Raw genomic sequence first — 131157 nt, 5'->3', positions numbered from 1 at the left:
TTACTGGATTTGAAACCGATCTGCCGCTCAAGCCTCATTGGTGATTAAATCCAAAAATGGATAACCGAGACTATGTTTTTGAACGTAACGACTTTAGTAATGATGATCGAGGCTAGGCCGAAAATTCAAAATCTCGGTTCAGAGTGGATCAATTTGACTGAAATTTTCAGCAAATTCCCTTTACATTACCTAGTGTTTAACTATTATAGTGAGTACTGCCATGCTCTTTATATAATCTCCCATAATGTATCTTTAAATAAAGTAACATATCCCTACATTATGTAGTATTTAAAGTAGCTAAGTCAAAATCATCAAAAATCTTCGACATTGAAAACACGATTTATTTGTGGGTTTAAATCAACATCTTACCGGGAAAAGATGTGCTTCTGATATCCAATATTTAAGACAAAACAACCATTTTACAATTGGTACACTAATCGTGTACCATAATGCGTTTCAGTGCTATTTGTAATAAGGGAATCGAAAACGAGGCTAGGCATATTCCACAAGTCATGTCAAACGGTGACGCTATATTCTTACCTGGAGAGCATGCCCAATAAATACTATCGGCGTAGACTGGAATAACCAGAAGCTAGAGATTGAAATTCGATTGAGAATACTGGCGTATTTCGCCGAACCTGACGGATTAGAAATTACAGTAAAAACAGAAAAGATTGAATGTAGGCCTAAATCAATTTATATACATTCATATTACATTACATTAGGGGATCACGTGGCTAAGTGGGTAAGACGCTAGCTCGCTAGCCTGGAGGTCGGGTGTTCGATCCCTGCATTGGCCGAGAAAGTTCATCCAGATTTTCCGGCGTGGTTCTCCCTTGTCAGTGATGCAGGACGGAGGGGCTGACAAGGAAAGCTGTCTAGTCGTTCGGATGGGACGAAAAACCGAGGTCCCGTGTACACATTGGCGTGCACGTAAAAGATCCCTTGACAGTTGGAATTCGATATAAGAGTAGGCCGTAGTGCCGCTGTCCGGGCAAAATTTCCCTCATAGCACACTGTATGGCGTATGCCCGTCTTCATTAGCCCAGGTTAGGAGCAGAACAGTAGGACGTTAAACCCCATTTCATTTCATTTTCATATTACATTAATTGTATGTGTTGTGACCCATTTGTGTCAATTTCTAGGTCCCAAATATTAGCGACTTAGCTCCTTTAACTATTATAGTGGGAACTGCTAGCTCTTTATCTAATATCCCTTAATGCCCCTTTAAATAATCTTCTTTTCTCGAATTTCTGAGTACTGAGTGTCGGGTGGGTAGTGGGGGCGGCATACAATCAAGGAGATCAAGAAATTAGCAAGGGCATCTATAATTCACTATTGCCAGTTGAGAAATTGGCAAAAATATCATTTTCAACTTCAAATTCAAATGTTTGAAGATACTATTCCATGGGGGGAATAGAAAAACAAGGGAGGTAATTGTGTTAATATTTCCGGGGTCAAAGGATTTTTAAGTGGGAGAATAATATCTATGATCGTATAATAGTGAGTTGACAACCTGCTGAGCAAAAGACATAGAAATAATTATTTTTTGACTTTCTTAGAAATTATGAAATTATCGCTTTAAGATCTTGAGTTATGCCATCCTCGGTATCCGTTCTACTCCACTATACCCTGGGTTCATCCATGGGGTATTCACCTATTCAAATTCTCCGCCCATGATCGTAGCTTGATTCTACGAACCAATCAAAAACCAATCAGAAATTTAATATAAAAGAAGTGACATGCACACAAAAAAAATGTCCTAAAACATCTTTTTGATGGGAAAGATGTTTTTAGGTCAGTTCTTGTGTACTTGACGATTGATTTAATGATAGGATGGCCATATTGAAACGGCATAACAACAAACAACAAACATTTGCTCCTTTGTGAAAATTAATGTTCATTACATTGGGCAAAATATATGGACAGACGTGTAATTTTATTTTTATTTTCGCTAAAAAACGATTTTAATTGTTTCGTTTCTTCAAATCACAATAATATATTTTTTGTGTGATAAAGGGAAAGTACTCACTTGGCCAGTTTTAGAAATGTATATTAATGTAGATTTCGGTATAGTCGACATTTTTTCAATTCAAATAGTCTATTTTTATATATTTATAATGTTCGGATTTGTGTTCAGACTGCTTCATTCTATGAAACGTAAACAGATGGAAATCTAAACAGACGAAAATGGGTCGAGAAGCATGTAATATAAACTGATTTATATTAAATTTGTTACGTACTTTTATTGTAATTTACTTTCTGTTAAATAACCGAACACTCTACAAGTGTATTAGTGTACATTCTGATTAAAATACAGATCCTATTTCGTTTCGTTTTTATAGTTCAAAATTTCGTTTTACTTGTCTTTACTACACTAGGATCTGGAAGAGTTGTTATATAACCCGCGTTCTGGATAATGTGAGGAATCAATGAAACGGGCTGTTACGGCGTATTTTTGGCGTGAGGTGCCCGGAACTGTGGGCTAGAAACATCAACGCAGAAAGGCGACCCTACTCCTTGTCACGTACAACCGAGGAGAAAGAGAGAGAGAAGTGGGGTTTAACGTCCACTCGACACAAACTAAGGTCATTTCGGGACTAACACATGGTTCAATGTTATTTAAATCATTCGCTTGCGCGTAGGAGTCTTTAGCAGTGGGAGGAAACCGGAGGACCCGGAGAAAACCCATGAGGTTGGACAGGCGACCCAACTCCTTGTCACGTACAACCGGGGAATCGAAACCCCGCCAGTTGACTCAATGACAGACCGAATGATACAGCGCGCGCGTGCTAACCATTCGGCCATCCAACCCCCGGTACAACCGGGGAATCGAAACCACGCCAGTTGACTCAATGACAGACCTTATGATACAGCACGCACGTGCTAACCATTCGACCATTCAACCCCGCCTTTTCCTTTGTGGATCAGCCGTTTTTTAATACTTCCGCATACTCTGATCTCAAGTCTTTTCATTATAAATGGCGATCGAGAGCCCCACGTCGTGAGCTGATTTTAAAATAATATTTTTACTGTCGAATCTTGTGGATACTAGAGTTAGAGCTATACATCCTTTAGTGTTGAATACTGACAAGATAAATGAACAGACTATAATACATTCATTATTGTAGAAGGTCTAGTCTTTCGGATGGGACCAAAAACACGATAAAGTACACGTACAAAACCCCTTGCCAGTTTCAATTCGCACGAGGAGTATGCGGAAACACGATTGTTCACCCATAGCACTGCTAAAGCCCAAGACACAGAGTTTAGTCGTGCGGATGGGAAGATTAGACGAGGTCCCGTAGGGACAGGAAAGGATGCTGTATTTAACATCTTACTTTCCAATTGGGTTCATGAAATGAAATGGCGTTAAACGTCTTACTGTTCTGCCCCGACTGGGCTGATGAAGGCATACGCCATAGGATACTCTGTGCTATGAGGAAGGTATAATTTCCCTGCCACACAACTAGGCGCTGTTTCTTGGGCTCTCGCCAGTCGTGCGCAACATCAGTCACAAGAAACATTCAACGTTGTTCAGAATGCTTCCAAAACAGAGTTATTTCCCTTTATCTGTATTTTCGCACACCCATTCAATTGGTTTTCCTTCGTACAGGACTGGGGTACACAGTAGTTGGGTCATTTTGAGACAATCGTTTCTATGGTTACGCGGTAGGAGAATATTTTGCACGCACAGTGGCATTTCCAATTACTCTTTACTTCGATTTCCAAGTGTTCTTTTCACACCTTGGTTTAACGTTCTATACGAAGGACTAGGCACACTTTCTTGGACACGTTCCAACAGGCTTAAAAAATCACAAAGGTTTTTCTCGGTCCACATTTTTGTCGAGAGTGCAATGCCCTGACCCCTCGATTCATAATTTGTTTTATATAAACAATTTTTTTATTCAGTAAGTATCTGTATTTGAATTGGGGAACATGCTATGCCTATGTGTAAATCCCTCTCTCTTATATAATTAGATATACACAGCATAAATATATACATACATAACATATAGGATACATACATACAGAACATATAAGATACATATAATAATAATTATTATTATTATTATTATGCATTTATATAGCACCACGTCCATAGTACTGTGCTCCAGTGCGCTTTACAATATAGATATAAAAGAAAATATGAAAATAGAAAAATATAAATACAAAAAGGATAATATCGAGACATTTTTTAAATAAATATATTAGTGGGTAGAAATCTATTTTGAAACATCGTACAATACCTCCAAATCTCACAAACCAGTTGAGCGAGGCGAGGATATTAGATGATTATACCGTGTACAGGGCTGAAAATAACGTAAGAATTGTCTTATGGAGACTTAAATATATTCGATAAATGAATGAATTGTTGAATTTCTTAAAAAAATAAGTGTGTTTCTAAGTTTTGTTGAGCCATGGAACAGACAACTGATCTTATGGAGACTTAAATATATTCGATAAATGAATGAATTGTTGAATTTCTTAAAAAAATAAGTGTGTTTCTAAGTTTTGTTGAGCCATGGAACAGACAACTGATCGTTTTATAATTATATTGAAGGTCTTGGATTGTCTGTTTTCTTGTATCTGATTGTAAGGGGCCTTGAAAACTTTTGAGAAATAAATGGTCTCTATCGTCATTTTGGCGTATATACAAACATACTGGGCTTTTTAAAGAGGGAAATCCAACACCCCGTTTGACGTCAATTTTTATTATGAATTATTACGATGACATTTGTGATTCAATTTCATTGGTGCAAAGCATTAATTTATTATATTACGTTACATGATTATCTCGCACTTTGAATGCCCATCCCATCCCACCATCTGATGATAAAGGATAAATCACACGACCGTAACACTTTTCTCATAAAAAAGTGTTGTTTTACAAAAAATAGCTGGTTCTGCCCCTGCATAGGAATTGTTTGCATAAAGGATTTTTTTTTTCTCTCCAGTTTAAAAACTTTGCCATCAATATTAAACATACATTATGCAAGAGCTAAATCTTCCTATTGCAGGTTTTTCTTTTGGCCTGAAATGTTATCTAAATTATTAATTAGACATCAATTAACTTATCCAGACCATAATATAATCAACTCTCAATGGCATCGCTAGCTTGCGATATTTACTGGATTATGATCCCATTTGCTGCTCGACTTCCATTCATAATTTAATCATGAAATGGATGGTTGAGACAATGTTTTTTTTATCGCATTTTGGTAATGATAATCGAGGCTAGGCCGAAATTTCAATCGCTAAATTCACGGTTCATAATGGGTCAAATTGACTGAAATTTTGAGCAAATTTTCTTTACATTATGTAGTTTTTAACTATTATAGTGAGAACTGTCAGCTCTTTATCTTATCTCCCATAATGTATCTTTAACTATTATAGTGCGAACTGTCAGCTCTTTATCTAATCTTCCATAATGTATCTTTAACTATTATAGTGAGAACTGTCAGCTCTTTATCTAATCTCCCATAATGTATCTTTAACTATTATAGTGAGAACTGTCAGCTCTTTATCTAATCTTCCATAATGTATCTTTAACTATTATAGTGAGAACTGTCAGCTCTTTATCTAATCTTCCATAATGTATCTTTAAAGGAGGCGAGTCAATATCATCCACAGTCTTCAACATTGCAAACACGATGTATTGGTCAATGTAAATCACATTGCAACATTGATGTTGTTATCTTACAGTGAAAAGATGGGCTTCTGATATCCAATATTTAATACAAAATGAAAATTTAAATTGGCACATGAATCGCGTGCCAGAAGGCTTTCGAGCGCCATTTGTAATGGAGCGACTCGGTGAACGTAGCAAAACATATCCCACTGGAGAATACTACCGGTGCAGACTGGAATAACAAGACGCCAAAGACTGCCATTTAATTTGAACTCTTTGCGTCTTTCGCCGAACATAATTGATTAGAAATTATAGTAAAAACAGAAACGATTGAATGTAAATCAATTTATATACATTCGTATTACAGTGTTATATACGTTGCGGATCATTTGTGTCAATTTCTATGCGCCAAAGAATCGAGATTTAGCTCCTTTAAGCTGTTCAATGTAATTGTCAGCTGCGTGTCTCTGTTCAAGTCTTAAAACATATTCATATTTTGAACTAAAAGTTTATTTTTTACAGTTAAGAGTTTCAATGTCTATACTGTTTACTTGGTGGCCAACTGTGTCCCATAGTGTGCCGGTGTGTGCCCTGCCATTAAGTATTTAAAAAAATCGGTTTTGCAATCATCTGCACATCTGACCAATGCACTAAAGAACGAAATCATGTCCACTGCGCGAAGGGACATAACTCGCGTATTACACTGGGAAATCGCATTTTGAAGGACATATTTGACACAAAAACGCCACGAATTTAAATTACAAATGACAATTTCGCATAAAGAACAGTAGGCCTATATTATCAAAAATCAATGAATTATTATTATATGTTTTGAAATAGTTTGAGTAAATTTATACTACCGCAAAAATCCCGTAGCCTTTACCCTGGTACTGTTTAGTAGGACGACGTAATACGCTATTTCATTTACTAAACTTTCAATTATTGTTTATGAGAAATATCTTTGATCCAGAACAATCTGATTAAAACACAGATTCTATTTCGTTTCGTTTTTTATAGTTCAAAATTTCCTTTTACTTAATTGTCTTTACTACACTAGGATCTGGAAGAGTTGTTATCATTGACGTGTTCTGAATGATGTGAGCTATTAGCCAATGAAACGGTCTGTTACGGCGAGGTTTAGGCGTGTTTTGCACGGAACTGTGGGTAATCCACTAGTAACATCAATGCTGATTGGTTAATCAAATGTCTGACGTCATAGGGTCAAAAGTCCCTCGTATGACCTCTGACGAGACCTATCGCCACTCGTGTAGTGTAGGCCATCGAAAGTATAAAAAAAAACGAAACGAAATATAGATTGGACATATACTCAGCCAAATTAAAAACTTGACACTCGGGATTTTTGGGACTAGATTTTTAATATTTGGTTTAAGGCAACTATTTTAGTGTTATGTTGTGCACAGACGACCTTGACATCAACAGAAAGCAAGAATACGTCTCGCCGAAAGTCCTTGACATTGATAACGTTCGTGATGTCACAGTACCCCCCAAAATGAAATTCACAGACTTGGAGAACAATCGGAATAAAGTGTTTAGTAACGGTTGTGGCCTCCTCTAGCGTCTCGTACTGCCACACAACGTCTTCTCATGGATCTCAGAACATTAGTAAACACTACCCGAGGAAGACGTCGCCACTGCTCAGCAAGAGCATGTTGAAGGTCCTGCAACGTCAGTGGTGGATTCACTTGCTGACGAACACGTCGACCCAGTTCGTCCCAGATATGTTCAATAGGATTAAGATCGGGGCTAAGCGACGGCCAATCCAGGACTTGGACACCGGCATTTCTTGAAAAATTCTGGGTAGCAATTGCTGTATGGGGTCGAGCATTGTCTTGTTGAAACGTTAGTCCAGGCCCATGTCTCTGCATAAACGGAAGAAGAACAGGTTGCAAAATCTGATCCCTGTACTGGACAGCATTTAAGTTCCCTTGGACAACAACAAGAGGAGAACGTCCATGTGCACAAAAAGAACCCCAAACCATGACGCTGCCGCCACCAAATCGGTCAACTTCTCTGACGCATACTTGAGCGTAACGTTCACCTCGTCTGCGGTACACTCGGACCCTGCCATCGGCAAATCTCAAAGTGAATCCAGATTCGTCACTAAAGACAACCGAATTCCACTGTCTTTGAGTAAATCTTATGTGTCTTGTGTCCCACACAAGTCGGTTACGGCGATGAAGAGGTGTCAATATTGGTCCATTATAGGGCCTCCGAGCTCGAAGACCAGCAGTCTGCAAGCGATTTCGAACAGTTTGTGCGGTCGGCAATAGTTCCAGTTTGAAGCACTCTCATTCTAAGATTAATTATTGTCTGGCGTGAACAATTAAAGGCTCTTGCAACAGTGACCACAGACTGACCAGCATAGAGCCTACCTATAGCACGTAGACGTTCTACATTTAAAAGGCGCGGCATTTTCTAACAAAGATGAAAATAACAATTTTAATTTGTTTTTCCAGTTCAAGTTACGTGTGCGTGTTCAGTTTAAGCAGACTTGCATCGATTGACCTCAGGAGTTTGTGTTTGCACGTGTTTTTCAGGCTTTTCATCTTTATATGCTCAAAAGTCACGTGATCCACGTGACTTTACAATTTTATGAAATTAAAGGCTTCTTACTTTAAAATTTATTTGAAAAAATTTGTTGAAATTCATCAGTGTCAAGTTTATAATTTGGCTGAGTATAGTTTCTTATTGGCGTATTTGTGACACTATGGGGACACGGACTCCAAATAAGAGATAGGCTGTGACACTATCCTGTGTCTCGGCACCTATTAAAACGACCGTGCACTACAGGTAGGGTTACGTCGTGACTATCCTTTGTCACGGCACTAAAAAGGAATTAGATGTGACACTTTCGTCTAGGACTTTCTTTGACTTCATGTTGTGATAACTATTTCCAATGATCAATTAGGTCTGAAACACTGTTTATGGTGTTACTATGTTTATATAACAAATACAGCAAACTACAAAGGTTAAATACAAAAAAAACTACAGTATCTATGATATTACTTTAGGAGTTATTAAAATATCCACGGTCTGAGTTCAGTATCCTTTATAACTCTATCCCAGCCTCTCAGCCGATGCAGCTGTGGGTATGACGTTCCCCTGGAAATTCACGGATTATGTCTACTTTACTGTCTAATCATGATGTCTGAAGTGAAATAAAACTCGCTCTTTCTTATATAGAAAGTAAATGCGTCAGCTATTAAGGCGTGACAATAACCATGTTTGGGTAAGTGTTTCATATGGGCACCGTTTAGCGTCAACATTATTCTATTTAATTGGCTTAATCTGTGCACCAGTTACCTGGAAGATAGTAACCTCCTTCCGGAAATGGATACTGGCATAACTGTCGGCAGGGGCGCCGGAACCCGGGTACCAGGGTATACATATGGTACCCTGCCCTTTTCTTGGGTAAACATGTATACCCATGACCTAATGATGAAAGTTTTCAACCTTTTTACTAGTCTATTCATTTTTAAATGATAGATATGTAATTGCTCTCTGATCAGTCGCGACCAGATGTCTATAAGTGTTTAATCGAGTTCAAGAGATGATAAAGGCAAGTGATTTGGTGATAGTAGTTTCTGTTTATCTTTTCAAGTACATAATTTGTTTATACAGCGATGAAGATTGGTGTATTGAATGTCAAATTAAAAAGAATTTTTACACTGGCCCTCGCGCCGTTCCGGCGCCCCTGAATGTCGGTGAATTTATCTAAGAAAGTAGTAGAATTATAATGCAAGATACGTTTAGCTAGTGTGTCACAATCGAAACGATATTTGGAGACGGGTTATTTCTGTGTCAAAATTTGTCACTGAAGACAATTTTGAGATTGTCACGTCTGTGACGTCATTTTCGGTTGGGGATTTGTCCGATTTCCAAACTGGCCGCCAAAATTTAACGAAAAACGAATTTCGAGTTAGGATGCATGAGTATCACCCAAGGTAAGGCTTGTGATATACCATATATAGGGTTTTCGTAGCCAATGAATTTAAAATTGATCTCTAAAAATGAATTATTTATTGGAATTTTCGATGAAACGGAAAGGTTTGTTCCGCACAGGAATTAGCTTAGAAGGGACAAATACAATTTGTAGAACCAGATATTTTATGTTAGTGAACACAAAATCTTACTTTCTATCCAGACGGACCTTCAGTATAATAATCCATCTGCATACAAAGTTTATGAAAATGCACATTCAAACAGCATTTAATATGGTCTACCACCTGTAGGACCCTCCCTTCAACTTAAAAATAAATTGTTTATTGGAATTTTCGATTAAAGTAAACTTTTTTTGTAGCTGTAAAATACTCCACTAATATACCAGTTGTTAATTTGTAACATATCTTTCTACGCGAATTGACAATAAATTGTTCATTCGATAAAACGGAAACTTGTAAAATAAATACCAATTGTTTATATAAGTTAAAGTCTACCATGTAATATGGAAATGTGCAACACGTTTAAGCACCATATCTTTCTACATGACCTAACAATAAATTGTTCATTCGATAAAACGGAAACTTGTAAAATAAATACCAATTGTTTATATACATGTATGTTAAAGTCTACCGTGTAATACGAAAATTTGCAACACGTTTTAGCACCATATCTTTCTACGTGACCTAACAATATATTGTTCATTCGATAAAACGGTAACATGTTTCATACTTGTAAAATAAATACCTATTGTTTATATGATAATTAAGTTAAAGTCTACCATGTAATACGGAAATTTGCAACACTTTTAAACGTTAAAGTCTACCATGTAATACGGAAATTTGCAACACTTTTAAACGTCATATCTTTCTACATAACCTAACAATAAATTGTTCATTGGATAAAAAGGAAACATTTTTTTTTTATATATAACTGTAAAATAATATACGAATTATCATTTTATATGGCGTATTTTACTGATTATTAAAGTATTCAAGTAATGCGGGAATTTGAAACCCGTTTTAACATCATACCTCTCGCCTCCCTTGTCCGGGCCAAATTTCCCTCATAGCACACTGTATGGCGTATGCCCGTCTTCATTAGCCCAACTCGGAGCAGAACAGTAGGACGTTAAACCCCATTTCATTTCATTTCAGGTAAATAATTTCTATATTAAACAGAACACTTTTCTTAGAACTAAAATAAACCCTATAGTATTACATATTTGATACATTAAAACAACAAATGTTTTATAAAGGTCTAACAAAAAGGTGAACAATTTTGAGTAAATTCTTAAATCAGGGGATGTTTATGGGCCAGCTCACCGATACAAGTTAAAAATGTAGTAATTATTTTCTTTACATATTTGGCGAGCTTATCGCCGAGATAAACTTATCAAAATAGTTACTATAAATCGGTTAATACAAAAACAGTTGATAACATTATTTGGTCTACAATAGATTATATAATGCGGTTATTAGTACGAGAGTCGCGGTGGATCAGTGAGTAAGAAAATAAAATGAAATGAAATGGGGTCTAACGTCCTACTGGGCTAATATAGACAGGTGAGGCATACGTCATGCAATGTGACAGAGAGAGAAATCAGGATTAACATAAGGTTCAATTTCATTTCAATCATTCGCTTGCGTGTAGGGGTCTTTAGCAGTGGGAGGAAACCGTAGAAAACCCACGAGGTTGGACAGGCAACCCTACTCCTTCTCACGTACAACCGGGGATTCAAAACCACACCAGTTGACTCAATGACAGGCCTTATGACACTAACCAAGCTATATTGGACCAAACGTTTTTAAACATATAACAAAGAAAAACAGAAAACTTTTTTTTTATAAATTTGAAAAGTGTCTGTCTGAATATCTGTATGCATGCAATTATTCATTGAATAAATAATGTCACGATTCTGTCCGAATCGGAACGTCTTATGTAAACAATCCACGCGTCATTGAGCCAATGATTGACGCGGCGTGATGTGACGTCACGTGTTAAAGGTAGTCATCTTTTACAGAGATATTAGAAGACTTTCGTAATCCTCTGTGAAACAGATTGGGGCGTTGGCTGAGCGATCTGTTTGTGGAGGTTTCAAGTCAACTGTCGTTAAAATAATCAATTTGAAATATATAGCAGATACAGTATAGAACAGTGAAATGAAATAAAAGGTAGCTAAAGTCTTAAAAATAAAAAACTATTTTTGAAAAAAAAAGAAGCTTGGATTCATTCGGATTTAAAATACTTATAAATGGAAGTTAAAAAAAATTCAACAAATTAAATATTGTGACGATAATTATATGCATGCCAATGTATACACGGAACTTTGGTTTTTTGTCCCATCCGAAAGACTAGACAGCTGTTCTTGTAAGGCTCTCCGCCCTGCACCACTGACAAGGGGAAATCACGTCGGAAAATTCCGATGAACTTTCTCGGCCAATGCACGGATCGAACACCCGATGGCGATAGCGAGCCAGCGTCTTATCCACTTGACTTTTTATTTATAGCCACCGTGACCGTGGCTCCATAAATCCCAGTGAATATAAGAAGAGCATGCAAATAAATACACCCTTGCACTGCCCATAATCACCCCCCTCCCCAAAGTCCTGTCCTATATCCAAGGCGCAGTTTAAATATTTTCCACAGCTGATCGGAAAATTCCGTCCCTCAAACAATACATTTCATTGGCATTGCGCATAATTTTATGAACGAAGTATGACGTCACGATATATGGGCGTTAAATTGTTACATCATTTCTTTCCCACTGTTTATTACATTAATATCACAATAACTGTCATTGTCACCAGATATAACATTGTTCAAAATACGAAGGTGGCAAATTATCGACGGATAAATACCATTCCAGATTATTCTGTTGAGAACGCGGTTAGTTCACCCTTACCGGCTTTTTCCAGTTCAACCAGAGTTATCTCGAGGAAATTTCTAAAAATAGACCGTTTGTTGTTGGGGTTGAGAGGTCACCAGCTGACGAGAGACGTGTGGGGAAATAATAATATAAAGAGAAATTCGGTCAAGCCGAGTGTGTTTAGTTGAAGTCATGTGTGATACACAGACGTATATGTAAAACGAGAGCTCAGCAAGATAATAGTTGTGGACATTATAACGGTTGTTTCAAAGAGTGAAGGCCTCGCGGTGTTGTGATTTGTGAATGCATGGATGATTGGTAGACACTACCGGTATTACATTTTCTAAATAGACCTAGCTGTCACATAAAACAGGGAAGAAAAATATTGAATTTCCAAGATGAGGATCGCGAGATGCTTGTTACAGAGAATGGGGGTGATGTTGGACCATTATTCCCAATATAATCCAATGCCCTTGTCAATTAAACAGTTTATTGATTTTGGTAAGTTATAGCCTAGGCTAATCCATACATGTATTTATTATTTTTACATTTTATTCTAGAATTTCATGATCATTATTAATTTAATAGACATCTGCTTATACTAATTTCCATGACGTGAGAATCGACTTAAGAGTTTTTTTTATTATAAGCAATATATTTTTATTCAAATTTGTATCTAAATAGGGATTGGGTGCAGGCCTTGGGTCATTTTCAAATGAACTGCATTTTTTTTTTATTTATTCTAAGAAACAGATACATATTCTAGTGTGGCAAAAAAATATCCCATGAATGATTTGCTTCTTAAGGATAAACCATGAAAGCCAGCAACAATTACACAAAGTACCCTTCACTGGTTTATTTCTAGCTCCTTTAGGAGGAGGGGGGTTGGATGGCCGAATGGTTAGCACGCGCGCTGTATCATACGGTCTGTCATTGAGTCAACTGGCGGGTTTTCAATTCCCTGGTTGTACGTGGCAAGGATTACGTAGGCTAGCCTGTCCAACCTCGTCGGTTTTCCCTCGGGTCGTCCGGTTTCCTCCCACTGCTAAAGACCCCTACGCGCAAGTGGATTATTGAAATAAAATTGAACCATGTGTTAGTCCCGAAATGACCTAGTTTGTGTCGAGTTGACGTTAAACCCCATTTCTGTCTGTCCCTTTAGGAGGAGCTGTAAGGAACTAGGCCTACATGTAGTTTATTTCCAATGGGGTCCTTATAGCAGATCAAATCATAATTAAATGAAATGGGGTTTACTTTTTGGCACCAACTGGGCTATTGAAGAGAGGACGAGGACCTATGCATTGAGTGGAATTTTGCCTACTCTTATTCTGAACTTAACGTGCACGCCAGTGTGTACAGAGGGCATTGGTTTTTCATCCTATCCGGAAAGCTATATGTATACGTTGCCCCTTGCTAGACTCTACCCCACTGACAACAGGGAACCACACCGGAAGTTCTTGATGAACCTTCTTAGCCAACACTGGACGCAAACACTGAACGACCAAGTTAGTGATCCAAGCAATCTCTGCTTACTCACTGGAGCTACTGCGGCTCCTACAAGTTGTTCAAGGACTAACATTGAATAGTTAGGGGGTTGGATGGCCGAATGGTTACCAGTTGTAACTTGTATCATAAGGTCTGTCATTGAGTCAACTGGCATGGTTTCAATTCCCCGGTTGTACGTGACAAGGAGTAGGGTCACCTGTCCAACCTTGTGGTGTCCTCTGCTTTCCTCCCACTGCTAAAGACCCCTACGCGCATGCGAATTATTGAAATAAAATTGAACTATGTTAGTCCCCAAATGATCTAGTTTGTGTGAGTGGAGGTCAAACCTCTCTCTCTCTCTCTCTCTTTCTCTCTCATTGAATATTTAGGATCTACAGGCAGAAGTGGTCCTAACTTTGGGTTCCAGAAGCTTGAACTGTTATTGAGGTGGTTAGGGAGGATGACGAGTCAATGTTTTTAGACCTACAATAAAACGAAAACAGAACAACCTGCCCTGTGTCATTTCTAGATCCAACATGTCCTGAATACACATGTAGGCTACCATGACATATGACTTCACATATTTACAATGCAGCAGTCATGGTAAACATTGCATTTGAAAGAAAGACACTTGTTTGATCTTGTGTACAAATCTTGCAATATTTGAGTTTTATTTTTGGGTTTTTATTTATAAGGGTGGGTCGGGGTGTACTACAAACCTTTTTTCAATGTATTTGTGTTATTCTAAAATTTTTAGGGATTGGGGGGGGGGGGGGGTACTATAATCTTTTTATTTTTTTTTAATCTTTCGTGTGTGGTGGTGGTGGGGGGGGGTGTTAGGCCTACTAGAAAAACTATTTTTTTTTCAAAAATAGTTTTTATTTTTAAGACTTTATAACTTCCTTTTATTTCATTCCATTGTTCTATACTGTATCTGTTGTATATTTCAAATTGATTATTTTAACGACAGTTGAAACCTCCATAAACAGATCGCTCAGCCAACGCCCATGACAGCTATTATTTATTTTCCATCGGTCTGCTGTATGATAAGAATCTATATATTTAAGTCAATATAAATTGCTTGGTGAATCATTGTAGCGTACTGATCTTTCTAACATGACATTATTTATTCAATGAATTGCATGCATACTGATGTTCACTTTTCAAATTTATAAAAAAAATGTTTTGTCTTTCTTTTGTTATGTTTAAAAACCTTTGGTCCAGTGTGAGTTTAGCTTGGTTTGTGTCATAAAACTCCAGGTTAAACTGGATCACCACTCCTCTGAAAAAATCCTGATCCCTGGTTTTCAACATCTCATAGAAATGAAATTATAACATGTTTATTTAGAATGGTTGAGGTAATCAATATAGCCTATTTGGTACTGATGCATTCATTCATTCATTCAGATCAATGAGATTTAACCTTGAAAGTGATGTTAAATCTAAATCAGAAAATTATTGCTCATTCATTCTGTTTGACTAGCCATCTATATAAGCCATGGACTGACCATAATAACAAGGCAATTAACGAACTCAATATTCGATTACCAATATTGTTATTGATTCATCATGTTCTACTCCGAACTGGGCTAATGGAGACAGGCATATATACGCCATACTGTGTGCTATGAGGGAAATTTTCCCTGAACAATGAGGCTACAGTCAACTCTTATGTCAAATTCCAACTGCCAAGGAATCTTTTACATGCACGCCAATGTGTACACAAGACCTCCTTTTTTGTTGAATTCCAACTGCCAGGGGATCTTTTACGCAGATGCCTGTGTGTAGACGGGACCTCTGTTTTTTGTCCTATCTGAATGACTAGAGAGCTGTCCTTGTGAACCCCTCTGTCCTGCACCACTGACAAGGGGAAACCATGCCAGAAAATCCTGATGAAGTTTCTCGACTAATGCCTTGAGCGAAACCCACGACCCCTAGGTTAGGGAGGAGCCATTGTCTTACTTAATTGTGGGGGGGGGGTGTTGGATGGCTGAATGGTTAGCGTGCACACGCTGTATCATAAAGTCTGTCATTGAGTCGACTGGCATGGTTTCGAATCCCCGGTTTCTACGTGACAAGCAGTAGGGTCGCCTGTCCAACCTCGTGGGTTTTCTTCGGGTCCTCCGGTTTCCTCCCACTGCTAAAGACCCCTACGCGCAAGCGAATTATTCAAATAAAAATAAACCATATGTTAGTCCCGAAATGACCTAGTTTTTGTCGAGTGGATGTTAAACCCCATTTCTCTCTCTCTCTCTCTTTCTCTCTCTCTCTTACTCAATTGGCCACCATGGCTCCCGATTTATAAAGAAGAATAGCAACAACACCCAGTCTTTTTGCTGACTTAAAAATACATTATGCAAGAGCTAAATCTGTCTATTGCAGGTCTTTCTTTAGGCCTGAAATGTTATCTAAATTATTAATTAGACATTAATTAACTTAGCCAGACCATAATCAACTCTAGATGGCATCGCTAGCCTGTGATCTTAAATGGATTGTGAGCCGATTTAGTGCATAACTTTCCTTCTCGATTAAACGATTAAATGGATAATCAAGACTATCCTGTTTATCGTACTGACTTTAGTAATGATGACCGAGGCTAGGCAGAAATTTCATTCGCTTAGTTTTCGGTTCATAGTGGATCAATTTGAATGAAATTTTCAGCAAATTGCCTTTACGTTATCTAGTTTTTAACTATTATAGTGAGAACTGCCAACTCGTTATCGAATCTCCCATAATGTATCTTTAAAAATAATATTTATATCATGGTCATCTACAACTCTAACATTTCTCAAATATAATGTTTGAAAACTCTAAGTTAAAAAATGTCTTTGCACTGGGTGTAAAAATATCAGTTGTCATGCAGTTTATGGTAGCCGTAGACTCTTGTATACGTGTTAATAAATTGGGGGACCATACCCAACAAATAAGGGTCAGTAGGAGCTAAGACAGAAACCTTGATCCCTATTTTTGATGTGGAAAATAGAAACGTGTCATAGGCGATGGCCAGTGGTGACTTTGCATCTTATTGTGGAAAATATCCTTGAAATACAGAGTGATAAACATTAAATGATATATGGCCTCGTCAATGCTTTGTACCTGTAGGTAATACTGTCCTATGTATACACCTGGTTTATGTATAGTTATGTTTACATAACCTGTAAAAGGAGGGGAAAATCTTAGCACAGTAATCAAGATTGAACATGGTCTCAGGGTCGCTTTGATGGAGGTCGTAAGTTGTCATCAACATAGTCTCAGGGTCACTTTAATGGGGGTCATGATGTTGATATATATTATGTGTGTATATATATTATGGTTGTATATTGTTGTTGGCCTTGTCCGTCTATCCGGCTTAAACAATTAATGAATATACATGTCAGTTTCTTGGTAGATATTTAACTTTAAGGCAGAAGAAATGATTGAACCATAAAATTGAACCATATGTTAGTCCCGAAATGACCTAGTTTGTGTCCAGTGGACCTTAAACCATCTCTCTCTCTATCTCTCTCTCTCTCTCTCTCTCTCTCTCTCTAAAATTTTGTGGGATTCTAGAATGTTGTATAAATTACTACAGTAAAAATAAATATTCACTGGTATTCTGTACGATCTTTTGTTAAGATTATTACATTTTTAAATCCGTTCTAACCATCCATTTTGCTGCAAACAGTTCCAGTTCCTCTGGGCTATTGCTTATAAGGTCAAAACATCTTGATGATATTGAAGACGAGCATACACCATGCAGTATGCTGTGATTATAATTTTGTGTGGACAGCACCTAGCTTCTCTTATTTAGAATTCCAACTGTCAAATAATTGTTTAAATGCACCGCAGTGGGTACATGAGACCTCAGTATCTCGAGATACTAAGATAATAAGACCTAGGTTTTAAACAGGTGTCTTATTATTGAATTATTTTTCAAAATAAACATACATTAAAGTAGCTAAGTCTCTAACTCAATATCATCCAAAATCTTCAACATTGAAAACACGATTTATTTGTCAAATTAAATCAACATTCATGTTGTGATCTTACCGGAAAAAGATGGGCTTTTGATATCGAATATTTAAGACAAAATAAACATTTTACCATTGGTACACGAATCGTGTACCATAATGCGCTTCAGCCCCAGTTGTATCAAGAGACTCGAGGGACGAGGCTAGACACATTGCACCAAATCAAACGGCGTATGTAGACTGGAATAACCAGACCCAAAAATTTGCACTCGCTTGAGACTGCTGGCTTATTTCGCCAAACATAACTGATTTGAAATTGGAGTAAAAACGGAAACCATTGAATGTAAATCAGTTTATATACATTCATATTACAGTATTATATGCGTTGCGACAAATTTTGTCAATTTCTAGGTCCCAAATGTTAGCGATTTAGCTCCTTTAAGTAAGAGCTTAATCTGCCTATTGCAGGTCTTTCTTTAGGCATGAAATGTTTTATAAACTATTAATTAGATATTTATTAACATGACAAGTCGATTATGGTCTTGACGTCTTGTCACAAGACCATAATCAACTCTTCATGGCATCGGATTTCTCCAATTTTAAATAGATCAGAACAGTTCAGTCATATTTTGATTTAAGCTAAAAATGGAGAAGCGAGACTTAGCTTCGAACAACCAGTACGGTGGTTGAAATTATTGCACACGCCTTGTCAAATCTTCAAAGGCTAATACCTTCGCTCGCAATAGATTAATTTGAATGAAATTTTCAAATTATTCATTTTGCATTATCTATTTTGGAACTATTATAGCAAGAACGGCCACTTCTTTATCTAAATCTTACAGAATGTATCTTTAAGTAATTTATTATCTCCTAATTACATAAATTAAAACAAACAAAATTTAGCAAGTTTTTTCTAGGTACCCCACTTTTCATAAAGAGTACATGTAGATTATGCAAATCATGTTATATCTATCTATGACATAATTTATTGGCAGTCACGAGCACATGTTATATAGAGATACAAACTATTTATAGAATTATCAGCTGTTCTTTGTTGTGTTACGTTTTGTTTTTTTGACTCACTTATGTCCAAAGTCCGAAGTCCAGCATTTTAAATGTCAGTCAATATTTTTACTCCACTAGATGAATATCATGTGTTTTGATTTATTACTTACTAAGTACATCATATTTAGTACTGGAAACTTAGTCATTATTTTTACCCCGGATTTTACTGGGACAGATTTTATCTTTTTAAAAGATCATCTAGGTCCTGCTCTGTACTCAACAGATTTTAAAACACGAAAGAGTAATAATCAATAAATGTTCATAGATAAATTGGAGTAGAAATTATTGACCCCCTTAAATAAATAAGGGACATGAAACACAAGAAAGATAGTGTTATCATTTCTAATTTTACAACAGCAACAGATTAGCATTACCATTGGTAAAGTTACCAGAGCAACATAGTAGCGCTATCATTTTTCAGGGGTGGGGGGGGGTCCAAACATGCTCAGCTACATAAAACAAATTGTAAAAACAACACTTTTTATGAGAAAAATTTCATGGTCATGGGCTTTATCCTTTATCATCAGATGGGATGGGCATATAATGATATAATTTTTTATAGACATAAAATCACAATGTCATCATATTAACTCATAATAAAAAAAATTGATGTCAAACGGGGTGTTGGATTTCTGTCTTTAAAAAGCTCAGTGTGTATGTATATACTCCAAAATAACATAGAGACCATGTATTTCTCAAAAAATTTCAAGCACCACCCCCCCAAAGATACATTGTCTCAGGAACCAGACAATCACCCCTCCTGCAGAAATTCCTGGATCCACCCCTTTTTCTAGTTTTATCATAGCAAGCGCAAAGTAATATTAAGTGTTTCAGACATTCTCCATGGCTTTAAGAGGCTAAAGTGATTAATTTCTGATAATTAGTGTCAGAGTTATAGTCATATATCAATTTAAAAAAAAATCTTGTGGATGCACTAGTTTTTAATTCAAATAAAACATTATATCACACTAATTTCAGAGTAGATCCTAAAATATATTTTTGAATCGTAGATTAGCTATACATTGTATTTGTATATATAGCAGTAAATGTGTATATATCTGGCAACGAAGTTAATTATATTCTATATTGATTAATATTAACCACAGGACTGTGAAATAATATACACAACCTTTGAAATCAATTGGACATAAATCAACTCAATTTCAATTATATCTGATGGCGTAGGCGGTGATCCAAAACTAAATTTATTCATGTTTAAGTTTAAAGATACATTCCCTCCAAAATATTGTTAAAGTAGCTAACTCTCTAAACACGAATTATTTGTCAATTTTAATTGTCATTTAAGATCGGCTTCTGATATCCAATATTTAAGACAAAATAAACATTTTACCATTGGTACACGAATTGTGTACCATAATGCGTTTCAGCGCCATTTGTAAAAAGGGACTCAAAGAATGAGGCTAGACATATTCCACAAGACACGTCAAACGGTGACGATAAAATACATAGTCTTGATTATCCATTTTTTGATTTAATCAGAAGCAGCAGACCGGGTTCTAATCCAGTAAATATTGCAGGCTACCGATGCCATCTAGAGTTGATTATGGTCTGGATAAGTTAATTAATGTCTAATTAATAATTTAGATAACATTTCAGGCCTAAATAAAGACCTGCAATAGGCAGATATAGCATGTTGTATTTGGTATATAGAGACTCTTAATCCCGCATTGATCAGCAGTGAATATTCGCTAGGTCAAGACAATCACTGAAAGGGTTGACATTGGTGCGGCTTAATGAGCTCCCAATATTAACTTTCCTTCTGCAAATTAAATTCTAGAACATTTTGTTGAAGTATTAAAAAAAATACATAAAGGTGTTTGAAGTACATGTACAATGTAGGTAAAACATGGGTATGTAAAATAAGTAAAAGGCACCATTCTGACCGGACCAGTTCATTCTCACAACGTCTTATGTAAACAATGCATGCACAATTGGGTCAATGATCGAGGCGCCGCTTGTGAAGTGACTTCATATGTTGAAGGCAGTCATCCTATACAGAGGTATAAGAAGACTTCAGAATTTCTCTGTGAAACAGATTGACATAATCTTATAGAGAAGTGCTGGATTCCCTGAAAAGCGGGGGAGAGAAATGGGGTTTAGCGTCCACTCAACACAAACTAGGTCATTTCGGGACTAACATATGGTTCAATGTTATTTCAATAATTCACTGGCGTGTAGGGTTTTTTAGCAGTGGGTGGAAACCAGAGGCCCCGGAGAAAACCCACATGGTTGGATAGCCGACCCTACTCCTTGTCACGTACAACCAGGGTTTTGAAACCACAACAATTGACTCAATGACAGTAACCATTCGGCCATCCGGACCCCCTACCTGAAAAGCACTCATGGGCCATGTACAACTAAAAGAAAAGATACAATGAGTATGTTATTAACAAACAACTAAATTTCTATTAGTAAGATTAATTCATTTGTTGGTAGAATTTATAGAAGTGAACACCCACTTCCATCATGGGTAATGTTGTAAACAACTGTTTCCTAGGTAACGTGACATCAGACAAGTTACCTAGGAAACAGAGTGACGTGCTAAGATAATGCGGGAGTTTAATTAGTAATGTCTGATTCTTAAACGACAGAATAATAATTATTAAAACGTGTAGAATTGATCAAGAAGGTTCAAACGACTGTCGTTCAATTTAGACTGTAATAAATTATATAATGTTAAAATAAGAGTACAAATTACTAAATAGTTTGACATTTAGATATTGGACAAAGATAAAGATAAGTTGTTGTAATTTGAATTTTAACAGAGGCATGTCTTAAAGATAAAGAATTGAAAATTGAAAAAAATTCTTTTTTTTGACTAATCCCTTTCAGATACAAGTTATTATCCGTTAATTAAAAACTGTCTCATGTTTTTCAAACTTTAAAGTGGCAATATTATTCATAATAATTAAAACAAACACATTTAGTCTTTATGTGGTGATAAACCATCTGTGTAACATCTTCCAGCACTTATAACTTCACTCACGATAAAGTAATTCGATTGAAATTTTCAATATATTCATTTTGCATTATCTATTTTTGAAATATCATAGCCAGAATTGCCAACTCTTTATCTAAATTTTCCATAAATCTTTAATTGCTAGTATAGCAAGAACGGTCAGCTCTTTATCTAAATCTTATGTAATGCATCTTTTATATAACTTATTATATAGAGAATCTCCTACCAGTCTTTTTTGATATCAAAAAATATCAACACAAGTTGATAAAGTAACAAAAAGAGCCGAGTTTTTTTTACTTTATTAACGAGTGTTGATATTTTTTGATATCCAAAAAGACGAGTAGGAGATTTTATTTATCACCCAATCCCTTCTTACATGCACAAATAGATAAATACGTGTATAATTCTTTACTGTAGATATCACTTTTAATGAACATTACGGCGTAGTGATACATCATTTTTTGACAGCAATTCAACCGTTGCAAAGTCCTTTATATCGACCCAGTGTTTCCGTCAAGGTCAATTGAATAACAATGGTTCATTTTTAATAAAAAAAAAAAGTTACTTTTAATAAGAAATGAACTGTTCTTTGAAAATAAAAAAAGTAGTTCCTTTTCAACTGACCAATCAAATTCATGTAAAGCGATATCTAAGGAGATATCGCAGTAGATTATAAAATATATCACACAAGCAATATCTACTGTAGAATGTATTATTGGGTGATAAAGCTCTTTATCTAAATCTTACATGATGCATCTTTAAACTATTATAGCAAGAACGGCCACCTCTTTATCTAATACTTACATCATGCATCTTTAAAAGGGCATGGATTTATAAAAATCAATCTGTATCTAGATTTGTGATATTTCCTGTAGTTATGTCATTTTGGGTTGAAACTTTAAAAGAAAGTATAATTAAAAATAGCGATAATCCCGACTAATCCTTCATCAGTAATAAACCTTTTTTTCATGGTTTTGGTTTATGAAATCATGTTTCATATTTTAAAAAAGATAATATTTAAGTAAACACACCCTACTTAAAGAATTTCAATGCAAAAAATGTGCTTTTTTTTTACTATCTTAAATGAGAAAAGCAATGGTATGGAACTAAATCAAATCCAAAGGTAACCAGCAGAGTAGATCGAGCCCTGAAATGAAATACATGTAATATATTATAGGCTGTCATCTAAACTATTAAGTTATAATTTGGTAGTATACAAGGCTACATGGCTTTTTCCCCATATGTAAACATTAAAAGGCGACAGGGGGGGCTTTGTTGAAATATAATTTGTAAGCTAAATATTTTTTAAAAAAAATTATTCACCTGAAACTTTTTTTGACCCTGGCCCTGACAAATTTTAAGGAGCATGGGTACAAAAAGACTCTTTGTTGTGGTACTACAACTATATAACTTTATTATTTGCATATAATTATAATGTCCAACGAAATGAATTTTAAATGGGGTTTAACGTCCTACTCATATTATGTCCAAACATGTATATAGAGAATGAGAGAAATGGGGTTTAACGTCCACTCGACATAAACTAGGTCATTTCGGGACTAACATATGGTTTAATTTTATTTCAATAATTCGCTTGCACATAGGGGTCTTTAGCAGTGGGAGGAAACCGGAGGACCGGGAGAAAACCCACGAGGTTGGACAGGCGACCCTACTCTTTGTCACGTACAACCGGGGATTCGAAACCACGCCAGTCGACTCAATGACAGACTTTATGATACAGTGCGCGCACGCTAACCATTCAGCCATCCACCCCCCCCCAGACATGTATATAAGGACATCATACTCATGTACATCATATATTATTATTATTATAATTCCCATGCCAACAAAAAATGATTATTTGACATCGAATGATACAGTCATATTTCAGCGTCATATTTCTCATTATCTGTATTTGATATTTACCGGTTCATTATTGAGTATATAAGTAAATAACTTTCATCACATGAGATAAATTTTATTTGACAGTTCTCGTAAACCCTGAGCAGAAATTTCGCACAAACCCTGAGCAGAAATTTCTTGTCTTTTCAACTATAAACCTATATATAAATTGAAATCGCGTTATTTACATGACACATTTTTGGGGGTGTCTGCGTGTTTTCCAATATAGCTTTGTTTACATGTCTATATTTAGATGGGGGCGTGACACTTTCAGCCAATGAAATAGCGACGTACAACGACCTTGACTTTGATGCTTATAACATCTGTTTCGTTCTGACCGATATTATGATAAATAAAAACTTAATAATCGATTTTATTCAATCAATCTGTCAGAAATTGGGCTCTCAATGGCTTGTTTACTTAGATTGGCTTTCAATCGATACATTGCACCTGCGTCGCCTCTTCCTACTATATCAGCATATTTTTAGTCAAATGACAATGTTGGTTATTTCGTTTTCAAGGTAAAATTGTGAAGTTATCTCCCTTATTTGACCTCGAAGTTCACCAAGAAGAAAGACCGAGGGATATTTAGGATGACGGGCAAAATATAACGTGTTTAATTTGGTTTGTTTGTGACTGTGTTGTGGTTGTCATATTTGACAGTGGACTAGTGTCACATTTGACCATAGCAACACAACTTGTGCGGGTACATAGCGACTTTTCTTTCTTTTTGCCAGTGTGAGTTGTTTTGTCACTGATGCTTATTTACTTTCATTCATTCAAATCTCGGTCGCGTTTTTTTCGTTTAGTTAGTAATGGCTGGGGCTATTTGCCACATGTGGTAAGACAATACGGAGACTATTTGCCACATATGACAAGTCTCATTTCATGTGGCACGGCTACAGACCACAATTATCAACCGATTTCAATGAAACTTACAGATTATAATAAGAGTATTGATATCTCAAACTAGCTTTCGGCCACTTCCGGTTAACGGTTTCCGAGATATTAGGTTACCACACATTTCATGTGGCACGGCTACAGACCATAATTATCAACCGATTTCAATGAAACTTACAGATTATAATAAGAGTATTAAGAGCTCAAACTAGCCAAAATTTCGGCCACTTCCGGTTAGCGGTTTACGAGATATCAGGTTACCACACATTTCATGTGGCACGGCTACAGACCACAATTATCAACCGATTTCAATGAAACTTACAGATTATAATAAGAGTATTAAGAGCTCAAACTAGCCAAAATTTCGGCCACTTCCGGTTAGCGGTTTCCGAGATATCAGGTTACCACACATTTCATGTGGCACGGCTACAGACCACAATTATTAACTGATTTCAATGAAACTTACAGATTATAATAAGAGTATTAATATCTCAAACTAGCCAAAATTTCGGCCACTTCCGGTTAACGGTTTCCGAGATATCAGGTTACACACATTTCATGTGGCACGGCTACAGACCACAATAATCAACCGATTTCAATGAAACTTACAGATTATAATAAGAGTTTTAAGAGCTCAAACTAGCCAAAATTTCGGCCACTTCCGGTTAGCGGTTTCCAAGATATCAGGTTACCACACATTTCATGTGGCACGGCTACAGACCACAATTATCAACCGATTTTAATGAAACTTACAGATTATAATAACATTAATATCTCAAACTAGCCAAAATTTCGGCCACTTCCGGTTAGCGGTTTACGAGATATCAGGTTACCACACATTTCATGTGGCACGGCTACAGACCACAATTATCAACCGATTTTAATGAAACTTACAGATTATAATAAGAGTATTACGAGCTCAAATTAGCCAAAATTTCGGCCACTTCCGGTTAGCGGTTTACGAGATATCAGGTTACCACACATTTCATGTGGCACGGCTACAGACCACAATTATCAACCGATTTCAATGAAACTTACAGATTATAATAAGAGTATTAATATCTCAAACTAGCCAAAATTTCGGCCACTTCCGGTTAGCGGTTTACGAGATATCAGGTTACCACACATTCCATGTGGCACGGCTACAGACCACAATTATCAACCGATTTCAATGAAACTTACAGATTATAATAAGAGTATTAAGGGCTCAAACTAGCCAAAATTTCGGCCACTTCCGGTTAGCGGTTTACGAGATATCAGGTTACCACACATTTCATGTGGCACGGCTACAGACCACAATTATCAACCGATTTCAATGAAACTTAGAGATTATAATAAGAGTATTAATATCTCAAACTAGCCAAAATTTCGGCCACTTCCGGTTAGCGGTTTCCAAGATATCAGGTTACCACACATTTCATGTGGCACGGCTACAGACCACAATTATCAACCGATTTTAATGAAACTTACAGATTATAATAACATTAATAATATCTCAAACTAGCCAAAATTTCAGCCACTTCCGGTTAGCGGTTTACGAGATATCAGGTTACCACACATTTCATGTGGCACGGCTACAGACCACAATTATCAACCGATTTCAATGAAACTTACAGATTATAATAAGAGTATTAATATCTCAAACTAGCCAAAATTTCGGCCACTTCCGGTTAGCGGTTTACGAGATATCAGGTTACCACACATTTCATGTGGCACGGCTACAGACCACAATTATCAACCGATTTCAATGAAACTTACAGATTATAATAAGAGTATTACGAGCTCAAATTAGCCAAAATTTCGGCCACTTCCGGTTAGCGGTTTACGAGATATCAGGTTACCACACATTTCATGTGGCACGGCTACAGACCACAATTATCAACCGATTTCAATGAAACTTACAGATTATAATAAGAGTATTAAGAGCTCAAACTAGCCAAAATTTCGGCCACTTCCGGTTAGCGGTTTCCGAGATATCAGGTTACCACACATTTCATGTGGCACGGCTACAGACAACAATTATTAACTGATTTCAATGAAACTTACAGATTATAATAAGAGTATTAATATCTCAAACTAGCCAAAATTTCGGCCACTTCCGGTTAACGGTTTCCGAGATATCAGGTTACCACACATTTCATGTGGCACGGCTACAGACCACAATTATCAACCGATTTTAACGAAACTTACAGATTATAATAAGAGTATTAATATCTCAAACTAGCAAAAATTTCGGCCACTTCCGGTTAGCGGTTTCTGAGATATCAGGTTACCACACATTTCATGTGGCACGGCTACAGACCACAATTATCAACCGATTTCAATGAAACTTAGAGATTATAATAAGAGTATTAATATCTCAAACTAGCCAAAATTTCGGCCACTTCCGGTTAGCGGTTTACGAGATATCAGGTTACCACACATTTCATGTGGCACGGCTACAGACCACAATTATCAACCGATTTCAATGAAACTTACAGATTATAATAAGAGTATTAAGAGCTCAAACTAGCCAAAATTTCGGCCACTTCCGGTTAGCGGTTTCCGAGATATCAGGTTACCACACATTTCATGTGGCACGGCTACAGACCACAATTATCAACTGATTTCAATGAAACTTACAGATTATAATAAGAGTATTAATATCTCAAACTAGCCAAAATTTCGGCCACTTCCGGTTAACGGTTTCCGAGATATCAGGTTACCACACATTTCATGTGGCACGGCTACAGACCACAATAATCAACCGATTTCAATGAAACTTACAGATTATAATAAGAGTTTTAAGAGCTCAAACTAGCCAAAATTTCGGCCACTTCCGGTTAGCGGTTTCCGAGATATCAGGTTACCACACATTTCATGTGGCACGGCTACAGACCACAATTATCAACCGATTTTAATGAAACTTACAGATTATAATATCATTAATAATATCTCAAACTAGTCAAAATTTCGGCCACTTCCGGTTAGCGGTTTCCGAGATATCAGGTTACCACACATTTCATGTGGCACGGCTACAGACCACAATTATCAACCGATTTCAATGAAACTTACAGATTATAATAAGAGTATTAAGAGCTCAAACTAGCCAAAATTTCGGCCACTTCCGGTTAGCGGTTTACGAGATATCAGGTTACCACACATTTCATGTGGCACGGCTACAGACCACAATTATCAACCGATTTCAATGAAACTTACAGATTATAATAAGAGTATTAAGAGCTCAAACTAGCCAAAATTTCGACCACTTTCAGTTAGCGGTGTCCGAGATATCAGGTTACCACACATTTCATGTGGCACGGCTACAGACCACAATTATCAACCGATTTTAACGAAGCTTACAGATTATAATAACATTAATAATATCTCAAACCAGCCAAAATTTCGGCCACTTCCGGTTAGCGGTTTCCGAGATATCAGGTTACCACACATTTCATGTGGCACGGCTACAGACCACAATTATCAACCGATTTCAATGAAACTTACAGATTATAATAAGAGTATGATTATCTCAAACTAGCCAAAATTTCATGTGGCACGGCTACAGACCACAATTATCAACCGATTTCAATGAAACTTACAGATTATAATAAGAGTATTATTATCTCAAACTAGCCAAAATTTCGGCCACTTCCGGTTAGCGGTTTCCGAGATATCAGGTTACCACACATTTCATGTGGCACGGCTACAGACCACAATTATCAACCCATTTTAACGAAACTTACAGATTATAATAACATTAATAATATCTCAAACTAGCCAAAATTTCGGCCATTTCCGGTTAGCGGTTTCCGAGATATCAGGTTACCACACATTTCATGTGGCACGGCTACAGACCACAACTATCAACCGATTTCAATGAAACTTACAGATTATAATGAGAGTATTATTATCTCAAACTAGCCAAAATTTCGGCCACTTCCGGTTAGCGGTTTTCGAGATATCAGGTTACCACACATTTCATGTGGCACGGCTACAGACCACAATTATCAACCGATTTTAATGAAACTTACAGATTATAATAACATTAATAATATCTCAAACTAGCCAAAATTTCGGCCACTTCCGGTAAGCGGTTTCCGAGATATCAGGTTACCACACATTTCATGTGGCACGGCTACAGACCACAATTATCAACCGATTTTAACGAAACTTACAGATTATAATAAGAGTATTAATATCTCAAACTAGCCAAAATTTCGGCCACTTCCGGTTAACGGTTTCCGAGATATCAGGTTACCACACATTTCATGTGGCACGGCTACAGACCACAATTATCAACCGATTTCAATGAAACTTAGAGATTATAATAAGAGTATAAATATCTCAAACTAGCCAAAATTTCGGCCACTTCCGGTTAACGGTTTCCGAGATATCAGGTTACCACACATTTCATGTGGCACGGCTATAGACCACAATTATCAACCGATTTCAATGAAACTTACAAATTATAATAAGAGTATTAAGAGCTCAAACTAGCCAAAATTTCGGCCACTTCCGGTTAGCGGTTTACGAGATATCAGGTTACCACACATTTCATGTGGCACGGCTACAGACCACAATTATCAACCGATTTTAATGAAACTTACAGATTATAATAAGAGTATTACGAGCTCAAATTAGCCAAAATTTCGGCCACTTCCGGTTAGCGGTTTACGAGATATCAGGTTACCACACATTTCATGTGGCACGGCTACAGACCACAATTATCAACCGATTTCAATGAAACTTACAGATTATAATAAGAGTATTAATATCTCAAACTAGCCAAAATTTCGGCCACTTCCGGTTAGCGGTTTACGAGATATCAGGTTACCACACATTCCATGTGGCACGGCTACAGACCACAATTATCAACCGATTTCAATGAAACTTACAGATTATAATAAGAGTATGATTATCTCAAACTAGCCAAAATTTCATGTGGCACGGCTACAGACCACAATTATCAACCGATTTCAATGAAACTTACAGATTATAATAAGAGTATTATTATCTCAAACTAGCCAAAATTTCGGCCACTTCCGGTTAGCGGTTTCCGAGATATCAGGTTACCACACATTTCATGTGGCACGGCTACAGACCACAATTATCAACCCATTTTAACGAAACTTACAGATTATAATAACATTAATAATATCTCAAACTAGCCAAAATTTCGGCCATTTCCGGTTAGCGGTTTCCGAGATATCAGGTTACCACACATTTCATGTGGCACGGCTACAGACCACAACTATCAACCGATTTCAATGAAACTTACAGATTATAATGAGAGTATTATTATCTCAAACTAGCCAAAATTTCGGCCACTTCCGGTTAGCGGTTTTCGAGATATCAGGTTACCACACATTTCATGTGGCACGGCTACAGACCACAATTATCAACCGATTTTAATGAAACTTACAGATTATAATAACATTAATAATATCTCAAACTAGCCAAAATTTCGGCCACTTCCGGTAAGCGGTTTCCGAGATATCAGGTTACCACACATTTCATGTGGCACGGCTACAGACCACAATTATCAACCGATTTTAACGAAACTTACAGATTATAATAAGAGTATTAATATCTCAAACTAGCCAAAATTTCGGCCACTTCCGGTTAACGGTTTCCGAGATATCAGGTTACCACACATTTCATGTGGCACGGCTACAGACCACAATTATCAACCGATTTCAATGAAACTTAGAGATTATAATAAGAGTATAAATATCTCAAACTAGCCAAAATTTCGGCCACTTCCGGTTAACGGTTTCCGAGATATCAGGTTACCACACATTTCATGTGGCACGGCTATAGACCACAATTATCAACCGATTTCAATGAAACTTACAAATTATAATAAGAGTATTAAGAGCTCAAACTAGCCAAAATTTCGGCCACTTCCGGTTAGCGGTTTACGAGATATCAGGTTACCACACATTTCATGTGGCACGGCTACAGACCACAATTATCAACCGATTTTAATGAAACTTACAGATTATAATAAGAGTATTACGAGCTCAAATTAGCCAAAATTTCGGCCACTTCCGGTTAGCGGTTTACGAGATATCAGGTTACCACACATTTCATGTGGCACGGCTACAGACCACAATTATCAACCGATTTCAATGAAACTTACAGATTATAATAAGAGTATTAATATCTCAAACTAGCCAAAATTTCGGCCACTTCCGGTTAGCGGTTTACGAGATATCAGGTTACCACACATTCCATGTGGCACGGCTACAGACCACAATTATCAACCGATTTCAATGAAACTTACAGATTATAATAAGAGTATTAAGGGCTCAAACTAGCCAAAATTTCGGCCACTTCCGGTTAGCGGTTTACGAGATATCAGGTTACCACACATTTCATGTGGCACGGCTACAGACCACAATTATCAACCGATTTCAATGAAACTTAGAGATTATAATAAGAGTATTAATATCTCAAACTAGCCAAAATTTCGGCCACTTCCGGTTAGCGGTTTCCAAGATATCAGGTTACCACACATTTCATGTGTCACGGCTACAGACCACAATTATCAACCGATTTTAATGAAACTTACAGATTATAATAACATTAATAATATCTCAAACTAGCCAAAATTTCAGCCACTTCCGGTTAGCGGTTTACGAGATATCAGGTTACCACACATTTCATGTGGCACGGCTACAGACCACAATTATCAACCGATTTCAATGAAACTTACAGATTATAATAAGAGTATTAATATCTCAAATTAGCCAAAATTTCGGCCACTTCCGGTTAGCGGTTTACGAGATATCAGGTTACCACACATTTCATGTGGCACGGCTACAGACCACAATTATCAACCGATTTCAATGAAACTTACAGATTATAATAAGAGTATTACGAGCTCAAATTAGCCAAAATTTCGGCCACTTCCGGTTAGCGGTTTACGAGATATCAGGTTACCACACATTTCATGTGGCACGGCTACAGACCACAATTATCAACCGATTTTAATGAAACTTACAGATTATAATAACATTAATAATATCTCAAACTAGCCAAAATTTCGGCCACTTCCGGTAAGCGGTTTCCGAGATATCAGGTTACCACACATTTCATGTGGCACGGCTACAGACCACAATTATCAACCGATTTTAACGAAACTTACAGATTATAATAAGAGTATTAATATCTCAAACTAGCCAAAATTTCGGCCACTTCCGGTTAACGGTTTCCGGGATATCAGGTTACCACACATTTCATGTGGCACGGCTACAGACCACAATTATCAACCGATTTCAATGAAACTTAGAGATTATAATAAGAGTATAAATATCTCAAACTAGCCAAAATTTCGGCCACTTCCGGTTAACGGTTTCCGAGATATCAGGTTACCACACATTTCATGTGGCACGGCTATAGACCACAATTATCAACCGATTTCAATGAAACTTACAAATTATAATAAGAGTATTAAGAGCTCAAACTAGCCAAAATTTCGGCCACTTCCGGTTAGCGGTTTACGAGATATCAGGTTACCACACATTTCATGTGGCACGGCTACAGACCACAATTATCAACCGATTTCAATGAAACTTACAGATTATAATAAGAGTATTAATATCTCAAACTAGCCAAAATTTCGGCCACTTCCGGTTAGCGGTTTACGAGATATCAGGTTACCACACATTTCATGTGGCACGGCTACAGACCACAATTATCCACCGATTTCAATGAAACTTACAGATTATAATAAGAGTATTAAGAGCTCAAACTAGCCAAAATTTCGGCCACTTCCGGTTAGCGGTTTCCGAGATATCAGGTTACCACACATTTCATGTGGCACGGCTACAGACCACAATTATCAACTGATTTCAATGAAACTTACAGATTATAATAAGAGTATTAATATCTCAAACTAGCCAAAATTTCGGCCACTTCCGGTTAGTGGTTTCGGAGATATCAGGTTACCAAACATTAAAATCTTTATCCCCATAGGATTTCAGTTTAGCTTGTGGCACAACTAATGAGTGTGTATTTTGTGAGCGAAGTGGTCGATCTGTTTGATATGATTGAATGAGATCCGTGGGGTAAGGTGGAGAAAGGTCATGTTGACGCATACAGTATACACCAATGTTAAAATCTTGAAAGTTATCCGGGCTCCTATTGGTAACTCATGTAAGGATTTTAGGATTGGAGTCATGTGAGAGTATTTTTGTGTTCTTATTATTATTCTGGCGGCGGTGTTTTGAAATTATTTTGAGTTTTGCAGACGGGTTTTTGGGAACTCTATTCAAAACACTGTTACAGTAATCGAACCTCAAGATGTGTGTATTGAAAATTAGCAGTAAAATTTGTTTTAAGCGATCGTGGCGTAATGGCAGAACCTATGAAGATCGCAAGTGGTTCTGAAGTTTGGATTTGATGTCGATCAGTGATAGAATCTTTGTTAATGGTCTATTAAAAGTTGATAATGGAGTTTTGACATGACTAATAGTTATTGTTGTCTTTGGTGATCACACACAGATGTCTCTGAAATAAATAACACAGTATTTAGTAATCTTTTGTACCATTGTGTTCTAATTAGCTCTTATTTGTGCCATCAATAATAGTCTACAAACCAAAACAAAGTTTAAGCAGATACATTATGCGCAGATCCTATTCTAATCCTCGCGCAAATAAACTATAGAACCAATGCTGCCTAACTTTTCATTGTCTTTTATAGGGGTAATCTTAATATTTTGGAGTCCGTTATACCTCAGCCATTTGTTTTGAATGCGTATTATACATGTAAAATGTGCATTATTATGAAAAGTTATTCCGATTAGTATGTAAGGTGTTGTAAGAACGTTTATGCTAATCGGAATATCTTCATAGTGTAAGTTGTTCATGTTACATGCATGTGGTTGATATATTAAAAATGGTGGTGGTTGTTGTTTCCAAATACGCCTGATACTTAATTTTGTCGTGCAATTCGGACACGGCTTATCCGTTTCACTGCCCAACTGATGCCATGTTTCTAAACTTTTGAGAAAAGCCGAGTCATTGGGGGAGGGGAATGGTTTTATTGCCACTGCAGTCTTTCCGTCAACAAATTGTTGAACAAAATTACAATCGGGTTGAGAGCAAGAAAATATTTCTGTAGTTTGAAACATGAAAGTGAACTTCGAAATAAATATTTCATATTCACTTCCATACAAATCAACTGATATTTGGCTAGAGTCATGTTTTCCAAAGAAATGATACTTACCCTCAAAATCCAAACCTTTAGAGAGCAACTCAACGCTTTTAAGCAACCTCTGTATTACAGCCTGGTTCGTCTCTTCAAGTTCGAAAGATGAGAAGTCAGTCATAACTTTAAAAAAACATGCCCTGTTACACAAAAATATGGCAAGAAAATTATCAATAGTACAAGTGTTGGACAAATGAATCAATTGATTCCATTCATTTACCCCTCTCCCTCCCCAAGAAGGCAGATTCCCAGTCGACTCCTTAGTAATGAACCCAAAGTCAGATGGAGATGGGTAGTTTGGCATACTTTCTGGAACTGCCGGCACAAGCTTGTTAAGGGGGGTTATGCTGATATGTCGAAAACCGCTAACCGGAAGTGGCCGAAATTTTGGCTAGTTTGAGATATTATTAATGTTATTATAATCTTTAAGTTTTATTGAAATCGGTTGATAATTGTGGTCTGTAGCCGTGCCACATGAAATGTGTGGTAACCTGATATCTCAGAAACCGCTAACCGGAAGGGGCCGAAATTTTGGCTAGTTTGAGATATTATTAATGTTATTATAATCTGTAAGTTTCATTGAACTCGGTTGATAATTGTGGTCTGTAGCCGTGCCACATGAAATATGTGGTAACCTGATATCTGGGAAACCGCTAACCGGAAGTGGCCGAAATTTTGGCTAGTTTGAGATATTAAGACTCTTATTATAATCTGTAAGTTTCATTGAAATCGGTTGATAATTGTGGTCTGTAGCCGTGCCACATGAATTGTGTGGTAACCTGATATCTCCGAAACCGCTAACCGGAAGTGGCCGAAATTTTGGCTAGTTTGAGATATTATTAATGTTATTATAATCTGCAAGTTTCATTGAAATCGGTTGATAATTGGGGTCTGTAGCCGTGCCACATGAAATGTGTGGTAACCTGATATCTCGGAAACCGCTAACCGGAAGTGGCCGAAATTTTGGCTATTTTGAGATATTAATAATGTTATTATAATCTGTAAGTTTCATTGAAATCGGTTGATAATTGTGGTCTGTAGCCGTGCCACATGAATTGTGTGGTAACCTGATATCTCCGAAACCGCTAACCGGAAGTGGCCGAAATTTTGGCTATGCTGAGATATTATTAATGTTATTATAATCTGTAAGTTTCATTGAAATCGGTTGATAATTGTGGTCTGTAGCCGTGCCACATGAATTGTGTGGTAGCCTGATATCTCCGAAACAGCTAACCGGAAGTGGCCGAAATTTTGGCTAGTTTGAGATATTACTAATGTTATAATAATCTGTAAGTTTCATTAAAATCAGTTGATAATTGTGGTCTGTAGCCGTGCCACATGAAATGTGTGGTAACCTGATATCTCGGAAACCGCTAACCGGAAGTGGCCGAAATTTTGGCTAGTTTGAGATATCATTAATGTTATTATAAGCTGTACGTTTCATTGAAATCGGTTGATAATTGTGGTCTGTAGCCGTGCCACATAAAATGTGTGGTAACCTGATATCTCGGAAACCGCTAACCGGAAGTGGCCGAAAGTTTGGCTATTTTGAGATATTATTAATGTTATTATAATCTGTAAGTTTCATTGAAATCGGTTAATAATTGTGGTCTGTAGCCGCAGGGCTATTTTGACATTCTTGCTTACCACATGTGGCAAATAGCCACTGCCGTTAGTAATAGGCAGTAGAATTCAATTAATCATTTTTGTCCTAACTTTATCATTACTTCTAACCTCAGTTGTCTAGTTGCCACTGTCGTTTCGTTTGTTTTAGGCAAAGTTTCATAGGATCCACTTAGATCGGGGTTCTTGATTAGGAAAGAAAATGCATCTTGGAATGGAAGAAGTCCAAAGTCTAATCTATTTTATTCCATATTCTCCCAAAAAAGATGAAACTGAAAGTAGACATTGATAAGCCTCGCATGTCACGGATGGCCTTCCATTTCATTAAATATAAACAAGATTTCTTATAATAAAACTGTTTCAAAATATTGTACACTACATGGATGTTACAGATCTAGAAATACCCTTTGAGTTTGACTCTCAGGGTGGCCTAAATACAAAGTTGCAAAAAAAGTACAAAAATTGTAGTGGCAAAAATTCACCAGACAAAATATCTTACCACTGTCTTAATCAAAATTTTGAGAGAGCTTTTTCATTACAAATCTGAAATTAAATAGTCATCAAAATCCCAAGTTTAGGCCTACATGATTAGTGGTTGGTAGGCCTGCATGATTAGTGGTTGGTTGGTAAGCCTATATGATTAGTGGTAGGTAGACCTTCATGATAAGTGGTTGGTAGGCCTACAGATTAGTGGTTGGTAGGCCTTCATGATTAGTGGTTGATTGGTATGCCTACATGATTAGTGGTTGGTAGGCCTTCATGATAAGTGGTTGGTAGGCCTTCATGATTTGTGATTGGTAGGTCTTTATGATTAGGGGTTGGTAGACCTTCATGATGAGTGGTTGGTAGGCCTACAGATTAGTGGTTGGTAGGCCTTTGCTAGGCCTTTATGATAAGTGGTTGGTAGGCCTACATGATTAGTGGTTGGTAGGCCTTCATGATTAGTAGTTGGTTGGTAGGCCTACATGATTAGTGGTTGCTAGGCCTACATGATTTGATAGTAGATACAGGGATGTAAATAAGGAAAATATTTCAAAACAGACAGAAATTTTAATGTTTTCCTCAAAGGAATAAAATTTAAAAAAAAACAATGGAAAATTTACATCATCATTTATATATTCCGCTTTATATTTTCTACTTGGTTAAATACACGATTTATCAATTAATTTACATAATTTAAACGTGCTTTAGTCAAGAGCTAAATCTGCCTATTGCAGGTCTTTCTTTAGGCCTTAAATGTATGAATTATTAATTAGACATTAATAAACTTATCCATACCATAATCAACTCTCGATGTCATCGGCGGATGCTCTAGATTTTCAACTGTTTTAACTGGCAGTTAATGATTTAATTAAAAGATGGATAACTGAGACTTTGTTTACTATCGTAACAATAGTATTAGTAACAATGACAATCAGGACTCCACTAGTTTCGAAATATTCAAGATATTTCTTTTTCATGATCTAGTTTTTAACTATTATAGTGGGAATTATCAGCTCTTTTCTAAATCTTACATTTTAAATGCATCTTTGCGTTACATAATTTAAGCACACATTTACAATATTCTTGTATGTTTGTAGATACATCATAGTAAAAAGGGCGAACGCCCGAAACGTGTCCTGGAAAAATCCTTTTTATATCCACACAGTCTTGTCAAGTTTTTTACCGGGGATTTTTTACTATGATTTATTTACAAGGATTGGTTCTTGTTTTTTCTCGGATGCATCACTGAGATCCAAACTTGCCTGCACTGTTATGGGGACTCTTCCGCCCCTCTTTTCCTATCGTATGTGAGGTTTTATCGTCTTCTACTTGGGATTATTTGTACTTGTAGATACATAGTAGGCCTATCGTTAATGAGTTTACATTAAAATCTAAAACAATTTTCAGGCACTATTGAACTAGTTATTTGATATTTTAACTTTGTTGGAACGAGTATTAATTTCTAGACATATGGCAAATGGAATTATTATTAGGTTATGATACATAAAATGATGAAATTTTGAATTCAGTTACAGAATGCAGGATGAAATTATACCAAATAATTATGTATATTTATTAGTAAGGTTACTCTAAATTAAATACGGTAATACACATGCACTTGAAGTAATCAACATACTATGTTTATTTCGTTCAACAATATAACATAGATCCTCTGATAGATTAGCTACCAGTAGGTTTAACTTGTCTAGGCTTATCTTATATCACTCAGCAGTATTTAGTTCAGTATGTTAAAAAAACTTTTATATTTCTTCCTACTGGGGGTTGGATCGTTGAATGGTTAGCGTGTGCACGCTGTATCATAAAGTCTGTCATTGTGTCAAATGGCGCGGTTTCGATTCCCCGGTTGTACGTGACAAGGAGTAGGGTCGCCTGTCCAGCCTCGTGGGTTTTTTCCGGTCCTCCGCTTTCCTCCCACTGCTAAAGAACCCTACGCGCAAGCGAATTATTGAAATAAAATTAAACCATACGTTAGTCCCAAAATGACCTAGTTTGTGTCGAGTGGATGTTAAACCCCATTTCTCTCTCTCTCTCTCTCTCTCTCTCCTCTATGTCCGGGCAAAATTTCCCTCATAGCACACTGTATGGCGTATGCCCGTCTTCATTAGCCCAGGTTAGAAGCAGAACAGTAGGATGTTAAACTCCATTTCATTTCATTTCATTTCTCCTCTATGTCTGCAATATCACCCTGAGTAGAAGCAGTTGTGAAACCCTGTGTAAACATAGAATCTAGTTCAATTGGAATAACATGTGTTCATAGTCTTTAAAAAGATAGGTAATCGTTCTTGTAGGGTACAGTCACAATTTGACAACAACATGCTTCTTTATGGGGATAGAAAAACAATGTTTTCTATGGTGTAGAGTTACATGTGAAACATTGTAGATCTCCTTTGTTTGTGTGTATTTTTAGTCAGTGCTAATTAGTAAACAACATATATATATATGTATACAAGGTCTATAACAATAAGTCACAAACAGGTTTTTGATGTGCAGGTGTAAAGATGCTCCTGGTCTAATCGTTTCTAGTATTATTCATGACTTTCAGGTGAGGGTATCTATTGCGTTCTCTTTGATATAAATTTTTTCAATGAATAAGATCATTGATGGATTTGATGTGAAGGTCGACTGATTTCTAATGGATTTGATGTGAAGGTGGAATGAGTTCTATTTGCTAACACTTTTTTTTAAAAAGTGTCTTGAGTTCTCTGTGCTAATTGTTTCGTTGTATTAAAGCTGCTGTCATTCATGTATTTGATGTGAAGGTCCCCGAGTTCTATTTACTATCGCTTCTTTGTTTTTGATGTGAAGGTGTCTTGAGTTCTCTGTGCTTATTATTTCATTGTATTAATGCTACTGTCATTCATGGATTTGATGTGAAGGTCCCTGAGTTCTATTTGCTATCGCTTCTTTGATGTGAAGGTGTCTTTTGTTCTCTGTGCTAATTATCCAGTGGTAATTGGTGTTTCATTGCGTTTGGTTATTACTCTTTCATCACTGGATTTAATGTGAAGGTATCTGTGAGTAATTGTTCCCTTGGATTAACTAGGAGCTATAACTTATTGACATTAATGGATTTGATGTGAAATTGCCTGGATCCATTTAATTAGTCAATTACTGCCATTGTTTAAATGAAACAAAGACATTAATATTATTATGTAACAGTACTTTCATTTATAGTTAGTGTTAAGTATTAAATCACCCAGTTTGGGTCATTCCATAGGTAGTTTCTTGAAAAAAGTTCATGACCTTTCAATGACTGGCAATTTTATCAATTGATATTTGTATACTGGAAAACATATTTCTTTTATTTTTATAGTGAATCGAGATAGAAACTTTTTGCTGGTGTTTTTGAACTGTTAGTTGAAATATTTACAGATGTGTGGGTATTAAACATTTGTCTGTTAAACAAGAATTTTAAAAAATCAAAAGTTGAAATATTTACAGATGTGTGGGTATTAAACATTTGTCTGTCAAACAAGAATTTTAAAAAATCAAAAGAAAATCGTTTTCATCTGATTGTAATAGATTCTCGTTTAGTTGTGTGGCATTGATTACTGGACTGGACACTTAAACTTACATGAACATACATTTATTTTGTGAATATTCGTCTTTCAAACCAGAATTTTGTGAATAAAGGAAAATCGTTCTGTGGGCTGAATTATTGTGAAGTAAGCCTAATGTTGATAAAAGAAGTTGTGCAACATTTATACATCAGATATAAGTACAAGATTTTTATGAATTAAAAAAAAAAAATTGTTTCATCTGACTGAGTAAAGTTGTGGGGGCTGAATAGATTTAGTTATTTTAAAACACAGCTGTACAACATTTATACATGTACCTCCGATATATAAGTATACCAGAAGAATCTAATACCCAAACAAGATTTTGTGAATTAAAAGAAAAATCGTTTCTTCTGACTGTGAGTAGAGTTGTGGATGCTGAATTGATTTAGGTATTATGAACTTACGTTGATGAAACACAGCTGTGCTACACTTATATATCAGTATACCAGAAGAATCTAATACCCAAAACAAGATTTTTGTGAATTAAAAGAAAAAATTGTTTCATACGTAGAGTTGTGGGTGATTTTGTTATTATCAACTAATGTTGACAAAATAAAGTGCGCGACATTTTCATATACGGGTATATAAATCCAATCTAAGTTTATTTTCTAATCAGAATCTAAGACTCAAGATGAATCATGTGTTAAAACTATTTTTTAAGACTGGCTTTACGAACTCTAGTGCCTTTAAACCACACTTCAGACGACAGCTAATAAGAAAAATATCATCAACGTCCTTCGAGAAATATGCTAGCTTTAATCCATCTCCTCTGTCATTACGACAACTTCTGGAGTTTGGAACAAAGGGTAAGTAAGTGCTAAAAGGGATAATAAAGCTCATGTCAGTCTGAAGAGAGAGAGAGAGAGAGAGAGAGAGAAAGAGAGAGATATGGGATTTAACCTCCACTGGTTAGTGGGAGGAAACCAGAGGACCGGGAGAAAACCCACGAGGTTGGACAGGCCACCCTACTCCTTGTCACGTACAACCGGGGAATCGAAACCATGGGAATCGAAACCATACCGAGTCCGAAAAGTCGCCAAGTAAGTCCGAAAGGTCGTCAAACTGAGTCTGAAATGACGTTTGTGTTGAGTCCGAACTGACGCGGCACCGAAATGAGGTGCTACCTTTTGACATACATGGGCCATAGGGTTTGGTAACTCACAGATCAGCCTCAAGAAATTGGGTGAAAAATTAGTATGTTGCAGTCTTCTACTGTGCCAATCACATGCAAGTGACGTACGTGTAAGTCTCATGCCTTGGTTTACTAGAGATTTCCCCCGTAGACTGTCCATAGTAGCACACACAGCGGGTTGTGAACTAGGCCTAATGTAACAAGTGGAGTTTTCAAACATATATGAGAACATGTAGAAGGTTTTCTGATGCAGTAAACCAAACGCCTCAGTTTACTAGAGATTTCCTCCGTAGACTGCCCATAGTAACACGTAAGAAGTGGAGTTTTCAAACATTTAGATATGAGAAAATATGGAAGGTTTTCTGATACAGTAAACTGGGGAAGATGCAAATGGCCATAGTATATCATGTTTTTATCCTACATGATTTTAATTATCTGTAATAATAATAATAATCTATATTGTATTTATTAGACTATCTTTGGTTTTGGTTTGATATGAGAATAAAACTCTGATAAACTTGATAACAAATTAATCAACATTATCTTTGATAGCTCTTCAAATACACTTAGCAGTCATCACTAACTTAAGATATTAAAACAGAAACTAAAGGACCCACCCATTTGTCCACCAGTTCTGGCTATAATAGTTAAAAAAAAATAGACAATGTAAAGGGAATGTGCTGAAAATTTCTGAGTGAAGAAATTCTCATTTCGCTAACAGTGTAGCCTTGATTATCATTGTTACCCTTGCTATGATAATAAACAAAGTCTCGATTATTAGCAGATCGGACCCATCAGATGCCATTGAGAGTTGATTATGGTCTTGTCATGTTAATAAATGTCTAATTAATAACTCTTGAATAATGTATCATTAAGAAAGGTAGCTGAAAATCGTTAAGGTTATTCTAGATCTTGTGACTATTTTTGTATTGTAGGGTGTTTGGATGGCTGAATGGTTAGCACATGCTGGCTGTATCATAAGGTTTCGACTCCATGGTTGTATGTGGCAAGGAGTAGGGTCGCCTGTCTAACCGCGTGGGTTTTCTCCGGGACCTCTGGTTTCCTCCCACTGCTAAAGACCCCTACGAGCAAGCGAATTATTGAAATAAAATTGAACCATGTGTTAGTCTCTCTCTCTCTCCTTTCATGATCATTCACCTATCACCATCATCTTTTGATTACTTTTGTAGCTCCCAGTGTAGGCAGAGAAAGTTCATTGAGATTTTCCAACGTGGCTTCCCCTAGTCGTTCGGATGGGACTTTCGAATATTATAGTTTCAGACATTTGTATTTTCCAGGAAGTAAAAATGGTTGTCAAGAGGCGTCATTCCATTTCCTGCGTAAAGAGTTACCTGTCCGTCTGGCCAATATAATGAAAGAGATTAGTTTATTACCTGATAATTTATTAACGATGCCGTCTGTCAGACTTGTAATGAGCTGGTAAGTAAAACTTATTTTAAAGGAACTAAACCATTAGCCCAGTATTATCCTTACATATCAACTATTTCAGACACTAGAACATCCTAATATCAACTATTTCAGACACTAGAACATCCTAATATCAACTATTTCAGACACTAGAACATTTAAAAACACTACAAGAATCGTGTATTTTACCGATATAATTATTGGTCGCCATTTGTAATAAACAAAGAAAAACATATCCTACGAGACAATGCTGAAGAATGGCTGATTCAGAAACGACAAATTATTAATAAAAAAAACGTGTAGAGTAGGCTAAGCAGGCGTAACGCATGTCGTTAGATTTGAACTGTTTACATATTTCACAGAATGTAATTGATATGAAATTTTATACTGAATTCTTAAAACAAAGCCAAAAGTCCTTGACACAGGTAATTTTTTTAGACTGGTTTCTAAATTGCCAAGGTATAATATTGAACACAACATTCTCTTGTATTACATACAACTTAGATATGACATATAATACAGAAGTCAGAGTTTTACTGAAACGGGAAAAAAATAAACGATTTCCACCGCTAGTTTCTAAGAATTATCAACATGTCAGTTTGTTGAAATTTGTTCCACGCCCCATGGGTCACATTTAAACCCTTGGCGGCCCGGATGTTTGACACTCCAGGCCCCAAGTTCACAAAGCATTCTCAGACTTAAGTTGAGAATTTACTTCATTTTTAATCATTGTTTAAATGGAATATTTTTCATCCAGAAACACAAAACTTTGCACATAGTTTCTTATTGATGTGTTAGATACATTAAAACAACAAAAGTTTTATAAAGGGCTATATTTTAGTTAAGATAAGGAGAAAAATTTTGAGTAAATTCTTAACTTAAGTCTGAGAATGCTTTCTGAACTCGGGCCTGCTCTAAACGAGTATTAGTGCAAAAATTGTTCAATTCTTTACAGTATTTACAAAGATTTACCACTAAATGATACAGGATTTAAATGATACAGGATTTAAATGATAACGTCTAATTTTTCAATGACAATAAATGACGTATATATTCCTTACTTGTAATTATACTCCTGAACAAAAGAGTTACCGTTAAATGATACAGGATTCAATTTTCCATCACAATAGATGACGTAGAATATCTACTTGTATATACTCATGACCCCAAAAAACTATATCGAGAAAACAATATTTAGATTCATAATTTGTTTAAAGTGAAGATACATTATTTAAGATTTAGATAGAGCTGGCTGTTCCTGCTATAATTATAATAAAAAAATGAATATATTGAAAATTTCAGTCAAATTACTTTATTCTGAGGAAAGTACATTGGTACAATAATAAAAAAAGTCTTGATTATCCATTTCAACATTAAATTATTAAATGACGCAGGTGTTCTAACTCGTTTGATATACATGTATGACCTAGAGCGAGAGTTGATTATGGGCTTGTCCTGTAACTAAATGTCTAGATAATAATTTTCTATAAGATTTGAAGCCAGAATAAAAACCTGCTATAGATAGAATTAACTCTTACATAACACAAAGAAACTAAAACATGTGTTTTAATATGTACTGGGTAGCCTATAATAATTTATATAAGATTTGAAGCCAGAATAAAGACTTGCAATAGATAGATTCAACTCTTACATAATACAGCTTTGAAGCCAGATTAAGGACCTGTAAAAGAGAGAGACAGAGAGACAGAGAGAGAGAGAGAGAGAGAGAGAGAGAGAGAGACAGACAGACAGACATGGGGTTTAATGTCCACTCGACACAAACTAGGTCATTTCGGGACATATGGTTTAATTTTATTTCAATAATTCGCTTGCGCGTGGGGGTCTTTAGCAGTGGGAGTAAACCGGAGGACCCGGAGAAAACCCACGAGGCTGGACAGGCGACCCTACTCCTTGTCACTTACAACTGGGAATTTGAAACCACGCCAGTTGACTCAATGACAGGCCTTATGATAGACCTGCAATAGACAGATATAACTCTTACATAATACAGCTTTAAAGGAACTAAATCATGTGGTTTATTATATATAGCCTATAATAAAGATTCAGATTACGCAAAACTTGTTCCAATTTGAATTCCTATTATATAACTTGTGGGTTTCATTTATGTAAAATGTCAAAGTTTCAAAAAGATTTACAACATTCAAACAGGTCCATTTGCATTTGTTTTCACTTCCTTAAACATACATTATGTGTAGGATAAAGCATGAGACTGGGGTTATGCTGGGGAAAGATACACGGGTGAATTTCTGCTCACTAATACTTCCTTCGAAGACCAAAAGTTGTTATATATGAGACTGTGAGAGAATAGCTTATAATTCAAAAAAATAATTGACTGTCACTAGTCCTTTAAGTGTTCTATACGATCAAGTCAAGTATTTATGTGTAAGATAAATCATGAGACTGGGGTTATGCTGGGGAAAGAAAGACTGAAGAAAATAACCTGAGAAAAAGAAAAACCGAGGCCGGTAGGCAGAGGTTTTTCTGACGAGGGTTTTTTCTGAAGTCTTTCTTCCCCAGCATAACCGAAGTAGAGGACTTTATCTTGCTTATAAACCGTCTGTTTACATGTACACAAGATGAGAATATCCCAGAATTCCCACAAGAAAAACCTTACATCATGTTTTCTTATGGAAAAAAACAACCCTACCCTGGAAGAATAACCCGTTACAGGTTTAAAGAAATACTTTCAGAAGAATAACCCCAAATCTCCCTGTATATATCCAAAGCCGCCCCTGACTTTCAGACCGCAAGTTATTCTGGGTATAGAATATACCCCAAAGATCAAAGAGATTTACATTGTACCGTTACAGGTTTATAAGCAAGAGGTAAATCTGTCAATTGCAGGTCTTTCTTTAGGTCGTAAATGTTATACATGTATAAACTACTAATTAGACCTTTATTAACATGAAAAGACCATAATCAAATCTCGTTGTCATCATTAGCCTACGATGTTCATGATTAAATCAAGAAATGGATAATCGAGACTATGAATTTAATCGTACAGACTTAGGCCCAAACTTCAATCGCTAAATACTTGGTTCAGGGTTTTTCAATTTGACTGAAATTTTCAGCAAATTCCCTTTACATTATCTAGTTTTTAGATATGATAGTGAGAACTGCCAGCTCTTTATCTAATCTCCAATAATGTATCTTTAATGTATAATTAATAATTTAGATAACATTTGAGGTCTAAAAAAAGCCCTGCAATAGACAGATTTAGTTCTTACATAATACCCCTTTAAGACTGTGACTAGTCCAGGGAATATTTTAACCGGGTTCGTATCGCAATTTGAGACTCAAACGTCCGATTTTGCGAATCAAATTCATATTTGATTAGCATTATTAGCCTAAAACCCTGCTTCAGCGCGAATCAAAGTTTTGAAAATTAATTTTAACTTTAAAACCATTCAGTATCGTAAAACACATCAAAACAAATCTCAAATCTCGCAATTTTATTGTCTATATCATCAAGACTCTTTACGTGCCTCTGCAACGGTCCAGTGGAACGAGAGCAGTACATGTTGTTGTCTGCTATTTATAGACGTAAAAGGTTTTGATGATAGAGATTACAAATTACTTGCTACAACACTACATACTTTCTATATCTGTGGTAGTCACAGTCGTCAAGACAGACATTCAAAACACTACAAGATAAAATTACCGGATGACAGAGGGTACGTTGCGAAATTCAAGATGGCAAGTCAAACACATGATAATGTTCTGTCTTCAAATTCGACATTAAAATTAGCAACAGTTCAAGATTGGGTGAGGAAATATGACCCAGAAAAGTTCTGGCTAAGTAAAAAAAGAATGTCCAGGTTTCCTACAAAGAATAACATAAAACATTCACATACTTTTTATTTTATATATAAATATAAACAACAGTTTGGTAATACAAATAATATGGGTATTGTTATTATTGTCACATAATTATGTGAAATAAGAATTCTATAACATACTAAAAAACTGCTAATCAATTGGTAAATTTTGCTACTCAATTATACAATTGATTAGCATTCTTACACAATTTTTCTGGAAACTGCTAATCAAATGTAAAAAAGTAAAATATTCACTGGACTAGTCATATAGTGTTATGGATCGAAAGCATTATAAATAGATCACATTGAATGAACTCGGGGTTTAGTTTAAACTCTATTACTTTTCTGCACCTAATTGTTATAAATAGAAACGTTATATATAACCATGGAGTTTATGATAAGGTTCATGATATAACTATGTATATTTCTACAGGGGTTTTAACATTTTACTTGTGTGTATATACATGTATCTATCTACCAGATACACAAATAGAGGGGGTCACGGTGGCTAAGTGTGTGCGACGCTGGGTCGCTAGCCTGAAAGTCGGGTGTTAGATCCCTGCATTGGCCTAGAAAGTTCATCCAGATTTTCCGGCGCGGTTCTCCCTTGTCAGTGATGCAGGACGGAGGGCCTGACAAGGTCAGCTGTCTAGTCGTTCAGATGGGACGGAAAACTGAGGTCCTGTGTACACATTGACATGCACGTAAAAGATTTCTTCGAAATTTGATGTAAAAGTAAGCCGTAGTGCCGCTGTCCAGGCAAAATTTCCCTCATAGCACACTGTATGGCATATGCCCGTCCTCATTAGCCCAGTTCAGGGCAGAACAGTAGGACGTTAAACCCCATTCCATTTGTTTTCACAGATAGAGACATTGTTATATTGAACTAGTTGGATTCAACAAACTAGGTCATTTCAGGACTAACATATGGTTTAATTTTATTTCAATAATTCGCTTGCACATAGGGGTCTTTAGCCGTGGGAGGAATCCAAAGGACCCGGAGAAAACCCACGAGGTTGGACAGGTGACCCTACTCCTTGGCACGTACAACCGGAGAATCAAAACAATGCCTGTTGACTCAGTGACAGACCTTATGATACAGCGCACACATGCTAACCATTCGGGCATCCACCCCCCACCCACCCCGATTCAAATGACATGTTTGAACCCACATCTTAATCGGTTGATGAACAGTCTTGTAATATGTCATACATGAATTGTATACAGCCTGAAATGGGCGTTGTATACGATAAAATCTTATCCTATGTTATCTTATCAAATGTAAACTTACTGACCTCAAAAACCTTTTAGTACTTAAAACAGTTATGCTCTACATGTCAAACAGCATGTACAGGTACATGTATAATTACAACAGTTATGTATGTACTACATGTCAAACAGCATGTACAGGTGTACCGGTACATACAATTATACTACTGAATGTTGTGAGAACTCTTAATGAAACATCTATTTGAAGGAGCTGAACCTCTAACTCAACATTTTCCATAATATTCGAAATTAAAAAAACGAATTAGAATTCTATATTGGTCAATTTCAATCAATATTGATGCTATGTTGCCATTAAAAGATGGGCTTCTGACATCCAATATTTAAGACACAATAGACATTTTGTAATCAGTACAGGAGTCGTGTAATCTATATGCTTTCGAAGAAAGAGGCTAGACATACATGTATTCCACAAGTCATGTTCTTGTATGGAGAGCATGTGAAATAACTACTATTGGTGTAGACTGGAATAACCAGCCACTAGAGACTTCTGACATATTTCACTGAACATAACTGATTTGAGATTAGAGTAAAAACAGAAACGATTGAATGTAAATCAGTTTATATACATTCATATAACATTATTATATGCGTTGCGACCCATTTGTGTTCATTTCAATGTGCGTTTTAGTTATTTTAAAAATTTGAGCCTGTCTGTGTCCATTTCTTAGGTGCCAAAGAATAGCGATTCAGCTCCTTTAAATCTGAATCTGGCCACACAAATCTATAAATAACTACATGTCAAACAACAGGTACAGATGTATATTATATATAATTACACCAGTGAATTGGTTGAGCTTTGTTCTCTTTCAAACATTCATAGTTACCCAATGGGCGCGTCAATATTCAAGTACAATATAACTCACAATGATCAGGTGCATCAAGGACATTTGTTTCGTTAGGGTCACTTTAATTATGTGGAAAAAATGAGAACATGAATGCACATAGATATTTTAAATAAATAAAGTCCAGGGGCCTGTTTCACGAAATTTTAACTAAGATAAAACCCAAATTTTAGTAATTTGATTGGATAATATTAGATTGATTTTAGTGCTTAGCCAATCAAACTTGAAGTATCTACTAAAATTTGGATTTTATCTTTAGTTAAAATTTCGTGAAACAGGGCCCAGGTCTTTCTTTATTCAACGAAACTTTATAAACACTTTTTATTTATTATCTTAAATTATATCCATAATCACATAAGGTCTGACATTGAGTCATCTGGCATGGTTTCGATTCCCTGGTTGTACGTGACAAGGAGTAGGGTCACCTGTCCAACCTCCCACTGCTAAAGACCCCTGCGCGCAAGCAAATTAATGAAATAAAATTGACCATATGTTAGTCCCAAAATGACCTGGTTCCTGGTTTGTGTCAAGTGCACATTAAAGCGCTCTCTCTCTCTCTCTCTCTCTCTCTCTCTCTCTATATATATATATATATATTCTCTAACACTTTTTGTTGAAAATTTGTAAGTTTTGAAATTTGACTATTTCTTTATCAAGACCCCAAAAAACTAAAACTAAAATTGATTTGGCCTAATAAATGAAATAATAACAGGCAGGCACCCCAAAAAACTAAAAATAAAATTCATTTGGCCTAATCAATGACATAATAACAGGCAGGCACCCCAAAAAACTAAAAATAAAATTCATTTGGCCTAATCATTGACATAATAACAGGCAGGCGGATTCTAATTACTGGAAATAGAATCGGCTTCATCCTTAATTACTTCCTCTATCAAAACAAACTATCGAACATGATTTGTCAAAACTGGGATAGGCCTATTCACAAACAAATATAATTACGAGAATTTCTGACATAATAATCTCTAGGGCAGATTGCATTGTTGTTGTTATTATTATATTTTCCTGTTGAAAGTCAATTAAATAATTTATCGGATTGAAAATTTTTGAAGAATGACACATCATTTAATACAAACAGTTTAATGGTTACCATGACTTGGATTGCCATGACATTTTGTTGCCAACATCAAATCTATTTTTAAACATAATGATAATGTATATTTATAATTTAGGGGATTTCCTAGAAATGAAACACTTGAGACGCTTGTTTAAATATGGACTTTGATCACAATGATTACAAAAACAAACAAAGTCCTATACCGCTCTACCTGATTGTATAAATTTCTAGGTACAAGATTACTAAAATTGACCAGCGGAAAACTTCCTAGGCCTTCACTGATATATTATTTTAATAGGTCAGGTGGTTAGATAGATAAATATCAGGAGTCACGTTTTCGAACACGCGATTTAAGATTTAGGTAAATAATAAGAAATCTGTTGATTTACAGTTTGTCAGACATCTTTTAATTAAAATGAAAAAATATGTGTACACACGTGTGTAAGAGTTAATATTGACAGCGGGGTTAGAATATTCTGACATACAGTTTACGACTTAAATGACTTTAAAAACATATTTCTATTATAACTAAGTACTATAACAATGGTCTGCCTTTATCATATATTGGCCGAGAGAGAGAGAAAAATGGGGTTTAACGTCCACTCGAGACAAACTAGGTCATTTCGAGACTAACATGGTTCAATTTTATTTCAATAATTTGCTTGAGCGTAGGAGTCTTTAGCAGTGGGAGAAAACTGGAGGACCCGGAGAAAACCCACGAAGTTGGACAGACGACCCTACTCCTTGTCACGTACAACCGGGGATTCGAAACCACGCCAGTTGACTCAATGACAGGCCTTATGATACAGCGCGCACATGCTAAACATTCGGCCATCCAACCCCCAACATATATTGGCCGAGAAAGTTCATTGTGATTTACCGGCATGGTTTCTCCATGTCAGTGGTGCAGGATAGAGGCCTTGACAAGGACAGCTGTCTAGTCGTTTGGATGGGACAAAAAACTGAGGACCTGTGTATGCATTGCCCAGGAAGTTGGAATTCGATATAAGAGTAGGCCATAGTGCCGCTGCCTGGGCAAAATATCCCTCATAGCACACTGTATGGTGTGTGCCCATCTTCATTTACCCAGTTCGGAGCAGAACAGTAGGACATTAAACCCCATTTCATTTCTTCACATTGGGGAATAAGGTAACTAACTGTCTTATAACCTTTTTTGGCAGCAATTAAAAATCTGTTACTATGGTACTAGAAATTACAGCGTTGGTTCACCAATCTCTAGATGGGTCGGGTGTCTGAATGATCTTTTGTGCGTGTTTTAGCCCATAAGGCCTGTCATTGAAAGGCGTTGTTTCGATTCCTCACCTGTAAGTGACGAGAAGGAGTAGAGTCCTCAAGTTTTCTCCCACTGCTAAAGACCCATATGAATGATTGAAATAATTGTACCAAGTGTTAGTCCTGAAATGACCTTGATTGTGTCAAGTGGATGTTAAACCCCATTTCTCTCTCCATCACTGTATGAACTATGCAGCTTTTTTGAGTAGTGAATGGCTGAATGGTTAACACATGCACTCTGTATCATAAGATCTGTCATTGAGTCAACTGGCGTGGTTTCGATTCCTCGATTGTATGCGACAAGGAGTGGGGTGGCCGGTCCGACCTCATGGATTTTCTCTGAGTCCTCCGGTTTCCTCCCACTGCAAAAGACACCGAATTATGGAAATAGAATTAAACCATACGTTAGTCCCGAAATGACCTAGTTTGTGTCGAGTGGATGTTAAACCCCATTTCTCTCTCTCTCTCTCCCCTATGTCTGGAATATCACCTTGGGTAGAAGCAGTTGGAATAACATGTGTTCATAGTCTTAAAAAAGACTTTCCATTTTCATTAACCCAGTTGGAGCAGAACAATAGGACGTGTTACATTGAAACGCATGTGCAGGTGGATAGTATCTGTATTTTAATTTAAAGATACATTATGGGAGATTAGATAAAGAGCTGGCAGTAGCTCACTATAATAGTTAAAAACTAGATAATGTAAAGGCAATTTGTTGAAAATTTCAGTCTAATTAATAATTTAGATATCATTTTAGGCCTAAAGAAACACCTGTATGTTTAATACGATTAATACAATGACATCATTATTAATGTGATGTCATAATGTATGTTTGATAACAATATTGCTATTCAGAACAAAACAACACAAGTTATATCCGGGGTGTTTCCACTTTGCCGGCAGGCTTTGATGTCAAATTTTGATGCTAATCCAGAGTTAATCCTAGAACAATGGTGTTGTAAACTTAAACTACATGTATAGTCCATATCTTTTTTAAGAATAAAAATGTACTGATTTTAACAAATTTAACTTTTATTAAATAATTTACACATATAAAAATGTATTGATTTTAACATATTTAACAACATATTTAAATAACATTAAATAATTTACACATATAAAAATGCATTACAATTTACACATTTAACTTTTATTAAATAGCATTATATAATTTATAATTAAATGCCCTACAACATAACACTCATTTTACAGCCCTACTAAATAGGACATATTTGTTCCATACTGATTTACACTTAAAGTGCCCTTTAATTCATGTTTGAAGGCATAACGCCGGCATGAACTGTCATTAATTAGTTGGTTAATAAATTTTATTAAGAGCTCATTAACGCTGAATACTAGTGAACAGTTCTTGTGTGACTACTTTTAAACAGAGTATAGTTTTAAAATCAATTAAAGAATCGAACAGTCTGCTGGCATAGTGGGAACACACCGTATATCCTTCTCTGTTATTTAATAACACCTGTATGTGTTACGAAACGTGGTTATTAAATAATAGAGAAGTAGTTATACCCATATATACCGTGTGTTCTGTTTTGTTATGAATAGTTAACCGTGGCTCTAGATATCATTAAAAGAATATTGCTACTTTTGATTAAATCATTTTCCGGCGTGGTTTCCCCTTGTCAGTGATGCAGGATGGAGGGCCTGACAAGGACAGCTGTCTAGTCATTCGGATGAGACGAAAAACCGAGGTCCCGTGTACACATTGGCGTGCACGTAAAAGATCCCTTGACAGTTGGAATTCGATGTAAGAGTAGGCCGTAGTGCCGCTGTCCGGGCAAAATTTCCCTCATAGCACACTGCTTGGCGTATGCCCGTCTTCATTAGCCCAGTTCGGAGCAGAACAGTAGGACGTTAAACCCCATTTCATTTCATTTTTCATTTTGATTAAATCAGACCCATTATAGTGACACACAGGAACTTTCTACATCAATGTAGGCCTATCTTAATAAAGGGATATCAATTGATGATTTTCACGGCCTTGACATAATATCAAGTGACCATATAACAGTCTATGACTGTATGTACATCAATAGACTGGTGTACGTGTATAATGGCATGTGATTGATCATCGAGATATTTACTAATGTACAATTATTGATTGAGACATTATACTGTCCATCATTATAAACTTTTATTCTAGAATCAATAGAAGGCAATCTTCTATCTGTCTTCATCTAATTATTCTTATGGTCGTGGTGGGGGGGGGGGGGGCTTATTATAAGGTCTGTCATTAAAGGAGCTAAATCGCTAATATTTGGGACCTAGAAATTGACACAAATGGGTCGCAAGACATATAACAATGTAATGTGAATGTATATAAATTGATTTACATTCAACCGTTGCTGTTTTTACTGTAATTTCTAATAAGTTATGTTCGGCGAAATACCCCAGAAGTCTCAATTGAATGGCAATCTTTAGCGTCTGGTTATTCCAGTCTACACCGATGATATTTATTGCGCATGCTCTCCAGATAAGAATATAGCGTCACCATTTGGCATGATTTGTGGAATATGTCTAGCCGCGTTCTTTGAGTCTCTTCTTCCAGATGGTGCTGAAACACATTATGGTACACGATTCGTGTACCAATGGTAAAATGTTTATTTTGTCTTGAATATTGGATATCAGAAGCCCATCTATTCCCTGTAAGTAAGATCACAAGACTAATGTTGATTTCAATTGACAAATAATTCGTGTTTTCAATGTTGAAGATTTTTGATGATATTGAGTTAGAGACTTAGCTACTTTAAGTCAAGTTGCATGGTTTTGATTTCCTGCTTGTATGTAACAAGGAGTAGGGTTGTCTGTCCAACCTCGTGGGTTTTCTCCAAGTCCTCCCACTGCTAAAGATTCCCATGCGCAAGCAAATTATTGAAATAAAATTGAACCATGTTTAAGTCCCAAAATGACCTAGTTTGTGTCCAGTGGTGTTAAGCCCTCCCTCTCTCTCTCTCTCCCCAGTCCTCATTTAATTATTGTTTGTGGGTGGGTGGGGTGGAAGGCAGAATAGTTTAATGTATCTGCTTTATATCATAAGGTCTGTCATTGAGTCAAGTTTTGTGGTTTCGATTTCTTGCTTGTATGTTACAAAGAGTAGGGTCGTCTGCCCAACCTAGTGGGTTTTCTCCAGGTCCCCTGGTTTCCTCCCACGGCAAATTTAACCATATGTTAGTCCCACCGAAATAACCTAGTTTGTGTCTAGTGGACATTAAACCCTCTCTCTCAGTATGATGAATCATTGAAAGGCAATCTACTACCAGCTATCATATCTGTATATTAATCACTTCTGACTTACTCATGATTTCATTATTATAGTATATGTCTACGTGCTTGACTGTATGTTAACCCCACTGGATGATGCAATACACAAGATCCTGTTATAATAAATCATTCATATTATATAATTAGATAGCTCTAGGCTGTGTGCTTTAATAAAGATCTTTTTAATGATATACTATGTTTACGTGCTTGTACTTTGTTACCTCACATTAAGATGATGTAATACACACAAGATCCTGTTATGCACTGTTAACTATGGAAGCCTATAACTACAATTCGTAATTTCTACTTTTTGCCCCTTCAGAATGCTAAAGTCGAACATTTGAGGCGACAGCACGCTATACAAGCCAAAATCGACTCGAAAATAGGAAATTAAAAAATAACACACTGCGATAATAGCACCCCCTGTTTTTTTTTCTAATTTTTCGATTTGCATTTTGGCTTGTATACCGTCTTTTCGACTTTCGACTTGGTTATATTTATTTTTTTATTTTAGTCAGTAATACTAGACTTTATAACGCAGACTGTTTTGTTAACGCAAATTACATGTATTCAAATGAGCTGCGCTATTATTGCGGTGTATTATTTCTTAATTTCAAGTCGATTTAGTGCTGTCGCCTCGCATTTTGTCATAATTTCAACTTTTCAACTTTGTGACTTTCAGGTTTTGAAGGGGCGAAAAGTAGAAATTACAAATGGTAGTTATAGGCTTCCATAGTTAACTAATCAATATTATGTACAACCCTATACTATATAGGCATATAGTTTGATTTAATAGATAAAATATGTCTTTTAAATTATATGTAAGCTTAGATATAAAAAAAAAAACAACAACAGAATTCATTTTTAAAAAAACAATATATTAAAATAGTCATATTGAAGAATGAGATACCATATTTTCTGTTGGATGAAAAAAAAAAGATCAGATACTGTCAGTAATAATATACATGTAATTAAATTAGAATTTATTCTTGGAAAAAAAAAAAAATGATCGTCTTGCTGAAAATAATGGGATAGTTGGATGAATAAAGACCAGAATTTAAATTAAGATCCATGTTATCAGTATTCTCAGCAAGGAAATATTTTTTCCGAGAATTTAATTAGCAAATACAGGTACATCTATATTGATTCTCACATACTGCTGACATTGAAAGGCTAATTAAAGATACATTATGTAAGATTTAGATAAAGAGCTAGCCATTCTTGCTATAATAGTAAGTTTGAAAATAGATAATCTAACATAAATAATTTTAAAATTTCCTTCAAATTACTCTATTGCGAGCGAAGATATTAGCCTTTGAAGGTTTGATAAGACGTATGCAATGATTTCGACCACTGCACTGGTTGTTCGAAGCTATGTCTCGCTCCTCCATTTTTAGCTTACCGGTAAATCAAAATATGGCTGAACTGTTATAATCTATTTGATATCGGAAAAATCTGATGCCATCGAGAGTTGATTATGGCCTGGATAAGTTAATTAATGTCTAATTAATAGTTTAGAAAACATTTCAGGCCTAAAGATAATTACTTAATGAGTTGTTACTCTTACTTAATAAGATTTTAGTGTACATGTAAATGTTTTCATTACCGACAAAAGAAAAAAAAAACTATGTGACTTAATGAGTTGTTACTCTTACTTAATAAGATTTTAGTGTAAATATTTTCATTACCGACAAAAGAAAAAAAAAACTATGTGACAACCCTTTTTCGCTGCCAGGGCAACTTAGCTGGTGTGGGTGTACGTTTCGTTGCCTGGCAACCAATCTTTTAACATGATAGTAAGAATGACAAAGTCTTTAAATCTTACATAATGCATCTTTAATTGACATTCCGAGACTTTACACTGGCAGGAATCATATTTTATCACTTTCTGTATAGAGGCTTCTGGTGAACTTTAAAGACAAACTGTATACCTAGTTGGAACCAATTCAATTGTTCTATAAATAAACGATATCCATTTGGAACCAGTTCAACTGTGTTCTGTTTTGTTATGATATTTAGGGGGTTGGATGGCCGAATGGCTAGCATGTGCACGCTGTATCATAAGGTCTGTCATTGAGTCAACTGGCGTGGTTTTGATTCCCCGGTTGTATTTGACTAGGAGTGTGGGTTTTCTTTGGGTCCTCCGGTTTCCTCCCACTGCTAAAGACCTGTACGCGCAAGTGAATTATTGAAATAAAATTGAACCATAACTTACCCAGACCATAATCAACTCTCGATTCCATCGTTAGCCTGCGATATATTGTGGATTTGAATACATTTTGTGATGGATAATTTAATGTAAAATGGATAATCAAGACTTTATTTATTATTGTACCAACCAACGTTAGTAATGACGAACAAGGCTAGCCTAAAATTGAATCGCTAATATCTTGGTTCAGAGGGAAGTAATTTGACTGAAATTTTCAGCATATTCTTTTTTCAATATCTTTTTTTTTAACTATTATAGCCAGAACTGTTAGCTCTTTATCTAATCTTACCTAATGACCCTTTCAAGAAGATACTAGCAGACTACACATTTATTCACCTCTTTTTATTTAATATTTAATACATTGTAAAAAAAAAAACATTACTGCCTGTTAATTCAATTTTCTAGAAGGATTTTTGGGCTCGAAATTCTTTTTAACCCCAGTACATATGGATTAATAATCCTTCTTCTGAAGCACATGATGCATTTGATTTTTTTTGGTTTTTTTTTTAAAAAAAATTTGTTTTTTTCATTACTGATCAAATAACAAGAGATTATTTAAAGTCTTGATGCCAGGGGCGGATCCAGAGGGGCGTGTTGGGGGATCTGCCCCTGTATGCGTGATTTGTTCGATATTGTGAAGTATGAATCTTTTTTTTCCCAAATATTTTCTTACTAGGTGGTTTTGTATGTATAATATTATGCAGTACTATGAACTATTGTGTCACACAATGCTCCCAAACGCAAAATATTTGCAGGGGTCGCGTTAATGGAGCATATCTCGTAAACCATTAAAGATATCTCTATGTAACTCTTCAACCGTTAAAGATATCTTTATGAAACTCTGTACAAACCCTTTGAATTATTTGTACGTAACTCTGTACATACATAAAAACATCTCAGATGTTTCTGCTGACAATATATTTGGATTATTGTCAAGGCAAATTGCTACTGTAGCTACATGTATCATAGACATTATCAAAATCAGACATTTTTTATGTCACCAAGTTGAAATTCTTGTTGATAAAAATTGAGAAAATTACTAATTGATTAAAGGTCACCGGAAAAGGTTCATAATTTTTTTAAATAATGCAAGTAATTATGTCAACATATCCTTTCCATAAGTATAACACGAACCCGAATGTCAATATTACCTGCAACAGGTAAATTTCAACGTTAGCAATTTCCGCCATTCTCCGTGGGTAGTCGTAACTTTCCGTAAATTTGACGTCATTTTAGTCCTTCTGCTCATATTCTTGTCTATATTTCTATGTGCAGAAGGACTAAAATGACGTCACGGATTGCTTATTAACGGAAAGTTCCGACTACCGACGGAGAACGGCGGAAATTACTAATGTTGAAATTTACCTGTTGCAGGTATTATTGACGTTCGGGCTCGGGTTATACTTATGGAAAGGATATGTTGACATAATTACTTGCATTATTTAAAAAAAAATTGATGCTTTTCCGGTGACCTTTAAAACACAGATCCTTTTCGGTTTTATTTTTTTATAGTTTATAGTTAACACATAACCATAGGTAGTCCTGGCCCCAAGTTCACAAAGCATTCACAGACTTAAAGGAGCTAAGTCGCTAATATTTGGGACCTAGAAATTGACACAAATGGGTCGCAACGCATACAATAATGTAATATGAATGTATATAAATTGATTTACATTCAATCGTTTCTGTTTTTACTGTAATCAGTTAGGTTCGGCGAAATACGCCAGTATTCTCAATCGAATTTCAATCTCTAGCGTCTGGTTATTGTACTCTACGCCGATAGTATTTATTGGGCATGCTCTCCAGATAAGAATATAGCATCACCGTTTGACATAACTTGTGGAATATGCCTAGGCTCGTTTTTCGAGTCCCTTATTACACATAGCGCTGAAACGTATTATGGTACACGATTCGTGTACCAATTGTAAAATGTTTATTTTGTCTTTGGCTATCTTTTCCCGTTAGAATCACAACATCAATGTTGATTTAAACCGACAAATAAATCGTGTTTTCAATGTCGAAGATTTTGGATGATATTGAGTTAGAGACTTAGCTACTTTAAGTTAAGAATTTACTCAACTTTCAATCACTGTTCATGAGAAATATCTTTGATACAGAAACACAAATCTTTGCACATAGTTTCTTATTGATGTATTTGGTACATTAAAACAACAAAAGTTTTATAAAGGACTATGGTTTAACACAAGGTTCAATTTTACGGATGTATCCATAAAATTGTACCTTGTGTTAATATGTTCAATTACTAAATCCCAATCAAAACAGGCTATATTTTAGTTAAAATAGGACGAACAATTTTGAGTAAATTCTTAACTTAAGTCTTTGTGAACTCGGTGCCAGATATTATTTCACCAAACCTTGGGTTGTGTTTCTCTCTGAGAGCTCTGTGAATGTGATATTTAATATTTAGGTTAGTGGTGTGATCTGATTGACCTTTTTTTTAAATTGCACTGGTTGTTGAATATGGGTTAACAGCATAATAGGTTTTACTCTTTGGCCTTCAGTCCAAGGACATATTTAAATATCAAATAGTTTTATAGACTACTAAATGGGAAATACAATAACATACTTAGGTTTAACTAGATGGTCTTCAATCCAAGGGAGAGAGAGAGAAATGTTCCTGGCAAGGAACAGTGTCTGTTTGTTTGGATGGTACGAAAAACCAAACAGATTACACTGAAAATTTAATTTATAGATTGTTTATTATCATAGCAACGGTACTTGACAATCGAGACAAAGTCTTGATTATCCATCCATTGTACCGTTATCTGTTTTAATCTGAGCCATCCGATGGTCTAAGTTGATTATAGGCTTGTCTTGTGAAGAAGTGTCTAAATAATAGTTTATGTAATCTGTGAAGCCAGAAAATATTTTTACATTTACAATAGGCATTTTAAGGTTCAGGCTGTTGTTGTCATTTAAACATGCATTATGCAAGAGCTAGATCTGCCTATCACAGGTCTTTCTTTAGGCCTGAAATCTTATCTAAATTATTAATTAGACATTAATTAACTTATCCAGACCATAATCAACTCTCGATGTCAAGGCTAGCCTTCGATATCGACTGGATTAGAATCCTATATGCTGCAAACGCTCATTGATAATTAAATCAAAACAATGGATAATCGAGACTATGCTTTTTAACGTACTAACTTTAGTAATGATGAACGAGGCTAGGCGAAAATGTACAAAGCTGATATCTCGGTTCATAGTGGACCAATTTGACTGAAATTTTCAACAAATTACCTTTACATTATCTAGTTTTTAACTATTATAGCGAGAACTGTCAGCTCTTTATCTAATCTGCCATAATATATCTTTAATTAATTAAGGTTATGTTATTATTGTTGGATTTGAATAATATTTGGTTTAAAATGTTTTTATATATAAAATAAGTTATAATTGTGTATTTTTGATATTTATCCCATGTTTTATATAATTACAGGTATGAACAGAGTTTTCAAGAGTTGTTACAATTTGAAAGTGGTGATGAAATATCTCATCTACCACAGTAAGTAGTTATTATATTTCTAGCCTATACAAGAAAAACTGGTGTCTTGGCAAAATTCTCTCCATCCCTCATCTTCAATAGAAAGCTTCATCTCGCTTTCACTAGTACATCTTCCGTCACATAATACCCTGCATATTTTGGGATTAATTTTGATTGGGTATTCACCCAGCATGGGAGCCTATCAGATTCCTCGATCATCGTGATTACCAGGATTCGTGCTTTCAAGCTAAATTGTCTACCTGTGATAATCGAATTGCAAAGTTCAAGGTTCGTTCAATGTCAAGGTTTCCGTGGAGGTAGCTATTGTCACAACCTCTGATTGGACACTTCTGTGTTCAGGTGTCTGTAGATATTGTAGCTATAAGTTTGGGAATTGTAAAGTAATCTTACAACATCAAGATGTTGTAAAACTCAGTCGTTGCTTCAGGTACATGTCATGTCCTTTCAAGTCATTGTATTTTACTATAGTGCATTTTCATCAATCTATGATGCTCTAGCATAACGGAAGAATATCTAGCTTTGGTATTTTGATTTTGTTTTCTTAATTAAATGTTAAATAATCAATCTGAGTACATATTTAGCACATATTAAACATGCATGAAATGTTTTCTAAAGTATTAATTAGACATTAATTAACTGATCCAGGCCTTAATCAACTCTCGATGGCATCAGATTTCTCCGATATTAAATAGATTAGAATGGTTCAGCGATACTTTGATTTAATCAAAAATGGAGGACCGAGACTTAGCTTCGATCAACCAGTACGGTGGTTGAAATTATTGCACACGTCTGTCAAACCTTCAAAGGCTAATATCTTCGCTTGCAATAGAGTAATTTGAATGAAATTTTCAAATTATTCATTTTACATCATCTACTTTCAAACTATTATAGCAAGAATGGCTAGTTTTTTATCTAAATCTTACATAATGTATCTTTAAGCTGTGAGAATTTGTTATTTTAGCAAAAATGCAAAAGATGAATCAAGCTTTCAAATATATTTGTTTTACTTTCAGTTTTACAGATAAATTAGTTAATATACGAAATCGTCACACGAATGTAGTAGAAACAATGGCACAGGTTTGTCTTATTATTTATTTATTATTGAGGGAAATAGAAAAACTAATTGGGTAATTGGATAAAACGCTGGTTCACTAGCTTGGAGCTCGCGTGTTCGATCCCTGCATTGGCCGAGAAAGTTCATTCGGATTTTCCGACGCGGTTTCCCCTTGTCAGTGATACAGGACGTAGCGCCTGACGAGGACAGCTGTCTAGTCTTCGGACCGTACAAAAAACAAGGTCTTGTGTATACATTGGCATGCACGTTAAAAATCCCTTGGCGGTTGGAATTTGATATAAGAGTAGGCCGTAGCGGCCCTGTCGGGGCAAGATTTCCCTCGTAGATTTGAAACTTATATGGTATTATTTATAGGGTGTACTACTAGAGTTATAAAATCTCTTGGCAGTTGGAATTTAATGTAAGAGTAGACTGTAGCGCCGCTGTCCTGGGAATATTTCGCTCATAGCTTTAAAAGTTATATTGTATTATTTATATTGTATACTCGAGTTAAAGGAGATAACTCTGTTTGATTGTTGAGTAGTACTAATAGTTTATATTGTATTATTTATAGGGTAGACTAGAGATAACTCTGTTTGATAGCTTATATTGTATTATTTATAGGGTATATTAGAGTTAAAGGAGACCCATGGTATAGATGTTAATACAGAGAATCGTATACAATATTTCCTAGATAGATTCTATATGTCCCGTATTAGTATACGAATGTTGATTAACCAACACAGTAAGTAAATATTTTATAAACATTTCTTTTATTAAACTTGATATTCCTCTCTCTCTCTCTCTCTCTCTCTCTCTCTCCCTACTTCTCTTATGAAGTATTGTGTTGGACTAAAAATCATTTAGACCCCTGTTTAACCTGTGGTTGTTCTTAAATTTGGGAGCTGCAGTGGCCCAGCTAGTAGGATGCTGGCTCACTAACCAGGAGATCTTGGGTTCTCTCCTGTTGTTGGCCGAAAAAGTTCATCAGGATTTTCCAGCGTTGTTTCCCCCTGTCAATGGTGCAGCACAAGGGGTTCCAACAAATAAGTCATTTGGATAGGATAAAAAAAAATTTGACATTGTGATTTTGTGACGGTACTCCATTTAAGGCCTAGATACACAGCAACTTACTAATGAGTTGTTGTTTATCATTTAGTGGTGATTGTTATAGTCTATGTTGTTGTTTATTACAGCTTTATTATTTGGTAGTGATAGTGAGTTAGGAAATCATCCACGACATATTGGTTCTATAGATCCAGGTTGTAATGTTTTACATGTTGTTCAAGGTAGGTAACTCTCACATACTTTATCATACCAAAAACACATGTTTCTGATAGATTGAGAACAGTGTGGCTCAGCGAGTAAGACGCTGGCTTGCTAAACAAGAGGTCTCTTGGTGTTTGCGGAGATAGATCCTCAGGATTTTTCGGCGTGGTATCACTATGTCAGTTGTGCATAACAAAGGGCCTGACTGAGGGAGGGAGCGTATAGTTGTTTAGTTGGGACGAAAAGAGCAAGGTCTAATGTATACATTGGCATGTATGTTATAGATCCCTTGATAGTAGGAATTTGAAATAAGAGTAGGCCATCCGAAGTTCGAGAGAGTTGATTTTGGGCCTGGCATGTAAATAATGGTCTAATTAATAATTTATATAAAACATTTGAGGCCAAACGAACGATCTGCTTTAGGAACATTTAGTTCTTGAATTATGCATCTTTAAAAGTAGGCAGAAAAGCCACTGTTCTGACAAATGTTCTCAGATAGCACACTGTATAGCTTATATCCTTCTTCATTTATTTTGTTTCATATAATTCTTTTATTTTTTTTTTCCTTTCCTCAGCAGAATGTAGCTTTATATAATTATCCTATTTAAACAATAATTATATTTCAGATGCATTTGAGAATGCAAGGTTTTTATGTGAACAATATTATTTAATGTGTCCAGAAATAGAAATCATCTGTAAAACACCAGGTATCTAGAAATAAATTATAATGTTTTTATATTTCAATAATAAAAAAAACAAGGACTAATGTTCTATAGACTAGAAACCGAGTATTACATCATAGCAAACTTGGAATTTTTATTTCATAGTGGCCATATTGGAATTGTGACATCATTGCAGCCATCTTGAAATTGTGATGTCGCAGCCATATTAGAATTATTATGTCATTGCAGCCATCTTGGAATTGTGATTTCATCAAAGCCATATTTCACTATAACCAGACACTAGGTCATCTTGGTATATAACCAGAGATTATTTATAAAACTTCTATACCTCAATAGTTTCTAACATTAAATAATTTCAACGTATCCAGTCTCCATATTAGTCCGGTCGCCAAACCCAATTTTTCGAGTGAACCTGGAAACTATAAACAAAGTTTTTTTTATGATTGATTTTAGTAGCTTATGGTGTCCTCTTTCAGAATCTGCCGGGTGAACCTTGGTCACCCTTGAGCGTTTTGAGAAATTCAAGATGGCGTCCAAGACGGCCGCCACATCAAATAATCCCCTATAGCTCCCATAGTATTTATTCTAGGATGATAATTTTGGTGTCTAACCGTATGTTTTTGGGGTCAAGGAATACACTGAAATCATGTATTATGTTGTGGAGTGAGTAGATGATATTAAAACCAAACATGCCAGACAATGTAGCCCTTTCACTAGTTAGCGGTGGTTGGGGGCAATTATTTCACCGAACCAAACTATATCAGGAGATAAACTATATATTTCTGGACATAAGAGCGTATGAGTGATAGGATAACACCACATACATCCCTATCAGGGCATTCAGGGCCACATGGGTCGGTCCGGAAAAGGGAGACACAAGCTGATTGTTGAAAGTTTAAAAAAACAAATTCTACCCGCAAAACAGGAACATAACTTCCACAAAACTAGGTAATATCCAGTTAAAGGAGCTAAGTCTCTAACTCAATATCATCCAAAATCTTCAACATTTAAAACACGAATTATTTGTCAATTTAAAACAACATTGATGCTGGGATCTTACCGGAAAAGGGTGGGCTTCTGATATCCAATATTTAAGACAAAATAAATATTTTACCATTGGTACACGAATCGTGTATCATAATGCATTTCAGCCCCCGTTCTAGCAAGAGACTAGAGGAACGAGGCTAGAGATATTGCAGCAAACCAAACGGTGTATGTTGACTAGAATAACCAGACGCTAGGAATTTGCACTCGATTGAGACTGCTGGCTTATTTCACGGAACATAACTGATTTGAAATTAGAGTAAAAATGGAAACGATTTAATGTAAATCAGTTTATATACATTCATATGACAGTATTATATGAGTTGCGACCCACTTTTGTCAATTTCTAGGTCCCAAATATTAGCGATTTAGCTCCTTTAAATACTTTAGTCGTGTTTCTGGCTGCAACCTGTGACAGCACAAGCGCAAAATATTGTATATTCTAAGCCCTCCCTAGTGCAGCTACAAGCACACGTACTACATGAGCCGTCACTATTGCAGCCACATCTGATGAGCCACATGGCAGACTCCGGACCAAGTTTACCGGTTGTGATGTTTTCAATTTAGTGTCCTTCTCCCAGCAATACAGTTCCGGATCAAGTTCCGACGGATTCCGATCTTCCAGTGAACGCCACTCAATAGCTTAGTGATGTCATATTTTTATGTTCACTGCAAATGCATCATTCGTTGGAGCTAGACTACATGGTTTAGGTGGGGATGATGTCGATACATTTCCAGTTTTAGATGCCTGATACCTTCATCAGATGTGGATGCAGTAGTGACAGCTCATGTAGCAAGTGTGCTTGTAGCTGCACTAGGGATGACTTAGAATATACGATATTTTGCGCTTGTGCCGTCACAGGTTGCAGCCAGAAACACGACTAAAGTATTAAACTGGATATTACCTAGTTTTGTGGAAGTTATGTTCCTGTTTTGCGGTTAGAAATAGTTTTTTTTAAATGTTCAACAATCAGCTTGTTTCTCCATTTTCAGGACCGACCCATGTGGCCCCGGAGCCCCTGATAGGGCTGTATTTGGTGTTGTCCTATGTCCAGAAATATATAGTTTGTATCTAGATTTAGTTCGGTTCGGTGAAATAATCGCCCCCAACCGCCGATAACGAGTTAAAGGGTCATATTGTCTGGCATGTTTGATTTTAATATCATCTAATCACCCCACAACATAATAAATGATTTCAGTGTATTCCTTGACCCCAGAAACATACGGTTAGACACCAAAATTATCATCCTAGAATAAATACTATTGGAGCTATAGGGGATTATTTGATGTGGCGGCCGTCTTGGACGCCATCTTGAATTTCTCAAAACGCACAAGGGTGACCGAGGTTCACCCGGCAGATTCTGAACAAGGACAACCTAGGCTACTAAAATCAATCATAAAAAAAACTTTGTATACAATTTCCAGGTTCAGTCATAGGTCTGCCGGACTATATGGTTATCTTGTGCCTCTCTACTATTATATACTCTTGATTGACTCTGTACTCTAATTATGTGTGTATTTGTAACTTGATGTGAAGATATGTATTATATATTTGTAACTTGATGTGAAGATATGTATTATATATTTGTAACTTGATGTGAAGATATGTATTATATATTTGTAGGAAATAAAGTAAAGAATGTTGAGATAGTCTACGTTCCGTCACATCTTTATCATATGTTGTTTGAACTTTTCAAGGTAAGATTACTGTCTGTCTGTTTGATGTTATTATTGAGGTAGAATGTTTAAATGTGGTGTAGATGTTAATTGGGTGAATGTCTTGAATACCGTACACATATATTCAATGATAAGCAATTGGATTTGTCGGTGCTTTGAGACACGGTAACTTTGATTCTAATAGTGTTAAGTCATTAATACCTTGAATGAGTGGGATAACGAAAGTTATAAGCAATTTGATAGCTTGATCTATTATAAAAAAGATAAATGTACAAGTACTTATTGAGGGGTGGGGGACCGAATGGTTAACATGTGCACGCTGTATCATAAGGTCTGTCATTGAGTCAGCTGACATTATTTCGATTCTCCGGTCGCATATTCAACTCTGTGAGTTTCTCCAGTTTCCTCCCACTGCTAAAGACCCCTACGCACAAGCGAATTATTCAAATAAAATTTGAACCGTATGTTAGTCCCAAAATGACCTAGTTTGTGTCGAATGGATGTTGATTTGTTGTTGTTTATATTTTTATAGAATGCTATGAGAGCTGTTGTTGAACATCATTCAGAAGAAACGGAAGTACCAAAGTTAAAGGTTATGATCTGTAAAGGTGTTGAAGATCTCACTATTAAGGTTTGTTAATCTTGGTATCTTGGTGGGGTGTGGGGTAGAGAGGTCGTCTTGTTGTTGTTGGGGGATGGAGTGGGGGGAGGCTCTAGAAGGTCTCACACATGCAGTTTAGATCATAAGGTCTGTCACTGAGTCAAGTGGCATTTTTTCTGAGGGAAGGGGGTCACGTGGCTAAGTGGGTAAGACGCTGGCTTGCTAGCTTGGAGGCCGGGTGTTCGATCGCTGCATTGGCCGAGAAAGTTCATCCGGATTTTCCAGCGTGGTTCCCCCTTGTCAGTAATGCAGGAAGGAGGGCCTGACAAGGACAGCTGTCTAGTCCTTCGGACAAAAAACCAAGGCCCGTGTATACATTGGGATGCACATAAAAGACCCCCTGGCAGTTGGAATTCGATATAAGAGTAGGCGATAGTGCCGCTGCTCGGGCAAAATTTCCCTCATGGCACACTGTATGGCGTATGCCTGTCTTCATTAGCCCAGCATAGGATCAGAACAGTAGGACGTTAAACCCCATTTCATTTCATTTCATTTTTCTGAGGGAATTTGACGTACCCAAGTTGAAGGTTATGATATGTAAAGCGGTCGAAGATCTCTGTATTAACTTTTGTTAATCAATCTTCTTCGCATGTCTTATTCGGGCGAGGATTGGGTGGCCGAATGGTTAACACATGCACACGAAATAACAAGGTCTGTCATTGGTCAAGTGGTGTGGTTTTGATTCCCCGCTTATACATGACAAGGAGTAGGGTCGCCTGTCCAACCTTATGGGTTTTCTCTGGTTTCCTCCCTCTGCTAAAGATCCCTTATTGAACCATATGTTAGTCCCGAAATGACCTATAATTATAGTTGTGTGTATTTATTTTTTGTAGTTATCAGATGAAGGAGGTGGTGTACCACGTAGTAAAACCGATTTATTGTTTCAATATATGTACTCGACAGCTCCACAACCTTGTAGATCTAATAGTGGCTCTGCACCTTTAGTAAGTTACCATACAATATTTTATATCAAGCTGGACAAGCAAGAGACGTGGTTTCAACTTCCTGCGCTTTATGTCATTGGGTAAAGTGGCATGGGTTTGATCCCAGATGGGGGGTTGGATGGTCGATTGGTTAGCATGTGCGCTTATCATAAAGTCTGTCATTGGGTCAACTGGCGTGGTTTTGATTCCCCGGTTGTACGTAGGGTCGCCTGTCCAACCTCTTGGGTTTTCTCCGGGTCCTCCGGTTTCCTTCCATTGCTAAAGACCCCTACATGCAAGCGAAATCTTGAAATAAAATTGAACCCTGTGTTAGTCCCGAAAATGACCTGGTTTGTGTCGTAGACGTTAAACTCCATCTCTCTCCCTCTCTTTGATCCAAGGATGGAATGCCTGATAAGTAGAGTGTCTAGTCGTTTGGATGGTATGGAAAACTTAGGTTCTGCTCCAACTGGGCTAATGAAGATGGGCATACGCCATACGTGTGCTATGGCCTACTCTTATATCAAATTCAAACTGCCAAGGGATCTTTTACATGCACATCAAAGTATATATGGGACCTGAGTTTTTTGTCCCATATGAACGACTAGATAGCTGTCCTTGTCAGGCTCTCCGTCCTGCAACACTGACAAGGGGAAACCATGTCAGAAAATCTTGATGAAGTTTCTCAGCCAATGCAGGGGATCAAACATGCGACCTCTAGGCTAGCGAGCCAGCGTCTTACCCACTTAGCCACTGTGGCTCCCTGAAATAAGAATAGGAGGTTTAATCTCTATTCATTATATATGTTGTTTTATATTACAGGCTGGTTATGGATACGGTCTGCCATTATCTAGATTATATGCCAGATATTTCCATGGTGATATTATATTAAATTCTCTAGAAGGGTTTGGTACAGATGCCATTATATATTTAAAGGTACGTTGGAATATCCTTCTTCATAATTTCAGTTCCGTGATTCTAATTGTGACTCTTTTTTTATTAATTCAGTTTCGTGATTCTAATTGTGACTCTTTTTTTATTAATTCAGTTTCGTGATTCTAATTGTGACTCTTTTTTTATTAATTCAGTTTCGTGATTCTAATTGTGACTCTTTTTCATAAATTTAGTTTCATAATTTATAATTGTGACGCTTATTCATAAATTCAGCTCGTGATTTCTAATTGTGACTCGTTTTCATAAATTCAGTTTTGTGATCTTGAATTTTTCATAAATTCAGTTTCATATTTTCTAATTTTGACACCTGTAGCGTTTTTTGCATGTAGACCTACTCTATTTCTAATTTTGACACCTGTAGCATTTTTTTGCATCAACTCAGTTTCATGATGTGATCCACTTCTAATTGTGATGCCAGTAGCGGTTTTTGCACAAACTTAGTTTTTGTAAAATCAGGAGATCCCTTCTCCCAATCGGAGCTATCACAAAATCCACGATCTGATGAAAATTGATATGAAATAAAACATATCCTAAAAAAAGTATTTATATCTTGAGCGTTAACTTAAACATACATTATGCAAGAGCAAAATCGGCCTATTGTAGGTCTTTCTTTAGGCCTGAAATGTTATAAAAACTATTAATTAGACATTAATTAACATATCCAGACCATAATCAGCTCTCGATGTCAAGGCTTGCCTGCGATATTTGTTGGATTACAGTCCGATTTGCTGCAAAACTTTCCTTCGTGATTAACGATTAAATGGATAATCAAGACTATTAGTTTTGTCTTATTGACTTCAGTAATGATGATCGAGGCTAAGCGGAACTTGCATCCGCTTAGTTCTCGGTACATAGTGGATCAATTTGACTGAAATTTTCAGCAAGTTGCCTTTACATTATGTAGTTTTTAACTATTATAGTGAGAACTGCCAACTCGTTATCTAATCTCCCATAATGTATCTTTAAATAATTCTATTTTATTTATTTCAGGTTTTATCGAATGAAGCTAACGAACTTTTACCCGTCTACAATACGACCACTTCCAAGTTTTATGCTTCAGATATTCCTGTTTCTGATTGGAGCTCATCTCCGTCAAACGGACCTAATTCTTCGTCAACGCGGACATACTTCACATCTGCTACGGCTTGTCGTAGTTAACCTAGGACTTTATTTTAGGTCAATGTGTATAGACCGGGGCTTGTACATCACTTACATTTGTCTGTCTTGACTGGGGGGGGGGGGCTAATGGTTTGATATGTGTGCTTTGGATCATAAGGTCTGTCATTGAGTCAAGTGGCTTGGTTTGGGTCGATTTCCATCTTGTCTCTTACAAGGAGGAGGTTCACCTGTCCAACCTCGTGGGTTTTCTCTGGCCGAATGGTTAGCGCATGCGCGTGTTATAAGGTCTGTCATTGAGTCAACTGGCGTGGCTTCGATTCCCAGTTGTACGTGACAAGCAGTAGGCTCGGCTTTCTTCAGGTCCTCCGGATTCCTCCCACAGCTAAAGACTCCTACACGCAAGCGTATTATTGAATTAAAATAGAACCATATGTTAGTCCCGACATTGTGTTTGACAAAAGTAAGTGTGAGCCCTGGTGTAAACATTTATTCCTGGTAATTTAGTTTTAAAGTGAAACTCTAGTGAAGTTATTTTGTATAAAAACTTTTATATGACAATGTATGTACATAAATGAACGGTTCTCAAAATCTCAACCTATATTTCGTTTCGTTTGTTATACTTTTATTGGCCTCCACTACATAAAGATCTGACCGGTTGTAGTAGGAGGTCGTGTCAGGGGTCATACAAGCGGTTTTTGACCCGATGCTATCAATCATTTGATTAACTAATCAATGTCGGTGTTTAAAGAGGGTATTCGGAAATAAAATTTTTACTTTGATATGTTTTTTATATCGCCAAGATTGTCTACCCACAGTTCCCTTGTGCCAGACAATAAGAACTCGACTCAACAGACCATTTGATTGGCTAATCCCTCACATCAACCAGAACGTCAACTCTTCCAGATCCTAGTTGAGTGAAGACAAGTATAACTAAATTTTAAACCACAAAAAGCGAAACGAAATAGGATCCATGTTTTAATCAGATTGGGAGTTTTATTTTATTGGAGGATTTATGTTAAACATGTAATTCAATTCAAACTTAGCGAGTCAGTTCTTCTTAAGCCCTGTATTGTGGATTCTTAGGGTTTAATTAATAGAATTTCAAAGTCATAATATTATTAAGTGAGGGGGGGGGGGGGTTATGTTGACTTGGCAACTCTTAAATGTCTTTGTTTGCATCCACTTTGCTCTTATCACGGGATGTTATTTCCATGGAAACGAGTTGACGCCAGTTGTAATAACGCTCATGTTGACTGCAACTAGCAGAAAGTTGATCATGTGCAACTGACTGCAACTAGTTGCAAGAGGCGATCAGGTCAACCTTTTCTGTTCCGAAACACCAGTTGCTTTCACTTGCAAGGTCGACATAAGCTCCCCCCCCCCCTTTAAAGCCTATAGCTTATATTATCCAGGCTGCTATATGTGGTTTAATGGTCCTGCGCCAGACATTAAATAGTATTAGTTGTGCAGTATCAATATATTACCCAATGACTTGCTTGAGACCATTAATCAACAGTACAGACACGACAATCTCAATGAAATAAGTCATATGAGTTCAATATTTGATCTAGTATAAATAATGTACCCTTGGCAAGTTGCCTGTACATTATTAAAAAAAAAAATAATAATGCAACACCAAAGGATGACATCTTTATTTTTTTTCCATAATGACTTTTCTGTACTGTACTATACATGTATAGCAGACCCTCGAGTTCACAAAGTATTTTTAGACTTAAGTTAAGAATTTACTCAACTTTTCAATCACTGTTTATGAGAATTAACTTTAATCCAGAAATACAAAACATTGCACATAGTTTCTTATTGATGTATTTGATACATTAAAACAACAAAAGTTTTATAAAGGGCTATATCGAAGTTAAAATAGGGCAAACAATTTTGAGTAAATTCTTAACATGAGTCTGAGAATGAACTCGGGCCAGGGCATTGATACAAATTATCAATAATATGGTGATAATCTTTGAGAGGCATTTAGTAACTGGATAGAGCAATAAACTATATCACATACTTACGGAAAACATTTACTAATTATTTTAGGCGATGTTTGCAATAGTATTCTCTCAAGGTTGTCAAGTCAATGATAACGTTGAGAGAATACTCTTCGAAACATTGCCCAATATAAATAGTAGCTGTTTTTCTAAAAGTATGTGTTATAGTTTATTAAAAATATGGTAGTTAATATTTTTTAAGATATTTTTAAATATTTTCCCTAGTCACAAACTGTTATTTTTAAACGTTGTTTGAATCGTACAATATTTTATCATGAAAATTCCATTGTTTTAAATAAAACCATAATTAAAGATACATTATGGAAGATTAAAGAGCTGGCAGTTCTCACTATAATAGTTAAAAACTAGATAATGTAAAGGGAATTTGCTGAAAATTTCAGTCAAATTAATCCACTCTGAACCGAGAATTAAGTGATTGAATTTTCGGTCTAGCCTCGATCATCATTACTAAAATTGGTACGATAAAAGACATAGTCTCGATTATCTATATTTTGACTAAATCATCAATAAGCTTTGAGCGATAGATCAGATCCAATCCAGTAAATATCGCAGGCTAGCGATGACATTGAGAGTTGATTATGGTCTGGATAAGTTAATTAATGTCTAATTAATAATTTAGATAACATTTCAGGCCTAAAGAAAGACCTTCAAGTGGCAGATTTATTCTCTTGCATAATGTATGTTTAAGAGTTTAATGAAGAGTGTTGGCCATTCTTGCTATAATAATTCAAAAATAGATGATAAAAAAGAAACTATTGAAAGACCTGCAATAGGCAGATTTAGCTCTTGCATAATGTATGTTTAAATAGACTTCATTAATTAATCTGCATAATAGACAGAATCCCATTTTACATTCAATGTAACCATCCATTGTAAACTGTTTTATAAAGTCAAATTAAAATTTGTAAAATGTTTTATAAAGTCAAAGCTGAATTCATAAAAGTCACATTCTGATTTTAATATTGCTTGATCAACTTGATCAACAATGGAATCAAAAATTATGCCTTAGACTTTTTACATCCATGATCATTTAGACATAACATAGTAAAAAAATAAACTCAATTTGTGAATTGTTAATCTTAGTCTTTTGCAATGAAAATTAATATATGAATTTCTAAAATATTGTGAATATTGTGATTTTTTTATGGAGGGGTTTTCCCTATCATATCACGTCTGTTTACAGCTTCTGATCCTTCCTCCTCAGAATAACTAACCTGTAAGTCACGGAAAGGTGGTACATTCAACCCCATTTCATTTCATTTTCATATAAAAATCATGAATATTCATTTGATGGTTCGGAAAGGTTGGATGTTTTTTCCATCACAAAATCATGAATATTCATTTGAGGGTTTGGGCAGGTTGGATGTCTTTTCCATCTCAAAATCAGGTAATATTCATTTGAGGGTTTTGAAAGGTTGGATGTCTTTTCCATCTCAAAATCATGAATATCCATTTGAAGGTTCGGAAAGGTTGATATCTTTTCCATCCCAAAATCATAAATATTCATTCGAGGGTTTTGAAAGGTTGGATGTCTTTTCCATCCCAAAATAATGAATATTCATTTGAGGGTTTTGAAAGGTTGGATGTCTTTTCCATCCTAAAATCATAAATATTCATTTGAGGGTTTTGAAAGGTTGAATGTCTTTTCCATCCCCAAATTATGAATATTTATTTGCATTCACTTGGGTCATTTTGATTTGTCCTTCCCACAAGTTCTGGCTTAAGATTTAAATTATGTGAAAGGGAAATAATTAATTACACCTCGAGTTTTGTCCCAATTCAATAGCAGTGTTACGTGTCTGGTATTTTAGATGGGGAGACAGCTGTGAATATTTTTATACCTACCTCAGTAATAATTTATTAGTTTTGCTTATTATTATTTTTTCTTAATTTTTATTTTATCAATAGGGCGTCCTTATCCAGAATTTTAATATGTTTGCCCATTTAAAAACTATTGTATGTTTCCAAACCATCGACTTGTACGGCCAAAGAAATGAACTGTTCAGCATCGCTTATGTCGGTTGTCTTAAGTACTGAGAAACACATTTGTTAATCAAAAAACAAATATTTGGGGAGAGCACAATTTCGGTATACCTGACCACTTAATATTTTATTTGTAAGACATTTAATTTTAGGAAAACTTTGAAATAATACAAATAAAACTTATATTAAAGTTATTCTTGATCGCAATCTCAATCCCATAGATATGTTTACCCTTCGTTTATCTTGGGTAAAACTTGCTGGCCATTTTGAAATTGACGGCATTTCATTCTAACAAATCCTGCCAATCAGTAGCCACTGGGGGCGGAGCTAAACAACCAATTTCACACTGATTAATGGCAAGTGAGTTTACCAGAGATATGGGGTAAAGTTATCTCTGCGAATGAGATTGATTGTCTTGATTGTTATCCATAAAGTTGTGTTTGTTATTTTAAAAACCTAATTGGCAAAATTTGATTCTAATTTAAAGTTTTTCCCATTAAGTTTTAGCTATATTATCTAGCATTTTATCATGGTAAACTTTGTATATTTTGTTTTTCAAGTACGAAAAACAATACTTGTTGATCCCGAATATAATTTGTATTAGAAGAATACATTTATTTATAGAAAAACAAAATATGTTCTTCTAGAAAGTTTTGTAAATATATTTCTGTTGTTAGAAGAATGCTTATACTCTTTATTTTAATCATTTAATTTAGTTGAAATGGTTGTTTTAGTGTTACGAAAAATAAAATGACCTATTAAAAACAAAAAAATTAAAAATAAAATATATTTATATTCAACCTGTTTGTTTTGAATTACTTGGTTAGCGTGTGCACGTGGTATAATAAGGTCTGTCATTGAGTCAACTGTCATGGTTTCGATTCCCCAGTTGTACGTGACAAGGAGTAGCGTCGCCTGTCCAACCTTCGTGGGTTTTCTGTGTGTCCTCCGATTTCCTCCCACTGCTAAAGACCCCTACGTGGAAGCGAATTATTGAAATAAAATTGAATCATATGTTAGTCCCGAAATGACCTAGTTTGTGTCAGGTGGATGTTATACACCATTCCCCTCTTTCTATCCGCTAAGTTTTTTAGTGAAGCCTGTATCATTGAACCATATGTTAGTCCCAAAATGTCCTAGTTTGTGTCGAATGGAGGTTAAACCCCATTTTTCTCTCTCTCTCTAATACAAGAGGTGATGTAAGAATTCATCCACAATTAAATTAAACCAAGTCTCTTGTTTGCTGCCGGGTGTTGTGTGGCCGAATGCGTTATGTAGATCATAAGGTCTGTTTTGATTCCCTGCTGGGTTTTCTCTGGGTCCTCCGGTTTCATCCCACAGCTAAAGAGTCAAATGCAATGGATTCTATTCCACCCTCATGCGACAAAGCATAGGGTCACCTGCATAATTTTGTGGGTTTTCTCTGGGTACTGTGGTGTCCTCCCATTAGTAAAGATGCTGAGGGCAAACAAATTATATAAATAGAATTCTACCATGTGTTAGTCTCCAAATGACCTAGTTTGTGTTAAATGCCTGTCAAACCCTGTTAAGATATAAGCACAGGGAGCCACAATGGCTAAGTGGGTAAGACGCTGGCTCGCTGGAATGGGGAGAGAGAGAGAGAAATGGGGTTTAACGTCCACTCGACACAAACTAGGTCATTTCGAGACTCACATATGGTTTAATTTTATTTCAATAATTCGCTTGCGTGTAGGGGTCTTTAGCAGTGGGAGGAAACCGGAGGACCCGGAGAAAACCCACGAGGTTGGACAGGACGCTGGAATGGAGGTTGGGTGTTCGATCCCTGCATTGGCCGAGAAAGTTCATCCAGATTTTCCGGCATGGTTCCCCCTTGTCAGTGATGCAGGACGGAGGGCCTGACAAGGAAAGCTGTCTGGTTGTTCGGATGGGGAAAAAACAAGGTCCTGTCTACACATTGGTGTGCACGTAAAAGATCCTGTGACAGTTGGAATTTTATTAAAGAATAGGCTGTAGTGCCACTGTCCGGGCAAAATTTTCCTCATAGCACACTGTATGGCATATGCCCGTCTTCATTAGTCCAGTTCGGAGCAGAATAGTAGGATGTTTCATTTCAGATATAAGCATGTCCTTCAGGACATGAGAGGTTATGTCCCTTTGAACTAAATCCATAAATGTTATGGTAACTAAAACTAGTTTAATCAGTGAATAAACAAATAAAATTTTAACAATATGAAAAATAAAATCACCATTAGGTTATTTTAGTCACTGGTATTTTTATACACATATTAAAAACATAAAACTTTCTACAACTTCACTTGAAATAACTAGAACTCCTTAACTTGGATCAGAACGGAGGGCCTGACAAGGACAGCTGTCTAGTCCTACGGATGAGACGAAAAACCGAGGTCCCGTGTATACATTGGAATGCACATAAAAGATCCCTTGGCAGTTGGAATTCGATATAAGAGTAGGCCTTTGCCGCTGCCAGGCCAAAATTTCCCTCATAGCACACTGTATGGCGTATGCCCGTCTTCATTAGCCCAGCATAGGAGCAGAACAGTAGGACGTTAAACCCTATTTCATTTCATTTCATTTCTTAACTTGGATCATAATATAATCTAATAGGTTGATTTGTTTGATATATTTTACTAATTATAATATATAATATGCAAGAGCTAAATCTGTCTATTGCAGGTCTTTCTTTAGGCCTGAAATGTTATCTAAATTATTAATTAGACATTAGTTAACCTATCCAGACCATAATCAACTCTAGATGGCATCACTATAGCCTGCAATCTTTAGTGGATTATGAGCCGATTTACTGCAGAACTTTCCTTCACGATTTAACGATTAAATGGATAATCGAGACTATGCTGTTTATCGTACTGAAATTTTCAGCAAATTGCCTTTAGATTATCTAGTTTTTAACTATTATAGTGAGAACTGCCAACTCACTATTAAATCTCCCATAATGTATCTTTAATATACAACATCAGTATTACCGTACATTTATTTGGATTTTATAGTTGATTTGTATTGTGGGATGCCAATCTGTCTTTTGTAAAAATGAACATCTTTAATTAAAGCCAATGTTAATTAAAAGGGCTGAAATATAAGCGATTTTGTGTTTCACTTCTGACACAGAATGCCAAACATAAAATAAGGCATTTTCAAGTGAAGAAGATGTATTGTCAATTAACATATATAGTTCATTCATGCAGATTTTTTGAGCCCTCTCTGTGTACTGTAGTAAAAAGGCAAGTTCATTGATGTCAGTCTCCTGAGTTCTTTGTGCAATACAGTCCAGATCTTTGTATAACTATTCATATAGACTTAGTCTGCTAGATATATTTATGCTTTCAAGCTGTGTACTATGACTAGAAGATACATGTCGCCCTCACAAATTATATAATTATTAGAAATAAAATATTTATAAATTTTATGAAATGAATGAAATAAAAAAATCACTAATTCTGGAAACATTTTAAGATTAACAAACATAATTTTAACATGCAAATTAAAAATAAAACTACAACTAACATAGTCGGTTGATATTTTGATACTTTAGGTCTTGGTACAAAAAATAATAATAGAAAACACACTACACATCATTTTAAAGTTAGGTCTCTGAAACAGCAAATACAGAACACACATCATGTATTAGGATATAATATTTGATATTTAGGTCTGGGAATCAGTAAACACACTAAATACATATCAGGTATTAGGATATAATATTTGATATTTAAGGCCTTAGTATAAAAATAATTATATAAACATCAAGTAATTTATAAATTACTGGTAGTCAAAATAACAAAATATACAATTTAAATGAGACATGGTTTTAAATTCACACAACAATCATATTTTTAGTCCAGGCAACTGAAATATTTTTAAGAACGGAAACTTTTAATTGTAGCCAACTATTTCAGAAATATAAACATACATTATGCAAGAGCTAAATCTGCCTATTGCAGGTCTTTCTTAAGGCCTGAAATGTTATATAAAATATTAATTAGACATTTATTAAAAGATCTTAATCAACTATCGATGTCATCACATGTGTCTTTAAACCTGAAACGTTATATAAACTAAAAATAAACACACTTGTATGGATATACTACTTCTATAATATTTCTATATGTCTTACAAGGATTATGTTATAATATATAAACTATTAATTAGACATTTATTAACATTATCAACTCTTGATGCCATCTTATGTGTCAGATTTTCACTGGATTTGAATCCGATCTGCTGCTCAATGCTCAATGATTATTAAATCCAAAAATGGATAATCGAGACTATGTTTTTTATCGTACCAACTTTTGTAATAATGAACGAGGCTACGCCTAAAAATCAAATGCTAATATCTTGGTTCAGAGTGGAGCAATTTGACTGAAATTTTCAGCATATTCCCATTACATTATCCAGTTTTTAACTATTATAGTGAGAACTGCCAGCTCTTTATCTAATCTTACATAATATATCTTTAAGAGCATACAAAAACTTGAACAATGTTTAATGAACTTAAATCTTTACTCAGTTCTTATAGCATGCAGATTATCAAATGAGAATTTATGTGCAGGCCAATGTGTACACACTACACAGGGCCTTGTTTTTTTTGTCCTATCCAAACAACTAGATGCTTTTACTTGATATGCCCTCCATCCTACACCACTGACAAGGGGAACCACTCTGAACAATCCCGGGGAACTTTCTCAGCCAAAATTGGCTAATAAGCAGATATAATTGATTCCTATACTATCACTGTAACCCGGGTATCATTTAATCTTGTGTATTTAGTACTTGTGTCCAGTTTAAAGCTGACCATTCAATTTTGATAATGAGTGTCCAATTTATGAGCCTTTAATTTCTCGATCACTATTAAAAAATAAACAACCAATTCATTTTTGATGTATAATGATTAATTTTTGAACAGTGGTCAGGAAATTAAACACTTGTAAATTGGACACTCATTATCAAAATTAATCAGTCAGCTTTAAACTGTGCTAGATACACAAGATTAAATGATACCCGGGTTACAGTGGTAATTCATGAACAAAGATGTAACAAAATTGGGACTCTTATTCTTTAACGACTTAAGTCAGGAATTCTAGAGATGCTGCTATTTTTTTGGCTTTGATCCTTAGTTTAGATTTTTGTGAACAAAGTCAAAGGGTTTCCATCCTTTTTTTTTTCAATCCACAAATTTTCAACAGCACAAAAATCGAGAAATACTGTAGACTTAAAATTTCGACAATATTTGATATAATACGTTCTCTTTGTTACCAGCATAAACCTGAGAAATTTGTTTAGAATTGAATTCAAAAAATTTAAAAACCCTAATGACATGAGTAAATATAAAATACAGGTGGTATCAAGGGGAGGTAAGTCTAAAATCTATTTCAGACATATCGTCGTCGTCATCACTGTGAGGAAGCAGGTGTGAGTATTCACTGTGATAATGATAATCGTCGTCAGACAAATGGTCTTCACCTTCGACAAAACTAGCAAATCTGTAATAAGAAAAATAAAATCATTATTTCAGACTCTTGAACCACAATCTTTTCAGCACTTCGGGTCTCAAAGCTAGTTGACAGTTGACACAATGATCAGCAGTGAATATTTGCCAGGCTGCTACAATCACTGATAGGGATGCCATCGCTGCGGCTTAATGAGCCCCAAATATTAACTATATTTAAGTATTAGAAAAATAAATAAAGGTGTTTGAAGTATTTGTAGGTAAACAATATTTCCTATTTAGTGTAAATGGGTATTAAAATGAATAAAAGGCACCATTCTGTCCGAACCAGTAACGTCTTATGTAAACAAGGCACGTGCCATTGAGCCAATGATTGACGCCGCATCATCTGACATCACATGTTGAAAGCAGTCATCTTTTACAGAGCTATGAGAGAGAGAGAGAGAGAGAGAGAGAGAGAGAGCGAGAGAGGGTTTAACGTCCACTCAACACAAACTTAGGTCACTTCGGGACTAACATATGGTTTAATTAGCAGTGGAAGGAAGCCGGAGGACCCAGAGAAAACCCACGAGGTTGGACCGGTGGCCCCACTGCTTGTCATGTACAACCGGGGAATCGAAACCACGCCAGTTGACTCATTGACAGACCTTATGATACAGCGTGCACGTGCTAACCATTTGGCCATCCACCTCGCAAAGATGTAAAATATAGATTAGAACCGCATTAAAACTACTATATTAATTTTTCAACATGGTGACCATTCAGTACAGAGATCTATTCTCATAGTTAATAATTCTCTGTGCGCAGAATGTATATACAATTTCTAAAAGTTTTTTCTTACTTGCTCGGAGATTTAATTCGACTAATAACCTTCCATGTTTGACACTCGGGACTTTTACAATATTGTCTTAATTCTTCTAAAGCTTTCTCTGTCTCTCTATCTCTTTCTTCCTCGTATTCTTCTTCTGTTAAAAATCGCGGCTTTGGTGGAAAAAGTTTATATCTAAAAAAAAAAAAAACATTTTTGAAAGAATATATAAATAAATAACATGACACAATAATTAACACTCTCCTTAGTTACATATTAAGGTCGTGTTTATTTTATTGCAATCTTAAAATTCATTAGAAATTACTGGGCTTGACATTAACTTTTTCAACCATTTGCCCAAAACACTTGAACAAAAATGAGTTTTGGTTTCCCCGCGCAATCATTAACGTAGTGCCCTGGATAAACTATAACCAGATTGAATTAAAAAAAAAGATTCCATCATCAACAACATACACTATATGCCCATATAACCCCCCCACGCCCCACCCCCCAGATATTATGTATCCATTGCTATGTCTTTTAGCGAAGCCTGTATCATTACAGGTCCGGCACTGTACAGCGCTTTGGACACTAATGGCCGACCCCGCGAATCTGATATATTTGTTTATTGCTTGCATAGTTTGTGTCTTGTTCACTGGTCTGTCATATGGTTGTGTAGTGTGGTCCTCATACACCTATTATTTAAAGGTTAACGGGAAAAGGTCATTATTTAAATAATGCAAGTAATTATGTCCTTCTGCTCATAAAATATAGACTAGAATATGAGCTAAAGAAGTAAAATTACCTCACAGCTTTTTTATTCATGGAGAACGGCGGAAATCGCTAATGTTGAAATTTACCTGTGTCCAGTAACATTAACATTCGGGGTCGTTTTATACTTATAGAAAGGATATGTTGACATAATTACTTGCTTTATTTAAACGATTTATGAAGCTTTTTCGGTGAGCTTTAAATCCAATAAAAATCTAGAACTTACGTAAATCTCTGTTTTAATTTGTTAAATTTAGTAGCAGGAAACATATAGACGGATATAACTAGAATAATAATAGCTATAGATGCTTCCGCTATCTGAGTTCCGTTATATATTAACGCTAGGCCTATAATCTGTAACATCCATTGTAACAGATTTAACGATCGATCTTCTTTCACGGGTCCGTATCTATAAACTAATGCGAAACTAATCAATCCCGTGACTAACACGTAGCCGAGTGCGTACTGCCAGTTATCGTGGACTATATCCTGTATACGTGTCGACATCCATTGTAACATAAATAACGAGGCCGATCCACCAATTAACATTGATATGTATCCAACAGATTTCAATTTCTGAAAGTAAAAAGATAATTCTTTATTAAACATACATGAGTTAAAGATTCCTGTATATGCACACAAATGGTTTTCCCTACCATCTAATTTGAAGATGGCCAATGTAATGTTGCAGTCAAATCAAGTCAAACTGAAAATTGCATTTATTACCAACAGCCAAAAGCCTCCAAACTTCAAAGCACTAATGCCGAAAAGAGACAACGCCATTGAAAACTGCATAACCGATTGAACATAAAAACAAAAAAAAACATAATAATGCACCAAATGCTATAACTAAATACAAAGACAAGGTTAATCCAGAATTGTAAGTTAAATGACATTAAAGATACATTATGAGAGATTAGATAAAGAACTGGCAGTTCTCACTATAATAGTTAAAAACTAGATAATGTAAGGGCAATTTGCTGAAAAGTTCAGTCAAATTGATCCACCCTGAACCGAGATTATAGCAATTGAATTTTCGGCCTAGCCTCGATTTATTGAATTAGGTTCGGATTTCCTGTTCGACTTCCATCCATAATTTAATCATGAAATGGATAATCAAGACTTTAGTAATGATAATGGAGGCTAGGCCGAAAATTCAATTGCTATAATCTCGGTTCAGAGTGGATCAATTTGACTGAAATTTTCAGCAAATTCTCTTTACATGATCTTTTTTTTAACTATTATATTGAGAACTGCCAGCTCTTTATCTAATCTTCCATAATGTATCTTGAAATTATGCCAGACTTTAAATAACTAAAATGTATATACAGCATCTTATTTAGTTGTTGTAGATTATTTTTTGTTGATTTATGGATTAGTAAGTCATATTTTTTAGATGAAATTGTAGTTTTGAATAATTTACCTGTGGTAGGAAACGCTGTAGTATATATATCAACAATAAAACAGATGCTAGTACACCAACACTAACACCAGCACCATAATGTATCATCACATTCCTATATATACATAAATAATCACCCTTAAAATACACATGTGACGTCATCCTTTGATGCTGGCATACCATAATGGTACAGGCAATGTGCCAAGCATACATTATTTATACTAGTGAAATATTGGACCCGTGTGACATATTTCATTAAAATGCATGTGCTGGATAGTGTCTGTAGTTTAATGGTCTCGTGCAAGACATTGCGTAATATATAGATATAGCTAAACACACTCGTGCAATATCGATATATTACTTAATGTCTCGCAATCGACCATTAAACTACACTTCAATGACATTTAGAAGTAGAGATATATTATTCATAATAACACAACTTAAAGATACATTATGGGAGATTTTTATAGAGAGTTGGCCATTCTTGCTATAACAGTTCAAAAGTAGATGATGAAAGAAGAATATATTGAAAATTTCAGTCAAATTACTTTATTCTGAACATAGTTATCATCGTTGTAATATTTGACTAGAAATGGTAGTGAAATGTGCTTTCACCATGACCGATCGTTTGATTGACAGGCGTTAACTCCACCTACATATCTCGATTATCAAGTAAAGTTTTCAATGGCATGCGGAAACGCTCTACAGCGGCCTCGCTAAGTACACTCTATCATTTAGCCTCGATCTAACTGACGCATTCTCATCAGGATGCGCCATATTTGTATTAATTAATAAGTGAAATCCTATTTAAATCCGAGCTATAGCCGAGCCATCCATGGGTCTACAGAGTTGATTTTGGGCTTGTTGTTTAAATAAAGATCTAATTTATAATTTCTATAACATCTGAAGCCTAAATTAAGACTTGCAATAATCAGATTTTGCTCTTGCATAATGTATGTTTAATGGATTTGCTACTTTTTGGTTTATTACATACAACGTTTCTATTCTCTTACAGGTATCTTTATCAAGCAATTTACAAGTATTCGATTTCCTGACCACTGTTCGAAAATTAATCATTATACATCAATAATCAATTGGTTTGTTTATTTTTAACAGTGGTCAGGAAATTAAATACTTGTACACTCATTATCAAAATTGAATGGTCAGCTTTAAACTAGACACTGGTACAAATTAGATGATTTTGGGTGATTTTAAATGATTTTTACGAATTTTTAAACAAAGATTTGATATTAAACGAATGTAAAATTAAATATTGCTAAATACAAAAGATCAGATGATACCCAGGTTACGGTGATACCTGCTCCATACAGGTACCCAGAAGATTAAATGATACCTGGGTTACAGTGAGTGACAAGAGATAATTAGAATATACCTGCTCCACACAGAAGCCCAGAAGAAGAGAAGAATACCAGCTATAACATATGCTATATACCATACATCAGGATCTGTAAACAATAAATAACAACATATGCTATATACCATACATCAGAATCTGTCAACAATAAACAACAGTACACTATAAAACATCATACTAAACTGAGGCTGCTTGTTTACAGTTAGCTCTGCTTGAGAACAGACATTAAGCTAGTTGACTGACATATTAAGTCCTAAATCAACGATTTAAGTCGAAAACACTGAGTATACTTCGAGAATTTTGAACAGCTAGTTGACCGACATTTTTAGTCCTAAATCAATGATTTTAGTTGAAAACACTAAGTATACTTCAAGAATTTTGAGAAGTATTTATTCTGCTTTCATTTATTAATGGAATTATTTAGTTTTTGTGTGTATGCCAGATGTGAAACGGTGTAGAATCGCACTACAAAACAATATACTAAGTTTTGGATATAGCTGCCATCACACTTGATGTAGTACAAATAATTTTACTGCCATAATTTTGGATGGCAGGATTTGCCACAAGATGCAATTAGCTACGATATGCTCATGTAAAGCCTCACTATTGTAGTTTTTCCAAAATGCACTCAACACACCCCAAAAAAGGCCTTCGAGAAATAGTTACTCACTCAAATCATCCTTTGCAAGTAATTACAAGAACTCAATTCATGTATGTCAACATTTAAGCGGGTAGTCATCTATTTGCCATCGGTTTATTTGTAGAGAGTGAGAAATGGGGTTTAACGTCCACTCGACACAAACTAGGTCATTTCGGGACTAACATATATTTCAATAATTTGCTTGCGCTTAGTGGTCTTTAGCAGTGGGGGGAAACCGGAGGACCTGGAGAAAACCCACGAGGTTGGACTGGCGACCTTACTCCTTGTCATGTACACCTGGAGAATCGAAACCATGCCAGTTGACTCAATCACAGACATTATGATACAAAGTGCATAGCTAACCATTCGGCCATCCAACACCTCCCCCCCTCCCCGGTTTGTTTGTAGCAAGCCCTGTGAAATGGAAACCTGTGATGGCTCACGAAAATAAACAAGCTTGGAAATAAGACACCAGTTACAGACAATGTCAGGCACAAATTCAGGCTTTGTCAGACACTACACCTCTACGGCCTGTCATTTTGTCGACATTGATTTGTCTTTGTTATTGATATCATTAATAGTAATACATGTCCGGCACTAAGTTGAAAATGTCAGGTACTATTTCATTAGTGCCTGACATTTTGTCAGGTACATCTAAAACCATTATTTCCATCCCTGAAGATAAATTAATAAACTCACTTCTAACTTTAAATTGTACAGTGTAAGGTTTAACCGATGATATTCCAACACAGCTAGAATTAAAAGCTTGTAAAGATACATCTTCCTTTACTTGTAGTGTTAATGAAAGCATATATTTCCACCATACTGATACATCCTGGGCTTTCTTCTCTACCTCCGTCAAATTTTTACCAATATAGATGGAGATTTCTTGATCTTGGCTGGTTTTAATAATAGTCAACTAAAAATAGGTAAACATGCATTATCCAAGAGCTAAATTTGCCTATTGCAGGTCTTTCTTTAGGCTTGATATGTTATCTAAATTATTAATTAGACATTAATTAACTTATCCAGACTATAATCAACTCTCGATGGCATCGCTAGCCTGCGATGTTTATTGAATTAGGTTTCGATTGCTGTTCGACTTCCATTCATAATTAAATCAACTCTCGATGTCATCTTATGTGTCGGATTTTCCCTTGATTTGGAATCAGAACTGCTGCTCATTGCTCATTGATGATTAAATCCATAATTGGATAATCGAGACTACCTCTTTTTTTTTTTTTATCGTACCGACTTTAGTAATGATGATCGAGGCTAGGCTTAAAATTCAAAAGCTAATATCTTGGTTCTATTTACGTTATCTATTTTTTTAACTATTATAGTGAGAACAGTCAAGTCTTTATCTAATCTCCCATGATGTATCTTTACCTTCCTTTCAAATCCCATCTGAAATCAGCTCTGTATAGGGCCTAAGTACATATAAGAGGTTTAACATCCATCTGTTCTGCAGATGGTGAAGACGGGCATACACCATACAGTGTGCTATATGAGGGGAAATTTTGCCCGGACAGCAGCACTATGACCTATGACCTATCGAATTCCAACTGTCAGCTGTTCTTTATGTGCAAAACAATGACTATATATTGTTCGTTCCCAGGCCCTCCGTCCTGCATCACTAGCAAGGGGAAACCCCACTGGAAAATCCTGATAAACTTTCTTGTTCAACTCAAATATCGAACACGGGGACCTCCAGGGTAGTGAGCCAACGTCTGACTCACTGAGCCAATATGGTTCCTTCATATAAATAAGAAAACTGGAAATGGCTTTCTCAACTGACAGACAATATAGTCAGCAATACATCATAGATTTGATAATGATCTCGAATTATTATTATCACAGTTTTGTGTTGATTATGAAACAAATATTGTCTTATTACTGCCTCTAATAAATAAAAGCAGTTGCCATGCAAGATACACACTTACATTATGCAAGAAATGGACAGAGAATGAGCTTAGAAAAATAATGTGATATTTTGTACAACTAGGGGCCATAATCCAGGAAGTTATGATCCGATATGATCGAATATCGACAGGACCCGAGATCATTTGGAGATAAAGCTATACCGGTATTTCAAGTTTCATCAAAATTGGATAAGAATTGTGACCTGTAGAGTGTCCAAAACAAAGTGTGGACGGACGGACAGACAGGGACGATGACAATATACATCAACATGAAAATTCTACAAAACTTGAATTAATAATAATAAATTGTAATTTCATCTTAAATAGTATGATAGTATGGTCTACAATTATTTCGCCAAAGAGTGTGGGTCATTTCTATTAATTCCACTCCTTATTTTCTTAATTTAACCATTTTTCCTTGAGGGCCTATAATTTCTTGCCAAAAAGTGTGAATTATCTTCTCTCAAATCCATCCCCAGTTTTTTTTAACCATCAATGTTTTCTTGAATACATGGACCTACCTTCGGATTTATCCAAAGTCTAAAATAATTTCTTTCCTGTCCTTTATGACAGAATGTATAGAGCCTCGCACTGCCATCATCATTTGCTTTCACTTTTATTGTACCTTCTGTTCCATCAAGTATTAAACCTATTAGAATAAGAAAAATAAAATAAATAAAAATCAATGTGATTAAAACACAGATCCTATTTCATTTCGTTTTTATAGTTCAAAATTTCGTTTTACTTGTCTTCAAAACACTAGGATCTGGAAGAGTTGTTATATAACCTGCATTCTGGTTGAAGTGAGGGATTAGCCAATGAAACAGACTGTTACGGCGAGTTCTTGGGTGTTGTGGGTAAACCACTAGAAATGTCAACCCTGATTGATTAATCAATGCCTGATGTCATAGGGTCATAAGCCACTCGTGTGACCCCTGACGCGACCTTCCAGTACTACCGGTCAGATCTTCATGTACTGTATTCCATCGAAAGTATAAAAAAAAAAAACGAAACGAAATATAGATTTGTATTTTAATCAGATTGGATGTAAATCATGCTTAAATAAATTGAAATAAAGGTGAAACCTTACCGCATAATTAAATGGAGAGAGAGAGAGAGAGAAATGGGGTTTAACGTCCACTCGACACGAACTAGGTCATTTCGGGACTAACATATGGTTTTAATTTTATTTACATAATTCGCTTGCGCGTAGGGGTCTTTAGCAGTGGGAGGAAATCGGAGGACCCGGGGAAAACCCACGAGGTTGGACAGGCGACCCTACTCCTTGTCACGTACAACCGGGGAATCGAAACCGCGCCATTTGACACAATGACAGATTTTATGATACAGCGTGCACACGCTTACCATTCGGCCATCCAACCCCCCCCCATAATTAAATGATTAGAATTACAATTACAATTACAACACGCACGTGATTCCACGTCACCTAGATTACTTTTGCAACTGAGTGATAAGACATGACACGGCTACAATATTGCAGCCGATGAGTAAGTTGGGAATATTGACGATATTTGATATTTGAATAAAACAAACACTGTTAGTGAACCATTCTGATGAGTGAGTTGGGATTATTGACAATAATTGATGAGTGAGTAGGGATTATTTATAATTGACGATAATTTGTGTATGAATGAACTAGGTACAAAACAGCCAGGTTACGAACAGCCTGCACCCGTATATTTTTCTTCCCATACATGTAATTCCTTAGGGGGTACACAAGCTGCAATTTTTTTATCCGTGATAATTCTTATCTACAGCTGCAATTGATAAACTATTTGAGGCTTTGAGCAAGTAAAATTAGGTTCAATTGCAAAATTTTCAACACATATCATCAGTTTGCATGAAAATAAGTAATTATGTGACAAATAGTGGAGAGTGGAACACTGAAATCATAATCTTATTTTACCAAACAGTTTTTCTGTATTTTCGAGTGACATGACACCCCGTGATTCTGTTTTGTCAGCCATTTTAAACTGAACACAAATTTCACATAGCAGTTGGGTTTAAAGTATCTAAGTCTCTAACTCAATATCATCCAAAGTCTTCAATATTGAAAACACGAATTATTTGTCAATTTAAATCAACATTGATGTTGTAATCTTACCGCGAAAAGATGAGCTTCTGATATCCAATATTTAAGAAAAATTAAAAATTTTATCATTGTTATACGAATCGTGTACCATAATGCGTTTCAGCGCCATTTGTAACAAGGGACTTGAAGAACGAGGCTAGACATATTCCACAAATCATGTCAAACTGTGACGTCATATTCTTATCTGGAGAGCATGCACAATAAATAATATCGGTGTAGACTGGAATAATCAGACGCTAAAGATTGCTACTCCATTGAGACTTCTGGCGGAAACGATTGAATGTAAATCAGTTTATATACATTCATATTACATTATTATATGCTTTGCGACCCACTTGTGTCAATTTCTAGGTCACAAATATTGGCGATTTAGCTCGTTCAATCAAATCATATAATTATACGGTAAGGTTTCACCTTTATTTCAATGGGAATTGGTTTATTATATGTTAAGCTATGTACAGTACAGTCAGTGTTATTGGAAATTAAGGGAGCTATAGGCCTGTAACTTTTTTTGTAGTCAATTGACTACAAAACTTGCTCAAAGAAAGGCCTTAGGGGTACACTTGTTAGGGAGATATTATAGACCAGCTTGTTCAGCGTATACATAAGAACTGTGTCAGACTTTAAGCCGCAAACAAGGGTCATGGGCAGGAGACGCCACACAGTGAAAATGAAAGTAAAAAAACCCGGTAGTTATTCTGTAAAAACAATCAAAAATTGTGAATGAAAATGACATGGAATTACATTTAGATTTCTGGCAGTCGTTAAAAAGATATCTATCAATATCAGTAGAAGTTGCAACAACAGACGACAACGTCAATATTACATTTAGAAATACTAAAATGGTTTTGAAATAAACTTTCGGTGCCATTGTTATAGCTACTGATCCAAACTGCTCAAACATAATTTCTATTATATATATCGAGGATTTACATCTAATCCCACTTTTTGTATAAATCACCCAACGCAAAATTAATGTTTTTTATCAGCATTGCATATTATATGCAATAAATTTCGATTTTATCAAACGTTTTAGTAAGTAATATAGAATTTTTAAATTTTGTTTTGAGAGTAGCCTATTTCGGCCTTTCTTTCCTCCGCAAGAAAGAGCAGTTTCGTCCATTTTATTTCTCGTAAGGGAAACTTTACCAAAAAAAAAATAATAATCCATTGGAAATTAATTAATTTCATACAGTATATCATACTCTTCAAAAATAAGCAACAATGTGGAGCCAATCTTTTGCTGTACTTCGTATTGCGGTAAATGTCGCATTTCAAACCTTTAATAGTTTAATGTTACTGTCTAATGTTACCCCGTACAATATGGACTAGTCTGAGCTATTTTTAGAAACAGGAAAGGGATTCCCCAAATGAATGTTTAGATGGATTGTGGGATGTATACGTGGCATCGTTCTGAAAAAGAGAGAAGTCGTGGATTTTGTATCGTCATAATTGTCGACATATCTTTTCCACGTTAAGTTATTAACGTCAAAGGTAATATTATTTTAAAATTACAACAACCAAGAATATATTTTCGATTGTGTTGGGTTTCTCTTTATGTAAATTTGCCCCCCAAATCCTAATCCACAAATGACAGTCCGACGTCAACAATGCAACGTGGATGATGACAGCCGACTGACCGAAATTTAGTAACTCAAACTGACATCTTTCCGTAGATATGGAATGCTACACTTTTTATCTTTTTATGATATATTTGAACTAAATAATCAGTTGTTGTTAGAGTAAAGTGGATATTTGATTATCAGCCATGGTGGTAAAGGATTGTACTACTGGTTATAATTGGCCGAGGTGAACGTAGATTTTAATGTTCATGGCATGACGCAGTCACCTACTCTACTGACCACAAATCGTCATAATATTATTTTTAAAAGTTCCGGAAAATGTGCTGTTATGGAATTTATATTTTCTTCAAATCAAAATTATAGTCCCCCAAAGGAAACTTTTAAATCATATGTTAAATTATATACAGTATCAAATCTTTCATTCAGTGATATTAATTTTGAACTATAAAAACGAAACGAAATGGGATCTGTGTTTTAATCAGATTGGTACCAAATCATCCAGTGATATTTTTAATTTGGAGCATTACATGTATCTATTATGCAGTTCCAAACCATGCTTTATACTTCAACACTTGTATGTATGGTATTTGAAACCTAGCACATTGTTTTATAATCATTCCATAAATTTCTTATGCTTATTTCATATGAAATCCTATTTTCCAGCCCTGCTATGGCGACGTATCAAGAATTTATACAACAAAATGAAGACAGAGATGGAGTCCGATTCAGTTGGAATGTCTGGCCATCGAGTCGACTTGAAGCGACAAGAATGGTAGTACCTCTTGGCTGTTTGTACACACCATTAAAAGAACGCCCGGATTTACCACCCATTCAATATGATCCTATTTTATGTACTAGACCAACATGTAGAGCCATCTTAAATCCTTTCTGGTAAGAAACAATTTATTAAATTAAACAAGTACGATTGTTCTATGGACCAGGAACTGACTCGGGTCCATGTTGTTGGATGAAATTCAAAAATCTAATTCACCAAATCGATGTAGAATTGTTCAAAGAAGAAGTATGACAATTTTCATGTCTTTTGGACGTGAATTGACAGAGCCTAAGGCTTTTTCAAAGAGCGTCCCTCCCACCCAAAAGAAGAACAAGAACAAAATGGGTAGTGGTTAGCGATCAGATTCTGGTCCCAAAAAATTGTCACAGGAGTGTGTTTGATTAAAGAAACTTGTACCATTTTGTCAAAGGGTTACTCTTGGTTTTTGAAACTTTTGCCTGAACCTTTTGCTGTCAAGAAAATGTGCTAAAACCAAACAATGGAGACACATTCAATGTTCCAAAGATCCAATTATTTTAAAATTCCAATTCATGAAAAATGGATGAATAGAGAACAAAGTTTTTTAATATCAACCTTTTTTTTTTCTTTTCATTTCAGTCAAATTGATTATAGAGCTAGAATGTGGGCTTGCAACTTCTGCTACCAAAGAAACCCTGTGAGTATATCAAATGGCTATTGTTACCATCAGGTATTGGATATTATTGTTCCATGAGAGGGATACAAATGCAAGGCACTTATTTATACATTTAAATCTGTCCGTACAAAAAGCCTTCAGTGGGGGAGGCTGTATCCCTCTCCTGTATCAAATGACACACTTCCACTGCCGCTGCAGTAGGCCATTATCATTGGCTACCACCCATCTCACCCCCTTCTTTTATTTTTTTTATGTAAATTTGAATTAATAATAATTTATTGTTTGATTTTATTTCAGTTTCCACCCCAATATGCAGCGATTTCAGAACAACATCAACCTGCTGAAATTATACCACAGTTCTCCACATTAGAATACACAATTACAGTAAGTATCTATATTCTTCTGTTAGCAGCATTTAAAGGACAATATTGGTGCCAGTCACTATCAAATATGTGATAGAACTGGTTAAACACGTTCCAAATATTATTTTATCACAGAGATCATTGCTACGATAGGTGCGTAATCAATCTTTCAACAGTCGGAAGTGACGAACGCAAAAGGAAAACACGAGTTATCCCTCTATATAAGTGACTGAAGTGACAAGTGATAACAGATACATAGGCGAATTTATGCTCACTAATAATTCCTTCGAAGACCAAAAGTTTTTGTATGACACCAATATTGTCCTTTAACAATTTACACAAGTAATAAACACAAAAACATAATATGGAACACAATTACTATTTTAATTAAAGTGACATTTCAATAAAGGTTCTCTAAATGAAAAACATTGCTTTAATTAAAGTAGTAATTGTGTTCCATTTATGATTAAATCCAAAAATGGATAATCGAGGCTAGGTTTTTTATCGTACCAACTTGAGTAATGATGATCGAGGCTAGGCCTAAAATTCAATCACTAGGCTAATATCTCAGTTCAGAGTGGAGCATTTTGACTGAAATTTTCAGCATATTCCCTTTACATTATCTAGTTTTTAACTATTTAACTAATCTTCCATAATGCCCATTTAACTTTTGATATTTTATTTTTCAGAGAGCTTCATGTTCCCCGCCGATATTTTTAATAGTTCTCGACACATGTATGGAAGAAGAAGATCTACAGGCTTTAAAAGTATGTCATACTATCAAACATAAACCCTCTTTATCTAGAATAACAGGCCTGGCAAGGACAGTGTCTAGTCATTAGGATGGGACAAAAAAAAACAATGATGTCCTGTGTACACATTGGAGTGGAGGTAAAAGATCCCTTAACAGTTGCAATGTGGCAGAAGACCGATATCCTGTGTACATATTGGGGTGCATGTTAAAGAACTGTATGGTTTATACATGTCTTCATGTAACCCAGTTGGTGCAGTCAAGTAGGACGTTAATTCATGTTTCATTTCTAAAATAACAATATACAAAACAAATCATACTGGCTTATTTCCTTGATTTATTGTCTACCTTAAACAGTTCCTGTTAAAAGAAAATAAGGCTAAACAGTTCAGTTGCACACAAAAACAAATAAGGATGGTTTTCATGCATTATTATTAAAATTTGTGTTCTTACATATATTTTCAATATTGCAAACATGTCCTCACAAAAAATTAAGTCTTGTGTAAAAAATTTTAATGATTGACCTTTCAGTATTAAGGTCAATAGTTATTGATAATTTTAAAGTGAAATGAAATGAAATGGGGTTTAACATCCTACTGTTCTGCTCCTATACTGGGCTAATAAAGACAGGCATACTTCATACAGTGTGCTATGAGGGAAATTTTGCCCGGGCAGCGGCACTATCGCCTACTCTTATATCGAATTCCAACTGCCAAAGGATCTTTTACGGGCATTCCAATGTATACACGGGACCTCAGTTTTTCGTATCATCTGAAGGACTAGACAGCTGTCCTTGTCAGGCCCTCCGTCCTGCATCACTGACAAGGGGGAACCACGCCGGAAAATCTGGTTGAACTTTCTCGGCCAATGCAGAGATCGAACACCCAACCTCCAGGCTAGCGAGCCAGCGTCTTACCCACTTAGCTACGTGATCCCCTTATTTTAAAGTGATAGTATTATAGAAATGTGTAATTATGATGTTCGTAAGATTTTGAGTATTAACAGTCTGATTAAAATACAGATCTATATTTCATTTTCATTTTTTTATGCTTTCAATGACCTACACTACATGAGATTCTGACAGGTTGTAGTGGAAGGTAGCCTCAGAGGTCATACGCGCGACATTTGACCCATATGACATCAGACATTGATTAATCAATCAGCATTGATGTTTCTAGTGGTTTTCCCAAAGTTCTGTGCACCTCATCCCAAAAACTCGCCGTAAGAGACCATTTCATGGACTGATCACTCATACATCCAGAATGCGGCTTATATAACAACTCTTCCAGATCCTAGTGTAGTAAAGACAAGTAAAATTAAATTTTAAAACTATAAAAACAAAACGAAATAGGATCTGTGTTTTAACCAGATTGATTACGGTCAATAGTCATTAATAATTAATTTGTTTTTTTAGGAATCACTACAGATGTCGCTGAGTTTATTACCTCCTAATGCTCTGATTGGTTTGATAACCTACGGTAAAATGGTACAAGTTCATGAACTAGGAAGCGAAGGCGTTTCTAAAAGTTACGTTTTCCGTGGAACGAAAGATTTAAATGCTAAACAAATTCAGGTAAATATTTACATATTTTTTCTTGGGTTCGTAGAGTATATTAACTGTCACTGTTGCTAGCATGGTGGACAAAATTGTGACGCAAGAGCCAAACGTCATTAGCTCGGTTGACGCAGAAAAGTAAGACGTTTTGCAAGAGATATATTGTGTCACGATACGATAGATACGTATTGCGATTCTGGTGTGATTCGTATAACCTTTTATAACCAGGTCAATATTTACCAAGAAAACAACAGGACAAATGAATAATTGATATTTTTAGTCCTTGGCTCTCCACCCACTGATGAGAAAGATTCACATGGCTCTATCATTTTCAAACCATAACCAAGTTCTGAGCCCTTATGAACTGAAATAAGACACAAGTTTTCATTACTAGTATTGGGGCTGACATTTATGTTTGCTCCTTCTCTAAGTTTAAATATTGATGTTTGTCGACTAAATAATTTCAGGATATGTTGGGTATTGGAAAAGGCGCTTCGCAACCTCAACAGAAACGTGGTGGACCCCAGAATCCACAAGCACAACAACTACCTTCTAACAGGTAAATCAATATGCGTGGCAAATATAATCCTTGAGCGGGAACTAACAGAAAATGTTTTGTAGAATCGTGCTACCATCAAGGGGCAGATAATTTGAATATGTGAATACCCCATGAATGAACCCTGGCTATAGTGGTGTAGAACGGAATCAGACCACTGATGATACTGAGTATGGTTCTCTTCCTAATTAACAATTTCTGTTTGTATTTTTCTGTGATATTACTCTCATGGAAGCAGAAGTTAACCCTCCCCTTCCTAAAGAACGATCGAAATGTTTGTATTTTTTTCTCTGATATCACTCGTGGTGGATGAAGGCGTTATCCCTCACTCACGAATGTTTGTATCTTTCAGATTTTTACAGCCAGTGCACAAGTGTGATATGAGTTTAACTGATTTATTAGGTGAATTACAGCGAGATCCATGGCCTGTCGCCCAGGGTAAACGACCATTACGATCTACCGGAGTAGCTCTGTCTATAGCTGTTGGGTTACTAGAGGTATAAAATTATTAAAGCAAAGTTTTTTATAACATTTATTTATGTCTGGGGGGTTGGATGGCCGAATGGTTAGCACATGTGTGCTGTATCATAAAGTCTGTCATTGAGTCAACTGACGGGGTTTTGATTCCCCGGTTGTATGTGACAAGGAGTAGGGTCGTTTGTCCAACCTCGTGGGTTTTCTCCGGGTCCTCCGGTTTTCTCCCATTGCTAAAAAGACCCCTACGCGCAAGCGAATTATTGAAGTAAAATTGTACCATGTGTTAGTCCCGAAATGACCTAGTTTGTGTGGAGTGGACGTTAAACCCCATTTTTCTCTCTCTCTCTCTCTCTCTCTCTCTCTCTGTTATTTTTGTTGATTGTTCTGTATGTATTTGTCGACCATTCACATATTTCTCATTTGCTTGATAAAGACAAGACTGTCCTCGTCGAAATGTTGCATAGTAATTATGGCTTAATAAGTAAAGACACCGGCCTGCTGGCCTGGAGGTCTTGGGTTCGCTCCTGATGTTGACCGAGAAATTTTATCAGGATTTTCCAGCGTGGTTTCCCCTTGTCAGTGGTGCAGGATGGAGGGCCTGACAAGGACAGCTGTCTAGTCTTTCAGATGGGACGAAAAACTGAGGTCCCGTGTACACATTGGCGTGCACGTAAGAGATCCCTTGGCAGTTGGAATTCGATATAAGAGTAGGCCGAACGCCGCTGCCCGGGCAAAATTTCCCTCATAGCACACTGTATGGCGTATGGCCGTCTTCAGTAGCCCAGGTTAGGAGCAGAACAGTAGGACGTTAAACCCCCATTTCATTTCATTTCATTTCAATATCGTTTTTTAGGGGAAAATGGGATAAATGGGATAAATATTTGAAGTATTTCGTCTTATTGTTCTGTTATTTTGAATAAGATTTGAAATTTATTCTTTTATATCTTTTTTCAGTGTACATTTCCCAATACTGGGGCTCGTGTTATGTTATTTACTGGTGGCTCATGTACACAAGGTCCCGGTATGGTTGTCGGGGACGAACTTAAACATCCAATCAGATCCCATCACGATATAGAAAAAGATAATTGTAAATATATGAAAAAAGCTATGAAGGTTTGTATTTATCTGTTTATTATTAAATTATTCATCCAGTTTCATCCCACTGCTAGATTATTCATCCAGTTTCATCCCACTGCTAAATTATTCATCCAGTTTCATCCCACTGCTGGCACGGTATATCGTTAAATGAATGTATCACTATTCAAATTCTCACGATCGTGTATTGAATCGGGAGACAATAAATCGATGTATCGTTTTTCTCTTTTATGTTTTTTTTTTTTTTATGTTGCTTCAGTAAGTAACCTGTCACTCTTAATTATCCACGTCACACATTATCCATAGGTATACACAAACACTCTTTAATTGATTTGGTTCTTATTTTGATCCACATTAATATCTTGATATAAAACAATTTATATTTCTACGACAACGGCACAGATTAAAATATCCATTAATTATTTATCCTGTTGTTTTCTTGGTAAATATTGACCTGGTTATAAATCGGGATACGAATCGCTTTCGTATCACCTGAATCGCAAGACTGCAGTGGCAATACCCAGCACTACTACGCACAAGCGAATAATTGAAACATAATTGAACCCCCTTTTTTTTAATCCCAAAATGACCTAGTTTGTGTCAAGTGGATTTTAAACCCAATTTCTGACGTTTTTTTAAGTTATTCATCAATATGTTCGTAACTACTTTTATATATTTGTGAACAATTCTAATGTTTTTAAAAACTATTCATTACCTTCTTTTGTTATTGACACAGCATTTGCCTCATTTCATCAAATTGCCATTATGTATTGTCTGTTTTCTGTTGATCTGGATTTAATTTTTTTGTTTCAGCATTATGAAAGTTTAGCCAATCGTGCGGCTAATAATGGTCATGTGATTGACTTATATTCTTGTGCCTTGGATCAAACTGGTTTACATGAAATGAAATTTTGTCCTAAATATACCGGGTAAGGATATTGTTACATATTTTTACTATTTTTCTCAGATACAATACAGATACTATTATCAACAATACTGTCAGATAAAATATTCGGGCAAAGAATTGTAAATTTCATTCAAATTGATCCACTGTGAACCAAGATTTTAGTGATTGAATTTTCGGCCTAGCCTCGATCAACATTACTAAAGTTGGTAGGATAAAAAATATAGTCTTGATTATCCATTTTTTGATTTAATTATGAATGTAAGTCGAACAGCAAATCGGAACGTAATCCAACAATCATCGCAGGCTAGCGATGCCATCAAGGGTCGATTATGGTCTGGATAAGTTAATTAATGTCTAATTAATAATTTAGATAACATTTCATGCCTAAAGAAGGACCTGCAATAGGTAGATTTATCTCTTGCATAATGTATTTTTAAGATTTTTATTGAAATCTGCATGAAAGAAATTTAAACTGTTCAGCCTTTTGATTGAAATATTATAAATGTGTTTTATTTTGAATGAATTAATTATAAATGTGTTTTTAATTTTGTATTTTAGTGGTCATATGGTGATGGGAGATTCTTTTAATACATCTTTATTTAAACAGACATTTCAACGAGTATTCTCTAAGGATAGTAAAAGCGAATTTAAAATGGCATTTGGGGCGTCTGTTGAAGTTAAGGTAAGTTTGATTTTCTAACAAAAAGATCTTTATTGAAAACATTGCTATACAAATGTAGCTAATATCTGTGTAATATGCAATGAGAACAGCCTAATATGAAATAAAATGAGGTTTAACCTACCGGGCTAATGAATATGAGGAAAAGTTTGCCCGGACACCGATGCTACTTCATTTTGTTATTTTTAATCCCAACTGTCATTGGCTCTTTTATGGGCATGTCAATATGCACACAGGAACAAACGTCAAATGTGTCAAAATAAATCACTATTTTAAATCACAATAAAATATGATGTGTTTCTAGATGATCCAGACAAAATTTTGCCGACCGTCACTGTCAGCAGCTGAAATTACTGAAAATGTTTAGAATGAAACTGCTATGATTGTAATAATAATCTTTAAGTAGCATTTTATGTGATAATGATAAGAGGATACTTGTCGAAACGTTGTGCTTTTAGAATAAAACCTGTGATTGTTTCCCATAAAAATTGTGTTTTGCTATGATTGTGTTTTTTGTTATTTTCAGTGTTCTAGAGAAGTTAAAGTATCGGGTGCTATGGGACCGTTAGTATCGCTAGGTGTTAAAGGTCCATCAGTATCAGATACAGAGATAGGGCTCGGTGGTACATGTCAATGGAAATTATGTAGTCTTTATCCTAATACAACTCTTGGTGTCTTCTTTGAAGTTGTAAATCAGGTAGGTTTCAAAGCTTTTTATTTATCTATAAAGGGAATTAACTCATGTTAACACAATGAACTTAAGAAGGATTCAGACCACTATTTCTTAATGTGACACTGTAAGTTTAATATGGACACGTTGAAGTTCAGAAGGGTTCAGACCACTATTTCTTGATATGAAACTGTGGGGATACTCGATTGAACGTTCCGAAATTAAATTCTCTCAATTCCGAAAAAAGTGTCAATCGAGTGAAAAGCAGAATTTCAGAGTACAACACATGTGCCGACTGCATAAAAAATATCTCAACCAATCATAGCAGCTGAAACATATTTGTTACTTAAAATACGTCACGATTCTACTCACACCACCTCAGCTGTTGGGACTTGCAGAACTGTGACAAGACTGAATTCTGTATCACTTGATTGCAATTCTGTCAATTCGGGACGTTCTGGACTGACAATCAAGCACCCCTGTAAGTTTAATATGAACCCAATGAACTTAAGAAGGGTTCAGACCACTATTTCTTAATGTGACACTGTAAGTTTAATATGAACACATTGAACTTAAGATGGGTTCAGACCACTATTTCATATATGACAAAATATCAAGTGATAAACAATATAATGATTAAATATATTTAAATAAACAAAATACTATTCTATTTTATGACATTCCCAGAATGATGTAAATATTATTATTTTATTATAGCACAATGCCCCTATACCCCAGGGAGGACGAGGTTATATACAGTTTATTACACAATATCAACATTCTAGTGGACAGAGAAGGGTTAGAGTAACAACAATAGCTAGAAAGTAAGTTAACTTCACAATCGGGAACACATAGAGTTCTTTAGAGACATGTCACGTCACCCCTCCCTATATTATTTGGTTTCCTCCCACTGTTAAAGATTTACAACATAGTTGTTTCAAATGGATAGAGTATATGGACATATCCACCTATTTCTTTTCTCAGCAATTTATGAGAATAGTTAGCATGGAATGTTTCCGATAGTATGTGTCGATCAACTTTATTAGACGACAAAAAAAAACAAATGGACAAGACAAACCATATTTCATTTCATTTGTATTGTTTGAAGGTATATAAGATGATTATTATTCAATGAAGAGTTATGGAAATGTCGCTTCACTTCCCACATTTTGCTGTTAAACCCCATTATTATTATTATATTATAGTTGGGCAGATGCTAGTACAAGTATTCAACACATATCAGCTGGTTTCGATCAGGAGTCCGCAGCGGTATTAATGGCTAGAATAGCCGTGTATCGAGCAGAAACAGACGATGGTCCCGATGTATTACGCTGGTTAGATAGAATGTTGATTAGATTGGTACGTAATTTTATTCATGTTTTGTACCAGTGGTTGACCAGCCTATTACATTCATTACATGTGCCGAATATAATCTGTACGACTTCAGATCTGCTGTTTATCAGGGGGGTGGCCAGCCTATTACCTTCCTTGTTCCAAGTATTATCCATAGAACTTCAGATATTAAATATTTAGCATATTATAAATACAACTTCAGATGTGCAATGTTAATTCAAAAGATTAAATTATGGAAAGATGTTAACGTTATCGTTACTCATGCAAATGGCGAGAATGTTTTAATGTTCTTATTTTCTAATATATTATTATTATTCCCCATATTTCTTTTCAAATTCTTTCGAAAAAATATTTGATTTGATTTGGTTAGCTATAATTATCTTGATTTTTCTTGCAGTGCCAAAAGTTTGGAGAGTATAACAAAGATGATCCCAACTCTTTCCGATTTTCTGAAAATTTTTCTTTATATCCACAATTTATGTTTCATCTACGACGGTCCCAGTTTTTACAAGTTTTTAATAACAGTCCTGATGAAACCTCTTATTACAGGTAGGTAAAGCACTCATTTCATAAAAAATTATGGCTATGATATATTTTCATATATCTCCATATTAAATCATAGTAAAAAGCTTGCTCTCAATGCGATGTATTTAATTCTCAAAAGGAAGACACTTGGCCCCAAGAGGAGTAGGTTATATTTAAACCCCCTTTCCAAATGTAAATTAATCTGATATTAATGTATTTTGTAGACATATGTTGAATACAGAAGATTTAACACAGTCGTTAATAATGATACAACCTATATTATATGCTTATTCCTTCCACGGTCCACCAGAGGTACGGTATATTGTTATTGTTCTTTCTTTACTCTAAGTTCTTGTCACATTCTTTACAATGAGATATCTTGCTATTCCAAGGAAAACAAAATATGTCAAAAGATTTTGAAGTGAAAGTCTGGTATCCCTGTAATTCGGTTATCATTTAATCTTGTGTAATTCGTACTAATTTCTTTCACATTCGTTTAATATCAAATCATTGTTTTTAAACAAAGATTTGATATTAAACAATGTGAAAGAAATTAGTGCTAAGATACACAAGATTAAATGATACCTGGGTTACAATGTATGGACTCTTAGCTATCTTTATGTACAATGTTCTTTGTGCTACATTTGTTTGGAAAATATCAAATGGGTGGAAGTTAATGGCTTTTATTTATTAATGTTATCATTGTGTATATTTTAGCCTGTTTTATTTATATTAGGCAACACAAATAAAATAAGTTGTTTCTCGGGCACCGCCCGCACGCAAAATTGGTTGCGCGTGCGGCCTATTTATTAGTCTTGATGAAAAATAAAAAATATGTAACGCCCGCCCGAACATCGATAAGCAAGTCATAAAAAAAATATGCCGCATGTATCTACATGCCCCATTCGTGAATATCCATTCAAATGTATTAAACTGATTCAGATGTAAACGCTCATTTACGGGTCTTTTTTATTGATATCGAAAGAACCTCCATTTTTGTATCACGTGATTTTAATTGCCTCCCCTTGTAAACTAGAATTTGATTCGTGTTAAACACCGAAAGTCATTGACAACAATGCAATGTATTTCAATCATTCGATCTTAATCGGCTCATTATTGCCGGCTTCAGTCGGTCCATGTTTGAAAAAATCCTACTTATAAAACAATGAATCGTAGAACAGGTTAATTATTATAACTTGTGGCTACGAATACGATACGATGATAGTCACCATACCTTAGTCAGAATCTGGGTCATTAGCACATTTAACGGTAGTTTTGATAATCCGGAAAATAATAATTGGATTACACATTTGATGGTTTTACTGACGAGTTGTTAGTTAAATTTAAATAGTCATTCGATATAAACCCCAGATAGAACACCGAATATGCTGAGAAACACACCAAATATCCTGAGAAACAGTCATTGGTTGGAATTAGGTCAATCATTATAAACCAGCGATACTAGATTTAGATCGAAGTGAGGTTTACCGTGATGATTATTTTTGATACACATGCTGACAGAGGCTTACTCTTTAAAATATTGTCGTTATTATGGACGGCTATTAATAGTCGTACGGAATTTTATTTTAAACCAATTTCAATTATGGTTGTCACCATTACCATTAGTAAGCTACATTACGTGAATTAAATATGGAAAATTATTTTCCTTTCAGTCAGTGTTCAGTGTTTGAGTAGACTTGATTTTTGGATTTATGTTCTAAGTATGTATAATATATAACTGAAAGCAAAACCGTAGACAAGTAATGACTTTCTCATTAAAAAAAAAAAAAAATACAAGGCCGCCCTCCCGCCCCAACAATTTTCAACAATAGGCAAATTTTATTTTGCACCATCCTCTAGCCAGAAATGAGATAAAAAAAAAAATAAACCGCCCTCCCCCCCTACAGTTTCAGCTGTCAGTTGCCCGAGAAACAAGACATTTATTTTGTGTAGCCTTAATGTTATTATTGTTTATATTTCAGCCTGTGTTATTAGATTCTAGTAGTATAACAGCTGATCGTATTTTATTAATGGACACATTCTTCCAAATAGTTATATACCACGGAGAGGTACGTTAATTATCTTTTCTCAGATAGTTATCTGATTCTACTGTTCTTCTATGAAATATGCCTATCGATTTCAAACATTTATCTGATTTTACATTTCTACATCATTACTGAATAATACTGATGTGCAACCATTGGGTGGGGCGATGGATGGCCGATTGGTTAACGCATGCGCATAAGGTCTGTCATTGAGTCAAGTGGCGTGGTTTCAATTCCCTATTTGTACGTGACTAGGATGGTCGCCTGTCCAACCTCATGGTTTTTCTCCGGGTCCTCCGGTTTCCTCCCACTGCTAAAGACCCCTACGCCCAAGCGAATTATTGAAATAAAATTGAACCATATGTTAGTCCAGAAATGACCTTGTACGTGTCGAGTGGAAGTTAAACCCCATATTTCTATCTCTCTCTCTCTCTCTCTCTCTCTCTCTCCATCAGGGTGATTTTAGTAAGTGATGTTAGTAGGAGAAACAATTTAAATTGGCTCCGTTTTTCGGGGAAAGATCCTTCAATAATATAAGTGTGTAATTATATCATGGTGTTATTGTACCTGTTTCAGACGATATATGAATGGAGAAAACAAGGATATCACGATTTACCGGAATATGAAAATTTTAAACAATTATTACAAGCCCCTGTAGATGATGCTCAGGAGATTTTACAAACCCGGTTTCCAATGCCAAGATATATCGTCACAGAATGGGATGGATCACAGGTGGGTAACAATACAATTAATTTATAATTTATAATTCATTTTCTTGATTTTCACACTACATTGTACTCTAACGGGGATTGGGTTTCGATTCCCCGGTTGTACGTGACAAGGAGTAGGGTCGCCTGTCTAACCTCATGGGTTTTCTTCGGGTCCTCTGGTTTCCTCCCACTTCTAAAGACCCCCAAGCCCAAGCGAATGATTGAAATAGAATTGAACCATGTGTTAGTCCCCAAATGACCTGGTTTGTCTTGAGTGGACGTTAAACCCCATTTCTCTCTCTCTAATGGGGATTGGGTGGTTGATTTGTTCAATGTGTGTTATGGAATTAAGTGGCATGGTTTCGATTCCCACTTATGCGTGACAAGGAGTAAGGTTGTCTTTAGTGCAGTTTGTCAGCTGTAATACTACAGACGTGTACCCACCATACCTCGAACGGTTAGCATGCATGTGTTGTATCATAAGGTCTGTCATTGAGTCAACGAGCGTGGTTTCGATTCCCTGGTTGTATGTGACAAGGAGTAGGATCGCTTGTCCAACCTCATGGGTTTTCTCTGGGTGCCCCGGTTTCCTCCCACTGCTAAAGCCCCATACATACAAGCGAATTATGTAAATAAAATTAAACCATATGTTAGTCCAGAAATGACCTTGTACGTGTCACGAGTGGACGTTAAGCCCCATTTCGCTTTTACTATAATGTCATTTATTTTTCAGGCCCGTTTCTTGTTATCTAAAGTAAATCCTTCACAGACTCACAATAATATGTATGGATTCGGACAGGTTAGTCGACTTTATTTTATTTTTATTATTCATTAATATTTTATAATTGGATTTTATATCCCTTTTAATATATCCCTTTTCCCCATTCGATAATACCCTCAATCTCTAATAACACAAAACATATTTTATATTCAAAGCTAGCTTCTTTTTTTTATTTTTACTTTTAAATTTTTCGTGTGTTTTTGGTGTTGGTTAGAAAATTATTTGCTAGTGTTTTTCGTAGAAATATTTTCAGTTAGTGATAAATTAAAAAGATTCGTCAAAGCTGCATGTTACAAAACTTATTTTTGCTTAAAAACATCTGCGATTAGGTTTTTAGTTTCTGCTATAAATATATAAATGGATGTATTCACAATTGTATGAAAAATACAATTGTTTTTAAGTGCCGAATTATCTATAGAATGTTATTTCCAGGTTGCCATTCTGATTGTAGTCAGGAAAAATTCAAAATGTACAGTTATCCATAGAATGCTATGGGGGGTTGGATGGCCAAATGGTTAGCTCGTGCGCGCTGTATCAGAAGGTCTGTCATTGAGTCAACTGGCATGGTTTCGATTCCCCGGTTGTATGTGACAAGGAGTAGGTTCGCCTGTCCAACCTCATGGGTTTTCTCCGGGTCCTCCGGTTTCCTCCCACTGCTAAAGACCCCTACGCACAATCGAATTATTGAAATAAAATTCGGATGGGAAGAAAAAACGAGTTCCTGTGTATACATTGATGTGCACGTAAAAGATCCCTTGGCAGTTGGAATTTGATATAAGAGTAGGCCATAGTGCCGCTGCCCGGGGCAATATTTCCCTCATAGCACACTGTATGGCGTATGCCGATCTTCATTAGCCCAGTCTGAGTAGGACGTTAAACCCCATTTCATTTCGTTTCATTTATTGTATTTTTATTTATAAATCGTTTGTTTTTATATTTGAATCAGCCGTTGGATGGGGTGTGTATAGATTCTATAGTTGTTCCGTATATAATCTTGTTGTCTGTGTATCAATCTAGTCAATCCTACAAAACCATTGCATGTTTATATATATAAAAAAAAAGAAAACATTAAAATTTCCTTGGCCTTGTTGCCTGAAAACTTTCATTTATTAAGGAATTTTTTGCATTAGATCTTTTCTATATTTAAAGAAGGAAAATTTTTTTCGATAAAACATGTGTAGCTGAAGACTTTCATGTATTATTGAATTTTTGTATTAAAGCTGTTTCTATATTTAAAGAATGATCAATCTTGAAGAAATAAGCCATGATTGCCATGAATATTAAGAAAATATAGCTGAATGTAATAGAATGGTTAAAAAAACCTTTAAATTTCCTTAGCCTGAAGACTTTCAAGTGTTATTCAATGTTTGCATTAGATCTTATGTACAGTAGAATCTGCATTAAGCAGCCACCCAAGGGAATTTTCACAACTGACCGCTTAACGGGAGTGGCCTCTTAATAAAATCTCGTTGCTTTTGTGCGGACATAAATTAAATATAACGCTTGGATGCATTAGAAGCGGTAAATTTGGCCGTCGATGAATCTTGCGCCGAACGAAAATTCTTTACTCAAATCTCGGACATAACTTAACGGGAGTGGCCTCTTACTAAAATCTCGGTGCTTTTTGTGCTGACATAGATTAAATATTACGCTTGAATGCATTGGAAGCGGTAAATTTGACCGTCGCTGAATCTTGCGCCGAACGCAAATTCTTTACTCAAATCTCGGACATAACTTCTGTAAACTTGTCATTTTGTACCAACCTTCGATACTACTGCCTACCATTGTGATGCATTCGATAATATTTATCCATTTTTGTGAAGAAAATCGATGAATTAATTTTATTTTATCAAAAAAGCACATGAACAAAAAAACATCGCTAATTTTATCACCTATTTACAGGGGGTGTAACTCTGTATGTAATATTATAGGAGGCGCTAAGAGAGATACTAGATGATCGTGACAAAACTCGGTACTTCTATTTTATTCAATCAGTATCAAATAATGTGTCGTTATGCGTGAAAACAATGATCAGGTTAGTCGTTTAATAAAACAAAAGATTAATTAACAGATAATCCTGGGTTGATTGTTATTTTTACATTTCTTTTTACCTGATCAGTGGGGGTCCAGTTAATTAACTACTACTCACGGGATTAGCGGGGGTGTTACAAAGAACGACAAGATGGTTATCATTCAACAATGGCCGTTGAATGGGCGATGTTTTGTTGAATTTATTAGTAAAATAGTGACCGCTGGCCGCGTTAGAGGAGTGACCGTTGAATAAAGAGATGAAACAACAGAATTTCTACGGGGGGGATTTATCGTGACCGCTTACAAGGAGATGTCGCTGAATAGGAGTGGCTGCTCGTACAGATTCTACTGTATATTTAAAGACAATCTGGTTAAAACACAGATCCTATTTCGTTTCGTTTTTATAGTTCAAAATTTTGATTTTACTTATCTTTACTACACTAGGATCTTGAAGCGTTGTTATTTAACTCGTGTTCTGCTTGAAATGAGGGGTCAGCCAATCAAATGGTCTGTCGAATCGAGCGTTTGACTTTTTTTGCGTGGAACTGTGGGTAGACATTAGCAGCAATAGAAATCAAAACAAAACAAAAGTAGATAAAAAATACATGGCGGTCGCTAATTGGTTAATCGAATGACTGATGTAATCGGGTCAAATGTCGCTTGCTTGGTACCTGACGTCATAGAACGTGAACTCCCGCTATAACTTGTTAGATCTACATGTAGTGTAGGCCATCGAAAGTATAAAAAACAAAACGAAATATAGATCTATATGTTAATTAGATTGATTTAAAGAATGACAAGAAATTATCAATTATATTAAAGATACATTTATAAAATATCTGTATGTTATTTATTGAATGGTTACTATACCTTTGCATTGTTGCCCTTGTAACCATTTGTCTTAACACTGTAACCTGGATATTATTTGATCTTGTGTATCTAGCAATTATTTCTTTCACATTCATTTAATATCAAATCTATGTTTAAAAAAATTCGTAAAAATCATTTAAAATTACTAAAAATTATTCAATTTGTATATGTGTCCAGTTTAAAATGAGTGTTCAATTTACAAGTATTTAATTTCCTGACCACTGTTCAAAAATTAATCATTATACATCAATAATCAATTGGGTTGTATATTTTTTAACAGTGATCGAGAAATTAAACGCTTGTAAATTGGACTCTCATTATCAAAATTGAATGGTTAGCTTTAAACTGGACACAAGTACAAATTAGATGATTTTTGGTGATTTTAAATGATTTTTAGCAATTTTTAAACATAGATTTGATATTAAATGAACGTGAAAGAAATTAGTGCTAACTACACAAGATTAAATAATATCGTGGTTACAGTGTAAAATAACCTTTGAGATAAAAGTAAAAATCGGCTGTGGGCCCTTATCTAATGTATCTGTTTGACCCCCCATAGATTATTACGGCTGCCGAGGTATTATTTTTTTTTTATTTCTAAAATTTGTACAAATATAATCCTGGGTGTTGGTAATTCTTGGTAATGGTTGAGGATGGGAAAACTCATTTCTTAATTTAAGACTGAAAATTTAATTTTAATTGAAAATACGCCTCCAGATAGATGGAACAAATTGTGATAAATGATAATGATTGGTTAAAAATGGAAAATAATTTTAATATATAGATGTGGAATATGGAATAAAAAAAAGAAAAAGTAGCATTTGAAGAGGCACTGTCACTTTGGCATGAGATTAGTAAAAAAAATCTCTTGAATTGACATCATTTGACTTTTCATTTAAATCAAAATCTGGTTAAAACACAAGTCCTATTTTGTTTCGTTTTTATAGTTCAAAATTTTGTTTTACTCGTCTTTACTTCACTAGGATCTGGGGCCCGTTTCACGAAATTTTAACTAAGATAAAATCTGATGTTTAGTAATTTGATTGGATAATATTAGATTGATTTTAGTACTTAGCCAATCAAAATTGAAGTATCTACTAAAATTTAGAATGTTATCATTAATTAAGATTTTGAGAAACAGGGCCCTGCTCTAGGATATCAGGGGGGTTGGATGGCTGAATGGTTAGTGTGCGCGCGCTGTATCGTAAAGTCTGTCATTGAGTCGACTGACGTGGTTTCGAATCCCCGGTTGTACGTGACAAGGAGTAGGGTCCCTGTCCAACCTCGTGGGTTTTCTCCAGGTCCTCTCCAGCGAATTATTGAAATAAAATGGAACCATGTGTTAGTCCCGAAATGACCTAGTTTGTGTCGATTGGACGTTAAACCACATTTCTCTCTCTCTCTAGGATATCAGATTATCCAACTTTGATTTTCATGTGAAAGTGACAATGCCTGTTTAATTATATTTAGAAACTGAGTGTAGAGAAATATAAATAAGTCCTGATTAAACAAATGAAGAATTTAACAAGATTATTTTTTTTTTAACCGGGTTATTTTATTAGTGCCACAAGGATTTTATGGATCATTGGTTTGGATTTGGTATTTTATAATTAAAGGTGGTTGATGTTTAAAATATTCTCACATGGAGAGTAGATTTTAATTTATAACGGGATTGTGTAGATATAATTCCTCGGATGGAGTAGACCTCGAAATTCATTCAACCATTTTCTGACTATTGACCTTTGTTTATGGGTCATTGTATAACATAGAATGATGTCTAATATTTATCAATCCAGTTTTAAATTAAAATCTTATTTAGATAAGCAAAGTAAAAATAAAATAAGACGTTCTTGAATGAGTAAAATAAGAATAAAGTAAGTCACATTCTTGAATGAATAAAGTAAGAATTAATAAACTTAGACAATTTGTATGAGCAAAGTAAGAATTAATAAAGACACTTGAATGAGTGAAAGAAGAATAAATAAAGTTAGACATTGAGATTAAAGGAAGAATGAATAAAGATATTGATGTTGTATTAAGTGAACAGAATGTTTTATATATCTAGATATATTACAATATGTATTATGGACTGTGTTTATACACATGGTAACAGTTGATTAAATATTCGAGCATGTTTTTTTTAAAATTTCAAACTTTAAAGTCATGAATTAAAGAGAATTGCCATGTGGTATTTACAAGATGAACAGTTGGGTTTATTTGTCAAGAATTTAGTCTACTGAGCAAATTGATTGTTTGGAATAGAAGAAGAGCAATATAGACCACTATCAACAGAATTTATGTCAAGTCATTCATCAGTTCTCAATTGTTAGTGACAAAGTCACATATAAAGAGTGTCTGACCTTGGCCACTATTTTGTGACCCAAACTTTTAAGTCTAATAAATCATCATTAGAAGAGAATTGATATAGAATAATGGGTGTCGGTAAAAATGAACGGAATAATAGTTATATATAACATATAGTGGGTCACAGGTGGAACTCTGTAAGAATCTGTCATTATAACTGAGACAATAGCAGACCAGGAACCGACTTCACAAAATGTTCTCAGAATTTGCTCAAAATTGTTCGTTTTATGTTAACTAAAATATAGCCCTTTATAAAACTTTTTTTTTTTAATGTATCAAATACATTAATAAGAAACGATGTGCAAAGTTTTGTGTTTTTGAATCAAATAAAATAAAACCAAGTACGAACAATCCAAACCATAAGACAGAATTCGAAGTCCTAAAAAACGTTATAGGCAAAATAGTGTATTCAAGCAAAATCAGCAAGTGTAATCAGCAAATGGACTGCTCCTCGTGTACAAATTACACGACAAACAGTGGTAACAGGTGTCCGGAAGAGTAAGCTTACCCTGCCTGGCATTTCTCATAAACAGTGACTGAAAGTTGAGGAAATTCTTAACTTAAGTCTGAAAATGCTTTGTGAATTCAGGGCCTGACATCTCTCTGGTCAGTGGTAGGGTCTGCGTGGCTGATAAATAAAGTATTGCCTATTCTATCGGTTGGGATAAAATTCCTAGGCCAATACAAACAAATTTAACCTGTAGTAGTCTTTATAGATAAGTCATTTGACAATATTTTTCATGTTTTATAAATAAAACCAAAGATATTTAATGAATTTAATTTTTTGTGTTTCAGGATTCCGGTGCTCCAGTGCTAACAGATGATGTCAGTCTTCAAGTCTTCATGGATCATCTTAAAAAATTAGCAGCTTCGTCCTCTTCTTGATCATAATCAGTTCTTTAATATCGGCTTCAAATAGGGTTGTCAACTAGTCAATATAAACTTCAACAGATTCAAACTCGAGCTTTATCGTTAATTCTCATTGTTGTGCCATTTTAAATTAAAAATTTAATTTATTCATTTGATGTTTTCTTTACTCATGACCAGAATATATTCTGAATAATACCTTTTAGTGTAATTTCTTCAAACTAGTTAATATGTTATTTTTTGTGACCTATTAGTCATTACTGATAAGGCAATAATTTGTATTTAATAGAAACATCAAATTTGGGTTTATTATCTATTTTTGTCGTTAAATGTGACTTCATCAAATTTAATAAGAAAGTTTAAAGGAAAGGGGTCTTAGTAAAACGTATTATTATATTGTTTAAAACGAAAGTAGAATATTTGATACTCTGTGACCGATTGTTCCTAGAAGACATAACTGGATAACTGGACAACAGAGTGAACAAAAATATGTAAAATAAATTACCCTGTCCTCCTTTCAGAATTATTTAATAAAATTTTGAAAGAGAAGAGGAAAAATTTCATATTTTGCTAAGAGACATTTGAGGATAACTGCACAATATCAAATGAACAAAAGTATATACATACATTAAATCAAAACAAAAAATAAAAATAATTTGAGAAAAATTTAATTAAAGGATGTGATGCTACCATATTATGAAAACTGTTGTTTCCGAAAAAAAAGAGTGTTTTTGAGAATTCAGATATTGGTCCAAAATGACATGTTTATATATATGTTGTTGGGTAAATTCTAGAATTAATTGTTATTCTATTGCATGCATTGGCAATTTATTTAATGTATCACTCGTGAAGCTATGACCACATTCTTATTATTATTATAATATTTATATTATTGTCTATTCTTTGTAAATAAAAGAATAAGATATAATTTTATTTGTAAATAGGACTTATCATTTGTAAATGATATTATAGTTGTTGTCTATTTGTAATATACAAACTAAAAATTCAAATTAAAATCTCATTTTCCATCAATCTTATTTATTTATTTTTTTTTTTGATTTTTCAAATGTACCCGTTATTATTATTTTAAGCTTAGAGTTGGGAGGGGGGATGGCCGAATGGTAAGCACGTGCACGCTGTATAATAAAGTCTGTCATTGAGTCAACTGGTGTGGTGTAGATTCCCCAGTTGTACGTGACAAAGAGTAGGGTCGCCTGTCCAACCTCGTCGGTTTTCTCTGGGTCCTCTGGTTTCCTCCCACTGCTAAAGACCCCTACGCACTTGTGAATTATTGAAATAAAATTGAACCATGTGTTAGTCCAGAAATGACCTAGTTTGTGTCCATTGGACGTTAAACCCCATTTCTCTCTCTCTGTTAGAGTTGGGTCACAATCTTAGAACAAATTCTGACAAGAAATGAAATAGGCCAATGAAGACGGGCATTTGCCAAACAGTGTGCTATGAGGGAAAGTTTGCCTGGACATCGGCACTACAGCCTACTCTTTTAATATCGAATTCCAACTGTCAAGGGATCTTACTTGCGCACGGAAATGTGTACGCAGGACGTTGGTTTTACGTAGCATCCGAATGACAAGACAACGTTTCTTGTCATCCCCATCATCTTGCACAACAGACAAGGGGAAACCATGCCAGAATATCCAGACCTCCTTGTTAGCAAGCCAGCATCTTAATCATTGAGCCACTACGGCTCTCTCTTATAACAACCAAGTGGCTATTGTTACGAGTCTGAGCAAGGTTTAGAACGATTTCCAAAATGGCTGCCAATCTCCCGAACACCAGCTTTGAAAAAGGAGCAGTATTTTCAACGTTTTCACTCAGAACTTAAGGCAGAAATTAAGAGATGGGAAGGGTTAGGGTTAGGACTATTTTTACGACTATTCAGTTTTTAACTTCGCCGACGGAGGGCTGTGAAAGCATCTTCGTAACAATAGCCGGAGGACTATTTTTACGACTCCTCGTAACAATAACCACTGCCTTATAACAAATGGGTTGGGTGGCCGATTGGTTAATGCATGCGCGTTGTACCATAATGGCATGGTATGTTACAAGGAGTAGAGTCGCCTGTCCAACCTTGTGGGTTTTCTTGGTCTTTGGGTTTCCTCCTAGTGCTATAGACCCCAACTACAAGCACATTAATGAAATAAAATTGAACCATGTGTTAGTCCTGAAATGACCAAGTAGTCCCACAGAACTATAGCTGAACCTGGCAGATTCTGAAAGAGGACACCCTAGGCTACTAAAATCAATCATAAAAAAAATTTTGTATGCAATTTCTAGGTTCATTCGAAATACCGGGTTTGGGAGGGGACGAAAGTATGCTGTATGGACATTACCCCCCCCCCCCTCTCTCTCCCTCTCTCTCTCTCTCTCTACCCAGGCATCATCCACGGGGTAGACACTATTTAAATTATCTGCCCTTGGTGATTGTGCTATTTTTATTGACCATTGCGCTTGATAGTATAACCATCTGCCAATGCCTGCTTTGATTGGAATAAAACCATCTTTCCCATTATGTAAGAGCTAAATCTGCCAATTGCAGGTCTTTCTTTAGGTCTGAAATGTTATCTAAATTATTTATTAGACATTAATTAACTTATCCAGACCATAATCAACTCTCAATGTGATATTTACTGGATTAGAACCCGGTCTGCTGCTTCTGATTACATCAATCAAAAAATGAATAATCGAGACTATGGTTTTTTTTTATCGTACCGACTTTAGTAATGGTGATCGAGGCTAGGCACAAAATTCAATCGCTAAATACTCGATTCAGGGTGGATCAATTTGACTGAAATTTTCAGCAAATTCCCTTTACATTATATAGTTTTTAACTATTATAGTGAGAACTACCAACTCTTTATCTAATCCCCCATAATGTATCTTTAATATTGTCTTTGAGTAAAACTTACGTATATTTAAGTGAAATCTAGTAGTGATTTCGACCTAGATTTCCTCTGAAATTTTTAAATCGATTTGGTAACATCTGCTGTATTTTTAAAACCCAGCACAATCAATATTTTTTATAAAAGCTGTGTTAGCTAGGCGTGAAACTAGTAATAATATATACATATATGTAATTAAACTGTTAATTGGATTTTCTGATTGGAGATGGTTAGAGTGGGACAGTAAATTAATTCAGAATGTTATTTATCTAAATCCGGATTAAGGTGAATACAAGAGAGAATGTTACCTGTAGCAGGTGTTTCTTTTATATTACATATTGCAGGTATGGTTATATTTTGCATAAAGAAAATAATATTGATATCTAGGGCCAGGTTACATATTTTAAAATATATACAATTATTCGTTTGAATGCTATGGTGGAAAGTCTGTTTATATTGAGGTTTGAAGGAGAGTAGTTAATAATAGAAAATGAATGAACATTGGGTGAGTTTATATAGAATACATATATATTTGATTTTCCAACGTAGTTTTCCCCTTGTCATTGGTGCAGGACGGAGACAAGGACAGCTATCTAGTCGTTCGGATGGAATGGAAACCCGAGTTCCCGTGAATACATTGACGTAACACATATAAGATCCCCCTGGCAGCTGAAATTCGATATAAGAGTAGGCCATAGTCTATGCGATAGTGCCGCTGCCCGGGCAAAATTTCCTTTCATAGCACTTTTTATGGCGTATGCCCGTCTTCAATAGCCTAGTCGGAGCAGAACAGTAGGACGTTAAACCCCATTTTACTTCATTTTCATATAAATTTGAGGAAGAACACACATAAATGTACATAGCAAATATATACATCTGAATTGCGTAAGAAAAGGTCCTTTGAAAAATCCAACGATCCATAATGATGTGTAACTTCATTTGCAGCAAGTACCATATATACATACCATTTTTTAATATTCTTCCCCAGCAAAATTATATTCTACTTATTTTAATTTTTTTTTAGGTATTATCTATACAAAGGCTGAAAGTGATACGACAAAGGTAATAGACACTTACTGGCCTTCTTTGAATAGGACTAATTTACCGTTTAGTCCATACTATATTTTTTACCTTACACGCAATACGAAAACACACCCAGTGACAAGATGTACACGAGGCTACCTCTATATAAATTTCACATTATGGAGACGGGGATTGGGATGGCCTACTGGTCTAGAGTGTTGCGATTCTAACTGGCAGGTCACCTATTTCTTTTGACCCTATCACGTCAAACTTGCGGCCGTGGTTTGGATCCCTGATAGGGTCGCCTTCTCAACCTATTTATATCTCGTGACCTATGAAGAAATCTGCAATGGGCCTTAACTTGTAGCCCTAACCCTGACAGGTCCTCATAATTTCGGTGCATATAATCATAGTAATAATAATTGTATATTTTTTAGAATCAGTATGCTAGATTTCCATGTCCATTTTTACCACCCTCGAACCAAATCCCAACATCTGGTATGTATGAACAATGTCAATAATTGTGATTTATTTTTGTTATTGTACATCAGCTGTGACACATTGTAACAGTAAATGAAATGAAATGAAATATTGTTGTACGCAAATGAAATGAAATGAAATGGGGTTTAACGACCTACTCTGTTGTAAGTAAATCACCCCAATTAAAGATACATTATGTAAGATTTAAAGGTGATTTTAAAGATACATTATGTGAGATTTAAAGGGGATTTTAAAGATACATTATGTAAGATTTAAAGGAGATTCTAAATATACATTATGTAAGGTTTAAAGGGGAATTTTAAGATACATTATGTAAGATTTAAAGGGGATTTTAAAGATACATTATGTAAGATTTAAAGGGGATTTTAAAGATACATTATGTAAGATTTAAAGGAGATTGTAAATATACATTATGTAAGGTTTAAAGGGGAATTTTAAGATACATTATGTAAGATTTAAAGGGGATTTTAAAGATACATTATGTAAGGTTTAAAGGGGAAATTAAAGATTCATTATGTAAGGTTTAAAGGTGATTTTTTAAGGTTTAAAGGGGAATTTTAAGATACATTATGTAAGATTTAAAGGGGATTTTAAAGATACATTATGTAAGGTTTAAAGGGGAATTTAAAGATTCATTATGTAAGGTTTAAAGGTGATTTTTTAAGATACATTATGTAAGGTTTAAAGGGGATTTTAAAGATACATTATGTAAGGTTTAAAGGGGAATTTAAAGATTCATTATGTAAGGTTTAAAGGTGATTTTTTAAGATACATTATGTAAGATTTAAAGGGGATTTTAAAAATACATTATGTAAGGTTTAAAGGTGATTTTGTAAGATACATTATGTAAGATTTAAAGGGGAATTTAAAGATACATTATGTAAGATTTAAAGGAGATTCTAAATATACATTATGTAAGGTTTAAAGGGGAATTTTAAGATACATTATGTAAGATTTAAACGGAATTTTAAAGATACATTATGTAAGGTGTAGATCAAGAGCTGACAATTGTCGCAATAATAGTTAAAAATCAATTACCCAAAGTTATGACAGCGATCCAATTCCAATAGGATGTCACAAAATTTTCTAAAATTGAACGGAGGAATACCCGAATATCTAATTATTGACTCGAAAAATCAATCACCCAAAGTTAATGTCAATCCAATTTCAATATGAACCTGCCTAATATCCCTATCAAAATTAATAAACGTAATATCAGCTCAATATTTGATTATAACATGAATATGGAAGCCCACGTCAGTAACCTTTGTAAAAGTACGTAACGTGCGCGTTGTATCATAAAGTCTGTCATTGAGTCAACTGGCGTGGCTTCGATTCCCCGAAACGACCTTGTTTGTGTCTAGTGGACGTTAAACCTCATTTCTCTCTCCCCTCCCCTATCTCTCTCTCTCTCTCTCTCTCTCCCTCTCGTAAAATCATAGAGTTTATCTCTCCAGGTCCAACTAGATCTTAATAGTCAGTTAATTTATAACTTCAAAGCTCGATAAATGTCACTACTCATTGGCCTCATAGATAAACTTCAAACAGCCTTCCTCCATAATAATTGTTAATACCATATTGGCAATTATTCCGCCAAAGAATAGCACTTTTAATTAATTGTTAACATTGCTATCTTTAAAGGAGGCAAGTCTTTAACTCAATATCATCTACAGTCTTCGCCACTGTAAACACGGTATATTGGTCAATTTAAATCAACATTGATGTTATCTTACCGTGAAAAAATAGGCTTCTGGTATCCAATACTTAATGCTTTCGAGTGCCATTTGTAATGAAGCGACTCGATGAACGAGGCTAAACATATCCCACACAAGAGAATACTACCGGTGTAGACTGGAGTAACCGAACGCTAAAGACTGTCATTCAATTTGGACTCTTCGCGTATATCGCCGAACGGTAAAACCAGAAACGATTGAATGTAAATCAGTTTATATACATTCATATTACATAATTATATGCGTTTTGACCCAATGGTATCAATTTCTATGTGCCAAAGAATAGCGATTTAGCTCCTTTAATAAATCAGTGATGTGTGCTGTTTGATTTCTCCATTTATATTGATTAACTATGTGTGTGCATGACGTGTGAGTGTGTATCTTTTTTTGTATTGTATACATTTTGTATCATTGCCTTTTGGCCACAAGAGATATTTATATATTATATTATTTAATAAATGGTAAATGTCATAAGTAGAGTTTAATTATATTTTAGTGCACAAGTTGAGACCAGGAGATATTCAAGTTGTTTCTGCATTAGGGGATTCCATAACAGTAAGTTGGGTTTTATTGAGTAGAGAGAGAGAGAGAGAGAGAGAGAGAGAGAGATTAACGTCCACTCGACACAAACTAGGTCAATTCGGGACTAGCACATGGTTCATGGGTCTCTAGCTGTGGGAGGAAACTGGAGAACCCGGAGAAAAACCCACGAGCTTGGACAGACGACCCTACTCCTTGTCACGTACAACCGGGGAATCGAAACCAAGCCAGTTGATTCAATGACAGACCTTATGATATAACGCGCACACGCTGACCATTCGGCCAACCACCCCCCCCCCTTTTATTAAATAAATAACAAACACAAAAACTTCTTTCCGAAATATTAAACTGTTCGGTTGAATACATTATTCGTCAAAGTTAAAATTAATCGTTTTATTTATTTCACATTAGTTTTTGGACACACTACAGGTCACAATTTTTATCCGATTTTGACAAAACTTTAAATGCATGTTTATATCCTGAACATCTCGGTTACTTTCGTTATTGGCATGTATCGGACCGTAACTTCATGGATTATGGCCCCTGACTGTATAAATAATCACGCGTTTAGCTTGTAGACACTCTAGAGCTCACAATTGCTATGCGATTTTTATGAAACTTTAAATGTATGTTTATAACCCAAAGATCTCAGTTCCTTTCGATATTCGCGTAACATCCAGGATTTTTGAACGAAAATTGCCCCTTTAGCTTGTTCTCTATCCATTGTGGGTGTATCTTGCATGGCAACTGCTTCTTATTTTTTATTTATATTTATGCGCCCACATTTCAATCTGGGCGTTTTATGTCGTCACCCTGCCCGTCGGTCCGTCCGTCAAACCATTGGCTTGTGGACACGATTGGGGCTAGAGCTTTTTATGGATACTTTTTAAATTTGGTGTGAAGCATCGTGGTCACGAGAGAACGAACCCTATCGATTTTCAGCGTTCCGCGCTTTTTCGTTCTATCGGTTTTTAGCTTTCCCCGACTTTGCGTTCCGGAGTTATTCCCCCTTTGTTGAAAACCCTGTGGCTAGCCTTTTATAGTTTTGTTTAGTTTTTGCTTAAAGATGGGTTCCCAGAAAAGTATTTATCGGGTGGTTATTTCCAATAAAAGTATGGCAATTTTGGTATATATGAAAAGTAGAGATATCCAATCTCACTAGAAAAACACTGGATTCCCGAAAAACACTCATGGAGCGTATACAGGACAAAAATGTAAGGGTTTCCCTAATCAACAGCCCGACGATTAAGAATTTCTGCATGCGTGATGTCAAAGGTCACACGCGAACATTGAGCGCTTGATGTACAAGTTGATAAACTTTATGAAGAGTTAGACGTACGACACTTTCGGAGATAAAAATGACGGAAAAGACGCGGGTAGTGGATAATCCGAGAATTTAATTAGGATTCTATATTTGTAATAAATAGTAAGCGATTAAAGACAACATCGTCTTATGTAAGCAATAAATTCTCCTCTGATTTCCAAGACGTGACGTAAACATGACCTGGTTTGAATATGTTTTTAGTCCATATATACCATTAAATCACCCAGTTTGTACGCGGCAACCCATCTTTAATTAATTATAATAAGAAGAATTATAAATACTATGTATATATTATAGGCTGGTAATGGTATAGATGCAGACACTGTAATTGGATCATTAATTCAGTATAGGGGCTTATCATGGAGGTTTGTGTATACAACAATGTTAAAGATACTTTCCCACAGGCATATCATAAAATCACCCAGTTTATACCCGGGAAGGCATCTTTAAGTCACGTTTAATATTTGTCCTGTAAACCCTAAACATGTCAGAATAAAGGTTTTGTTTACTCCTGTTCACTTGGTGATCGTTCATTGTATGTTCAAGCTCCTCTTCCCTGGAACAATTACCTCAAAAAAATAGAACATGTTCATCGTTTGCGTTAGTTAAGAAAAAAATTGAAAACACACTTATACTTAGAGACTTATCTCTCTCTTGTTTTAGACTTTACGTGTCGAACTTGAGTATTTAATCCGAACTGTGCGAACATTAAAGATACATATCCACTATGAACCGAGAACTAAGCGAATAAAATTTCTGCCTAGCCTCGGTCATCATTACTAAAGTCAGTACGTTAAACAGCATAATCTCGATTATCTATTTAATCGTTTAATCGAGAAGAAAGGTATGCAATAAATCGGATCACAGTCCACTTAAGATCGCAGGCTAGCGATGCCATCTAGAGTTGATTATGGTCTGGATAAGTTAATTAATGTCTAATTAATAATTTAGGTAACATTTCAGGCCTAAAGAAAGACCCGCAATAGACAGATTTAGCTCTTGCATAATGTATGTTTAATTGATCAAATTTTATTTCTAGTATAGGTGGTGACGAATTTTATGAAAAGCAGATCACCCTACCCAGTAAGTACAGTTACAATATGGACCATTCTTGTAAGGCATGTTTACACCAATGGATATTTGGCGGTGATTTCCCATCGGCCTGCTGTATTAACTCTGATAAATGGGTTATATGGAAGCGACAAGGATAGTTTGGTCTAATTTCCTCAAATGACCCACATTCTCCAGTCTCATATTTTTAGTAGTTTTTCTGTATTTTAAATGGGTAATTTCCACCGTTTTATTGTTAGCTATCCCCAGTGGTATGGTTTCGTTCTACACCACTAACCCCTGGATACTTTTACGGAGGAGACACACGGTCAAATTATCCACCCTTGATAGTTGTGGTATTTTTAACGACCAATCAAAACATTCCATAAATAGTGGGCGAAGGGAAGTAACTCGCATTTTATTGCAACTAAGATCCCCGAATCGTTGTTGTAAACTTTGCCAAATCAGTTTAGGACATCATTTTGTGTGCATGTCATTTCTTTGACATTAAATTTCTTGCAAACCCTCTTAAAGTCCAGCGTACAAGCTGCTGTATTATGGTGAACGTAAACAATGACGCTAAGACTGGCATGTAAACTGTTTTGATTGGTTCATACAATCAACCTACGTGGCCAATGAAATCATCAACGGCAGATAATTTGAATTCGTGAAAAACCCGTGAATAGACCCAGAGTTTGGTGGAGTAGAACGTAAGATACCACAGGAGATACCGAGGATGGCTTAATGTGGGTTTTATCACTATCTTTACTAATAACTTTCTCCTTTTAATAGATATTTTGAAACACTACAATCCCAAGCTGTATGGTTTTTCAACAAAAGAAGGTGATTATGAGGACGCTGATTCTGGTTATAATGTAGCCAAACCAGGAGCTGTATCCAGGTAAAAATCAATGTTTTTATTTATACAACTACAATTTCAATCTGATTAAAACACAGGTCCTATTTCGTTTCGTTTTTATAGTTCAAAATTTCGTTTTACTTGTCTTTACTACACTAGGATCTGGAAGAGTTGTTATCGTTGACGTGTTCTGGATGGTGTTCTGGATTAGACAATGAAACGGTCAGTTACGGCGAGTTCTAGGCCTTTTAATGCGCGGAACTGTGGGAAAACCACTAGAAACGTCAACGCTGATTGATTAATCAATGTCTGACGTCATAGGATCAAAAGCCGCTCGTGTGACCCCTGACGTGAACTCCCACTATAACTTGTCAGATCTTCATGTAGTGTAGGGGGGTGGGGGTGGATGGCTGAATGGTTAGCGTGTGCACGCTGTATCATAAAGTCTGTCATTGAGTCAACTGGCGTGGTTTCGAATCCCGGTTGTGCGTGACAAGGAGTAGGGTCACCTGTCCAACCTCGTGGGTTTTCTCCGGGTCCTCCGGTTTCCTCCCACTGCTAAAGACCCCTACGCGCAAGCGAATTATTGAAATAAAATTAAACCATATGTTAGTCCCGAAATGACCTGGTTCGTGTCGAGTCGACGTTAAACTCCATTTCTCTCTCTCTCGTGTAGTGTTGGCCATCGAAAGTATAAAAAACGAAACGAAATATAGATCTGTATTGTAATCAGATTTCTTCGAACGGGTATAAATAATCTTTTCGTAGCGACAGGGGTCCGACGATTCTAGACAAACCCAGGACCCTACTCCTTTTAGAGTTGAGTGGACATAATGCAAGGCATGTTTTTAAATTGCAGTGATCTGAAAGATGAGGTGAATGTTTTAATTAATCGTATGAAGAATGATAGTAAAGTTGATATAAATAATGATTGGAAAATGGTAACATTATTTATAGGATCAAACGATATATGTTATTATTGTTCATCGCCGGTAAGTTGACCATTATCAACCAGGGGCCTGTTTCACGACATTTTAACTAAGATAAAATCCAAATTTTAGTAATTTGACTGGATAATATTAGATTGATTTTAGTGCTTAGCCAATCAATATTGAAGTATCTACTAAAATGTGGATTTTATCTTTAGTTAAGATTCCGAGAAACAGGGCCCAGGTTTTATCTTATATATAAGGGAGGTGCGCGGAGTGGGGGGGGGGGTCTAGGTCTGTCATGAAGTCAAGTGGTGTGCTTTCGATTCCCCGCTTATACGTGACAAAGAGAATGTTCGCCTGTCCAATCTCGTGGGGTTTTTCCGGGTCCTCCGGGTTTCTCCCACTGCTAAAGACCCCTTTGCGCAAGCGAATTATTGAAATAAGATTGAACCATATGTTAGTCTCGAAATGATCTAGTTTGTGTCGAGTGGACGTTAAACCACATTTCTTTCTCTCACCCTTTTATCTTTTATAAAGATCATTATAATAATATTTTTATGTCGTTGTTTGACAATTTGAATATTATTTGTGTTCTCTGTTCGTATAGGCTGTTTGTCTTATGTTTTGCAACTAGTCTGATTAACAGATCCTATTTCGTTTCTTTTTTTTATAGTTCAAAATTTCGTTTTATTTGTCTTTACTACACTGATATCTGAAAGAGTTGTTATTTAACCTGCGTTCTGGATGGCGTGAGGGATTAGCCAATGAAACCATTTGTTACGACGACGCCTGTGCAGGCGATGCAGAGAACTGTGGGTAAACCATTGGAAACGTCAACGCTGATTGATTAATCAATCTCTGGCGCGACCTTTTATTACAACTGGTCAGATCTTCAAGTAGTGTAGGCCAATCGAAAGTATATATAAAAAAAACGAAATGAAATATAGATCTGTATTTTAATCAGATTGGTTTTGCAATGTAAAGATACTGTACTGTGTTTTACTAGGCACCAAGATATGCCTAGATATTTGGATATCTCAGAGTAGAGTTCGGAAGTATCTCCATACTATATAAAGTAATCAAATCTCACTACTCTATTATACCAGTTTACAATTATTGTTAATTGGTTCAAGCGAGATTTCGGGGGGCCTGACAAGGACAGGTGTCTAGTCGTTCGGATGGGACGAAAAAAAACCGAGGTCCCGTGTACACATTGGCGTGCACGTAAAAGATCCCTTGGCAGTTGGAATTCGATAGAAGAGTAGGCCGTAGCGCCGCTTCCCGGGCAAAATTTCCCTCATAGCACACTGTATGGCGTATGCCCGTCTTCATTAACCCAGGTTAGGAGCAGAACAGTAGGACGTTAAACCCCATTTCATTTCATTTCATTTCATTTCAAGCGACATTTAGTAACTGGATGAGAATAATACATCACACAATTATATGGAATACAAGTTACTTAAAAGATTTATTTCTGGCGACATTTTGACAAATATTCTCTCGTCTTTATGTTTTCTTGATAATGTTTTTATTTTGTGTGTTTTTATTTTCTTCAACAGTTGATGTACAGTAGTGAAAACTTCACGAACAATATACAGCATATACTAGATGTATTAAAGGAGGAGTTACCCAGGACACTTGTCAATATTGTTCCTGTTCTAAACATGACATCTTTATCTGAGTTAAACGATCATTTAACGTGTGCTATCTCCCACTTGTAAGTTTCAATAATTTGCTTTTTATGCACACGCTTAATAAATTTTAATATTTCTTCGAACATTTTACATTTTTCTTGCTCCCATTAGGGTACCAAAATTGAATATATTACCCATTAAGGCCGTACCTGTCAAATTCGTTGCAATTCGTAAAGGACCATTATTCAAAAGCGTGTCTTTCTTTAGGTCTTAAATGTTATATAAATTATTAATTAGACAATTATGCTCGATATTTTCAAGAGATTTAAATACGATTGGCAGTTGATGATTTAATTTAAAAATGGATAATCGAGACTGCTTATTATCGTAACAACGGTAGCAACGACATTCGAGACTACGCTGTTCTTCTAATGGAAACAACTTCGCCCGGAATGAAGTAATTTGGACACCAATTATTCCCACGCCGTCACAAGGGCCAAAGTTTTTTTAGGGGTCTTTCTCTCCATTTCCCGTTTTTGCCATATTATGTGTGGGATTTTCATATGACAAGACCATTATCAACTCTCGATGTCATCGCTAGTCTGCGACATTTACTGGATTAGAATCCGATCTGCTGCTCAACGCTCATTTGTGATTAAATCCAAAAATGGATAATCGAGACTATGTTTTTTATCGCACCGACTTTAGTAATGATGATCGAGGCTAGGCCTAAAATTCAATCGCTTATATCTCGGTTGAGAGTGGAGCAATTTGGCTGACACTTTCAGCATATCCCATTTACATTAACTAGATTGTTAATAATATACCGAGAACTGCTAGCTCTTTATCGAATCTTCCATAATGTATCTTTAATGAAAGATACATTATGGGAGATCAGATAAAGAGATGGCAGTTCTCGCTATGATAGTTAAAAACTAAATAGTGTAAAGGTAATTTGCTGAAAATTTCAGTCAAATTGATCAACTATGAGCCGAGAACGAAGCGGGTGAAATTTTCGCATAGTCTCGGTCATCATTACTAAAATCATTAATATAAACAGCATAGTCTCGATTATCCACTGTTTTGATTTAATTATCAATGGCCGTTAAGCGGCATATAGGAATCTAATCCAGCCAACATCGAAGGCTAGCCTTGACATCGATAGTTTATTATGGTCTTGATAAGTTAATTAATGTCTAATTGATAATTTAGATAACATTTCAGGCCTAAAGAAAGACTTGTAATAAGCAGATTTTGCTCTTGCATAATGCATGTTTAATATACAGCTATTTTAGAAGTATTATATGTTTAATGTTTTATTCATAGGTATTATTGTTTAATATTTTATTAAGGGCTCTGTGCTCCTGTGCTGTATATCCAGATACACCAGAAGATAAAGAAGATATTATAAAACTCAACCATAACTATAGACAGGGATTAATAGATTTATTATCAACCAGTAGATATGATACTACTGATGATTTTACTGTTGTATTACAACCTTTTACCTTAGATGTTGACATACCTCATACGGTAATACATTTACTTATCTTCTAAAGAAAAAGTTTCCGTTAACATATATTTATGTTGTATACAATTGCTTTGTCTTCGTAATAATATCTGATAGGTTTTACTGAACAAAAGTAGCAAAAATATCCATGTTAAAATTATTTTTATTAAAAGTCAACCACGTGTGTTAAATTCGTATAGACACCACATGTGTTAATTCGTAGACACCAAGTTTGTTAAATTCGTATAGACACCAACATCGGTTTGGTTAAACTCAGGTTAGGTGTATGATACAAATTGAGGGGGTCACGTAGGCTAAGTGGATAAGACGCTGGCTCGCTAGACTGGAGGTCGGGTGTTCGATCCAGATTTTTCAGCGTGGTTCCCCCTTGTCTGTGATGCAGGACGGAGGTCTTGACAAGGATCACCGTCTAGTCGTTCGGATGGGAAGAAAACCCAGGTCCCGTGTATACATTGGCATGCACGTAAAAGATCCCATGACAGGCAGAATTCGATATAAGAGTTTTCCGTAGTGCCGCTGTCCGGGCAAAATTTCCTTTATAGCACACTGTATGGCGTATGCCCGTCTGCCCAGTTCGGAGCAGAACAGTAGGACGTGCCATTTCATTTCATTTCAATTGATTGATGTTGATATTTATTTTTATTCAAATACTAATTATAAAAGCAGGAAATATGTCATATTCCCGTACCCTTGCTAAACTGGATTAAATTTACTATTACAGCCAGACGGCGAACCAGACTTCACCTATTTTGCGCCGGATTGTTTTCATTTTAGTAGAAAGGGACACTCTACATTCGCAAGGTCCCTTTGGAATAATATGGTAAAATATTATTTAGTTTTGACTAACAGTTCATTAAAATGTTACGGTAAAGCCTTTTTCAACTACTGGTTCTACTCCCTTGAATGGGGGGGGGGGGGCATTCTAAACAAATCAACTAATATTACTTTCATATACATTTAAATAATAATCAATCTGATTTAAACACAGATCCTTTTTCTGTTCGTTTTTTTTTAGTTCAAAATTTTGTTTTACTTTTTTTTACTACACTAGGATCTGGAAGATTTGTCATATAATACGAGTTCTGGTTGATATGAGTGATTAGCCAATAAAACGGTCTGTTACGGCGAGTTCTTGGCGTACGGTGCACTGTGGGTAAAGCATTAGAAATGTCAACGCTGATTGGTTAATCAAATGTCTGACATCATGGGGTCAAAAGCGCTCGTATGACAACTTACAAAACCTCCCATTACAACTGGTCAGAGCTTCATGCAGTGAAGGCCATCGAAAGTAAAAAAAAAAAAAAAAAAAATATAAATCAACCACTAGAAACGTCAACGCTAATTGATTAATCAATGTCTGACGTCATAGGGTCAAAAGGCACTCGTATGACCCCTGACAACTCTGTTTGGGAGATTGATCTTCATGTAGTGTAGGCCATCGAAAGTATAAAAAAAACGAAACGAAATATAGATTTATATTTTTGATCAGATTGAATAAAAATCTAACCGTCTAATGAAATAACACATGACACAATTAAATGGAATGCAAGTTACTTGAAGGGTTCTCCCGTCTTTGGTGGCTAAGTGGGTGAGACGCTAGCTCGCTAGCCTGGAGGTCACGTGTTCGATCCCTGCATTGGCAGAGAAAGTTCATCGGGATTTTCCGACGTTGTTTCCCCTTGTCAGTGGCGCCTGACAGCTGTCTAGTCGTTCTGATGAGACAAAACAAAACCCCGAGGTCCCGTGTGTACATTGACATGCACGTAAAAGATCCGTTGGCAGTTGGAATTAGGCGATAGTGCCGCTGCCCGGGAAAAATTTCCCTCATAGCACTCTGTATGGCGTATGCCCATCTTCATTTGCCCATGCAGTCGGTACAAAACAGCAGAACGTTAATCTCCATTTCATTTCATTTTCTCCCGTACAACCACAGATATAAGATATATAATACAATATATGAAACAAAGAGAACATTAACATACAATCAGATATAATCATCTAGAAACCACCAAAAGACGATGGGCAGCCATAAGGGTTTGGGTAGTAAAGAACTATATAGTGAATGGTGTATGACTTGATATATAAGAAGTGTTCTTTAAATGGCATTTAGTAATTGGAACATAATCAAATAACACACTATTTATGGATAACAATTACTGTGGTTTATTTCACTGCGACGTTTCAACAAGATTTCACAAGTCGTTATCAAGCATATAACGCTATTTGCGTTATATGCTTGATAACGACTTGTGAAATCTTGTTGAAATTGTTATCCATAAATAGTGTGTTATATAAGAAGTGGTTGATGTTTTTAATTGGGTGTATTCTTTTATATTTGAGGGACTTTATATTGGTGCATTCTTTTATATTTAAAACACATTTTTTATTTTACTTTTGTGTTTTGCATTTACCAATTTAGCTTCAACCAGTTGGGTTTAAAAACACGAGTATGACTTTTGATGACCATCTAGAATGTCCAGTTGAGGTAAATTTCTTTAATAGTTCCACGACTTATCAATCGTATGTGCGATATTCGCCATAGGGCCGCGGGGATTCAATGAGTAAAACTGGAGGTCTCGGATTCGCTCCCGGTATTGGCCGTGAAAGTTCATCGGGCTTTTCCGGCGTGGTGTAAGGCGTGGTGCAGAGCGTGGTATAGGGCGTAGTGTAGAAGTAGGGCGTGGTGCAGGGCGTGGTGTAGATGTAGGACGTGGTGCAGGGCGTGGTGTAGATGTAGGGCGTGGTGTAGATGTAGGGGTTGGCGTAGAGCGTGGTGTAGATGTAGGGGTTGGCGTAGAGCGTGGTGTAGATGTAGGGCGTGGTGCCGGGCGGAGAATCAGACAAAGACAGTTTCTAGTCGTTCTCCTGGGACGAAGAACTGAGGTCTTGTGTACACATCGGCGTGCACGTAAAAGAACCCTTGACAGTTGGGATTCGAAATAAGAGTAGACCGTAGTGCCCTCATTTTTATTTCATTTTGCTAATTATCTAGGGCGTGGGTAATTAGACAAATATAGATTCGTAAAATTAACTTATAAACAATAATTTTATTGACTATCTTTTAAATCTTATTTGTATGCCACTGGGGGGGGGGGGGGGTAGATGGCCGAATGGTTAGCATACATTGAGTGATGTGGCGTGGTTTCGAATCCCCGCTTGTACGTGGCAGAGAGTAGGGGCGACTGTCCAACTTCGTGCGTTTTCTCTGGGCCCTCTGGTTTCCTCCCACTGCTAAAGACCCCTACGCGCAAGCGATTTATTGAAATTAAATTGAACATATGTTAGTCTTGAAATGACCTGGTTTGTGTCGAGTAGACCTTGCCCCCCCCCTCTCTCTCTCTCTCTCTCTATATATATATATATATATATATATATATATATATATATATATATATATATATATTCATAAGGGTATGCCACGAAAAGTTTTCATTTTAGATTTAAATGCATAATATGCATTAAATATGTTTATTTCATTCACAGAGCCGTCCATATATCTACACACGTAAGAACAGCTCCCCAACTGGACATACAAGTCTATGATATAATAAGGTAACTAGCCAGGGATGAACACCTCCCCCAACTGGATATACAAGTCTATGATATTATCTTTATAATGTAAATATGTAATAAAGATCCCATACAACTAATTTCAGTTTGTTTTATTAAACATACATTACTCAAGAGCTAAATCTGTCTATTAAAGATCTTTCTTTAGGCCTGAAATGTTATCTAAATTATTAATTAGACATTAATTAACTTATCCAGACCATAATCTACTCTCGATGTCATCGCTAGCCGATTTGAATACATTTTCTTATGGATGATTTACCGTCAAAGTGGATAATCGAGACTTTGGTTTTTTTTATCGTACCGACTTTAATATTTAATATCTCGGTTCAGGGTGGAGAAACGGGACTGAAATTTTGAGAATATTCTCTTTACAATTATCTTTTTTTTAATAGCGTTACTGTCACCTCTTTATCTAATCTATCATAATGCCGGGGGGTCACGGTGTCCAAGTGGGTTAAGGTGGTGTAGTGTTTAACACCAGATAGATCAGTGTAGTACTGGTGTAACGCTGTGCTAACTCAACCTCAAACCCCCCTATTTGAAATCAGTCTGAGTTAAGGTCTGTGGTGTTGAGGTTGTGTTAAACATGGATATATTTACACAACATGAACACCAGTGTGGTATCTGTGTTACCCAAACACTAACTTATACCTGAGCCCCTCAGTTTGTCTATATTTTCAATATCAGTTTCCTGATTTAAGAAACAAATTTACATGAAAAAAATATAAAGACAAGGAGCTTTGTGCAATATTATTTCTAATTACATAAAGAAATGAAAAATAATAATAACTTGATAAAAGTTATTATCTTGTTAAAAATAACTCTAACACTAACCCCTAGGGGTTAAAAAAAAATCTCAGTTCAAGTCATTTATTATAACACTGGTGTGAAGCAACAGACGACAAGAAGGGAATTTTTTTTAAGACTTTTTAGAATTAGTTTTAAGGCTGAAAATGAAATTTTTACCCATATATACCCAAAACGTAAGACAAAGAAATGTTGATCGCAAGCCTGCTGATTTACGAGAAATTTCAGATAGGAAATTACGACTGAATAATGATCAAATGAGACTACAAAAATTCTACATAGATCCTAGTTACTTAATTTCACGGAAGCGGTTATTTTTCCTCAATTGCCTTTCTTTTGCTGTTTTTTATAATCCCACATTTCCATGTGGATGTATTATGCCATTGCCCCTGGACGTACGTCCGTCCACAATTTCTTTGTGGAAACGCAACAGGTCACAATTTTTATCCGATTTTGGCATATATCGGACCATATAACTTCCTGGATCATGGCTCCTGATTGTGCGGAAAATCACGTCGTTTTTAGCTTGTGGACTCTCTAGAGGTCACAATTTATGTCCAATATTTTAAAAAAACGTATAAATTGATCACCGTTACACCGTTTCGTGTAAATCGGACCAAAACTGTCGGATAAAATGGCCGCCCCGCGTATGCAAATAATATAAGACATATTATCATATAGCATATCAAGGTTGTGGACCTTCTACATGCCACAATGTTTATCCGATTTTGATGAAACTTTAAATTTATGTTTATATCACAAAGATCTTTTTTCCTGTTGATAATCGCGCATATCCGAATATAACTTTCTAGATTATGGCCACTGATTGTTCGTAAAATCGCACGTTTACCTTGTGGACCCCCTCTAAGTCACAATTTGTATTCAATTTTAAAAACCGTTTAAATGTATCCCCGTTACAAATCAATGAAGGTTAAGTTCGAATTTTGACAGACAAAATGGCCGCTCCTTGTACACAAGGTTGTGGACACTCTAGAAGTCACAATTTTTATCCGATTTTGATGTAATTTCAAATGTATGTTTATAATCTAAAGGTCGTGGTTCTTTATGATATTTTCGCATATCGGACGGTAACTTCCTGGATTATGGCCCCTGTTTGTACGAAAAAACACTTTTTTTAGCTTGTGGACTCTCTAGATGTCACAATTTTTATCCAATTTTAAAACAAAAATTATAAATTGATCACCATTACACTCTCATGACGGTTGAGTTCCAATTTCGTAAAAATCGGATCACAAATGCCTGACAAAATGGCCGCTCTTTGTACGCAAATTGTGTAAAAGTATGTAATACGAAGGTTGTGGACACTCTAGCTGTCACAATTTTTATCCAATTTTGATGAAACTTAAAATATATGTTTATGTTCTCAGTCCCTGTCGATATTTGCGCATTTCAGACCATAACTCTCTGGATTATGACCCCTGATTGAATGAAAAATGACTTTTGTTTTTAGCTTGTTCTCTATCCATGTCGTGCAAAAGGTGGGCGGGCGTATCTTGCCTGGCAACCGCTGTTTTTTTTTAGTTGGCCAGCTCATCCAAATAACAGAAGACAAATACACAGTGCAACATTTAAAGATAACACTAGTGTTATAGGTCCTTTTTATTTTCCACCAGTGTTAACACTGGTATTAAGCTAGTTTAGACACTGGTGTAAACACTAGTGCTAAATCGAGGGACTCAGGTTAAGGCACTAAAAAGAACACCAGTTATACACCACTACAACACAACCTTAACACGCGTGTAACTCGGGACTTGAATTGATCCAATGGCTCGCTAGCCTGGAGGTAGGGTGTTCCGATCCCTGCATTGGCCGAGAAAGTTCATCCAGATTTTCCGGCGTGGTTTCCCCTTGTCAGTGATGCAGGACGGAGGACCTGAAAAGGACAACTGTCTAGTCGTTCGGATGGGACGAAAAACCGAGGTCCCGTGTACACATTGGCGTGCACGTAAAAGATCCCTTGACAGTTTGAATTCGATATAAGAGTAGGCGATAGTGCCGCTGTCCGCGCAAAAATTCCCTCATAGCACACTGTATGGCGCATGCCCGTCTTCATTAGCCCAGTTCGGAGCAGAACAGTAGGACGTTAAACCCCATTTCATTTGATTTCATCATAATGCCACTTTAATGTGTATATATATATGTATTTCAAAGACTAGCCACCCAACGAAAGATAAATCCATTTAAAGTTGTTGATTTGTTGTGAAGGAAAATTTACCCTTAAAGATCCAGAACCATTCTATCCGGGCAATTCATTAAAAGCAAAACTCACCCTAAATCTTAAAATAGTGTTATAAGTTCTATGAAAAAACAGGTCATAATAATATCGTTTACATATAAACACTATGTTATTGAACGCTTTGTCAGTCAGAACAATGACGCAATTGTCATGTAAGGCCATGAGATTTTTAACAATGTAAACATGATTGAAAATAGATTTAGGCCTAGTGACAACTAACAAAAGGTTGCATGTAAGTTCTTCGTTTTAGTAAACCACTGATTAGAATGAAGAAGGAATGTACGCCATACAGTGTGCTATGAGCGAAATTTTGCCAGGGCAGCGGCACTATGGCCTACTCTTATATCGAATTCCAACTGCTAAGAAATCTTTTACGTGCACGCCAATGTATACACGGGACCTAGGCTTTTCGTACCATCCGAACGACTAGACGGCTGTTCTTGCCAGGCCCTTTGTCCTGCATCGCTGACAAGGGGAAACCGCGTCGGGAAACCTAGATGAACCTTCCCGGCCAATGCAGGGATCGAACACCTGCGAAAAGGGGTACGCAAAGTAGGCCAGTTGGTAAATTGCCTCATTGCTAGTATAGAGTGGTCAGGTTGGTTAAAATGTCTATAAAGAATCTGGTTACTACCCTTATTAATATTGTGACGATGACCGTTAATGCGTAAATGTAAAGGTCCTTTAGTTTCGCCATTGGAGGTTTTATAAATTAAAGGAGCTAAATCGCTAATATGCGAAACCTAGAAATTAACACAAATGGGTCGCAACGCATACAATAATGTAATATGAATGTATATAAACTGATTTACATTCAATTGTTTCTGTTTTTACTGTATTTTCAAATCAGTTATGTTCGACGAAATACGTCAGAGGTCTCAATCGAATGGCAATCTCTAGCGTCTGGTTATTCCAATCTACACCGACAGTATTTATTGCACATGCTCCACTCTGTGCATGCTCTCCAGATAATAATATGACGTCACGGTTTGACATGACTTGTGGAATATGTCTAGCCTCGTTCTTCGAGTCCCTTGTGAGAAATGGCGCTGAAACGCATTATGGTACACGACTCGTGTACCAATGGTAAAATGTTTATTTGTCTTAAATATTGGATATCATAAGCCTTTCTTTTCCCGGTAAAATCACAACATAAATTTTGATTTAAATTGACAAATAATTCGTGTTTGCAATGTCGAAGAATTTGGATGATATTAAGTTAGAGACTTAGCTACTTTAACTTCTCAAACCCATGTGTAAAATATGTTTTATTAGTTAAAGAACTTGTAAAACAATTATTACTATTCAAAATAGGACAGGTTTTACAATTATTTGACATACATTTAGAAATATAACAATTATAATGATGTGATGAAAAATGAATAATAACAGTTGGGTTGAGATGGATGAAATATCCGAAGAATTTAAAACATTACAGGCAC

At 35.7% G+C, this 131157-nt stretch overlaps 4 protein-coding genes across 7 annotated transcripts; 3 read left to right on the top strand and 1 right to left on the bottom strand.

Annotated features, from left to right (window-relative positions):
• The first annotated feature begins 12494 nt into the window (after positions 1-12494).
• LOC126822379 (pyruvate dehydrogenase (acetyl-transferring) kinase, mitochondrial) lies at positions 12495-73739 on the top strand. 4 transcript variants are annotated; one of them, XM_050551262.2, is made up of 13 exons: positions 24346-24549; positions 39380-40432; positions 42057-42198; positions 59480-59545; positions 60559-60622; positions 61224-61344; positions 61796-61888; positions 62495-62575; positions 65220-65293; positions 65805-65903; positions 66767-66877; positions 67679-67792; positions 68801-73739. In XM_050551262.2, exons 2-13 carry the CDS (start codon positions 40258-40260, stop codon positions 68966-68968), a joined length of 1308 nt encoding a protein of 435 aa, XP_050407219.1. In that variant the 5' UTR covers positions 24346-24549; positions 39380-40257; the 3' UTR covers positions 68969-73739. The 4 variants fall into 4 exon arrangements, with proteins under 4 accessions (XP_050407220.1, XP_050407219.1, XP_055956808.1 ...); XM_056100833.1 differs by having other exon boundaries at positions 24346-24581; XM_050551263.2 differs by lacking the exons at positions 24346-24549; positions 39380-40432 and adding an exon at positions 12495-12962.
• A 4190-nt stretch (positions 73740-77929) lies between these two features.
• Positions 77930-82713, bottom strand: LOC126822396 (nuclear envelope integral membrane protein 1). The gene is made up of 5 exons (XM_050551294.2): positions 82706-82713; positions 81409-81502; positions 80212-80561; positions 79248-79409; positions 77930-78440 (listed from the first exon to the last, which is right to left on the bottom strand). Exons 2-5 carry the CDS (start codon positions 81493-81495, stop codon positions 78302-78304), a joined length of 738 nt encoding a protein of 245 aa, XP_050407251.1. The 5' UTR covers positions 81496-81502; positions 82706-82713; the 3' UTR covers positions 77930-78301.
• Positions 82714-88818: 6105 nt separating this feature from the next.
• Positions 88819-110080, top strand: LOC126822344 (protein transport protein Sec23B). The gene is made up of 20 exons (XM_050551191.2): positions 88819-88931; positions 89684-89911; positions 90414-90471; positions 90748-90834; positions 91502-91579; positions 92978-93136; positions 93586-93677; positions 94027-94171; positions 95106-95264; positions 96060-96175; positions 96712-96835; positions 97359-97529; positions 98220-98326; positions 98708-98861; positions 99253-99404; positions 99605-99692; positions 101363-101449; positions 102002-102157; positions 102869-102934; positions 108977-110080. Exons 2-20 carry the CDS (start codon positions 89691-89693, stop codon positions 109064-109066), a joined length of 2310 nt encoding a protein of 769 aa, XP_050407148.1. The 5' UTR covers positions 88819-88931; positions 89684-89690; the 3' UTR covers positions 109067-110080.
• A 2013-nt stretch (positions 110081-112093) lies between these two features.
• LOC126822385 (phospholipase B1, membrane-associated) lies at positions 112094-126728 on the top strand. Its single transcript, XM_050551275.2, has 13 exons — positions 112094-112295; positions 112976-113013; positions 113412-113472; positions 115705-115763; positions 117370-117437; positions 118112-118155; positions 118915-119023; positions 119841-119973; positions 121473-121630; positions 122900-123080; positions 123800-123898; positions 125498-125563; positions 126562-126728. The coding sequence occupies exons 1-13, from the start codon at positions 112253-112255 to the stop codon at positions 126619-126621; spliced, it is 1119 nt and encodes a 372-aa protein (XP_050407232.1). The 5' UTR covers positions 112094-112252; the 3' UTR covers positions 126622-126728.
• The last annotated feature ends 4429 nt before the right edge of the window (positions 126729-131157 follow it).

This window comes from Patella vulgata, chromosome 5 (genome assembly GCF_932274485.2).
Source record: "Patella vulgata chromosome 5, xgPatVulg1.2, whole genome shotgun sequence".
In the NCBI taxonomy this organism is placed as follows: domain Eukaryota; kingdom Metazoa; phylum Mollusca; class Gastropoda; family Patellidae; genus Patella; species Patella vulgata.
This window is presented reverse-complemented; position numbering and strand designations above follow the sequence as displayed.

Excerpts from the sequence above, each read along its gene's own strand:
- LOC126822379 (XM_050551262.2), top strand. The coding sequence starts at position 40,258 with ATGAATCATGTGTTAAAACTATTTTTTAAGACTGGCTTTACGAACTCT. Across the intron at positions 42,199-59,479 it reads GTCAGACTTGTAATGAGCTG|GTATGAACAGAGTTTTCAAG; the intron begins GTAAGTAAAACT and ends ATATAATTACAG. Across the intron at positions 62,576-65,219 it reads AATCATCTGTAAAACACCAG|GAAATAAAGTAAAGAATGTT; the intron begins GTATCTAGAAAT and ends ATATATTTGTAG.
- LOC126822396 (XM_050551294.2), bottom strand. The coding sequence starts at position 81,495 with ATGATACATTATGGTGCTGGTGTTAGTGTTGGTGTACTAGCATCTGTT. Across the intron at positions 80,562-81,408 it reads TACAGCGTTTCCTACCACAG|AAATTGAAATCTGTTGGATA; the intron begins GTAAATTATTCA and ends TTTTACTTTCAG. Across the intron at positions 79,410-80,211 it reads AAATTAAAACAGAGATTTAC|ATATAAACTTTTTCCACCAA; the intron begins GTAAGTTCTAGA and ends TTTTTTTTTTAG.
- LOC126822344 (XM_050551191.2), top strand. The coding sequence starts at position 89,691 with ATGGCGACGTATCAAGAATTTATACAACAAAATGAAGACAGAGATGGA. Across the intron at positions 93,678-94,026 it reads CAACAACTACCTTCTAACAG|ATTTTTACAGCCAGTGCACA; the intron begins GTAAATCAATAT and ends TGTATCTTTCAG. Across the intron at positions 96,176-96,711 it reads TTTTGTCCTAAATATACCGG|TGGTCATATGGTGATGGGAG; the intron begins GTAAGGATATTG and ends TTTGTATTTTAG.
- LOC126822385 (XM_050551275.2), top strand. The coding sequence starts at position 112,253 with ATGTTACCTGTAGCAGGTGTTTCTTTTATATTACATATTGCAG. Across the intron at positions 118,156-118,914 it reads AAAGCAGATCACCCTACCCA|ATATTTTGAAACACTACAAT; the intron begins GTAAGTACAGTT and ends TCCTTTTAATAG. Across the intron at positions 119,974-121,472 it reads GTTATTATTGTTCATCGCCG|TTGATGTACAGTAGTGAAAA; the intron begins GTAAGTTGACCA and ends TTTCTTCAACAG.